The sequence below is a fragment of the Sminthopsis crassicaudata genome, chromosome 1 (assembly GCF_048593235.1).
Source record: "Sminthopsis crassicaudata isolate SCR6 chromosome 1, ASM4859323v1, whole genome shotgun sequence".
In the NCBI taxonomy this organism is placed as follows: Eukaryota; Metazoa; Chordata; class Mammalia; order Dasyuromorphia; family Dasyuridae; genus Sminthopsis; species Sminthopsis crassicaudata.
This window is the reverse complement of record NC_133617.1, coordinates 539,398,337-539,542,515: the sequence shown is the minus strand read 5'-3', so window position 1 is coordinate 539,542,515 and position 144,179 is coordinate 539,398,337. Positions and strand designations below refer to the sequence as shown.

The following is a 144,179-nucleotide window of genomic DNA, read 5'->3' as shown; positions in this document are numbered from 1 at the left end:
GTGAATGAGGAAAACTTACTCATAAAGAGGAAGCAGTTAGCAGACTGGATTAAAAGTCAGAATCCTACTATATGTTGTTTACAAGAAACATACCTGAAACAGGATGATGCATTCAAAATAAAAGTAAAAGGGTGGAGCAGAATCTACTATGCTTCAGATGAAGCCAAAAAAGCAGGGGTAGCAATCCTCATCTCAGATCAAGCAAAAACAAAAATTGATGTAATTATAAGAGATAAGGAAGGGGATTATATCCTGCTAAAGGGTAGCATAGATAATGAAGCAGTATCAATATTAAACATATATGCATCAAGTGGCACAGCATCGAAATTCTTAAAAGAGAAATTAAGAGAGCCACAAAAAGAAATAGACTGCAAAACTATAATAGTGGCAGATGTCAACCTTGCACTCTCAGAATTAGATAAATCAATCTACAAAATAAATAAAAAAGAAGTCAAAGAGGTAAAAAGAATACTAGAAAAAGTTTGACATGATAGATCTTTGGCGAAAGCTAAATGGAGACATAAAGGAGTATACTTTCTTCTCAGCAGTTCATGAAGCCATATAAAAATTGATCATATACTAGGACATAAAAATCTCAAAATCAAGTGCAGAAAGACAGAAATAGTAAATGCATCCTTTTCAGACCACAATGCAATGAAAATTACATTAAATAAAAAGCCAGGGGAAAATAGACCAAAAAATAATTGGAAACGAAATAAATCTTATACTAAAGAATGATTGGGTAAAACAGCAAATCAGAGACATAATTAATAACTTCACTCAAGAAAATGACAATAATGAGACATCATACCAAAATGTGTGGGATACAGCCAAAGCATTAATAAGGGGAAGTTTTATATTTCTAGAGGCCTACTTGCATAAAATACAGAAAGAGAAGGTCAACGAATTGGGCTTACAACTAAAATTGCTAGAAAAGGAACAAATTAAAAACCCCCAGATAAGCATGAAACTTGAAATTCTAAAAATAAAAGATGAGATTAATAAAATGGAAAATAAGAAAAAAAAAAAACTATTGAATTAATTAATAAAACAAAAGTTGGTTCTATGAAAAAACCAACAAAATGGACAAAAAGGAAAGAGGAAAAACAAATTGTTAGACTTTTTTTTAGATTTCTTTTTTTTAAATTAATTTTTACAATTATTACATTTTCTTTGACAGTACATATGCATCGGTAATTTTTTTATTACAACATTATTCCTTGTACTCCCTTCTCTTCTGAGTTTTTCCCCTCCTTCCCTTCACCCCCTCCCCTAAATGGCAGGCATTCCCATACATATTAAATATCTTATAGTATATCCTAGGTACAATATATATGTGCAGAACTGAATTTTGTTGTTCTTGTTGTTGCAAAGGAAGGATTGTACTCGCAAGGTAAAAATAATCTGGGAAGAGAAACAAAACAATACAAAAAAACAACAACAACAACAAAAATACTCACAGTTTATACTCATTTCCCAGTGTTCCTTTTCTGGATGTAGCTGATTCTGTCCATCACTGATCAATTGGAATTGGATTAGCTCTTCTCTGTGTTGAAGATATCCACTTCCATCAGAATACATCCTCATACAGTATCCTTGTTGAAGTGTATAATGATCCCCTAGTTCTGCTCGTTTCACTCAGTATCAGTTAATGTAAGTCTCTCCAAGCCTCTCTGTATTCCTCCAGTTGGTCATTTCTTACAGAACAATAATATTCCATAACATTCATACACCATAATTTACCCAACCATTCTCCAATTGATGGACATCCATTCATTTTCCGGTTTCTAGCCACTATAAAAAGGGCTGCCACTAACATTTTGGCACATACAGGTCCTTTTCCCTTCTTTAGTATTTCCTTGGGATATAAGCCCAGTAGTAGCACTGCTAGGTTAAAGGGTATGCACATTTTGATGACGTTTTGGGCATAATTCCAGATTGCTCTCCAGAATGGTTGGATTCTTTCACAACTCCACCAACAATGCACCAGTGTCCCAGTTTTCCCACAACCCTTCCAACGTTCATCGTTATTTGTTCCTGTCATCTTAGCCAATCTGACAGGTGTGTAATGATAACTTAGAGTTGTCTTAATTTGCATTTCTCTGATCAAGAGTGATTTGGAACACTCTTTGATATGAGTGGAAATAGTTTTAATTTCATCATCTGAAAATTGTCTGTTCATATCCTTTGACCATTTATCAATTGGAGAATGGCTTGATATCTTATAAATTAAAGTCAATTCTCTGTATATTTTGGAGATGAGGCCTTTATCAGAACCTTTAACTGTAAAAATGTTTTCCCAATTTGTTACGTCCCTTCTAATCTTGTTTGCATTAGTTTTGTTTGTGCAGAAACTTTTAAAGTTTATGTAATGAAAATTTTCTATTTTGTGATCAATACGTCTCTAGTTTTCCCTTGGACACAAACTCCTTCCTCTTCCACAAGTTCGAGAGGTAAACCATCCATTGTTCCTCCAATTTATTTATAATTTCATTATTTGTGCCTAAATCTTGGACACATTTTGATCTTATCTTAGTATGTGGTGTTAAATGTGGGTCCATGCCTAGTTTCTGCCATACTAATTTCCAGTTTTCCCAGTAGTTTTTGTCAAATAATGAATTCTTATCCCAAAATTTGGGATCTTTGGGTTTGTCAAACACTAGGTTGCTATTTCTATTCACTATCTTGCCCTGTGAACCTAACCTATGCCACTGATCAGCTAGTCTATTTCTTAGCCAATACCAAATGGTTTTGGTGACTGTTGAAGTTCTAGATCAGGTACAGCTAGACCACCTTCATTTATTTTTTTTTCATTACTTCTCTTGAAATTCTCGACCTTTTGTTGTTCCATATGAATTCTGTTGTTATTTTTTCTAGGTCATTAAAATAGTTTCTTGCAGTCTGATTGGTATAGCACTAAATAAATAGATTAGTTTAGGGAGTATTGTCATCTTTATTATGTTAGCTCGGTTTATCCAAGAGCACTGAATATCTTTCCAATTATTTAAATCTGACTTTATTTTTGTGGCAAGTGTTTTGTAATTTTGCTCATATAATTCCTGACTCTCCTTTGGTAGATATATTCCCAAATATTTTATACTATTCACCGTTATTTTGAATGGAATTTCTCTTTGTATCTCTTGCTGTTGGATTGTGTTGGTAATGTATAAAAATGCTGAGGATTTATGTGGATTTATTTTGTATCCTGCAACTTTGCTAAAATTCTGAATTATTTCTAATAGCTTTTTAGTAGAGTCTTTGGGGTTCTCTAAGTATACCATCATGTCATCTGCAAAGAGTGATAATGCAGGAATGCAGGGCTGGTTCAATATTAGGAAAACTATTAGCATAATCAACTATATCAATAACCAAATTAACAAAAAACATATGATCATCTCAATAGATGCAGAAAAAGCATTTGATAAAATCCAACATCCATTCCTACTAATAACGCTTGAGAGTATAGGAATAAATGGACTATTCTTTAAAATAGTCAGGAATATATATTTAACACCATCAGTAAACATCATATGTAATGGCAATAAACTGGAACCTTTCCCACTAAGATCAGGAGTGAAACAAGGTTGCCCACTATCACCATTACTATTCAATATTGTACTAGAAACACTAGCCTCCTCGGCAATAAGAGCCAAGAAAGAGATTCAAGGAATTAGAGTAGGAAATGAGGAAATCAAACTATCATGCTTTGAGATGACATGATGGTATACTTAGAGAACCCCAAAGACTCTGCTAACAAGCTATTAGAAATAATTCAGAATTTTAGCAAAGTGGCAGGATACAAAATAAATCCATATAAATCCTCAGCATTCTTATATGTCACCAACAAAATGCAACAGCAAGAGATAACAAAGAGAAATTCCATTCAAAATAATCGTTGATAGTATAAAATATTTGGGAATATATCTACTAAAGGAAAGTCAGGAATTATATGAGCAAAATTACAAAACACTTGCCACAAAAATAAAGTCAGATTTAAATAATTGGAAAGACATTAAGTACTCTTGGATAGGCAGAGGGAATAAAATAAAGATGACAATACTCCCTAAACTAATCTATTTATTTAGTGCTATACCAATCAGACTCCCAAGAAACTATTTTAATGACCTAGAAAAAATAACAACAAAATTCATATGGAAGAACAAAAGGTCAAGAATTTCAAGGGAAGTAATGAAAAAAAATCAAATGAATGTAGCCTAGCTGTACCTGATCTAGAACTATATTATAATGCAGCAGTCACCAAAACCATTTGGTATTGGCTTAGAAATAGACTAGCTGATCAGTGGAATAGGTTAGGTTCACAGGGCAAGGTAGTGAATAAAAATAGCAATCTAGTGTTTGACAAACTCAAAGATCCCAACTTTTGGTGTTATGTGCTATTGTCTCCAGAAGCTGCTGATTGCTCTTTGGGAGGAGATCTGCTGTGTCAATTCAAATCTCTTGCACAGATTCTTCTTCCTGTAGAGAACTGTTGTCTCCAGACAGTTGCTGTTAAGTCTGGTCCAGAGTAGTGACTTCTCTCTTTTATCCTCCCAGAGAATGGGCATGGGATAATGCAAGGGCTTCTGGGATAAATTACTTCAACCAATGGACTTGCTCCTCCTAAGCATGCAAGCTCTACCCCAGGAATTCAAAGGGGTTGAACTCCTAGTAAAGATCAGAACTAGAGAATTGTTAAGCAATGACTTAGCACTTAGTAAGAACCTAATATCTCATTATCTCATTAGCACTTAGTAAGAACCTAACATTCTGGGATCAGAATTCATTATTTGACAAAAACTGCTGGGAAAACAGGGGATTAGTATGGCAGAAACTAGGCATGGATCTACATTTAACACCACATACTAAGATAAGATCAAAATGGGTCCATGATTTAGGCATAAAGAATGAGATCATAAATAAATTAGAGGAACATAGGATAATTAACCTCTCAGACTTGTGGAGGAGAAGGAATTTGTGACCAAAGGAGAACTAGAGATCATTATTGATCACAAAATAGAAAATTTTGATTACATCAAATTAAAAAGTTTCTGCACAAACAAAACTAATGCAAACAAGATTAGAAGGGAAGTAACAAATTTGGTAAAACATTTTTACAGTTAAAGGTTCTGATGAAGCCTTCATCTCCAAAATATATAGAGAATTGACTTTAATTTATAAGAAATCAAGCCATTCTCCCATTGATAAATGGTCAAAGGATATGAACAGACAATTTTCAGATGATGAAATTAAAACTATTTTTACTCATATGAAAAAGTGTTCCAAATCACTATTAATCAGTGAAATGCAAATAAACTCAACTCTGAGATACCACTACACACCTGTCAGATTGGCTAAGATGACACAAACAAAATATGATGAATGTTGGAGGGGGTGTGGGAAAACTGAGATGCAATGTTGGTGGAGTTGTGAAAGAATTCAACCATTCTGGAGAGCAATCTGGAATTATGCCCAAAAAGTTATCAAAATTTGCATACCCTTTGATCCAGCAGTGCTACTACTGGGCTTATATCCCAAGGAAATACTAAAAAAGGGAAAGGGACCTGTATGTGCCAAAATGTTTGTGGCAGCCCTTTTTGTAGTGGCTAGAAACTGGAAAATGAATGAATGCTCATCAATTGGAGAATGGTTGGGTAAATTATGGTATAGGCATGTTATGAATATTATTGTTCTGTAAGAAATGACCAACAAGAGGAATACAGAGAGGCTTGGAGATACTTACATCAACGCATGCTGAGTGAAATGAACAGAACTAGGAGATCATTATACACTTCAACAATGATATGGTATGAGGATGTATTCTGATGGAAGTGGATATCTTCAACATAGAGACAAGCTAATCCAATTCCAATTGATCATTGATGGACAGAATCAGCTACACCCAGAAAAGGAACACAATGAGTTTAAACTGTGAGCCTTTTTTTGTTTTTCTCCCCAGATTATTTTTATCTTCCAAATCCAATTTTTCCTTTACAACAACAACAACAACAAAATTCGGTTCTGCACATATATATATATATATATATATATATATATATATATATATATATATATATATATTTTGTACCTAGGATATACTATAACAAATTTAATATGTATGGGAATGCCTGCCATTTAGGGCAGGGTGTGGAGGGAAGGAGGGGAAAAATTCAGAACAGATGGGAGTACAAGGGATAATGTTGCAAAAAAATTATTTATGTATATATACTGTAAAAATGTTATAATTATAAAATTAATTTTGAAAAATAAAAGAAAGAAAAAAAAAGAAATTTTAACAGTTTGTTTTTGTGTACTGGTCTTACCTGGCTCCAGCAAAACCTTGCTTCTAGTTCTAAATCTATAATTCCATAAATGATCTGCTATCTTTTGTTTAGGAGCAACTAGACTCTGTCTGTTTCATAGAGATCTATTTCTTTTAGTATATCACTACATGCTGTGACCCATCAGTCCTGCTAAGCAGCCAACAAAACCCATCAGAATGCTCCAGGCTGAAATTAAGTCCTTTATTTTGGCCTATATTTATATTCATCAACTCTCATCAAAGTGAGAAATTCCTTTTTTTGTTATTATAATACTCCTCTTTTATTCCCTTCCCACCTACTTTCACAATTAGCAAATATGTCAGTTTCATTTTAGTAAATTTCAAGAGAAACATTAGTGGGGAAGTTCACTTTAGATAAAAAATAACTGTTCACACTTCACTCCCTCCATGGCTCTCCAATTTTTAGAGAATATTAGAGACAGGGCTGAATCTAAAACTATAAACATGACTATTAAATTTCACTTTGCTTCCTTCAGCAACAAAATCATTACATTAAAATAAACCCTCTTCCTTTTATAATTGATTATTTTCTGACACTATAAAAAACAAACAAGCCAAAATCAAATTTGATCTCTCTAACACTGGAATTTACTGTAGGTAGCTTAGAAACAATATAAAGATTCTAGGCATATTCTATCACATTCAATTCCACCATAACAGGACATAAATGTTCTCCAAAAGTTCTATGCTTTGCAAAACTACACAATAAAAATTACAAAACTTATGGAGAAAATGGAGGATAAGTAAAGAAAGCTCAAACATTCTGTCACATTTTTTTAAAATGATGAGAACTCTAAAATATTAACAATTTTATTCTTTGTAAATGATTAAGAAATACATCTATACTGTAATACATTGTGTCAGATTCATCCTTAGTTATGGTCTGCAAGAGCAAATTTGATAGGTTTTAAATCGGGGAAATGAATTGGAAGGGTATGGACATAGAACAAATTTGCCCTACTTTTCATGTGAGAATACACAACATATATGACATTATAAATTTACAATGAACTTAAGTTTTCTCAATGAAATGATTGTCAGAAGAGTACAGCTGAAGTTGCAGCTCCAGAAGCACAGATGAGTTATGGTTAAGTGATGCAGTTTTCTGCATTCTCCTTGCTTGTCCGGGAAGAAATCATATATCAGTAAACTGGAAATTCTATTATGCTCTGTTCCCTAAGATATCAGTTGAGTTGAAATAAATTTGGTTTTTCAAAATAATCATTACAGCAGAACTGATTTTTACTACATTAAGCACCAGTAGCTAGTAGATCAACAATTCCTCTGTTTGCTTACAGAATAACTTCTCTATAATGCTACCTAGTCTCTAGACAATAGTTTGTTTGAAAACTTGTGGATTTATACAAATAGCATCAAAAGTACAAATTAGGTTATGAGGAGTTGATGGATCTCTAAGGAAAAACTCATTAATTTAATTCATACTGATTTATACCTCTGTAAAATAAAATTGTCTAAATCTAATCTTCTGAATTAATTTAATTAAAAAATAAATGAATTCTAAATATTTATATATAATATGGAATAAGCAAATTTATATCAACAGAATATAGCCATATGATTTTCAGATAAGAGTTTTAGCTAAATATTTTATATTGGATTAATGATATTTCACTGATTATTTGTAAATTAAAAATATATATTTTAGGACTGTTTTTTCCTTCCTAGAAAAATAAAATCCCCTTACACCCCCAATCCATTTTCTTTCTTCTTCCCTCAGCCTCCTTTGTCTAGTGTCCCTTTTCTCTGTTGAAAGGGCAGACACATTAAATATAGCACTTGAAAAATAATCTATTCTTTGATATTTTCTTTCTTTTTACAAAAATGCAGAAACCTCAACTTCTTTCCTAGCAGCTTTGAAACTCCTTTGGGCAAGCTAACAACACTGATTTACATTGCTCTTGCTTTCAATGACTTATAATATAGGATAATGATATTGTGTCCACTTTCTATTATTTCTCATTTTACAAAGGGACTATTGTCTTTTCACAATAGGAAACAATACTGGATTTTTTTTTTTCTTTTGAAAGCTATTGAGATATAAATTTTATCATCTTGCCATTAAAAGAATTGTCTTAAGGGAAAATCTTTTGCATTCTCTCTGTCAACAACAACAAAAATCAATGCAGTTGCAAGCATTAAGTATAATTTTCCTTTTTACTCCTGGCACTTGTCAGTGAGAATAAGGCAGCAGTCCTTAGCAGGCTTTGATTTGTATTCTGATCTTGAGTGCTTACAAAGGTATATCTTGTTTTTCCCTACTGATCTTTTGTGTTGCTAAACAAGCAAACTTGCTGCAGGCTTTTAGCCTGTGGTCAAAAAGCACAACATGGAAAAGCAGAGACATATGGAAGATTATTTTTATTTTTAAAGCAGGCAAAATAGCTTTATGGATAGTGAACTTGGGCTCAGGTTAGCACAACCTTGATTTAAGTACTCCCTCTAACACAAACAGTACAGCTCCAGGCTACCCTCTAGATTCCTAAGTTGCCAGATATCCTTTGCATCTGTAGAGGAAAAAAGAATTTCTGATACTAAGGACCAGCCAACCAAAAAAACAAAAACAAACAAACAAACAAACAAAAAAACAAAGCAAAAAACAACAACAACAAACAAAAACAACAAACAAAAATCTCAGTGAACCTCTTAATTAGAACACTTAGTGTAAGACATAAATATAATTTCTGTACCATTTTTTGTCATGTCATTCATCTAAGTAACTGAGTGAAGACACTCTCATGGAAAAAATAGTCTTAATTGTAACTTGGGACTTTATAATAACAAAGAGAGCTATAGCTAAAAGTTACCAGTATCTGTCCCCTCCTATTCACCATTACCTCTGCAATTAAGGCTACTCTATCTGCCCACCTGTTAGTGGCCACAACTAGGTCAACTTAGAGCCAGACCGACCAGGAGGTAGAGGTGAAGTGAAATAGAGTTTTATTCTTAGGTAGCACATATTTATACCCTCCTGAGGAGAAGGTCTTCTAGGAACCTAGACAGGCAGGTCATAAGTGGATTGGCCTGAGAAAAAGGAGGGAGGTGTGCTAGGCTTTGAGAGCCCTAAGGAAGGAAATATGGTGCCTGGAGTTAGACACCACCTCTTGAGGCTATACCCTACCTCTACCTAGCACTTGTCTGCACCTGTATGCCTCTCATCATTCAGGACCACATTCCTTTCTCCTAGAGGCCTTTTAACTTTTAACCCTTGCATAGCTTCCTTTTTGTTTAATGCAGCGTCTGGAGGTAGAGGGGCTCAGGGATGTTCTGTGATATTAAGGTATTCATTTTTAACTTAGTGTATAGACTGATGAAGTATGCAGAAAAAAACAGCTAATCTTGACTGGCAAGAAAAATGATAGAAGGAAAGCCAAAACTATAATAACCCCAATATGTATGAAAAAGGGGGCAAATGGTGAGGAGATATGGTTGATCCAACAACTAACTATACCAATCAATGATCAGAAAAACAGTCTACAACATTTCATGACTGTTTTTCTGATCATTGATTGGTATAGTTAGTTGTTAAATAGATAAGTTGTCTCAAAGATTTCAATTCCCTATTTAAATTTGTGCTTTGAATTTCAGCCAGTGTTTATGATGAATTGTACCAATACTGAGAAAAGGGAAGGGGAGATGCATTGCACATCTTATTAGAGGGTAAAGGGATTACACATATTTGACAGTATTTTCCATTACACGGTAAGGCACTTCTAAATTCTATCCAAAGGATTTTATTACCCATTTTTTAAGTAATTTCTGCTAAACATTGGATTTGTCCTTCCAGCATATTACCTAATTTTGCCTGGACTTGAAAGGCTTGGACCATTTTTTTGGCTAGATCCTGAATTTGGGAAGTTAGCAGGTTAGTTTGTGCATAAAGTTCTTGATTTTGAAATTCTTCAAAGATAGACATAGCTAAAGCTAGCCCTCCTACTTCCCCTCCCATGTCCCTTTTGTGTATCAAAGGTAGGGCCTGGCTAATTCTGTGCGATGCTGCATCTTCAGTGGTGGCAAACCAAGGGTCAGGGGAGCAAGCTTTCAGGAGAGTAAACTGTTGAATACCTATAAAAAATAAGGTAGAATTTGGAGGACATGATTGGAGTCCTATATTATTTATAAGATTTCAATTATGTACATCTACCAAGAAGGCAGGTTCATCTAATTTGAGTCTTTCAAGGTAACATTGCAATTGGAATTACTGCATATTAAGAATCCATATCATAGTGGGGCCTAAGTTTCAAATGAGTAAATTATGATATCACAACCTAGTTTAAGCTGATGTTTGGTGGAATAGTTAGCCCCATTATGACCAAAGAGGGATCTAATACCTAGAAAGTTAGGTCTTTGCATAGTTCCAACTTACATCTACAGAGAGTGATATTCATATATGTTCTTGGAACAAAGGGTGCAGTAGCTTTCTAGACTCCTGGGTGTATCACCTTTTGATATTGCATTACTGGTTTTGGAATCTCAAGTAGCCTTTGAATGAATTCAATATTGGGTAATTTGTTCAACAAGGAATGTAGCTGAATTCCCCGATTATCATTATATCTAGTGTCTTGGAGATAGCCCCATGCTATCCAAGCAGTATGTGGGATGGGCCCATGACAATCTGAGAAGGGGGACCATAACAGTGTTACAGGTCCAAAGCTACAGGGTCTAAAGGGGGTTTCAGAGTAATCAGCATAGGATGATTATGCTGCCCACAACCCATAGTCAAATTTGTATAAAGGGGGTTCCCAAACACAGTATCCACAGAGTTAGTATTCATGATGCGCCATAACCCAGGAGCTTGCACCACTTATAAACTAAGTCTTTTTGTTACTGGGGAAGACATTCAGGCTGTTTTATATATATATAGGAATACCCCCTGATAATAAATGTAAAGTATTTTAATGCCTTAATTCTTGATTCTCAGAGGGGTAGGAGCTTACTAGGATCTCCTTCGGTCAGGGAGGTAACATTATCACAGAAAAGTAAATCTGGAGAAGGTTCTTCATTCCACTAACAACCATTTCTCTGTACCTTGTTGTTCTGCTTGCTTTTGTTTTACCATAGGTACAGAGTTTGTCTGAGCTGGGGCTATTTAGCATGGAATAGAGAGGAGAAATGTTAATGTTCTGAGATCAGCAACCTTAGTCCTTTTCATCCTGCAAATCCTTCTTCCCCACTGTCTCTTCTTTAGGTGTCTCTGTCTCCTCACTTTGTCCTTCTTTTCTTTCATAAATGGTTCAGGTCCATCGGATAAGGAGCCATCTAAATTTTCCGTCTGCATCTGTAACATAAGAATTCTGGCCCCTACAAAAGAACTCGAGTGGGGCCATGCTGTTTCCCATCCTCATCTTTCCACATAAAGACTTTCCATAAATCTTATCAGGAACCTGAAGCACTGTTCTTATAGGACTGTCTTTTCTTTCATTAGGGGTACTTATCATATGTCTCATGACTGGAGATAATGCATCTTCCTGATTGACACTCATAAAGTTATATATAAATATAGTCTTGTCTATATCTGACTAGGTTGGGCACTTTTACTTCCCCTTTTTTGTTTAATAAGGAGTGCTTTCAGTGTGTGATGGGCATGTTCTACAAAGGCTTGGCCATTGATTGGGGTTTTATGGAATACCAGTAGTAACATGATAATCCCAAAGGTGGAGAGGAAGATTGCAAAATGTATAAATCTGCCCATTATCAGTCTTTATGGCTGATGGGACCCTTTGAGAGGAAACACAATGGTATTCACTGGCCCTCAAACTTTTTAAATAGGGGGCCAGTTCACTGTCCCTCAGACTGTTGGAAGGCCAGACTATAGTAAAAACAAAAACTCATACTCTGTCTCCACCCCTCCGCCCATTTGCCATAATCTGGTAGGTGGCATAAACGTCCTCAGTGGGCCACATCTGGCCCCGGTAGATGTTTAATCATAGCCATTGTTGTTTTTTTAGAGGAAACCATGGCCCACATACATTTGGAGAAGATGCCAATAGAAACATGTATAGAAAAAAATGCCCCTATATAGTTGATGTCCATGTGCCATAGCTTATAAGGGGCAATTCTCCAATGGTTATCTACAGCTGGAGGTGGGGGGGAGGGGAAAGGCATACAACACGCACAAAGTTTTACTATATTATGGGCTTGTTCCTTGGTAAGGCCATAAAGATGCTGTAAAACAGTTGCAGGAAGGTAAAAGAACTCATGGGCTATTTCAGGGGAAGTTGTAGAGCCTGTAAGGAAGGAGTATGATAATTTACAACTTAAATGTCATTTCCTGTAAAAATACCCCCTGATGTGGATTGATGAGAATATACATGGAGTATATATATGGGGTGTTTATGCATGTGGAGAACAAGTTATGAATAGAACAGTAGAGAGGCAATAGAGGACTGAGACAGGTAGAGAACTGCATCCTCAATTCCTTTGAGGAAAGCTTTCTAAAATTAGATTAATAGGGGTACAATAACATTTACATGCAAGGACAAGGTCAAAGAGTTCTTTCTTTTGAATAGAATTATATTGGGTGGTTAACACCAAAATCTCCTTAGAGTCCTCATTCTATATAAATGCTTTATGGTCAGCTGTGGCATTGGTAAAGATGTTGGAACCACATCTTTTAAGTCTGGTTACGTAAATAGTTTGATACAATGGCAAGGTAAGGCATGAGAAGGAGAGTTTAGTATCTGCCCATTGAATGACTTGAACCCACTGCCAATACTCTTGGGCAACGACCTCTCTCTCATCTAGAGCAAAAGGGAGATACAAGGAGGACCTATTATTAATCAAGTGTGTAGCCTTTTTAAAACATCTAAGATGAGGTCACCTAGAACCTCCATTGTTTGTGACAGACTTTTTCATGCTCTTCTCGGGTAGATATATTCTAAAATGTGGGTGTACTTTGATGTAATATTGTTATTGGACTATCAGAATTAACAACAACAACAACAACAACAACAAAAAACAAACCAAACCAAACCAAAACAAAATAAAACAAAACAAAACAAAACAAAAACAAAAAAAAAAAAAAAAAAAAAAAAAAAACTTGAATGAGCCATTCACAATCTAGCCCAGAGGTTTCTAATGTTGAAAATAAAGAGACTATCTTCATTATTGCTGCTTAAGCAGTGGGGGTCCACTTCCTTGGAGAGTTCAGATTCCCCTTTAAAATATCATGTAATGCTTGCATCAAGGGAGATGGAATGGGAGTTTGAACCTTGAGCCATTGTATCCAGCCAATAAGCTTCTGAAAGGAATTTAGTGTGTTAATACCTTCTAAGTAAGGGTCAGGTATTTGATTAGTAACAACACACCCATTTAGCTTAAGGCCAAGATATGTCATAGGATAGGAATGTTGTATTTTATCAGGAGCTACATATAATCCCTGATGGACAAGAGATTCTGCGGCAACCTTAAATAAGGAGGCTAGAGATATCTCAGAGGCTGCAGATAGTAAAATGTCATCCATATAGTGTAAAATAACTACTTTAAGTCATAATTGTCTAATAGGAGTCAATCCCGTAGCTACAAAAGTCTGACACAAGGTGGGGCTACAATACATCCCTTGAGGAAGTACCTTCCATTGAAATTGTAAGTCAGAACTGGCATTATTTATTGCAGGTAAAAGCAAACCTCCTCTGATCTTCTTTTGCCATGGTTATAGAGAAAAAAAAAAAACAATATTGAATGACTATTATTGTTACAGGTCATTCCTTAAGGACCATGTTTGGGGAAGGCATCTCAGGTTGTAAAGGTTCCATGAATTCTATAGTGTGATTGACAATCCTCAGATCTATTAGCATTCTAAATTTACCTGAGTTCTTCTTTATGACAAATACTAAACTATTCCAGGGGTTATGGGTGGGTTCAATATGCTCTGCTGTTAATTATTGTTGAACTATATATCTCATCTACACTATAGTTTGTACCATACTGAATGTTCCATCATTAGAGCAGAATTCTATCTCCCATATCATCCTGTAAGCCTGCTACATGGTGAGATCCTAGCCATGTTGGCCCTGTTCAGGCACCTCTGGGCCTTGACCAGGATCCCACAGAGACAGATGGATCAGGAGGTAGGGGCGAAGCAAAAAAAGACCTTTGTTCTTAGGTAACACATATTTATCCACCTGAGGATCCAGGGAAGACACAGGTCCTCTTGGGATCTGGATAGGCAGGTCATAACAGTATTAGCCCAAGAAGAAGGAGAGAGGTGTGCTAGACTTTGAGAGCACTAAGGAGGGAGACATGTGCCTGGAGTCAAACAATGCCTCTTGGGGCTATGTGCCACCTCCACCTAGCAATCATCTGTATCTCTATACCTCTCATTCCACAGGTCCCTTCTAGTTGCCCCTGTAACACATTCCTTGTTCCTCTTAATTAACATTTCAATACTTCTCTTAAAGGTGATGAGTGCTTTGAATTCTCTTATTGGAGGAGTTTATTATTATTGACTTGTATTCTTTTGTTTCTGGATTAGATTTCCCCCATTAAAATGTATGCCCAGATTCTTCCAAACAAACGGAATAAGGGTCAGGCTGGGATTGAGGGCTATTTAAACTTGTGTTTTACTTTCTATGCTTTGCATGGTTTGCATTTCTTTTCATATAAACATCTTGTCACATGGAAAATGTCCTTTTTCAGGAGATAGTAATAAACCCCTTTTTGCTTTTCCTTACTCTGATAGTCTCTGTTTTCCCAAGCATTACTGTCCTACACATTATCTAAAGAAGTTATCTTCAAAGGGGGAGTCAATGGGAAGATAAATTATGTCCTATATTCCCTAATGTAACTAATTACGGGGTTTGATTCCAAAACAAAAACACCTAAATTATCTTTCAACATTTCCTAGCTCTGCTCATTTGCTCTGTGGTAAAAACTCTCAGCCTTCTTCCTTTCCTGAGGTATTTTTTGGTCCTCAGGGAATTGTACTCTAAACTTTGATGGGCATCCAGAGTCTTAGCATATATACACTGTAAGCTCCATATCTTCTGAAGAAAGCATGACTTGAAAATCAAAAATTTCACTTTCTTGTCTTTCTCCTTTTCATTCTGGATGAGTTAGTAAGTGGCATAAAATGGGCAGGCTAATGGTTAATCACAGATATGACTACATTATTTTCCCTCAAACATACCTTTCTTTTTTAATTTTTTCCCTTGCTGTGGAGACTACTATTATATTCCTAGGTTGGGTTCACAACTTCAATGCCATTTTCAATTCTTCATTCTTCTCATATGTCCAATCTTGTCCTTATATCCACAGCAACCTTTCAATCCCTTTTGATACTTAGATAGTGTCCTCCCAATTTAGGTCTTCTTTTCCTCTTATCTAGATGTGAAAAGTGAATGGGGGTTTAGTTTCTACAGAATTATGAAACTTAAATTAGAGAAATGCACTGAAATGAAACAAATCAGAGAAATTAAACTTAAAGAGGGAAGCCTTAAGTTAGAATAAGAAACATACTATGAAATGTAATCAGGGTTGGGGTCACAGGGGAATTAAATGTTCTGGATAGGCTGTAGTACCTAGCCAATAGGGTTTCAGGGGAGGGACTGAACTATGTCAAAATAAGGTGAATGCCAAGATGGAGATGAAATTAGAGATAGAGACTCATACTTGAATATGGAAATTAGGTGCTCTGGATAAACTGTAGTACCCAGTCAATGGGGAATCAGGAGAGGAACTTTCATTTCAGGAGAGGGAACAAAAGATTGTGCTTTTGCTTTTCAAGGGTGTGCCTACTAGTTTAGATAGCCACTCTTGCAAGAACTTAAAATAAAATCCTTCCCTGGCTTAAGGGCAGGTCTGCATAATTCTTGGTAAAACATGGTCTCTTATACTGGACTATAGTAAAATGTTTCTAATTGATCTCTCTGACTCAGGTCTCCCAGAACCCAACCATCTTCCATGTAGATTTCAAGCTAAAGGAGTTCTGACTGTATTCATGCACTACGGCTCCTTAATGAATTTCGGTTCAAATATTCTAATCTCTGTCTTCTCCTTGTAAAATGCCTAATGTTCACACAAATATAAGTACAGTTATTAATATAATTAATGAAATTAATGATGAAATTAAAATAAGTAAATTTACATATATTTGAGATATCTGCACAAAAGTTATTAAAGATATGGGTTGTCAACCTGAATTTTAATGTCAATATAACAAAAACGGAAGTCTTTTATTGTGGCAAGTGAATTGTAGTTTAAGGTGGCCCACAGCAAGTGCTAAAGTTGAGGTAGGAACAAAATTTGTATAGGGCCTACCTTCTTAAATCATAGATCATGACCCCATATGGGGTCTCATAAGTGAATGTGGGGCCCCAAAATTATGATTTATTAATATTAAATGTTTGATTTATATAATTATTTTCTATATCTACATAATTTGGATAATAAAATTTCTAAGGTGAAAGAGAGTCTCAAGTAGTAAATGTTTAAGAAGCTTTTATTCAGGCTACGAAGGCAGAGAGAATGACTAAGCTGCAAGTAGGAGTGGCTGGGCATCTCAGTTTCACAAGTTAAATTGTGCTATATAATAAACAAAAGTTCATAAAGAAAGCTTCAGAATCTGGAAGTGGATATCTTCAACATAGAGAAGAGCTAATCCAATTCCAATTGATCAATGATGGACAGAATCAGCTACATCCAGAAAAGGAACACTGGGAAATGAGCATAAATTGTTATTTTTACTTTCTGAATCCAATTCTTCCTGTGCAACAAGAAATTCTGTTCTACACACATATATTGTATCTAGAATATATTGTAATATATTTAACATGTATACGACTGCCTGCCACCTGGGGGAAGGGGTTGGGGGAGAAAGGGAAAAAATCTGAACAGAAGTAAGTGCAAGGGATAATGTTGTAAAAAATTACCCATGCATATGTACTGTCAAAAAAAAGTCATAATTATAAAATAAAATAAAAATTAAATTAAAAAAATATAAATTAAAAAAAAAAAAGAAAGCTTCAGAATCTCTGAAGGGCAAAATTTTGGAGATTTACAAAATAATTAGAGACTGAAATTTACAAAGTCTGGACAGCCTCAGACAATTCATTGATCTGGGAAATAGAGACCTGGGGAGCTTCAGTCTATTCTTAGTCAACTAAGTTTGTCCAAATATAAGACTAAAAACAAGCAAATAAACAAGCAACTACCACTAGCAGCATCACCAAAACAGACTTATTGATCACTACTTTAAAGTTCATCTGGTACTTGTGCTCTCTTCGATGGCAAAATCAGATAAAAAATGGAACATAGTTGACATCAAAAAGCCTCTAAATTCAAAGTTTAGTGTATGTACATAAATTATAACTCCTTGTCTCACATTTCATTTTCCCTATTAGAGCAGGGATTATGACAGACCTGTGCTTTCATTAGTGGTTGGTTTGAGGTTCAGTATCAAATAATGAGATTGAAGTAGATACCAAATGTTGGGATTTAGTCATGTGAAGAATTTACAGTGACCTTTCTCTTTAGCAAAAAATACATTTATTTATGATAAGAGGTTATAGACAAAATGAAGAGGTAAAATAAACATGAGTGGTAAATATGCAACAGGTTTGAAATTGTTCCAAGAATTTATATACAAAGGTACTAGATGAGGAATTAAGGCAAAGAGGGTTAAATGAAATTTCACAATTTCTTTGCAACTTATTGGGACTGATAGGTGACCCAATGTATAGGGCACTGCACTTAGAATAAAACTCATCTTCCACAGTTCAAATCCAGCATCAGATACTAAATAGTTGTGTAATCTTGGCAAGTCCTTTAACCATGTTTGCCTTAGTTCCTCATCTGTAAAATCAGTTGGAGAGAGAAATGGCAAATCAGCCAAGCATATTTGCCAAGAATACCTAAAATGGGCTCAAGAAACTATAAATAATAAATTCAATTTGCAATTTTTAGAAACTTGCATAGGGCAGTAAGAGGTTACCTGATCTGTAAGGGTATGTTTGTAAAGAGGCAGGAGTGGAATGCAGAGCTTTCCAGATCCAATACCAGTCATACCTCTCCATTTTTATTTAATAACTTCACAAAAGTGTTGCAAGATTCAAAAGGAATAATCAATATTAAACATTTAGCAAGTATTAAAGTGATTTTAAAATGTCAATAATTTTTATTGCTATGGAGAACCAGCAAGGAGTGAGGCACAAATTTAGATTAGATTAGATTGTTGAAAAGAGGAAGAATGGTGTTTTGTAGCAGACCCATGCTCTACCTATATAGCTGCTGAAAGGATTGGGTAGGAATTTTCATATATAAGCTGATATTCCCACATGATTAAATAGCTGTCTTCTGTTTCTTTAAATATCCACAGCTCTGTGATAATGAATCTGTCCTTTAGATATAATTATAGTTCACTGAGAAGCTATGAGGGGTATAGACTGAATTTTTTACCTTTCTTGTCTGAAATATTATTCAACATATTACCATGCATGTGTAGTTTGTTATATAAGCTTAAAATGAGTTTTTTAATGGTCTTCAAGACTCCATGGGGGAAAAGTGAATGGTTAAATTTCTGCCATTTTGTCCCACAGACTTTCAAATATGAAAGAACATTAATATATAATCCAGGTGAAGCTGGATATTGTGAGTTTTGGGGGGGAGGTTAGGGGAAACAGTTGTTTAAAATGTAGCATGTGTTTTTTACAATGAATATAAGGCATAAACAATACAATGTAACATTTTCTGTTTCAAAATTTCATCATTATCAATTTCTCACATAGAATCCACTTAATTCATTCCTGATTATATGAAAGCAAAGGTCACATGGCTTTTATTATTATTAACATTTTCATCATGAATTTTTACAGGTGTCTTGAAATGAACATTAAGGACAACTAGGACCAATTGCTATGCCAGAGTCATATAAATATATTTAAATCAAGTCCATATTGAAGTTCTAATAATCTATGTGTATATTATTATTTACAGCTTATTAATCTTTTTTCTAATAACATATTCTGTGCTATTTTGCTTTTTTGTTAAAAACCATCTTTGTTTCACTTGTACTCATAAATAAGAATAGAAGACTGGGAAAATTATCCATCTGGAAAATTTAACATCCCCTGTGTTTTTATAGGAAGGACAGGAATGCATATTTTAGAGTTGGAACTTATATTTTAGTATATTTGAAAGGAACTTTTTTTTTAATCTTTCTTTAAAAGTGTCCACAGATTGCCCTGTATTTTCAGATTTCCTAATTTGCTTTATGAGATAGCCTTTAGCAATTTAGAATTGAACTGTCTATAGTGATTAGGATTGACTGGAAAAAGCTATGAAGGATATTGTACCAAAATGACTACTCTGTTCAATAACAAAGCAGCCAAATTGGTCATTTGATTGAATTGATTTTTAGTAAGTCAAAATGATACATTTGATAGCACTTTGTGGACACAGACTAACATCAAATATCCAGACTGATTGAAGGTCAGAATTGATTGACAGCCAATCCACTTCAAATGCAGTTCTTTATTATGTGAGAGGTCATTCAAGACTATATCTACATGGTGCTAAAATGATCTCACTTCAAAAAATTGTGTATATTGAGGGGGAAGAAAGAATTTTAAATTGTTTGGTATCATATAGACACAAATTATTTCAACAGTGAAAAACATCTGTTTTATATATATAATTATATTTTGCCTGACTTGCAACAAATCATGTCTTTTGTTAATGCATAATTAATTTTATTATAAACTTAAGAAATACAGAGACTGAAGAAAGGACAGAAAATAAAGAATAATTACTGGAAAACTTGTAGATTGACATTTTATTTCAGCTTCAATGTTTGAGATGGCAAATATCTCCTTGAAATCATCAATTCTTAAACTTTCTCTCATTGTAATTATATATTAAAACAAATCTCTAGAAATGCTTTAAGATGTTAATATCTGACACTCTCTCTCTCTCTTTCTCTCTCTCTCTCTCTCTCTCTCTCTCTCTCTCTCTCTCTCTCTCTCTCTCTCTCTCATACATACCTATATGTATGTATATTCTTTTGTGGAAAGAATGTTATTTTCCAATTACATATATTTTCCAAAATCCAAGGAACAAAAACATGGATCATTCGGAAGAAATATTTATAAAGAATATTTTCATTATTAAAAGGGTGAGAAGTTTTGTTTTGTTTTGTTTTGTTTTGTTTTTTTATTTGTTTTTTTAATATAGAATCTAAAGCACATTTTTTACCTTTGGGTCCTACCAATATCATAACTTGGAAAATTTCAATAAGGTGAATATGTAGGAAATTTCAGGAAAGAATGTTGTCAAGCTAGAAACCTGTAGAAGTTTAGGAAATGACAACCAGTCAATAAGTACCCATAAATTCCTACTTTTACACCATGTCTACCTATGAATAGAATTCAGTTCTCTAGGAATCTCATGACAACTAATTTAGGAGCATTTCCATTATTCCAGGTTACCTCTCATGTAACATTTAAGAATTAATAGTAGGTTATTATGTAAAATGACCTTTTGCCATTACTTTGTAGATGTATAATCATAATACGTATCATCCTCTTATTATTTATATGTCTGCTTCTCATCAGGTTGTCATCTACTAATGGCTTTTCACTGTCTTTTCTCCATTAGAACACACTCTAGATAGTTTATAGCTCAATAACCTTCAACCTTTTCAAACTCTCCTTGTGGAAATTGACTGTTAAAATTACCCCTTTCTTTTAAAATATAGTTCATATACTATTGTCTCAATGTATTCTTAACTAATACTCTCAACATATATGTGCACGTATGTGTATATGTGTGTGTGTGTATTTATGGGTGTCTGTATGTTGAGAGGAGCATGGAGTGCAAAGAATAGAGGGATTGTCCTTGAAATTAAGGGAATAGAGTTGTGAAATGATGCAATCATTCTGGAAAGCAATTTGGAATGAAGGTGAAAGGACTATCTAATTATGCAGATCCTTTGATCCAACAGTGTCTCTACTAAGGTTGTATCCCAGTGAGATCATAAAAGATGAAAAAAGACCCACATGTGCAAAAATATTTGTAAAAACCTTTTCTGTAGTAGCAAGAAACTGGAAATTGAGTAGATGTTCATAAATTAGAAAATGGTTGAATCAGTTATGGTATATGAATGTAATGGATTTTTATTGTTTTGTAAGCAATATTAAGCAGTCTGACTTCAGAAAAATTTGGACTTACATGAAATGATGCTAAATGAAGTGAACAAAGCCAAGAGAATATTATAAGAATAACAAGAAGATTATGGGATAGACATTTCTTTTCAACAATGTGGGAATTCAAAGCAATAGATTTGTGATGAAAAGTGGCATTCATAGCTAGAGAGAGACATACAGAGATGGAATGTGCATCAAAGCACAGTATTTTCACTTTTTGTTTTTTGTTGTTTGTTTGATTCTTGTTTTCTTGTTGTTGTTGTTTTTTGTTTTTGTTTTTGTTTTTGTTTTTTCTCTCTCATTTTGGAAATATGTTCAGAAGAATTGCACATGCTTAATATAAAAAACATACAAACTATGCTGTCATGGTAACAGTATACAACACTGAAAAATTTCTCAGGGAAATTGCATTTCTGCATTTCACATGATTTTCTACAAGCTCTCATGACAGAATATCAAAGGCCTTGGTTAGATTGAAGACATTGTGTACAAATTTCTGTTATGCTTCTGTCATTTCTTTAGGTGTAAGACAAGAAACACCATGTTGACTATTCTTTGGCCATTTAAGAAGCCACACTGGCTCTCAGGTAAGTGTTGATCTTCTAGATCAAAAAAAAAAAAAAAAATCAGTCTATTAAGGAGGATTCTGCAAGAATCTTTCCAATAATGACTAAGAGAGAGACTCCTCTGTAATTTTTTTCACAAAAAGTCTATTTCCTATAAAATTTTTTGAGATGGGCGATGGAGGCCTTATTAATCTTTGGGGGATAACCTTTTCTTGCCATATAATCCACAACCTTTCTGTCAGCTTTGTAATGAGAAGTGGATCTGCTGGAATGGAATAAATGCCACATCTTTGACCACATGAGAAGAGTGTAATGGCATTCAAAACTTATTTTTCAGTTGAAAGTTCAGAAAAATAGGAACTGAGTTCAACATTTGGTACACAGTCAATGCCTTTAGCAGTGGTTGGTGAAAGTTTGTTGAAAATGTTATTATAGAAGGCTATAAAACTGTGCATACTCTTTGACCCAACAGTACCATTACTGCGTTTGTATCCCAAGGAAATCAAACAAAATGTTATTTTCTTAGGAATGGACAAATGAATCTGCTACTAAACACAGTGGAATTCTATTTTGTTTGTTTGTTTAGCAGTTATTGAAATTTTCTATCATTTTGTCAAATCAATTTTGATGTTGGTAAGTGTTCTGACTCACATGAATAAAACATTGTTGTACACCAAATCCCTGGAAACACCCCATTCTTTTTCTGCTCCACTGTTGCAAATATGTTGACTCAGCTTTCCATCCAAATGATCATCTAACAGTTTATGATTGTAGAAGTGCTCTTATCTATTGACATTAGAACTTCTGTTAGTCCTCTTGCCTTGGGGCTGTCATTTGGTGAGGATAAGGCTGATTTTTCTAGTACTGTGTGACACACCCATCTCAAAATGTCATAAACTCTGCCATGAGGATTCAATCATTAAATTTATTGCATCTAGATAAATGAAAGAAACTATTGATGTTAGAAGAAGATCATGAAATGAGCAAGTCTTCAGTAGTAAGCAATTGGTGATTTTTTGTTTTTGTTTTTGTTTTTTGTTTTTTTTTCCTGATTCTTTTTCTCCAAAGGACATTCTGCCATATCTGATAATCTGGGCCTTCTTTCTTATAAGTGGTGATCATACTGTCATGAGCCTGTATTAACTTCTTTTGGGAGATAAATAAGTTGGATTGATAAACAAGTTAATTGACTAGATTAGTTTTGATTGAACAACCTATCCCAGTTTCACAGCACTACCCAATCAGTGTTGTTACTTCAGAAGTAGAGGTGTATCACTTCTGACTTTGGTAAGCTGGCCTTTCACTCAAAGGTGCTGTTTGGATGTAATACCTATTTAGTTATCTTGTAGCTAGAGCTTTTCATCTTTCCCCTCTATGAATTTTGTATTGTCTATAAACATGTGAACATCAGTATACCAAAAGTAAGTGTTATCAATTTTGCAAAAGTTTTTGTATGTGTGTGTGAGTGTGTGTGTGTGTGTGTGTGTGTGTGTGTGTGTGTGTGTGTCAGTGTCAGGTTAGGATCCCTGCCTGCTGCAGTAAGCAATCAAAGGTTTAGTTAGGTGATGCAGATGATTTTTAAGGCATCTTTTCTAATCCTTTCATCATGTCAGAAGGTGAGTTAGTATGGGTCTTAAAAAAGCCCGCTTATGGATGATTTTAGAGAGGCTTGGAAAGACTTACATGAACTGATGCTAAGTGAAATAAGTAGAACCAGGAGATCGTTGTACATGGAAACAACAAGATTATATGATGATCAATTCTGATGAACGGGACTCTTATCAAACCAGACCAGTTCTAATGATCTTGCAATGAAAAGAAGTAACTATATCCAGAGAGAGAACTTTGGGAACTGACTGTGGATCACAACATAACATTTTAACTCTTTTTGTTGTTTGCTTGCATTTTATTTTTTTCAATTTTTTTGATTTGATTTTTTTTTTAGAAAGATAATTATATAAATATGCACGCACATATTAGATTTAACATATATTTTGCCATGTTTAGCATATATTGGATTAGATGCCATCTAGGACAGGGGGTGGGAGGAAGGAGAGGAAAAATTGGAACACAAAGTTTTAAAAGGATCAGTGTTGAAAAATTATCCATGCATAATATGTTGAAGGACTTCTGGCCAAGATGGTGGAGAGGAGGCACACAGCTGCTTGAGCTCCACATATTCTCTCAGAATCTTCATGACAGGCCTTGGAATTAATGCTTGATCAGAAAAAAAAAAAAAAAAAAAAAAACCCACAAATAATTACCAACAGAAGACATCCTTAAAATTCACCAGAAAAGGTCTGTTTTTGCTTGGGGGAGGGGATGAACAGACTGGGCACACGCTGAGGGCAAGCAGCAAGAACTAGGCAGGCAACTCACACTGCTCAGACCTGAGGGGGGGAGGTGTGCAATCTCTGCTGTTTCTGTGTAATGACCTTTACCCCAATGTGGATATTCCATCTTGGCAGCAAGCCAGGATCAGCAGAGAAGGTGTAAACACCAGAGGTAAAGAATAAAAACCTGGAAAGCTAGTGTCTCTCAGGACATGGCCACTCCCACACCCACCAAAAGTGACTCAGCAAGTTGTTAGAGCCTCAGAGTCTCGGAGTGCAGACAGAGTGAACAGCCATCACTGTCCTGCTAGTGCCTTACTGCTGTCTCCTGCAGTCTGTAGAGGAAGCCAGGTCACACCATCCAGCCCCATCCTCCCCAGAAACAAACCAATTTTTTCTCTTGTCAGTTGTTTTCATTGATTCTGCTCTGACAAAATGAACAAAACATTTAAAAGGGCTCTAACCATTGACAACTTCTGTATGGAGAGAGAGCAGACTTCAAACCTTGAGGAGACTAAAAACTGACTGTCTCCAGAGGACTCCCCTAAGAGGGAGATGATCGGTTCCTCAATACACAAGACTGTCATAGAGGAAATCAAAAAGGCTCTCACAAGAGAGCTAGAAGAGAAATGGGAAAAGGCAAGGAAAGCTTGGTAAGAGAGTCTGGAGAAGTCATCCCAGGAATTTAAAGACAGAGTGGATAAAGAAATCAAATCATTGAGAAATAAAATTAGTGAGTTGGAAAAAGAAAACAGCTTTCTAAAAAATAAAATTGATGAAATGGGAAAAAAAATTCCATAGAAGAAAAAAACTAACTTAAAAACTCAATTGGAAAATTACAAAAACATATAAAAAAAGTGAGTGAAGAAAATACATCACTGAAAATCAGAATCGAACAAGTAGAATTGAATGACTCAAGGAGAAACCAAGAAGTAGTCAAGCAAAACCATAAAAATGAAACAATGGAAAAGAATGTCAAGTACCTTATTGGGAAGACAACAGACTTGGAAAACAGATCCAGGAGAGGCAATTTGAGAATAATCGGACTCCCCGAAAAATTTGAGGAAAAAAAGAGCCTGGACACTATTTTCCAAAAAATTATCAAACAGACCTGCCCAAATGTTTTAGAAACAGAGGGTAAAATAAACATTGAAAAACTTCATTGATCACCTATTGAAAGGGACCCTAAAGTCAAAATGCCAAGAAATATAGTGGTCCAGTTCAAGAACCATCAGAGGAAGGAAAAAATATTGGAAGCTGCTAGAAAAAATCAATTCAAATATGGAGGAGCCATAATAAGGATAACCCAGGATTTAGCAGCATCCACATTAAAGGAGTGAAGAGCCTGAAATATTATATTCTGAAAGGCTAAGGAAATTGGTATGCATCCAATAATAACTTACCTAGCAAAAATGAGCATTGCTTTTCAGGGACGAAAATGGACATTTTAAAAAATAAATAAATTTCTTCTATTCTTGATGAAAAAACAAGATCTACACAAAACATTTGATTTTCAAATACAGAACTCAAGAGATTTATAAAAAGGTAAAAAGAAATCTTGAGAACTATATTTCTGCCATAAAGATATATAAAGAACACATGTATACTTTGTCCTAGAAACTAGAGTTGAAAAGGAAATTATATCATAAAAAAGGGTAAAGTAGGGGTACTATATTTCATGAAGAGGCAAAGGTAACCTATTATATCTGAGAGAAAGAAAGGAGGGGGATGAACATAGTGTGTATCAATAGACATATTTGATTTATGATGAAACTTCTTCTACTTCATTGAAAAGTGGGAGGAAAAAATTAAAAGGGAAGGAGTAAGCTAAGGGGAAGGGAATACAGAAATTGTGAGAAAAAGGGGTAAAATAGGGGGAGGAACTTTAAGGTAGGGGAGAGATACTAAAAAGGGAGGGCTGTGAGAAGCAAGTGGTGCTCACAAGTTTAATGTGGGGAAAGGGGGAAGGGGGAAGGAAAGCAGAAAAGCATAAGCAGGGGTTAACAGGATGACAAGCAATATAGAATTAGTCATTTTAACCATAAATGTGAATGGGGTAAACTCCCCCATAAAGAGGAAGCAGTTAGCAGACTGGATTTAAAGCCAGAAGCCTACAATATGTTGCTTACAGGAAACACACCTGAAACAGGGTGATACAAATAGAATAAAGGTAAAAGGTTGGAGCAGAATCTATTATGCTTCAGGTGAAGCCAAAAAAGCAGGGGTAGTCATTCTTATCTCAAATCAAGCAAAAGCAAAAATTGATCTAATTAAAAGAGATAAGAAAGGGCATTATATCCTGCTAAAGGGTAGCATCAATAAAGGGACCAACAACATACATAAACCTCAGATGCATTTCAGTAATTTTATAATCTGCAAACTGGCATTTTAAGAGAAAGGAGGAAAGGAAAGTAAGTAACTAGAAATCATGACACAAAATAATTTATTCAAAGTGGAAAAGAAAACACATAGGGAAAATACTGTTGTTTTCGTTCCATAGAGAATCAGTCTTATATTTATTCTTTGTGTTTCTAGAAGGCAGAATTAGAATCATTCATTAGAAATTGCAACAAAGAAGAATTTAACTAAAAATAAAGGAGCATTTCCTAAATTTTAGAGCAGTACAGAAATTATATTGGCTCTTATGAGATAGTGATACCAGAGGTTTTAGAGGGGAGGCTGAATGACCATCATTCAAAGTTATACCAAAGGAGACATAGGATTCATGGCCAAGTTGGTCTCTTTTAGAATGATTCTGTGCTTTTCAAAAACATATCTTTCATCTGCTGCCCATAATATGATAGAATGGGTTCGTTATTAGGTCAGCTACATTAGCAGTTGAAATCTAATTTGATTGCTAATAAACTCATACTGATTTCATACATAAGCAACTCTAACAAAAACATGAAAAACTGTGTAACATAAATTGAACTTATCTATTCCTGTTTTCATAGAACACTCCATAATGTTGCTTTGCTTCAACACCACTTTGCTAGGCTGATAAGAGAATCATTAAGAAAAATGTCAGTATTGATCTATCACTTCTAAATGGAAAAAAAAAAAGGTAGCAAACTTCAGAAAACAATTTGACAAAAGGAAATTAAAAAATGTATACTTAAGATGCATAGCACATTTAGAATGCTGGCCCAGAGGTTAGTTTGGTTTTTTAATGATACAATTCTATATCTGTCATAACATTTTTAAGAGAAGGTAATTTGTGGCAGATATGGATTTTTGACTGTTTATTTTTTCTTAGAAAAATGAACTTTTCTAATTGGATTTAATTCTTCCTTCACTTTCCATCTTTTCAGTAAATGATAGTCATTTTGATAAGAATTTGTGGTCTCTATCATTTAGTACTCTCAAATCTTTCTGCTGGTAGTAGAGTTCATAAACAACAATTGCCAGTGCCAGATTCAAGGGTGTGATTATTCATTCCCAGAATATGACTCCATATTTCATGTGATAATATGTGTGGTTAGTATCTTGTCCTTTATATTCCTCTTTTTCCTACTAGTAATTTCTTTCCTAATTTACTTTTCCTCTTGGAACAATAAGTAAAAGTAGTACAGAGCATAATAGTCATTTACTTCACCAAAGGAAAAACTATGATTGGTGGTTGTAACATATATTTAATGTTATATATATTTATACTGTTATCTTACATAATAGTCCCAAGTGTTTTGAAGTGAACAAAGGAAATTGAAGATTTGGTGGACATTAAGAATATTTAAAAATTATCCCTAAAAATAAAGGCTTCAGTTACAAACACATTGAATTTATCTGTTTGATATTTTGCAAACTACTGTTTTCAAGGTGAGTGGATAGATCCTATTGACACATTTAGCAAAACTTGGCAAAACTTACTGAGGATACTCTTTGTGAAAGTTTTTTCTATTTTTTTCTACTTGGTAAACTTCCCAATGATTTGACAATTATTAAGTTTGATTTAGAGTCATAGTGTCAAACTCAAGTTGAAATGGAACTCAATTCCCCAAAAATGAAGATCCCTTGTAGGTTAAATATTGACTTAAGAAACCACATATTAATACTATGTATGTTTCATTGTATTTTAATTATTTTGCTAAATAGTTCTTAGTTTACATTTTAATCTGGTCTTGCTCTCAAGAATGCTATGGATTGTATTATAGCTGTGTATTTGATGTTTTAGATCGATAATATTGGGTACTGAATTTAGGTTAGGAATAAATTGGTCCAGATTCCCTATGATCCTATGCGAAGTCACTTAATTGGTCTGTGCTTTAGGGAGTTGGACTTATGGTTTCTAACAGTTTTCAGATCTAAAACTATTCCACTCACCTAGGTTCCCTATGTGCCCTTGTATGAGCAGAAACTGAGTGGGGTCCATAGTGATTCAACCCTTCTAAATTTGAGGTACAGGGGCAGCTGAGAAGTTGCTATCTAACTAAATATCACACCAATGAATCAAGGTAAAGAATACTCAAACAAGCAGAGCTTGTAGTATTTGACATGAAAAATAGTTTCTAAAATAGAAACAAAGTAAAAATCAGTAATAAAGTCTGCTAAATGAAGATTAAGGTTCAAATTTTAAAGTTTCAAGGATTCACAAGGAGCCCATGGCAGAGCAATCTCAAATTGTCTCACTTGACTGGTTCATGGGATGATTTAAGTTTTAAATTCTGTCATATGAGGGTAAGATATGTCATCCAATATCATCTGAATTTCCTTCATCTGAAGAGAAAATGGAAGCAAATATCTTATTAACTACACTAATATCAAATAGTTTATGTAGACACAGCTAGACTGATCTCTTCATACTTTTTTTTAGAGAGGAATGGGACTGGGAAATGATTGAATGAACCTCTTCATTGTACTGTAGACTATATCTAACAAAACTTTCTTTTATGTTTTGCTATATAGACATGCAATGAGATATTGAGTCAGAGACTTTGTGTAACAAATTTTGATGTCTATTCTGTTTTGCTTTAATCTAATTTTTCATTTTAGGAGATCAATAAAAAGAAACAATTCTAATCATGATGCATGAATTTAATTTTATTTTGTTTCAGACTTGTAATTTCAACTTCTATCAGGGAAGACTTATAACTGTTCTACAATTTATAATCTTAAAGAATTTCCTAGGATACTAAAAGATGAAGTAACATAATCCATATATGTAGAAGGATAGCTTTCAATGTAGATCTTTCTAACATAATGGTTGACTAGGGAATAGGAGAGAGTATAATTTAAGGGAATCTTAATTTTCTGTGTCTCATATACATCTAAATAAATCTCAAAAATATTTCAAACTTCAATTCAACATTTAAGTGCACCGTTTTCAATGGCAGTTTTTAGACAGAAGAAATTTCATCCCTGTTAAATAAATTGTCTCCACCTCTTTTTTTTCCCCAAACAATGTCAGGAAAATTATAATATTTTCTTGATTTTTGTACAATTCCCATTAGCATTAATGACACTGTAATTTCTCATGTGGATAGTCAGGCTGATAAAATATCTCTATATCAGTAAGTACTTTATTTGAAGGCCATTTTTTCTTAAAGTGCTTCCATCTTAAAAGAACAAAAAACCACATTTGGGTAAATTTTGACAGAAATTGTTCAAGAATTCCTGAGCTCAGATGTTTTTTAGGATATCTCCAGAGCCAGTATTAGTGTTTTTGATGACAGGCTTATGCCAAATAAAAGAGATTATAATTATTTACACATGGCCATCTGGGACAGATTTCTAGCTGGAGTTTCTTGTGAAAGGAACAAATGCCTATCAAGATTTCATCTCAAAGGAAAAAATAATTGCAATTTTATAAAAGTATTTTTCTTCCGATTTCTCTTTTAGCAGAGAAATAAAACTTCAGAAATCATTGCCATGTGAGCATGAGAAATAAGATCTTTAATTTAGGACCTGATATTAAAGGCTATTGACCTAAGAAGAAAACATGCTCTTTCTTTATTTTTTTAAATTATAGCTTTTTATTAACAGGACATATGCATGGGTAATTTTTCAACATTGACCCTTGCAATCACTTCTGTTCCAACTTTTCCCTTTCTTCGCTACCCCTTCCTCTAGATGGCAGGCAGTCTCAAACATGTTAAACATGTTAAAGTATATCCTAGATACAATATATGTGTACATATTTATACAGTTCTCTTGTTTCACAAGAAAAATCAGATTTAGAAGTAAAAAATAACCTGGAAAGAAAAACAAAAATGCAAGCAGTCCACACTTATTTCCCAGAGTTCTTTTGCTGGGTGTAGCTGATCAATTGGACCTGAATTGGATCCTCTTATTGCCAAAGATAGCCACTTCCATCAGAATTGATCCTCATATAGTATTGCTATTGAAGTGTATAAAGATCTCCTGGTTCTGTTCATTTCACTTAGGATCAGTTCATGTAAGTCTCTCCAATCCTCTCTGTATTCATCCTGCTGGTCATTTCTTACAGAATAATAATATTCCATAACATTCATATATCATAATTTACTCATCCATTCTTCAGTTGATGAGCATCCATTCAATTTCCAAATTCTAGACACTATGAAAAGGGCTGACACAAATATTTTTTGCATATACAAGTCCCTTTCTTTTTTTAAATATCTGTTTGGGATAAAAGCCCAGTAGAAAAACTGCTGGATCAAAGGGTATGCACAGTTTGATAGCTTTTTGATCATGGTTCCAAATTTTCTCCAGAACAGTTGGATCCATTCACAAATCCACCAAAAATGCATCAGTGTTCCAGTTTTCCCCACATCCCCTCCAGCAATTGTCATTGTCTTTTCCTGTCATCTTAGCCAATCTGACAGGTGGGTAGAGGTATCTCAGAGTTGTCTTAATTTGCATTTCTCTGATTAATAATTATTTGGAACACTTTTTCTTATGAGTAGAAATAGTTTCAATTTCATCATCTGAAAATTGTTCATATCCTTTGAACATTTATCAATTGGAGAGTGGCTTGATTTCTTACAAATTAGAGTCAATTTGCTATATTTTTTGGAAATGAGGCCCTTATCAGAACCTTTAACTGCAAAAATACTTTCCCAGTTTATTGTTTCCCTTTTAATCTTGTCTGCATTGGTTTTGTTTGTACAAAAGATTTTGAACTTGATATAATCAAAAATTTTTATTTTGTGATTAATGATAACATCTAGTTCTTCTTTGGTCACAAATTCCTTCCTCCTCCACAGGTCTGAGAGGTAAACTATGCTATATTCTTCTACTTTATTTATAATCTCATGTTTTATGCCTAAATTTTGAACCCACTTTGATCTTATCTTGGTGTATGGTGTAAGGTGTGGGTCTATGCTTAGTATCTGCCATACTAATTTCCAGTTTTTGTCAAATAGTGAATTCTTATCCCAAAACTAGATTGCTATAGTTATTGACTATTTTGTCCTCTGAACCTAACCTATTCCACTGCTCAGCTAGTCTATTTTTTGTCAATACTAAATGGTTAGTTTCATGGGGTGGAAATCCTGTTTAACCCAGCTCAGAGAGACTCTGGGAAATTTGTTGAGAAGGTCTTAATCATAGCAAAGCAGAATCTAAAACCCTCAGTTCTGGCTCAGTAGAGGAGTAAATAAATGGGGAAGTTTCCAGGTCTAGCTCAAAAGTCAAACTGGGAAACCAGGCTGTTTCATGAAAAGAGTAGGAAAGTTATCCCCTACAAGCACTAGGCATCCCTGTGCACAAAGCCAATGCTTAGAGCTAATAAACAGGAAACTTGAGACAACAATCTTTAACAATCCTTTAACCCAGCAGAAGTAATAATAAAAGTAAAAAAGAGAGAAAGAGAGAGAGAGAGAGAGAGAGAGAGAGAGAGAGATAATACCAAAAGAAAAGGAAAGAAAATGAGCAAAAAACAGAAAAGAACCTTGGCCATAGAAAGCTATTACAGTGACAAGGCAAGACAAAACACAAACTCACACTAGAACAGAATATTCATAGAGGAAATCTCAAACAGTAATATGAATTAAGTTGAAACCCAAAGAGTCTTTTTGGAAGTGATCAAAAAAGACTTTACAGACAAAAATTAGGTAGAAAAAGAAATGAGAAAGGAAATGAGAGGTGTACATGAGAGACTTAACAGCTTGGAAAAGTAAGGGGAAAAATTCTCTGACAAAAACAATGCCTCAAAAAGTAGAATTAACCAAATGGAAAAAGAGATACTAAAGCTAATGGAAGAAAATCACACATTAAAAACAAGAAGAACACAAATGGAAGATTATAATTCTACGAGACAGCAAGAATCAATCAAACAAACTAGAAAGAATGAAAAAATATAAGAAAATGTGAAATACCTCATTGGAAAAACATTTGACTTGGAAAATAGATCGAGAAGAGATAATTTTAAAAGTATTGATCTAACTGAATGACATGCCAAAGAAAAAAGTCAGGATAGCATTCTTCAAGAGATCATTAAGGAAAACTTCCCCAATATTCTACAAACACAGGGAGAAATACTCATTGAAAGAATTCATAGATCACAATCAGAAAGAGAGCCCACAAGAAAAACTCCAAGGAATATTGTTGCAAAACTCCAGCACTACAATTTCAGTGAAAAAATACTGCAAACTACAAGGCAAAAACAATACAAATATCAAGGAGAAAAAGTCAGTATTATCCAGTATCTAGCAGCTTCTAAAATAAAGAGTCAGAGGATCTGGAATACCACATTCCAGAAGGCAAAGGACCTGGGATTACAACCAAGAATTGACTATCCAGCAAGACTCAACACCATCTTTCAGGGAAGGAGATGGATTTTCATAGAAGTGAATTTAATTTCCATTGAAAAATCAAGAACTAAACAGAAAATTTATTCTACAAGCAGTACTAAAGAGAAGCATAGAAAAGTAAATAGGGTGCCCAAAAAGTTATCAAACTGTACATTCCCTTTGACCCAGCATTGCTGTTATTGGGATTATATCCCAAAGAAATACTAAAGAACTGAAAGGGACCTGTATGTGCCAAAATGTTCGTGGCAGCTCTTTTTGTTGTAGCTAGAAACTGGAAGTTGAATGGATGTCCATCAATTGGAGAATGGTTGGGTAAATTGTGGTATATGAAGGTTATGGAATATTATTGCTCTGTAAGAAATGACCAGCAGGAGGAATACAGAGAGGCTTGGAGAGACTTCAATCTACTGTTGCTGAGTGAAATGAGCAGAACCAGAAGATCACTATACACTTCAACAACAATACTGTATGAGGATGTATTCTGATGGAAGTGGAAATCTTCAACATAAAGCAGATCCAACTCACTTTCAGTTGATCAATGATGGACAGAAATAACTACACCCAGAGAAGGAACACTGGGAAGTGAATGTAAATTGTTAGCACAACTGTCTATCTACCCAGGTTACGTATACCTTCGGAATCTAATACTTAATGTGCAACAAGAAAATGGTATTTACACACATATATTGTATCTAGGTTATATTGTAACACATGTAAAATGTATAGGATTACCTGTCATCCGGGGGAGGGAGTGGAGGGAGGGAGGGGATAATTTGGAAAAATGAATAAAAAATTTAAAAAAAAAAAGAAAAGAAAAGTAAATAGGGGAAACATATATATATATATATATATATATATATATATATATATATATATATATATATATATATATATACATATATATACATATATAATGTAAAAGTTAAATATATGAGGAAATAATTGTAACTCTTGAGAACTGTATCTGTCATTGGGGCAGACAGAGGGGTTCATCACATGAAATGAGATTTGGATTGTAAATTGACTTTAATGTGACTAAAGAATCAAAGAAAAAGACATTAAGATGTACTGGAAAAAAGGAGGAAAGTAGAGATATAATGAGATAATTAGTCAAATGGAAAGGTGTAAAAGAGAAGGGAGGAATATAATTATTGTCTGAAGCTTGATCTTATCAGTTTTGCCTTTAAGAGAGAATATCTTAATTATTCAGTTTGGCAAAAAATGTTCCTAACCCTAAAAAGAAATAGAAGGAAAAAAGGGGGAAAGAAAAGAGAGAATATAAGGAAGAGCAGAAAAACTAGGAAAATGTTAATAGAAGTGGGGAAGGGATATAAAAATGAAGGTAATGGGTGAAGTGCAATAAAGGAAAAGACTACTAAGAGAAGAGGGAACAGCTGTAAAAAATAAGGTTGTCAGTGGAGTGGGTGAAAAAACAACAACATTAAATCCATTCATAGTTATATGAAAAAATTCCACACATCCTTATTTTTTTATTTATAATTTTTTCACAGTATATATGCATGAGTAATTTTTAAATAATATTATCCCTTGTATTCATTTTTCCAAATTATCCCCTCCCTCCCTCTACTCCCTCCCCTTAATGACAAGCAATCCCATACATTTTACATATGTTACAATATAACCTACATAAAATATATGTGAGTAAATACCATTTTCTTGTTGCACATTAAGTATTAGATTCCGAAGGTATAAGTAACCTGGGTAGATAGACACATGCTAACAATTTACATTCACTTCCCAGTGTTCCTTCTCTGGGTGTAGTTATTACTGTCGATCATTGATCAACTGGAAGTGAGTTGTATCTTCTTTATGTTGAAGATATCCACTTCCATCAGAATACATCTTCATACAACACTGAAGTGTACAGCGATCTTCTGGTTCTATTCATTTCACTCAGCATCAGTTGATGTAAGTCTCTCCAAACCTCTCTGTATTCGTCCGGCTGATCATTTCTAACAGAGCAATAATATTTCATAACCTTCATATACCATAATTTACCCAATCATTCTCCAATTGATGGACACCCATTCATCTTCCAGTTTCTAGCTACTACAAAAAGAGCTCCCACAAACATTTTGGCACATACAGGTCCCTTTCTGCTCTTTAGTATTTCTTTGGGATATAAGCGCAATAGCAGCAATGCTGGATCAAAGGGTATGCACAGTTTGACAGCTTTTTGGGCATAGATCCAAATTGCTCTCCAGAATAGTTGGATTCTTCAAAAACTCAATCAACAATGTATCAGTGTCCCAGTTTTCCCACATCCCCTCCAACATTCATCATTATTTGTTCCTGTCATCTTAGTCAATCTGACAGGTGTGTAGCGGCATCTCAGAGTTGTCTTAATTTGCATTTCTCTGATCAGTAGTGATTTGGAACACTCTTTCATATGAGTAGAAATAATTTCAATTTCATCATCTGAGAATTGTCTGTTCATATCCCTTGACCATTTATCAATTGGAGAATGGTTTGGCTTCCTATAAATCAGGGACAGTTCTCTATATATTTTGGAAATGAGACCTTTGTCAGAACCTTTACTTTTAAAAATATTTTCCCAATTTGTTACTTCCCTTCTAATCTTGTTTGCATTAGTATTGTTTGTACAGAAACTTTTTAGTTTGATGTAATCAAAATCTTCTATTTTTTGATCAATAATGATCTCTAGTTCTCCTCTGGTCATAAATTCCTTCCTCCTCCACAGGTCTGAGAGGTAGACTATTCTCTGTTCCTCTAATCTATTTATGATCTCATTCTTTATGCCTAAATCATGGACCCATTTTGATCTTATCTTGGTATATGGTGTTCAGTGTGGATCCATATCTAATTTCTGCCATACTAATTTCCAGTTTTCCCAACAGTTTTTAACGAATAATGAATTTTTATCCCTAATGTTGGTATCTTTCGGTTTGTCAAAGACTAGATTGCTACAGATGTACCCTTTTTTGTCCTTTGTATCTAATCTGTTCCACTGATCGACCGGTCTATTTCTGAGCCAATACCAAATGGTTTTGGTGACTGCTGCTATATAATATAGCTTTAGATCAGGTACACTTGGACCACCTTCCTCTGACTTTTTTTTCATAGTTCACTTGCAATTCTCAACCTTTTATTGTTCCATATGAATTTTGTTGTTATTTTTTCTAGGTCATTAAAATAGTTTCTTGGAAGTCTGATTGGTATAGCACTAAATAAATAGATTAGTTTGGGGAGTATTGTCATCTTTATTATATTCGCTTAGGCTACCCAAGAGCACTGAATATCTTTCCAATTATTTAAATCTGACTTTATTTTTGTGGCAAGTGTTTTGTAATTTTTCTCATATAATTCCTGACTATTCTTTGGTAGATGGATTCACAAATACTTTATACTCTCAACATTTGTTTGGAATGGAATTTCTCTTTGTATCTCTTGCTGTTGCATTTTGTTGGTGACATATAAGAATGCTGAGGATTTATATGGATTTATTTTGTATCCTGCCACTTTGCTAAAATTCTGAATTATTTCTAATAGCTTGTTAGCAGAGTCTTTGGGGTTCTCTAAGTATACCATCATGTCATCTGCAAAGCTTGATAGTTTAATTTCCTCATTTCCTACACAAATTCCTTGAATCTCTTTCTTGGCTCTTATTGCCAAGGCGAACGTTTCTAGTACTATATAGGAATAGTAATGGTGATAGTGGGCAACCTTGTTTCACTCCTGATCTTACTGGGAAAGGTTGCAGTTTATTTCTATTGCATATTATGCTTACTAAAGGTCTTAAATATATGCTCCTGATTATTCTAAGGAATAGTTCATTTATTCCTATACTCTCAAGCGTTTTTAGTAGGAATGGATGTTGGATTTTGTCAAATGCTTTTTCTGCGTCTATTGAGATGATCATATGGTTTTTATTAATTTGATTATTAATATGGTCAATTATACTAATAGTTTTCCTAATATTAAACCAGTCCTGCATTCCTGGTATAAATCCTACTTGATCATAGTATATTATCTTGGGGATGATTTTCTAAAGTGTTTTTGCTAATATCTTATTTAAGATTTTAGCATCAATATTCATTAAGGAAATTGGTGTATAATTTTCTTTCTCAGTTTTGGATCGACCTGATTTAGGTATCAGTACCATGTATATGTCATAATAGGAGTTTGATAGGACTCCTCATCCCCTATTTTTTTTTTCTTTTCTTTTTTTTTTATTCATTTTTCCAAATTATCCCCTCCCTCCCTCTACTCCCTCCCCCCGATGACAGGTAATCGCATATATTTTACATGTGTTACAATATAATCTAGATACAATATATGTGTGTAAATACCATTTTCTTGTTGCACATTAAGTATTAGATTCCGAAGGTATAAGTAACCTGGGTAGATAGTAGTGCTAACAATTTACATTCACTTCCCAGTGTTCCTTCTCTGGGTGTAGTTATTTCTGTTCATCATTGATCAACTGAAAGTGAGTTGGATCTGCTTTATGTTGAAGATTTCCACTTCCATCAGAATACATCCTCATACAGTATTGTTGTTGAAGTGTACAGTGATCTTCTGGTTCTGCTCATTTCACTCAGCAACAGTAGATTGAAGTCTCTCCAAGCCTCTCTGTATTCCTCCTGCTGGTCATTTCTTACAGAGCAATAATATTCCATAACCTTCATATACCACAATTTACCCAACCATTCTCCAATTGATGGACATCCATCCAACTTCCAGTTTCGAGCTACAACAAAAAGAGCTGCCACAAACATTTTGGCACATTCAGGTCCCTTTCAGCTCTTTAGTTTGAAAACTTTTTGGGCATAGTTCCAAATTGTTCTCCAGAATGGCTGGATTCTTTCACAACTCCACCATCAATGTATCAGTGTCCCAGTTTTCCCACATCCCCTCCAACATTCATCATTATTTGTTCCTGTCATCTTAGTCAATCTGACAGGTGTGTAGCGGCATCTCAGAGTTGTCTTAATTTGCATTTCTCTGATCAGTAGTGATTTGGAACACTCTTTCATATGAGTAGAAATAATTTCAATTTCATCATCTGAGAATTGTCTGTTCATATCCCTTGACCATTTATCAATTGGAGAATGGTTTGGCTTCCTATAAATCAGGGACAGTTCTCTATATATTTTGGAAATGAGACCTTTGTCAGAACCTTTACTTTTAAAAATATTTTCCCAATTTGTTACTTCCCTTCTAATCTTGTTTGCATTAGTATTGTTTGTACAGAGACTTTTTAGTTTGATGTAATCAAAATCTTCTATTTTGTGATCAATAATGATCTCTAGTTCTCCTCTGGTCATAAATTCCTTCCTCCTCCACAGGTCTGAGAGGTAGACTATTCTCTGTTCCTCTAATCTATTTATGATCTCATTCTTTATGCCTAAATCATGGACCCATTTTGATCTTATCTTGGTATATGGTGTTCAGTGTGGATCCATATCTAATTTCTGCCATACTAATTTCCAGTTTTCCCAACAGTTTTTAACGAATAATGAATTTTTATCCCTAATGTTGGTATCTTTCGGTTTGTCAAAGACTAGATTGCTACAGATGTACCCTTTTTTGTCCTTTGTATCTAATCTGTTCCACTGATCGACCGGTCTATTTCTGAGCCAATACCAAATGGTTTTGGTGACTGCTGCTATATAATGTAGCTTTAGATCAGGTACACTTGGACCACCTTCCTCTGACTTTTTTTTTCATTAGTTCACTTGCAATTCTCAACCTTTTATTGTTCCATATGAATTTTGTTGTTATTTTTTCTAGGTCATTAAAATAGTTTCTTGGAAGTCTGATTGGTATAGCACTAAATAAATAGATTAGTTTGGGGAGTATTGTCATCTTTATTATATTCGCTTAGGCTACCCAAGAGCACTGAATATCTTTCCAATTATTTAAATCTGACTTTATTTTTGTGGCAAGTGTTTTGTAATTTTTCTCATATAATTCCTGACTATTCTTTGGTAGATGGATTCACAAATACTTTATACTCTCAACATTTGTTTGGAATGGAATTTCTCTTTGTATCTCTTGCTGTTGCATTTTGTTGGTGACATATAAGAATGCTGAGGATTTATATGGATTTATTTTGTATCCTGCCACTTTGCTAAAATTCTGAATTATTTCTAATAGCTTGTTAGCAGAGTCTTTGGGGTTCTCTAAGTATACCATCATGTCATCTGCAAAGCTTGATAGTTTAATTTCCTCATTTCCTACACAAATTCCTTGAATCCCTTTCTTGGCTCTTATTGCCGAGGCGAGCATTTCTAGTACTATATTGAATAGTAATGGTGATAATGGGCAACCTTGTTTCACTCCTGATCTTACTGGGAAAGGTTGCAGTTTATTTCTATTGCATATTATGCTTACTGAAGGTCTTAAATATATGCTACTGATTATTCTAAGGAATAATCCATTTATTCCTATACTCTCAAGAGATTTTAGTAGGAATGGATGTTAGATTTTGTCAGATGCTTTTTCTGCATGTATTGAGATGATCATATGGTTTTTATTAATTTGATTATTAATATGGTCAATTATATTAATAGTTTTCCTAATATTAAACCAGCCCTGCATTACTGGTATGAATCCTACTTGATCATAGTGTATTATCCTGGGGATGATTTTCTGAAATCTTTTTGCTAATATCTTATTTAAGATTTTAGCATCAATATTCATTAAGGAAATTGGTGTATAATTTTCTTTCTCAGTTTTCGATCGACCTGGTTTAGGTATCAGTACCATGTCTGTGTCATAAAAGGAGTTTGGTAGGACTCCTTCATCCCCTATTTTTTCAAATAGTTTATATAGCATTGCATCCCCTATTTTTTCAAATAATTTATCTAGCAGTGGGGCTAATTGTTCTTTAAATGTTTGGTAGAATTCACATGTGAATCCATCTGGTCCTGGGGATTTTTTCCTAGGGAGTTGATTAATAGCTTATTCTATTTCTTTTTCTGAAATGGGACTATTTAAGCAATTTGTCTCCTCCTCTGTTAGTCTAGGAAGCCTATATTTTTGGAGAAAGTCATCCATTTCACCTAAGTTATCAAATTTATTGGCTTAAAGTTGGGCAAAGTAATTCTTTATTATTTCTCTAATTTCCTCTTCATTGGTGGAAAATCCCCCTTTTCATTTGTAAGACTAACAATTTGATTTTCCTCTTTCTTTTTTCTGATCAGATTTACCAAAGATTTATCTATTTTATTGGCTTTTTCTTAAAACCAACTCTTGGTTTTATTTATTAATTCAATAGTTTTTTTACTTTCAATATTATTGATTTCTCCTTTTAATTTTTGTATTTCAAGTTTAATTTTTGGTTGGGGGTTTTTAATTTGGTCTTTTTCTAGCTTTTTAAGTTGTAGGCCCAATTCGTTAATCTCTCTTTCTCTGTTTTGTTCTAATAAGCCTCTAAAGATATAAAATTTCCCCTTATTCCCGCTTTAGCTGCATCCCACAGATTTTGGTGTGATGTCTCATCATTGTCATTATCTTGGGTGAAATTATTAATTGTTTCTATAATTTGCTGTTTCACCCAGTCATTCTTTAAGATGAGATTATTCAGTTTCCAATTACTTTTTGGTCTATTTACCCCTAACTTCTTACTGAATATAGCTTTTATTGCATTGTGATCTGAGAAGAAGGCATTTATTATTTGTGCCTTCCTACATTTAATTTTGAGATCCTTATGTCCTAATATATGGTCAATTTTTGTATAGGATCCATGAACTGCTAACAAGAAAGCATATTCCTTTCTATTGCCATTCAGTTTTCTCCAAAGGTCTATAATACCTAGTTTTTCTAATGTTCTATTTACTTTTTTAATTTCTTTCTTATTTGTTTTGTGGTTTGATTTATTTAAATCTGAGAGTACAAGGTTGAGATCTTCCACTATTATAGTTTTACTGTCTATTTCTTCTTGCAGTTTTCTTAACTTTTCCTTTAGAAAGTTAGATGCTATACCACTTGGTGCATATATGTTTAGTATTTATATGGCTTCATTTTTTATGCTACCTTTTAGCAGGATATAGTTTCCTTCCTTTTTTTCTTTTAATTAGATCAGTTTCTGCTTTTGCTTGATCTGAGATAAGGATGCTTTTTTGGCTTCACCTGAAGCATAATAGATTCTGCTCCAACCTTTTACCTTTACTCTGTATGCATTTCCCTGATTTAAGTGTGATTACTTTAAACAACATATTGTAGGGTTCTGCTTTTTGATCCAGTCTGCTATCCATCTCTGTTTGATGGGAACGTTCATCCCATTCACATTTATAGTTAAAATTACTAATTCTGTATTTCCTGCCATCAAATTATCCCCAGATTATGCTTTTTCCCTTGACCCCCCTGAACACCTTCCCCTGTGTGAGCCTCTTGTAACGCGCAGCCCTCCCTTTTTTTAGTATCCCTCCTTCCAAGTCCCTTCCGTTATTCCCCTTTTCCTTTTCCCTTTTCCTCTCCTTTTCTTCATTGACAGGTTTTAGTTCTTTTTGTATATGCCCAATTTAGTTTTTAAATGAATTATTTTGCTCTATTGAAATTTTTTCTATTTTCCTAATTTTTTTAAGAGAATTATTGTCTTTTTCCAATTCAGAAATCCTACTTTCTTGAGAATTGTTAACCTTTTCTAATTCACAAATTTTGTTTCCCTGCATCTCCTGTGAATTCTTTATTTTTTCCAACTCAAATTTCAGAGCACTGTTATTCTCTATCATAGCTCCTCTTTCCTTTCCCCATTTTTCTTCAAACTCTCTTAATTTTTTAATAGTCTCTTCTAGGAGAGAGTTATGTGATGGGGGGCAGGTATAGTTCCCCTTTAGGCTGTTATCTGCTGACTCTCTGCTATTAACTTCCTTGGGGTTGGATACACGCTCTTTCTCTGTGTAGAAGGAATCAATGGTCCTTCTTTTTTGCTTTTTACTCATATTTAAAAAATCTGTTGAGTCTGTCCTTGGGGTAGGAAATTATTTATTTATTTCTTTACCACTTCCTCCCAGCCTGGATGGATGCAGTGGCTTCTGTGCTTGAGCTAAGAGAGAGAGCTCTGGGAGAGAGTTCCCCTCCACCTTCCTGGAAGTGTCTAGGAGGTGATTAGTACGGCTGTGCTTTGAGGGTGCTGTGTGTCCTAGAGACTTCCCTGAGGTTTAAGACCAAACAGTAAAGGCGACACAAAGCCCAGCCAATGTGTCCCATGGGGCGTGGATGTCAGTAGCTGATGTGAAAAGCCCTGCACTCAAACTGGAAGTGTCTGCCCAGAAACCATGGTCCCTATTTCAGAGGTTCTGCTTCTCTGGGACTTCCTTGGCTGAGTTCCACAGCCTACAGCAGAGCCAGGCACTATGTGTTGCCTTGGGCTATGTCCCTGCTTTTCAAGCTCTTAAGGTGAAGCCCCAGACAGCAGACGGTGGCTTCACTGCTGTGCTGAGATCTGTTAGGTCACTTTGGGATTGGGGTGATTCTAGGATCTGGCTTTATATTTTAAAGTGGCTTGATTTCTCTTCTCAACTGCTGTTTTATAAGCAGAGAAGAGCTAACAGCCTGTGCCAGATTCTTCTGTCTCAGTGGCTTCTCTGATCCCAGAGTTCTCCCCAGCGTCAGCACAATGGGCCAGCACCCATCCGTCTGTGCTGGCCTCTTTTTTTTTCCTCCCCTGGGAACCGACCTTTTCTGTTGAAACTCCAGATTCTCTTCAGCTGGTAAGTCATGCTTCCAGTCCCTGTGGTTTCTATCAGTCCAGCGCTATTTTTGAGGCTGATTTAATTAATTGGTATTGAGGGAAGAAGGGAGCTCACAAAATCGAGTATATCTTCTCTGCCATCTTGGCCCCGCCTCAACACACATCATTATTAATGAAAGAAATGCAAATTAAAATAATTCTGAAGTACCACCTCACACCTCTCAGATTGGCTAACTTGACTGGAAAATGTAATGATAAATGTTTGATGGGATTTTGGGAAACTTGGACACCAATGCATTGTTGGTGGAGCTGTGAAATGATTGAACCATTCTGGAGAGGAATTTGAAACTATGCCCATAGGGTTATATAAAATTATATAAAACTGTGCATATCCTTTAGCCCAACATTCCATTCCTAGATCTATATTAAAGGGAATTATAAAGGAGGGAAAAAGACCCATCTGAGCAAAACTATTTGTAGCAGTTCTTTTTGTGGTAGCAACTAATTGGAAAATGAGTAGATGTTCATCAATTGAGGAATGGCTGAACAAGTTGTAGTATATGAACATAATGTGATAGCATTGTTATATAACAAATGATGAACAAAGTGATTTTAGAAAGGTGTGGAAAGTTTTACATGAACCAATGCTGAGTGAAACAAGCAGAACCAGTAATACATTCTACAAAATAATAGCAAGAATGTGCAATGGTCTACTATGAAAGACTTGGTTCTTCTCAATGTTTCAGTAATCCAAAGCAATCCCAATAGACTTTGGTCAGAAAATGTCATCTGCATCCATAAAAAAACTAAGAAGACTGAATGCAAATTAACTCATGCTCTGTTCACTTCTTGTTTTCTTTTTCTGCTTTCTAATTTCTTCCATGGTTTTTATCTTTTGCTCTAATTTTTCTCTCCCAACATGAATCATAAAGCAATATGTATTAACAATAAATTTACTAAAAATTTGAAAAATTCAAAAACCAAGGGAAATGTACTAAGTGATGGCATACATAAAGTAAGAACAAAGAAAACTATACAAACATATAAATATAGTTTAGATAAAGAAGCTACATCACTATGGTGGAACATTTAGATCAATGCATTGCTAAAATTAAAAGATAAGTTTCTTGTTTCTATCATTAGCTAATAACCTTGGTGATACCTCTACCACTTCTAAGCTTACATTCAAAAAAAAAATAAAAGTGCAAAAAGAATGTACAAAAATATTTATGACCCCTTTTTTTGTATTGTAAAAATACTGCAAAACAAAGGGATAGCTATCTAATAAAAAAGAACCTGAATAACAGGCAATCTTCCTAGATGTGCTGATTTTGTGCAGTTCAATTAGTTTATTTTAATCTCAATTTCTGTATCTATTAAATGGGGGTAATAATGCCTAGATCTCATTCATGAGTCTTTCAAGACCCAATAAAGTCAATGAATAAAATACAAATAATAGAGTTTAAAGATACTTAAAAGTAAAATATAATTTGGAGGTCACAGAGCACAGAAAGAAGAATAATGAAAGATCTTGTATTCATGTCATATCAGGATCTGATGAAGGAATTCGGCATATTTAATTTAGAGTAAAGTAGATTAAGGATGGACATGATAACTATTCAATTATTAAAGGGTTATATACTGTGAAGAGCATATAGATGTGCTATTGGCCCCATTGCTCAATATTAAGACCAGTAGGTAGAAAATGCAGGTACAAATTTTAGCTTGAAGCGAGAAAAAACAATTAATCATAGTGAAAATTACTAACTTGGGAATTAGTGGGTTCTGCCTATTTGGAAGCATTCGATAGAAATTGCATAATCATGTGTCAGGAAGATGTGTTTGTGGGGGGTTGGAAGGTGAGAGACAGACTTGGTAACCAGAGAGGTTTCATTTAAGTCTGAAATTATGGGATTTCTGTGATTTTCATAAAAGAGTATCAAACTGGGAATCAGGACATTTTGGGTAGAATCCCAGATCTGCTACTTACTTCTCATGTGGGAAAATAGTACAGTATAATGACTAGAATACTGTACTTGTAGTTGCCCAGAGTTCAAACTCTGTCCCTGATATATACTAGGTAAATGACCATGGTCAAGTTATTTAATTTCATTCAGTTTCAGTATGATCATCTATAAAATCAGGATAATAGATAATAGACACAGTGTTCAAAAAAGCATGAGATTACTGGGGGCACATATTGAGTTAATAAAACTCTAGAAATTATCTCTTCTTTTTGATCCAGAGTTGTTATTTTTCATCTCTGATGGGAAGAATTCGTAGGAAATGACCTCTAAGAACTATTTTTCCACTCATCATTCAATTATTCTTATAACTAAAAAGGAAAAAAAAATCTTTGACTAATAATAGATGAGTATTTGAAATTCTACCATATCGTTTTGCTAGGCTGCTTCTAGCACATGAGAACTCCATTTGTCATTTTTACAGTATGGAATGTTTTTTAGGAAAAAAAGCAGTCTACCTTTATATTCTCCCTGAAACTGACAATCTGGCTGTCTTTCCAGTATAATTTTACCTATTTCTATTGTGCTATGTTAAGAAGAAAAATAGGAACTTTGAATAGACACACATTTCATATCAGGGTTCAACAAAACACATGCTTTCTGGATGTTTGTTTGCCCTTTTAACTTTACATACCATTACAACTACTTGATCAAGTTATCATGAAATCTACTTTGTCCTTATTTGATTTTAAGATTATTACCTGTTTAGACGAAGTGAAGAAATAAATCATCTCCATTTTTACACAATGTGTTGACACATTGATTTTGTATTCCCTTTAAAACTTTCAAGAAAATAGTTTCAAAATATGACAGAAAATGGATAGAAATTGAAGATTCACACAAGTTGGAATAAGACATTGCTTTGTGAATCATTGGAAGAATTTTGTGAACAAAAGTTTTCATAAACTGCCTAAAATTTAATTTCTTTAGTTTCTTTTTTTGTATGTTATGATTTAGAAACATTATAATTATATCTCTCTATCATCTATCAATCAACTATGTAGATATATATCCACATCCTTTTGTAACTTGATATTGGTTTTTTTTTTATGTTTTAGTAGTTTATAAACCACTATTTGGAATTAGAATAATTTTCTTTCAGTCTCTGTGAAGTCTGAGTTAGCACTCTGGATACCTTAGAATCAGCCAGAGTCAGGATAAGCAAAAGTCCTTGGTCTTTATTCTTGGTCTTTAGGGGTAGAAGTGAATTGAATGGACCCAAGATGTCCACAATTTTCCTTCTCTTTGTCTACCCCCATAAGTGACTCTGACTAGTCTTACTCACTCCCTTGTCCCTCCTACAATTTTCTGTATACACCAAACAATTGAGCCAGCACAGAATTGTGGGAAGGGCCATTTTCCAAACATATTCTAATAGAGTACTGTCCAATAAGTAATTAGCCTTAAGTGCTCAGTTGTCCAACTGTACCTACTCAGAGTTTTAGTTCTTTACAAGTCTCCATTCATTCAGTATGCTTTCTGAATTCACCAAACCCCAAGCCCTTCAAAAAGAATTGCCTGAGAAAAGGTTGTACTTTAAATAATTTAAGAAGGAAAAAATAGATAAACTATTATGGGTATAATAAATGATTAACATTCAGATACTTCTACATTAATATTTAAAAGAAAATGTGTCATAATGGTACATAGAATGTAAACTTTATTGAATATTTAAAACATGAAGCACAAATCATTCAGATTACCTTTCCATATAAATATCCAACAGAGTTACAGGAACAGAGAAATGATAGGTCTGTACAAATAATGTAATTATCTTTTTTGTTGTTGCTCTTTTTGCCCTTTACTCCTTTCATGAGCTTCACTTTGCTGTTCTAGAAGATTTCTTTTGGCAACACTTAGCTGTTATATTTTGCATACATTTGTGACAATTTTTCTTTGTATCTAGTATAAAATTGCAATTAGATTTAACAATACAACAAACAATATTTAACAATAATGTTTATATTTTGTGCATATGTGTGTTAAGATCCTCAGGAAATGATAGATTGAAGGAAAAAAGACAAAGAGGACAAAAGAAGGAAGGAAGGAAGAATTTATTTTTAAAAAATGACTATTAAACACAGTGCTAAGGACTTTACAAATATTTCATTTAATCCTTGGAAGTCATTAGACTAGATAGATCATATCTAGCATTTTACAGCTCTGGAAATTGAGACTTAATGACTTCCCCAGGAACACACAGCTAATAAATTTCTGTACATGATTTGAACTTAGAACTTTCTGAGTAAAGGCTTAGAGCTCTATTTACTGTATCACTTAATTTCCTTTCATAGATGAAAAAAAGAAAGGAAGGAAGAATGAAGAAAAGAAAAGTAAGTGTTTCATATGTCTACAAATTGATGCACCTGTGCATATATGTTTAAACAAATATATATATATATATATATATATATATATATATATATATATATATATATATATATATATATATATATATATATATATTATACATGTTATATAAGTAGCAGTTAGGAAAGGCAAGATGAAAGACTTGTGGAACCTAAATCTATTTGGTGTTTATAACAGTGATCTTTCCACATTTCTAGTAAAGCCTTTAAAAGTAAATTCTATACTTTCTTCATCTTTGTATGAGTGTTTATCAATTTGTATCAAACCATGATTCTAAATAAATATACAATAAATATTTGTTGAATTTTTAACTGAATTATTGAGTTTTAATAATTCATGAAAATTATTTTTATCTTTAGTAACAAACAGTGCTCATATTTTAGGAAGTATAATATTTACAATTGATCCTATTTTAAAAGATTATTTCTAGTATACTTATAGCCATCATATTTTAGGTAGTTTAACTCCCATAGCCAAGCTATGTGTTTTGTTGCTAAGGATGTTTTTATGAGATAGTTATATGTCAGGCAAAAAAGGTATGAAACACTTCAAACCAAGATGGCAGTGTGGAGGCAGACAGCTGCTTGAGCTCTGTGTTTTCTCTCAGGACTTACTTCATGACAAGCTTTGGAGTTAATGCTTGACTGGAAAAGAAACCCACAAATAATCACCAATAGAAGACATCCTTGAAATTCACCAGAGAAGGTCTGTGTTTGCTTTGGGGAGGGGATGAACAGATTGGGTGCAGACTGAGGACAGAAAGCCAGAGCAAAACAGGCAGCTCACACTGCAGACCAGAGAGGGGAGGGGTACAATCTCTTCTAGTTCTGTGAAAAGACTTTTACCCCAGTGTGGATCTTCCATCTTGGCAGCAAGCCAGGAGCAACAGAGAAGGTGTAATCACCAGAGGTGAAGAATAAAACCCCAGAAAGCTAGAGTCTCTCAGAACCAGCCACGCCCACCCTCACCCAGAGTGACTCAGCACGATTGTAGAGCCTCAGAGTCTCAGAGCACAGCACAGCCATCAATGTCCTATTAGTGCTTGGCTGCTGTTTCCCTCAGTCTGTAGAGGAGGCTCTGTAACACCATCCAGCCCCATCCCCCACCCCCAAACAGACCAATTGTTTTTCTTGTCAATTTGTTTTCTTTGATTCTGCTCTGACAAAATGAACAAAAAAATTCAAAAGGGTTCTAACCATTGACAGCTTCTATATGGAGAGAATGCAGACTTCAAATACTGAGGACACTAAAAGCAGATTGTCCCCAGAGGAATAACCTAAGGGGGATATGAGCTGCTCCTCAATACAAAAGAATCTCATAGAGGAAATCAAAAAGGATCTCAAAAGAGAGCTAGAAGAGAAATGGGAAAAGGAAAGGGAAGCTTAGCAAGAGAGTCTGGAGAACTCATCCAGAGTGGATAAAGAGATCAAATCATTGAGAAATAAAATGAGTGAATTAAAAAAGGTAAACAACTCCAAGGAAAACAGGATTAGTGAGATGGAAAAAAGAAAACAGCTCTCTAAAAAATAAAATGGATGAAATGGAAAAAAATTCCCTAGAAGAAAAAAAAAACTCACTTAAAAACTCAATTGGACAATTACAAAAAGATATAAAAAATTGAGTGAAGACAATACATCATTGAAAATTAGACTTGAACAAGTAGAAATGAATGATTCAAGGAGAAACAAAGAAGTAGTCAAGCAAAATCAGAAAAATGAAACAATTGAAAAGAATGTCAAGTACCTTGTTTGAAAGAAAACAAACCTGGAAAACAAATCCAGGAGAGGCAATTTGAGGATAATTGGACACCCTGAAAAATGTGAGGAAAAAAAAGAGCCTGGACACTATTTTCCAGGAAATTATCAAAAAGAACTGCCCAGATGTTTTGGAAACAGAGGGTAAAATAGACATTGAAAAAATTCATCAATCACCTACTGAAAGGGACCCTAAAATCAAAAAATCAAGAAATATAGTGGCCAAGTTCAAGGACCATCAGATAAAGGAAAAAATATTGGAAGCTGCTAGAAAAAAGCAATTCAGATATAGAGGAGCCACAATAAGGATAACCTAGGATCTAGCAGCGTCCACATTAAAGGAATGAAGGACCTGAAACATGATATTCTGACAGGCTAAGGAACTTGGTATGCAGCCAAGAAAAGCTTACCCAGCAAAAATAAACATCTATTTTCAGGGAAGAAGATGGACATTTAATGAAATAAATGAAATCTATCTATTCATGATGAAAAAACCAAACCTACACAAAATGTTTGATCTTCAAATACAGAACTCAAGAGATTTCTAAAAAGGTAAAAACAAATCTTGAGAACTATATTTCTGCCATAAAGATTTGTAAAGAACAGAGGTATAATTTGTCCTAGAAACTAGAGGTAGAAAGGAAATTATATCATAAAAAAGTATAAAGTGGTGGTACTACATCTCATGAAGAGGCAAAGGTCACCTATTATATCTGAGAGAAAGAAAGGAGGGAGATGAACATAGTGTGTATCAATAGACATATTCGATTTATGGTGAAACTTCTTCGACTTCATTGAAAAGTGAGAGGGAAGCAATAAGCTAAGGGGAAGGGAATACCGAAATTGTGAGGAAAAGGGGTAAAATAAGGGGAGGAATTTTAAGGTGTGGGAGGGATACTAAAAAGGGAGGGCTGTGAAAATCAAGTGGTGTTCACAAGCTTAATACTTGGTAGATGGGTAAGAGGGAAGGAAAGGAGAAAAAACATAAGCAGGAATTAACAGGATGGCAAGCAATATAGAATTAGTCATTCTAACCATAAATGTGAATGGGGTAAACTCCCTCATAAATAGGAAGCAGTTAGCAGACTGGATTAAAAGTCAGAATCCTACTATATGTGGTTTACAGGAAACACACATGAAACAGGGTGATACATTCAAACTAAAAGTAAAAGGGTGGAACATAATCTACTATGCATCAGGTAAAGCCCAAAAAAGCAGGGGTAGCCATCCTCATCTCAGATCAGGCAAAAACAAAAATTGATCTAATTAAAAGAGATAAGGAAGGGCATTATATCCTGCTAAAGCGTAGCATAGATAATGAAGCAGTATCAATATTAAACATATGCACACCAAGTGGTACAACATCAAAATTCTTAAAAGAGAAATTAAGAGAGCTGCAAAAAGAAATAGACAGCAAAACTATAATAGTGGCAGATCTCAACTGTGCACTCTCAGAATTAGATAAATCAAACCACGGAATAAATAAGAAAGAAGTCAAAGAGGCAAATAGAATACTAGAAAAGTTTAATATGATAGATCTTTGGTGAAAGCTAATCGGAGACAGGAAGGAGTATACTTTCTTCTCAGTAGTTCATGGAACCTATGCAAAAATTGATCATATACTAGGGCATAAAAACATCAAAATCAAATGCAGTAAGGCAGAAATAGTAAATGCATCCTTTTCAGACCACAATGCAATCAAAATTACATTTAATAAAAAGCCAGGGGAAAATAGACCAAAATATAATTGGAAACTAAATTATCTTGTAATAAAGAATGATTGGGTAAAACAGCAAATCATAGACCTAACTTCACCCAAGAAAATGACAATAATGAGACATCATACCAAAATGAGTGGGATACAGCCAAAGCAGGAATAAGGGGAAGTTATATATCCCTAGAGGCCTACTTGCCTAAAATATAGAAAGAGAGGGTCGATGAATTGGGCTTACAACTAAAATTGCTAGAAAAGGAACAAATTAAAAACCCCCAGACAAACATGAAACTTGAAATTCTAAAAATAAAAGGTGAGATTAATAAAATTGAAAGTAAAAAAATATATATATTGAATTAATTAATAAAATTAAGAGTCAGTTCTATGAAAAAAACAACAAAATAGACAAACCCTTAGTAAAACTAATTAAAAAAAAGGAAAGAGAAAAAGCAAATTGTTAGTCTTGAAAATGAAAAGGGAGAACTCACCACTAATGAAGAGGAAATTAGAACAATAGTTAGGAGCTACTTTGCTCAACTTTATGCCAATAAATTCAGTAACTTAAATGAAATGGAAGACTACCTTCAAAAATATAGCTTGCCCAGATTAACACAGGAAGAAGTAAGAAGTCTAAATAGTCCCATTTCAGAAAAAGAAATAGAACAATCCATTAACCAACTCCCTAAGAAAAAATCCCCAGGACCAGATGGATTTACATGTGAATTCTACCAAACATTGAAAGAACAACTAAGTCTAATGCTATATGAAGTATTTGAAAAAATAGGGATTGAAGGAGTCCTACCAAACTCCTTTTATGACACAGACATGGTAATGATACCTAACCCAGATAGATTGAAAACTGAGAAAAAAAAAAACTATAGACCAAACTCCTTAATGAATATTGATGCTAAAATCATAAATAAAATATTATCAAAAAATAACTTCAGAAAATCATCCCCAGGATTATATACTATGATCAAGTAGGATTTATACCAGTAATGCAGGGCTGATTTAATATTAGGAAAACTATTAGTATAATTGACCATATTAATGATCAAATTAATAAAAACCATATGATCATCTCAATAGATGCAGAAAAGGCATTTGATTAAATCCAACATCCATTCCTACTAAAAACACTTGAGAGTATAGGAATAAATTGACTATTCCTTAAAATAATAAGAAGCACATATTTAAGACCATCAGTAAACATCATATGTAATGGTGATAAACTGGACCCTTCCCTGTAAGATCAGGAGTGAAACAATGTTGCCCATTATCACCATTATTATTCAATGTAGTGCTAGAAATCCTAGCCTCGGCAATAAGAGCCGAGAAAGAGATTCAAGGAATTAGAGTAGGTAATGAGGAAATCAAATGATCACTCTTTGCAGATGACATGATGGTATACTTAGAGAACCCCAAAGACTCTGCTAAAAAGCTATTAGAAATAATTCAGAACTTTAGCAAATTTGCAGGATACAAAATACATCCTCAGCATTTTTCTACATTACCAACACATTCCAAGAGCAAGAGATATAAAGATAAATTCCATTCAAAATAACTGTTGATAGTATAAAATATTTGGGAATATATCTACCAAAGGAAAGTCAGGAATTATGTGAGCAAAATTATGAAACACTTGCCACAAAAATAAAGTCAGATTTAAATAATTGGAAAGACATTGTGTGCTCTTGGATAGGCCAAGTGAATACAATTTGGATGACAATAATCCCTAAACTAATCTATTTATTTAGTGCTATACCAATCAGACTCCCAAAAATTATTTTAATGACCTAGAAAAAATAAAAACAGAATTCATATGGAACAACAAAAGGTCGAGAATTTGAAGGGAAGTAATGAAAAAAAAAAGTAAATGAAGGTAGTCTAGCTGTACCTGATCTAGAACTATATTATAAAGCAACAGTCACCAAAACCATTTGGTATTGGCTAAGAAATAGACTAGTTGATCAGTGTAATAGATTAGGTTCACAGGGCAAGATGGTGAATAAAAATAGCAGTCTAGTGTTTGACAAACCCAAAGATCCCAACTTTTGGGATAAGAATTGACAAAAACTGCTGGAAAAACTGGAAATTAGTATGGCAGAAAGTAGGCATGGACCCACATTTAACACCACATACTAAGATAAGATCAAAATGGGTCTAAGGTTTAAGCAAAAAGAACAAGATCATAAATAAATTAGAGAATCATAGGATAGTTTACCTCTCAGACTTGTGGAGGAGAAAGAAATTTTTGACCAAAGGAGAACTAGAGACCATTATTGATCATAAAATAGAAAATTTTGATTATATCAAATTAAAATTTTTTGCACAAACCAAACTAATGCAAACAGTATTAGAAGGGAAGTAACAAATTGGGAAAACATTTTTACAGTTAAAGTAAAGGCTCTGATAAAGGCCTCATCTCCAAAATATACAGAGAATTGAAATCAAGCCATTCTCCAATTGATAAATGGTCAAAGAATATGAATAGACAATTTTCAGATTATGAAATTAAAACTATTTCTACTCATATGAAAGTGTTTCAAATCACTATTGATCAGAGAAATGCAAATTAAGACAACTCTGAGATACCACTACATCAGATTGGCTAAGATGACAGGAGCAAATAATGATGAATGTTGGAGGGGCTGTGGGAAAATTGGGACACTGATGCATTGTTGGTGGATTTGTGAAAGAATCCAACCATTCTGGAGAGCAATGTGGAATTATGCCCAAGAAGTTTTCAGGCTGTGCATATCCTTTGACCCAGCAGTGCTACTTATTGGGCTTACATCCCAAGGAAATACTAAAGAAGAGAAAGGGACCTGTATGTGCTAAAAAGTTTGTGGCAGCCCTTTTTGTAGTGGCTAGAAACTGGAAAATGAATGGATGTTCATCAATTGGAGAATGGTTGGGTAAATTATGGTATATGAATGTTATGGAATATTATTGTTCTGTAAGAAATAACCAAGAGGAGGAATACAGAGAGGCTTGGAGAGACTTACATCAACTGATACTGAGTGAAACGAGCAGAACTAGGGGATCATTATACACTTCAACAAGGATACTGTATGAGGATGTATTCTGATGGAAGTGGATATCTTCATCATAGAGAAGAGCTAATCCAAATCCAATTGATCAATGATGGACAGAATCAACTACACCCAGAAAAGGAACACTGGGGAATGAGTATAAACTGTGAGCATTTTGTTTTGTTTTGTTTTTCTTCCCAGATTATTTTTACCTTCTGAATACAATTCTTCCTTTGTAACAACAACAACAAAATTTGGTTTTGCACATATATATTGTAACTAGAATATACTATAAGGCATTTATTATGTATGGGAATGCCTGCCATCTAGGGGAGGGGATGGAGGGAAGGAGGGAAAAACTGGGAACAAAAGGGAGTACAAGGGATAATGTTGTAAAAAAAAAAATAATTACCTATGCATATGTACTGTCAAAAAAAGTTATAATTATAAAATTAATTTTAAAAAAAGAACTAGAGTAATTCAACCATAAGGGAATAAAACTGTTCTAATTAAGGAAGAGTGTCAAGTAAAAAAAAAAAAGGTATGAAATATTTGAAAAATCAAACAATATAGGAGCTGACTCTATATAGCTTCTCATTTTCTCATTTAGATACTTATGTCACTAAGTTAATTACAGCACTGCTAAGCCTTTTCTTTCATAGTTTTCCAAGTAGCTATCAGCAAAAAAGTGTAAGATTGTTTTATATCTCATTTTGAAAGAAAATGAACGTTGTCACACAGATGTATGAAAATTTTTTATTCAAAATTCCATTTCAACATAATAAAGTAAACTACATTTACAAAAAATCAAACATAATGACACAACAAAATGTTCCAAATCAACTCTTTGTAGGTTAATTATTGCATAATTTATCAGTCTGCTAACATGTTTAATTTGATCTGGCTATCCTAAATTGGTCCAGCTATAATCATTGCTGAATCAGATAAGTTGACAAATCTATTGTAAAGAAATGTAATTGTAAACAATGAATTCTCTCTACAAAATTCAGTTACTAACCTTTGATGTTAAAAAGACTACCATTTGTCTACTTCACTTATTCTTGAAATGTCCATTTGTAATCTTTGTATAAACATAAGCCTGAAGGTATTTTTAAAATACAAATTTACATACAACCTCTGCTCATTCTGATGCTTTATCATAGTATGGCATCTAATCAGATTTTTTACAATGCTTACCAGTGGAGCATGAGATCTGGCAAACCGAGGCATCTCAAGAAACTTTGTCAATAAGCCTAGTGATGGACTATGTCCTAGTTATGTTCAATGAATTCCCATAGCTAAATTTAGAGTTGATATACAATTTAATTTTAAGGTAATGATTTTTTTTTTAGCTACAACAAATCTTGAAGACCATGTTCTAAGTTATACAGAGTTAGTGATCTGTGTTAGTAGAAGAATGAATATAACACATTATATTACAGATTTTTGAAGTACCAATGTAATCAAGCTCTCACATACATATCATTCACATAACAAAAAAAAAAAAAAAAAGTTTTGTCTTTTGACAAGCCATGCTAGTTTTGAAGAGGAGCTTTAATGAAAGAGCATAAATCATTCCCCAACAAGAACAAACTTGAATGAACTTGAAAAATTTTAATGTGATAAACTAAATAGATTATATAACATGTTTGTGATATTAAAGATATATAATTATTGTCAGAATTTTAAAAGTGTCCCATGAAAATTAGAGTTGAAAACTACTTTTTTATACAACAAACACAAAAATTAGCTTGGTTAAAACTAAAAAAAGTTTTCTTACTCTCATCTCTCCTCCTCTCCCCTTCATTACCTTCCATTACCTGATTTTTCTTTCCTCCTCTCCTGTTTTCCTTTCCCTTCTCTCCTTTTCTTCCATCTTCTATTATACTCTTACTTTTTCTCTTCTCTGATTCTTTGCTTATCTTTCCCTCAATTTGTGATGTCCTATTTCTAGTTAACTATTACTATTTTTTTTCTTCTTTGGGACAGCTAGATAGTGTAGTCAGGAAGACTCATTTTTATGAGTTTAAATCTGGTCTCATTTACTAGCTTTGTAACTATGGATAAATCATTTAAGCCTGTTTGCCTCAGAATCTTCATTTGTAAAATGAGCTGGAGAAAGAAACTGGTATCTTTACTAAGAAAGCCCCAAGTGGGGTCATAATTAGGAAATAATTGTAAAATGACTGAACTACATTTTTTCTCTTTGATTTGATTCAATCCATTCCAACATTTTTGAGCATTCGTTATGTAAATACCAAGGACCATCAAAAACTGAAATAGACTTGTGATTTCACTAAGGCATTTTCTCACACAATTTATATTGCAATCCATCTTTATCTTTTCATTCAGGATGACTTGTCATTTATTCCAGAAGTTTTCCACAAGGACTTAAAACAAAGTGTTTGAGAGAAGGACTACTTTGTTTACTTTCTACTATCATAAGGAAAAACATAGTTTTCACTTGTCTTTGCCTATTTTATCTTTTTATGACATCTATTTTGATATTTTATATTTATATTTTATGACCTTAATCACTCCTTTATTTTTAAATATATATAACCCAACTTTGCACTTCTTCTCTGCTGTCTCCCTTTGAAGACTGCAATAATCTATAATATGTATTCATATGATATCACTGATAGAATACTGGCATTAATAGATGTCTTCATTACTTTTAAAAATGATTTAATATTTTATTCCCCAATTGCATGTAAAAAGAATCTTTAACATTCTTTTTGTTATATTTTGAATTTAAAATTCTCTTTTCAACTCACTGAGAAGACAAATAATTGGATATAAATAAGCTATACACGCATACGACTGAAAAACATAATTTTTTTATTTTTTTTTATTTTTTTTATTTTTTATTTATTTTTAATTTTTTTTATTATATATATATATATATATTTTATAATATTATCCCTTGTATTCATTTTTCCAAATTACCCCCCCTCCCTTATTCCCTCCCCCCGACGACAGGCAATACCATACATTTTACATGTGTTACAATATAGTCTAAGTACAATACATGTGTGTGAATATCATTTTCTTGTTGCACAATAAACATTAGAATCCAAAGGTACATGCAACCTGGGCAGACAGATATTAGTGCTAACAATTTACATTCCCCTCCCAGTGTTTCTTCTCTGGGTGTATCTACCTCTGTCCATCATTGATCAACTGGAAGTGAGTTGGATCTTCTTTATGTTGAAGATTTCCACTTCCATCAGAATACATCCTCATACAGCATTGTTGTTGAAGTATACAGTGATCTTCTGGTTCTGCTCATTTCACTCAGCATCAGTTGATTTAAGTCTCTCCAACCCTCTCTGTATTCCTCCTGCTGGTCATTTCTTACTGAGCAATAATATTCCATAACCTTCATATACCATAATTTACCCAACCATTCTCCAACTGATGGACATCCATTCATCTTCCAGTTTCTAGCTACAACAAAAAGAGCTGCCACAAACATTTTGGCTGAAAAACATAATTTCATGACAGTCACATTATAAAATAAAATTTAACAAAAAAGCAAGAAAATAAAAATACAAAGAAAGAGAGCAAAGAAAAAAAAAGTATGCTTTGATCTGCATTCAGATGCCGTAAGTTCTTTCTCTGGGATAGATTTATTTCATCATAAATCCTTTGGAATTGTCTTGGATCCTTGTATCAGAATAGCTAAATAATTACAGTTGATCATCATTCAATATTGCTGTTACTGTGCACAGGGTACCCCTAGTTCTATTCATTTAATTTTGTAATATTTAATATCAGTCTCTGAAGATTTTTTCTGAAAGCATCCTGCTCTTCATTGCTTATAGCACAATAAAATTTCATCACAACCCTCCATAACAGCTTATTTAGCCAATCTCCAATTGATGGACATCTCAATTTCCAATTATTTTCCACCAAAAAATGAGCTGCTATAGATATGTTTGTAATAAAGATCCTTTTTCCTTTTTAATCTCTATGGAATACAGATTTATTAATAGTATTGCTTTGACGAAGGGTATTCATGGTTTTATAATCCTTTGGGCATAATTCCTAATTGCTTTATAGTATACAAGTTTCAGTATACAACTTTGTTTACAAAGCATGTCTCATTTTTTCATTCATCTCCAACATTAATCATTTTCCTTTTCTGTCTTATTATTCAATTTGAAAAGTGTAGGGAAATAGTTCAAAAGTATTTTAACTTGAAATTCTTTAATTAATAGTGATTTAGAGGTTTTTAAAAATATTATAGAGACTTTGAAAACTGATTTGCCATTTCCTTTTAACATTAACAATTGAATAGTTCTTATTTTTTAATTATCTGTTTTCCATATATTTAAGAAATGAGGTCTTTATCAGAGAAATTTGCTATAAAATCTTTTTACAGTTACGCTCTTTGTTTCTTTAAATTTATTCTGTTTCTCTCTGTTTGTCCTAGACTCTCTTTCCTTTGATTCTGTTTATTTTCAGCAGTGTTTTGTTTCTCCTCCCCTCTTTTTTTATCAACTCCTCTATTTTTCTTAAAATTTTTCTTCATATTTTCCTGCAGGGGTAAGATATATTCCAGTATCCAAATGAATGTGTATTCCCTTTGAATCAATCATAGTTAGAGCAAGGTGTTTTTTTTTGTTTTTTGTTTTTTCTTCCCCATACTTTCCTCATCTTGTCTTCTGCAATAAAAGCTCTTACTGGGCCTCTTTTATGTGACATAATTTACTTGTTTCTACTTCTCCCTTTTCCCATCTCCCAATGCATTCTTCTTTCTCCCCTCCTCCTTATTCTTTTTAAGATAATGCATCATATCATATTCTGTTCACACCCATATCCTCTGTCTATCTTTACTTCTACTTTTTCTAGTAATGACAAACAACTTAGAGCATACAAATATTATTTTAACAACCAAGAATGTAAAGGGTTTAACTTTTTTGAAACCTTTATGAATTCTTTCCTCTAATTTTTTATGCTCCTCCTGAGTTTTGCATCTGTACTTAAAAATTCTTATTCAGTTCTTTTCTTTAGGAATGCTTAAAAATATTCTATTTCATTGAATATCCATTTCCCCTTCACCTCCCTCCCCCCAATATTACATTCAGTTTTGTTAGGTAGGCAGTTCTTGATTATAACCCTAACTTCTTTGTGTTCCAGAATATTATATTCAAGTCATATGATCCTTTAAAGCTAAAACTGCTAAATCTTGTGTTTTTTTTTAATATTTGATTTGCATGATATTTGAATTGCAATATTTTCTCCTTGACCTGTGAGCTTTGTAATTTGGCTATAATATTCCTTGAAGTTTTCATTTTTGATTCTCCTTGAGAAAAGGATCAGGAGACTCTAGTTGTTCTTCTTTTAACCCTGTGATTCTAGGATATTAAGACAGTTTTCTTAGATAATTTCTTGAAAAATAGTTTTAGGATCTTTTTATCCTGACTTTCAGGTAATCTAACAATTTTTAAATTATCTCTCCTACATCTATTTTCTTTTTTTTTTTTTAATTTTTATTTTATTTTATAATTATAACATTTTTTTGACAGTACATATGCATGGGTAATTTTTTACAACATTATCCCTTGCACTTACTTCTATTCAGATTTTTTCCCTTCCTCCCCCAACCCCCTCCCCCAGATGGCAAGCAGTCTTATATATGTTAAATATATTACAGTATATTCTAGATACAATATATGTGTGTAGAACCGAATTTTTTGTTGCACAGGAAGAATTGGATTCAGATGCATCTATTTTCTAAGTCAGTTTTTTTTTTTCCAATGAGGTAATTTTACATTTTCTTCTGTTTTTTTCCCATTCCTTTGATATTCTTTGTTGTTTCTTGATGTCTCATAAAAATCATTAGCTTCCATTTCCCCAATTCTAATTTTCTAATTTCTAAAGAATTATTTTCTTCAGGGGGTGGAGCCAAGATGGTGTAGAGGACATATGTTTCTTTTTGACCTTCTCTCACAACCCTCAGGCTAATTCACAAATCCAGCCTCTGAATTAGTTCTGGAAAGCAGAATCCATGAATGTTGGGAGTGCAACAAATTATCAGCAGAATATAATTTTGAAGATCACCAGAAATGGTCTGTTTCAATCTGGCACAGAGGGAGGTAGGCTGAGTACAAATAGGTCAGGCACAGATGCTGAACGCAGCACAGAGTCCCAAGGTGGTGAGAGTTCTGCACAGCTGAGAACCTACTGGAAGGAATCTACAGCAATATTGGCTGCTCTGCCTTGGATGCATTCCAGTAGATTAGCAGAGAAATTATAAAGCATCCAACATAAACACAAAACGTAAATAGTGAACCCCCAAACACCAGAATCTCACAGGACCTGGTCACGCCTAACCAGAACCAGGAGCAAGTCAACATGGAGTCAGCAGGGACTCAGCACAGTCCTAGACACTTGTAGAGGAAGCTGTTGCTCATACAGAAAGCTTGGAAAACCTCCCCTGCCCTAAGAGCAGACTTTACCATTTTTTAAATGAGTCAAAAAGCAAAGAGAACTTAGACCATAGAAACATTTATAGTGAAAAAGAAGAACAAATTTCAAACCCTGAGGAGCCCAAAAGCAGATCATCTCCATATGAAGTCCCAAAGAGTGATATAAATTGATCCCACATATTATGTCTGGGCTAGCTCTCTGGAGGGCCTTAGAATCAGTCAGAGTCAGGATCAGTCGATGTCCTTGATCTTTAGGAAGATAAGTGAAGGAGGCAAGCAAGCTGCCACTCCACTTATTAAAGATGAATCGTGGATTAGGTAGTCCGAACCCTGAAGTCTCTCCCCTGATCATGCTTCAGCAGAGCGACTCTGACTCTCTCCCTCCACCTTCCTATCCTTGCCTTCAATTACCTCATCATAATATAGTCAGCAAGTGCTAATAGTGAAGAGAAGCATAACATCGCTATATCATCTAAATATATATATATATATATATATATATATATATATATATATATATATATATATATATATATATATATATATATCCTTAAGTATTTTGTTGTCTTTAGATTCAAATATACCTTTTCAGAGTTCCAGCCCTCTACATCCACACAAGGCTCTCCTAGAAGAAATTAAAAAGGATCTTAAAAGAGAGCTGGAAAAATGGAGAAAGGAAATGAAAACTTTGCAAGAAGGGTCTGGAAAAAGCATAAAACTCTTAAAGATGCATTTGATAAAATGGAAAAAGAAAATAACTCCCAGAAAAACAGAATTTCTGAAATAGGAAAAAAAATCCATAGAACAAAACAACTCATTTAAAAAATTCAATTAGACAAATACAAAAAGAAGCAAAAAAAGTAAATTAAGAAAATAATTCACTAAAAGTCAGAACTGAACAAATGGAAATAATTGACTCAATGATATATAAAGAATCCATCAAGCAAAACTAAAAAATTGAAAAAAAAATAGAAAAAATGTAAAATAAGTAATTGGGAAAATGACTGACCTGTAAAATATATCTAGGAGAGACAATTTAAGGATTATTGGACTTCCAGAAAACCATGATGAAAACAAGAAACTACACACTATTTTTCAGGAAATCATCAAAGAATACTACCAAGATGTCATAAAATCATAAAGTAAAATAGAAAATGAAATATATTGAATATCTCCTGAAAGAGACCACAAAATAAAACTCCAAGTAATATTGTGGCTAAATTTCAGAACTATTGGACCAAGGAAAAATATTACAAGCAACCAGAAAAATAAATTCAAATACCAAGGAGCAACAATAAGGATTACCCAGGACCTAGAAACTTCCACCTTAAAAGATCAAAGGGTAGGGAATATGATATTTGGAAAGCAAATGAAGTTGGAATTTAGCCAAGAATAAATTACCCTACCAAATTGAGCATTTTCATTCCAGGAAGAAGATGGACATTTAATGAAACAGGTAATTCCAATTGTTTATTAAAAAGAAAAAAAGAAAAACAGAGCTAAACAAAAATTTTGATCTCCAACTATAGGACTCAAAGGAAGCAGAAAGACATAAAAAGAACTCTTGAGAACTGTATTTCTGTTGTTATAGACATACATAAAGAGTACATATAAAATTTGATTTTGCTATTATAATATAAAAAAGAAATTAGAGATGCAAAAGGGATTGTACTGGGAAAAGAAGGAAATGGAGCTAAAATGAGGAAAATTACATCTTAGGAAGAGCAAAGATAACCTATTATAGTTGAGAGAAAGAAGGGAGGGAGATGAACATTGTGTGAATATTACTCTAATTAGATTTAGCTCAAAAAGAAAATATTAAACATATGTGGTTTCATTGAGAAACTTCTCTTACCTTATAGAAAAGTGGGAAGTGAAAGGGGGAAAGGGAAGGGGTAGGCTAAATGGAATGGAAAACAGAAATAGTAGGAAAAAGGCATAAGAAAGGGTGAGGGACTCTAAAGGGGTGGGCTGCTTGAGGCAAGTAGTGCTCATAAGTAAAACACTGGGGAGGAGAGAAAGGGGAAAAGGAAATAGAAAATATAATTTGGTGTTAATAAGATGACAGAAAATATAGAATTAGTAGTTTTAACCATCAATGTAAATTTTAAAGGGCTGAAACTTTGAGTAGATTCACTTGAATCAGACAACTGAGCACTTATAGCTAATTCACTATTTGAAATAAGACAATGACTCTATTAGCCTATGTTTGGATAAATGGCTCTTCTCATCATTGAGGCTGGCTCAATGTTTGGTGAAAAGATAATCTTAGGCAAGGAGTAGAGGGTGGGGAGACAGAGGAAAGACTTCACTTGGCACAGAACTAGGAGATTCTGGACTCTAGAACTTAGGAGAGATGCTTGGCAAATCTCCTGGCAATTTGTTTGTCTCCTTCACATTTCCCCCTAAAGACCAAGGACTTTTACTTATCCTGACCCTGGCTGATCCTGAGGCCTCCAGGGCCTGGTGGCTAATATTAGGAAAAGATTCTTCCCCCAACCCCATTCTCCAATTGACAAATGGTCAAATGATGTGAACAATTTTCAGATGATGAAATTGAAACTATTTCCACTCATATGAAAGAGTGTTCCAAATCACTATTAATCAGCGAAATGTAAAGAAACACAACTCTGAGATACCACTACACATCTGTCAGATTGGCTAAGATGACAGAAACAAAATATGATGAATGTTGGAGGTGCTATGGGAAAACTGAGATGCATTGTTGGTGGAGTTGTGAAAGAATCCAATCATTCTGGAGAGCAATTTGGAATTATGCCCAAAAAGTTATCAAACTGTGCATACCCTTTGATCCAGCAGTGCTACTACTGGGCTTATATCCCAAGAAAATACTAAAGAAGGGAAAGGGACCTGTATGTGCTAAAAAGTTTGTGGCAGCCCTTTTTGAAGTGGCTAGAAACTGGAAAATAAATGGATGCCCATCAATTGGAGAATGTTTGGGTAAATTATGGTATATGAATGTTATGGAATATTATTGTTCTGTAAGAAATGAACAGCCGGACGAATACAGAAAGGCTTGGAGAGACCTACATGAACTGATGCTGAGTGAAATGAGCAGAACCAGGAGATCATTATACACCTCAACAATGATACTGTATGAAGATGTATTCTGATGGAAGTGGATATCTTCAACAAAGAGAAGATCTAATTCAGTTCTATTTGATCAATGATAGATAGAATTAGCTACACCCAGAGAAAGAACACTGGGAAATGAGTTGTACTTTTGTTTTTCTTCTCAGGTTATTTTTCCCTTCTGAAATCAATTCTTCCTGTGCAATAAAAAATTTGGTTCTGCACACATCTATGACACATTTAACATGTGTGGGACTGCCTGTCATCTAGGGGAGGGGGTGCAGGGGAAGGAGGGGAAAATTCAGAACACAAGTGAGTACAAGGGATAATATCATAAAAAATTACCCATGCATATGTATTGCCAAAAATTATAATTATAAAATTAATTTAAAAATATTAAGATAAGGAGAAAAATTCAAAAATTAGAATCTAAGGTCCCTGGAATATTAATTTGTTTTCTAGGCTAAAGAACCATAGTCTGGAGTACATTGTGGGGATAGTTGGAAAGAATGTGGGACTGAATCTATAAATAAAGGGTAAGCTTACTACTTAGCAGCTAAAGTCCTAGGGTGTATAGTCTTATTTACAGGAAGCTAAAGAAAATCAGGTGGTAGGGCTAGCAGGTAATTGGAAACAACAGAGTAAAACACTATTGTTATGGTTCAAGCAAATAATTTTTTCAAAGTTATAGATATCCACATCTACAAACCACAAAGATCATTTACCTTCCTCTCAACTTCAACTTTCACTCAAAGCAAAGACCTTCTCTAAATATATAAAATGAAACACGAAAGTGTCAAGGCAAGAAGCATGTCACTTTAAATAATCATATATGTTAGATCAGAGGATCATAATTCAAATCTTGTTTTTGACATTTATTAGCTTTTAGTATTATTTAAAATGAAGTTAAATTAGAGGGCCTCTAAGGTCACTTCCATCGACATGCCTATGATACATGGGCATATTCTGAGCAAAAATTTTCTTTCATAGTAACATATTCCAGGAAGGGTGTAGTAATAGCAAGTGAAAAATGCCAAGCACTTTCCTTCCTTATACCCTTATTTGGTAAGGCTACAAACTAACAGCTACTTTGCTCTGAAGGTCTTTGCTTGTTTTCTAATGACTTTTGAAAAAAATACCCTGTGCAAGGTGGGTAAATTAACAAGGTGAAATGGGTAGCCATGTTTATTATTATTATTATTATTATTATTATCATTGTTATTAATTTAAAAAACAAAATGTTTTCCTTAAGTAAGCAACTTAACTTATTTTTTTAATAAAAGGCATGACCTAAAAAGACAGTAAGTTGTTGGGCTTCTCTATATGAGCTATGAAATTGTTATTGAGTTATCTCAGATCAAAGCTGATTGTCATCTTGGCCTGTCCTACTCACCAACATTACCTGTAGTATAGAATATATTAAGAGCTCAACTTAGAAAAAAGTTATAGCTTTCATAGTGGGACAGGTATTTTATGCATTTGTGGTCTGTTTTCCTTGAAACTAATTGAAATAGAGAAAATTCTCTTTTCTATACAGAGTTGGATACTCTGTGGACTCCAAAATACAAAGAAGAAATAATATATGATAGAATATGATGTCATAGAATTTTGATGTAAAATTATTGCATATCGTGAGTGTTAATCACTTCTTTTTAGACAAATTTTCTAATCTGTAAAATCAGGGGTTTAGTGTCAATCATGCCTGAGTTATTCAATTCATTCTACTTCATTTATAAAGTTCTTATTATGTACAGATCACTGTACTTTATTCTGGAAAGATACACATTTGGACAAGCCACTTTCTTATCTTATGGATGTGTCAGACTCATCAAAAACATCACAAACACAGTTAGTTCCATGTGTGAGAGAATTAGAGATGTATAAAGTAATGCACCATAAGAAATCAAAGAGGGAAAATTATTACTAATGTGGGTGGGAGTGAAATATTTTGCTTTCATTTCCTTTCTCTCATTATCATTCATTTAAAAACATTCTGCCTTTTAATAATCTTATTTTGAATTCATGTTTTAATAATGTATCTGAATAATCTTTATCAGAGAAGAAGAATATAAACAAATGAAGATGTGATGATATTGCAGCCTCTTTATCTATCCTGAAATTTTTTAGGCTTCACATTATAAGAAAATAATTTAAGATGTAATAAATGCAAGGACATGTTTCCTGGTACTAAAGTTTCAGAGGAATTTAGTTATTATTATAGTTACTTAATTTAAATAAAAACTTCCTAGTCTATGGTCAAAGAATATGAAAGACTGAGTTTGAATTGTTGAATCTTTACTTAGATCTTAGGATAATTGAAAATTTCTCCTACCTAATTTATCTTTGTTATTTTTTTTTAATATCCTTTATCAAATCAGAATAACTAAAAGTCTGATAATCTAAAAAGTCAAGATAAGCAGTCTGAAAAAATAAGGTTAATTATCACTTCCAGGGCATCAAAAATATTTATTCTTCTTGGTTTTTTGCTTTCATCTCCTTAGAAGCCTAGTCACAGAAATCATGGTTTAGTGAATGGTCTGCCATTTCATTAGAATTGATATGAGTTATTACATTTTTCATCTATCAATGCATAGACTAGAGATATTCTTCTTTTGTGAATCACTAAGTTTTGCAGAGAATGAAAGAATTCATCCTACCTTTTGGGAGGGTTTCGTGGATTTTAATGTTTCCAAGAAAGAGGATTTTAAAAGTAAGAGGATTCTTTTAAAAAATCTATAACTGACACTTTTCACAGTGCCATTGTACTTCCTCATACTTAGTAGGAGCTCAATGAACATTTGCATTTTAATTTATAGTATAAACTAAAGATAGAAAAAACATTTAGTTAATGCATTATATTCCTAATGTACTTTATACAACTCCCTCAATTTAAATTCATGCACATCTGAGCTAAATTGTCTTTCAAAAAAAACAAAAGCTGTTATTGGGTCTCCATAATTTTAATTTGTGACAATGGCAATAACTGGGACAAATATGAAGGGTTGTAAACCTTGCAGGAAGTGGTAAACTTGTTTTTCTGGTAACAGAATCAGATTGAGGGTTGATTTGCCTGAAGACTCCCTCATTCTTGACCAAAGCTAGTTACTGGAAGTTAAATCAATATTTCTCTTCTCTTAGATCTGGATAAAGTGTGATTGTCCCCAGTAGAATGAAGGAATAAAGTACTGCAGATTGCTACTTCTGTATTTCTGAACATAACAAACTTTTTTTTTATTATATATATATATTTTTTATAATATTATCCCTTGTATTCATTTTTCCAAATTATCCCCCCCTCTCTTTATTCCCTCCCCCCAATGACAGGCAATCCCATACATTTTACATGTGTTACAATATAGTCTAGGTACAATACATGTGTGTGAATATCATTTTCTTGTTGCACAATAAACATTAGAATCCGAAGGTACATGCAACCTGGGCAGACAGATATTAGTGCTAACAATTTACATTCACTTCCCAGTGTTTCTTCTCTGGGTGTAGCTACCTCTGTCCATCATTGATCAACTGGAAGTGAGTTGGATCTTCTTTATGAACATAACAAACTTAAAAGTATTTCCCCCTTTCTATCTCAACATATAATTCTGCAAAGAAATATCATCCTGAGCCTGTTTTTCAAGCTAGGAATTGAAAAGGTCGAGCAAATAATATTTTCACTTAAGATTGCATGACTTTTATCAATTAAGTTCATATAAGGCAATTAAATATCCCAAGTTTTTTTCAAGTGATACAAAGTTGATATAATTTTCCCTTAATGTATAGAAGTTTAGTCAATACCTGTCTCTTTCTTCTTATCTGAAAGTATGGAGGCCTTGTTTCTTTATGTGGGGATGTAGAGCATTTATGCCATATTTTGCCATATATATATATATATATATATATATATATATATATATATATATATATATATATATATATATATATATATATATATGTGTGTATATATACATATATATATATATATATATATATATATATATATATATATATATACATGAATTGAATTGAGAAGAATAATATCTGGAAAGCATTATTTAATTCTGCTTAAGAAAATAATATTGAGTCTTTACTTACTTCTTACATATTTAAGATGAAACCTAAAATTAAAATCCCCAAAGGTAAGAAATGTGAAATAGACAGTTTTGTTAAATGTAACTATGTGTGTTTCTCCTTTAATTAAAAAAAATATGGTTGTGACAAGGAATGGATACTGATAGTTATAGCACTTCTGAGGAACTTAGGAAAAAGTCTAAGCAGAAAATAGAAAGTAAGGAGGTATAACATTAAAAATTCAGTAATTTCATTTCTCTTTCCCCTTCCTACCCAACTGACAGATAGAAACTTCCAATAACAATAAGATCTTGAAAGACTAGCCACATTTTTGCCCCTCCCTGAATCCTCTTCTTTTTTATTCCTTAAGTAATGGAAAGACTATTAAAAGGTGAGACTGAGAAAATACAGATAAATCAAAGAAATTGACCAAATGTTTTCAATCGTGAGTATGATATATTTATTTATTCCTTCTTTTATTTATTCATTAATTTGGTAAGTTCTACCAAGATACAGACATATCATATATACTAAAAAAGTTGCTATATGTAATTCCCCCTTCTATTGCCATGGAGCTCATAGTTTTGAAGACAAACAAATAAATCATAAACAAGTAATTAGGAAGGAGAAGAATCAGGGAGGCTATTTTGCAAGCTTACTGAAAGCACCCAGATTACATTCTGTTGCCTACAATCTCATACAATCATAGCTTCAGTCTTAGTTTCCTATCCTCTTATTGTTGCAGGTATTGGTAATAATTAATCTCATATTTTGATTTTTTTTAATCTTCACTTTATAGGGAACCTCTAATTTCCTTCATTAGAGTACCATGAACTGAATTTGTTTTCCCAAAGAAGTAATTAAGTGCTTGCATATTATTTGACCTGATGATATATTAATTTCTTGAATTTTACACTACCTTCAGCAGGATGGTGCTTTGCTTATTAAAATTAATGAGAAAAGTGCATGAAAGTATCAAAAGAGATTACATAAAGGATTCTAATTTCAAATGCATTCTTTTTCTTTTCTAAATTTGTTTGTTCCAATTCAATATTGTAGCAAAAAATTTAGGTGAATCATTCTATACACTGAGTTTTTGGTGTCCTTTTGAGAAACTTAAAGTAGAGGGGTGGTAGAGATATACTGAACTAGGCAAAGACCTGTTAGTTTAATTAATATCTGCCTTACAAATAACTAGCATACTAGTTTCTTCTCAATAATGAACCTAATATCTGCAGTTTTGAAAGAACTCAGAGGGCTGAGTTGTGATTAAGGATCAAAGAGAATTCCAATAAACTTACTTAAAATTGTAAAAAAAAAAAAAAAAGGAAGTGACCCAGAATATTAAAGATCTCTAAATTTAGAATATTTTTGAGAAAACGCCACAAAAGATTTTGCAACACCTTGAATGGAATAAGACCCTGCAAGGGACAAGAGTTGTTTTATTTATGTAACAGGGTAGAGTATACTGATTCCCAGGCCACATGGGTTAAGTACAGAAGGATTTGCACTTTGATTATTACACATGTACTATTCCTCTTTTTCTTCCATGACTAATCTCTGTGTCAAAGAGGATAGGAAACTATGCTAAGATGAAGGGTCATTCAGTAGACCTTAAAAAAAGTGGCTGTGATTTTGACAATCTGTATTTCAGCTAGTTATATTTTTAAAGAATCTCTATAGACTTTCCTGGATGTGGGAAGTGGGATGTAAGTGGGAACAGTTAGAAGAAAACCATTGATAGGAGAAATCATACAAGGCAGGATTGGCTATCTATTAGGATCTTGAAGAGATTATGTGTACTATTCAAAACTTACACAAAGGGTGAAGTGGTTGTTCAGCAGGGTTATAAAATGTTTCATGCTTTTACATCTTAAATATTGCTTTCTAGGTGAATGTAGGAGACATTTCTTTTGTAGACATAATGGTTTCTTTTTTATTTTAAAACCTGTGATGTGCTCTTATAAGTCTTTTGTGTTTTATTTCTCTTATTCTGAAGAAATAAATAACCTTTCCATGACAATTCAACATTGTACTCTGAATACTGTTTTCTTCCTTTTAATGGATATGCTAAACTTGAGCCAACCTAAGATTTCATTGATTTATTTCTCCAAGTGCTGTAAGATGTTAAGAACCAGAAACAATGAAAAGATTAGCTTCTCTCTCTCTCTCTCTCTCTCTCTCTCTCTCTCTCTCTCTCTCTCTCTCTCTCTCTCTCTCTCTCTCTCTTTCACACACACACACACACATACACACACACACACACACACACACACACACAACATACTTTTCCATCCAGAAATTCCTTAATAGGAGAAGTGCAACAGTCTTTCTGATCTTCCATTGATTTGTTGTTATAGTTTCTTTTAACTTTTCAAAAATCTTAATAATAGCTTTTAATTCTCAAAATACATGCAAAGATAGTTTTCAAATTTAGTCTTTGCAAAAAGAAGAGAGGGGTTTCTATCTTCTTTCCTCTAATCCCCTTCCACTAGGCAACAAGCAATGCAATATATGTTAACCATGTACAATTCTTCTATACATATTTCTACATTTATCATGCTGCACCAAAAAAAAAAAAAGAAAAGAAAAGAAAACAGGTCAAAAAGGGAAAAAAAAAGTTCTGTACAAACAAAACTAACAGAAACAAGATTAAAAGGGAAGTACAAAGCTGTGAAAAAAATTTTACAGACAGTATTTCTGATAAATATCTAATTTTTAAACTATGTAAAGAACAATGTCATATTTATAAGAATACAATATTCTCCAATTGATGAATAGTCAAATGATATCAATAATTTCCTGATGAAGAAATTAAAGCCAATTGATAATTACATGAAAATATGCTCTACTATCAAAATATGAATACTCTCTGATCCAGGAGTGGTTTTACTGGACTTATATCCCAAAGAAATCATAAGAAACTGGAAATGGAGTGGATGTTCATCACTTGAAGAATGGCTGAATAAATTATGTATATGAATGTTAAGGGATATTATTGTTCTACAAAAATGATCAGCAGGATGATTTAATAGAGGTGTGGAGAGACTTACATGAACTGATATGAAGTAAAATAAGTAGAACCAGGAGATCATTGTACATTGTAACAGCAAGAATATATGAAGATGCATTCTGATGACTGTGACTCTTTCCAACAGTGAGATGATTGAAGCCACTTCCAGTAATCTTGTGGTAAAGAGAGGCATCTACACCTAGAGAGAGGACTGTAGGAACTGAGTATGGATCACAACATAGCATTTTCACTTTTTTTGTTGTTTGCTTGTATTTTTTTTCTTTTACAATTTTTCCTCTTCAATCTGATTTTTCTTGTGCAACATGGTAATTGTATAAATATATATATATATTTAATATTTATATATAATTGTAATTATATATGTATTTATATTTTAACATGTTTAATATGTATTGGGTTATTTGCCACCTAGGAGAGTGAGGAAAAGGGAGGAAAAATTTGGAACACAAGGTTTTTCAAAGATCAATGTTGAAAAATTATCCATGCATATGTTTTGAAAATTAAAAGTTATAATAAAAATAAAGAAAAAAAGAAAAATGCTCTAAATAACTATTGATTATAGAAATGCAAGTTTAAACAACTCCGAAGTACCACTTCACACCTTTTAGATTGGCTAAGATGACAGGAAAAGATAATGATAAATGTTGAAGAGGATGTTGGAAAGCTGATACAATAATGCATTATTGCTGAAGTTGTGAAACAATCCAACCATTCTGGAGAGCAATCTGGAATTATGCCCAAAGAGCTTTAAGACAGTGCATACCATTTGACCATCAGTGTCCCTATAGGATCTGTATCCCAAGAAAATCTTAAAGAGGGGAAAGGATCCACATGTGAAAAAATGCTTGTAGCAGCTCTTTTGTGTGGTAGCAAAGAATTGAAAAAGGAATAGAAGCCCATCAATTGGGGATTGACTGAACAGGCTATGGTACATGAAAGTAATGAAGTATTATTTTTCTATAAAAATGATGAAAAATCTAATTATAGAAAGGTTTGGTAATTCTCAGTGGTTCATTGATGCAAAGCAAACTCAATAAACTTTGGAGAGTAAATGTAGATGCCATCTGCATTCAAAGATGTAAAGAGACTGAATGTAAATCAACATATTCTATATTCACTTCTTTTTTTTTCTGTTTTTTAATCTCTCCCAAGATTCTTTTCCTTTTGCTTTGATTTTTCTTTCCCAATATGATTCATAAAGCAATGTGTTTAAAAATAGACATACTAAAAAAACTAAATAAATTCAAAAGAGAAAAAAATGAGAAAAAAGAAGAAAAAGCAAGCAAACAACAATAAAAATGATGTAAATACTATAATATGATCCTCATGCAGTCTCTCCTGTCTTCTTTCTGGATAGAGATTTTGCTTCTAATCAAAACTTAATAAATGCTATTTGACTGACTTTTAGATTTTGCTAAATTTTATTAACAAAACATATTATTGATATAGTACATTTTATTTTTAAATGGATTTTGGTTCCATCATGTACAATTTATTCATCAATAAATAAAAACACACAATTATTGGTACATGCACAATTAACTTGAATATTACTATGTAATGAATACTAAAGTCGCATTTTCCCTCTTAATATATTTTACTTCTCATTTCTGAAAAATAAATACAATGGATTTTTCTCTGTCTAGCTTCCCCAATAAATTTATGATAAGAATATTTAAAAACTAGGGTGAACTGTGTTTAATTACAAATTTTCAGGAAATTATGAAGAGTACTTCTGCTGAGGCTCTTCCACTATTCTCTTAAAGGGATTTAAGAAAGTCTTGCTGCTGCTACTGCTGCTGCCACTGCTTCTGTTGTTTAGAGACATAATTATCTATATAGCGCATTTTTGCTAGTAAGATAAATTTGTAAGTTGTTAATATTCATTGTATATTAATTGAATGATTATTAATTAGTCTGTCAACTGGTATTCCCAACAAGATATATTGAAATATTTTCAAGAGTTCTTGTTTCCTTCCTCTGACACTGTCCAGCACTAACCTTCTGATATCCACTTTAACATTTTTAATTGTCTACTGGAAATCTTGTACTGTATGTGTTGTAGACATCTTAAACTCAACATATCAAAAATTGAATTCACTGTCTTTCCCCACTCCAAGTCTTCCTCTTTCCCTAATTCCCCTAATATTGTGAAAGGTGCCACTATCCTTCCAAACACTCTGGCTTACAATGTTATTCTCAGCTCTTTACTATCTCTCAATCCTACCACCATGTCCAAGTTCTATTACTTCTACCATTGTATCAACTCTCTACCCACAGACCATTATCTCCCCATGACTGGACTAATAAAATAACTTTCTGAATAGCCTTCCAATCCCTATCCAATTCCAATCCCTATTCTAATCTTTCTTACTCTGTGATCCATTGATTCTGGTTTTCTTGCTTTTACTCAAGCAAAAGCCTTCATCTTCTGAGTCCTGGCATTTTCATTGATTGACACCATGCCTAAAACTTTCTCTCTCTTCATCTCGATTTCTAACTTCCTTGACTTTCTTTCAATTCTCAATTAATTTTTCACCTTGTTCAAAAAGCCTTTTATTAGTCTCATGAATGCTAGTTCCTTCTCTATTGATTTTCTCCATGTCTACCTGATCCATAAAATTCTCACCTGTGGCTCCAAGAAGCTGTACCATGCATAGCATTCACACTCTAGTAAATCATCATTGGGACATACTGGATAAATCAGACTGAAGGTAACACAAATATTTCAAACCCTTCCTTGAGTTAGGCCAGTGTCTACCTTAAGCATGTGAAGACTATTTCTGGCAGAAAGAGACAATGAAAACAATTTCTTCCAACTTAATGGAGGCAGTTAACCAGGGACTATGGAGCACTTAGAACTTGTTTAGACATGGAAGATACCAAAGTCATCCAATAAATCTGAAATCATCACCAGTCACCTTGATCCTATACTGTCACTCAACTGAAGACTTTATGCAGCTCTTCTTCCAATGTATATACACATCAAACGTGAACATTCATACTATTTTAACATCTTTGCCTATTTCAAAGTCCTGTGGTTATAGGCAAGTGATGAAACATCAGGTGTAGACACACTGGAAGCTGTTAGGCTTCTTACAAGGTATCATTATAGCCTTGCACACAAGCAGTCCAGGCCATATGGTCATCTTCTCACTGGAAGAAGCAGTGAAATTTGGCAGTCCCCTAGGTTTCTGAACAGCTTTTTAAGATTGTTAACCTCCTGATAGGTGGAAGTTGCTATAAATATATCCTGGAGCAGCTAGGTGGCACAGTGGATAGAGCACCAGCCCTGAATTCAGGAGGACCCGAGTTACACTTAACACTTCCTAGCTGTGTGACCCTGGGCAAGTCACTTAACCCCAGCCTCAGAAAAAGAAAAAAAATATATCCTAAAATTATTTGCTTTAAACAGTCTTGGCCTGTTTATTGCAATAGGTGGGGATCTCATCCTGCACTAACAACATGAAACATATGGATTATTTGTGCCTAATCTGTGGCAGAGCATTCTTAGCCCATATTGATGTGATCAGCCACAGTTGGACACACTACAATTTCACTCAAACATAATGATGTGATTTTGCATCCTCTTTGAAAACAAAGTATAACAACCAACCAACAAATCTCCGAATTATACTATATATTTTTAGATAGTTGCTTGTATGTGGCTTATTTTATTAGATTGTAATCTTCTTGAGAACCAGAATTGTCTTTTGCTATCTTCATATCCTCAGATCTTAGGGCAGTGCATGGCACATAGTAGAAACAAGTTAATTAATTTCTCTTACAGAAAAAGAAGTAAGCTCTACCAATTAATGTCAGTTTGATGCTAGAGGGCAACATGATATAGAATGTATTTGTTGTACCTGATAAAACCTCTCTGAGTTTCACATGCCAAATGTAGAGATTGATTGATATCCCCTCATTTTTCTGTCTCTGGTCCTGTAATTTTTTGAAAAGGAAAATAGAAAATAGACCATCTTATACATTCAAAAGATGTATTAATTTCCATAGAGCTCAAGGATTACACTTCAAATCTGCCTATTCTTTAGTTTTCTATTTTTAACAGTTTTTTTCAGTTTTTAATATTTTTTGACTTTTTTACAGGTATATTAAAATAAAGTTTCCCTCATCAATATCTAGTTTCATAAAGGGTATTTATATTTATTAGCCTATGAACAATGCTGATTTAAAAAGTTTTGTGCTAAAACTACTTTTTGTTAGTGAGGAAGCAAAAGAGCTGCATGTATTTATTGAACACAGATTATGTCTGTCACTTTCATTAATTGATCATATGCTAAAACAAAAGCCATCATATTTTAAACCTGGGGAAAGGATGATTAGCATCCTGGAAAATAAGATGAACATTCAGAATGATTATGATAGATGAGAACCATTTAGATAAGATGGATGGGTACAATTTAGAGATATATTAATAATGACTAACACAAATAAGTTACTTGTGTAAGAAAAATAAGCTACATTAATTCCATGGGACAAAGTGTTGAATGTATTCACATATCAGAGAAAGTGTTTAAAATTTGAGCATTTCTTAGCTACACAGTTATGTAACAAAAACTTATACTCAGCTATGAATTATAGGATTCATATTATAGTGTGATCAGTAGTTTCTTGAAAAATTAAGAGGAGATTTACTTTGAATACACAATTAAAGAGATAAGGGAAGGGACCACTAAAAAAAAGTCAAGCACAATGATTTAGATCTCAGAATTTTACAAGTATGTAAAGAAATCCAGAGCAAAAATCAAACAGTATTTTGGATATTTTGAGTATATTTTAGCTCAAGGAAGCTTAGCACATCTCATTGTAAAGATGTCTTACCTAATTTAAAGACTTTGAATGGAAGCTATTGCTTCAAATAAGAAAGAGCAAAAAAAATGATGAAAGTGTGCAAACAATATTCCTACAGTTAATATTAAGAACAAAATAATGTCTTCTTTACATTCATATCTCTTTGGAGAAGGAGAAGGAAGAAGTTGCATTAATTATTCTAGCTCTGAGGATGGTTTCAGTAACTATTAAATAAAAAGTAACGTGGTTTAAATGGGGTAGCTTGTATGACACATCATTTGCTATCACAAATATATAGGTCTTCTAGAGGACCTTCCAACATTGTACCAGTATCACCAGAAGAAGTAATTTAGTTTAAAAAGAAACAAAAACAGAAAAATAATTTTAAAATACGATAAGTAATATATTCTTCTCCATCCTAATCAGAGATGTATGGGAATAGCATTTTTACTTTCTGAAGGAAGAAAATAAGCACCAGAAATTCCAGACTTCATTTTTTTACTTTTAAAAAAGTCTTTCTCTTAATAATCTTATCTCTGTGGTAGGATACACCAAATCTTTTCTGTTAACATTGGGTTACCCTATGTAAAATAATCAGATCATCACTGAACAGAAGCAGTACTAAAGATATCAGAGCCAGTACATATTTGAAATAATCTCTAATCTTTGTGGGTCAAATTTATTTTTAATAAGATAGCTAAAACATTATTGGTGTTTTATATACAGCCTACCTCACTAGAAAAGGCTGATGATAAAATAACTTTGTCTTTTTACCCACTATTCCCTAGCTCACCCTTCTAGGGTTTCCCTATCCCTGTCAGGCATTGGATAGATGATAGACAAAGGACACAAATATAAGAAGTCACCTTTAACAGACAAATAATTCTCTTTTTTAGAAGTTGATAAGATAGCTTTATTTCCCTTGATTCTAGTCATCTCTCAATATTTTATTTTGTTCTTCTTATGGAGCTGTTTTTAATCACTGATTACTGTTGAATTTTGTTCCTCCTTAAGAAGGAGTTGTTGTTTAACCACTCATTGCTGTATTTATAGCATAGTCTATGCAATTTCTTTTTAGGACTTAACTAAGGATTAATCTGAGCCTGCTTTTATTACTATCCATGTAAGTATCTACTCCCAGTGTGCTATTTACACTGATGCCATTGAGGCCTGCACATTCACCATAGCTCATAGGGCCCAAAAAGTAGATCTCAGGATTGCTATTTGCAATCCTCTGTTCTGAAAAAAGAAAGTCAGAGCAACTATAGCTCTAGTGATCATGTTTAAGCAGTGTTCTTTTTGCCAACAGCTTTGCAAGTGATCTATTTCAACAGGGTCTATCACTAATATTTCATGAGAAATAGTTCCATACATACACATACATTTCAGATAATAATCTTAATTTTGAGATATTTGTCCATCTCCCTAATTTTGGAAAAAGACTTTAAGATCTCAAGGAAACTCAACCACTGAGGGAGGATTCTGAGAAGATGGCAGGGTAGGTCAGAAAATTCCATGCTCTCCAGATTTTCCTCCCAGAGAAACACACACAAAGTCAAAATAGTTCCTCATGAAAAACATAGGGATGTAGAAACAAGCAAGAATTGGAGTGAAACAGTAGTCTTCCTAAAACAATGGGGAAGATCTGAAGAAAGGTACTGGAACTGAATTTTGGCCTTTATGAGATGTTACTCCAACCTTCTTCCACAGACATAGCAAATGAAATTCGTAAGTGTGCTTGAGTTAGATGATAGCCTAGGCCACAGATGTGGAATGTTTGTCTCTTGGGGCATGTGTGGATAACTGAGTTTGAAGTGAGGAAGGTTCAGAGCTTCTGCTGAAAAGTGATACCAGACCATCTGTGCTCTCCAAAAGTGACTCTGAGTAAGAAAAATCCAACACCATAAAGATTCAGTGAGGCAAAAACTCTGCTGAGGGCAGAATTCTTGATTTCAGCTTCCAGGTCAGAAGGGTGAAATGAAATAAAGAAGGACCAGAGGGCAGAGACATCACCCTCCATACTCAAGGACTAGAGGTACTTATAGCAACAATTCATTATGAATGATAATTTTAAAAACTGAGCAGGAGAAGGAGGAAGAACCCAGCCATAGAAAGTTACTATGGGAATAGGGAGGACTAGGGCTCATATTTAGAGGAGGATACTAAAGCACAAAAGTCTCTTCTATCCCAAACAGTAATGTTATATGATCACCTGTCCAAAAGAATTTATAGAAGAACTCTAATAAGACTGTAAAAATCAAATGAGAGAGATGAAGGAAAAATAAAAACAAATAAGAACCAAGAAAAATAGGTTTATGAAAAGAAAGTTAAGCAACTAGAAAAAGAGATCAAGATACACAATAAATTGACATAAGTCTTTAGGATTTCTATATGTTATCAACGAAGTCCAGCAGCAAGACATATACAAAAAATTCCATTGAAAATATTTGTAGATAATATAAAACATCTGGGATTCTACCTGCCAAGGCAAAATCTAGAACTATATGAACCTAAAGACAAAACACTTTCCACACAAATAAAGTCATATATAAACACCTGGAAGAATATCAAGTGATTATGGGTAGGTTAAACTGATATAATAAAAATGATAATTCTACCTAAATTAATCTACTTAATTAATTAATCTACTTCAGTGACATACCAATCAAACTCCCAAGAAATTATTTTACAGCGCTAGTAAAAATTCATTTGGAAGAACAAAAGGTCAAGAATTTCAAGGGAATTAATTAAAAAAAAATGAACTAGTTGTGCCATATGTAAAACTATATTATAAAGCAGCAGCTATCAAAATAATTTTGTGTTAACTAAGAAATGGAGTATCTTATCAGTGGAATAAGTTATGTTCACAAAGATACAGTAGTCAATAATTACTCTCTCTCTCTCTTTTTCTCTATGTGTGTGTGTGTGTGTGTGTGTGTGTGTATGTGTATGTATGTATGTATATATATATATATATACATATATATATATATATATGTGTGTGTGTGTGTGTGTGTATTTATGTATGTATAAGCAAATTAGAAGAACAAAAAATAGTTTATCTCCCATATCTGTGGAGAAGTAAGTAATTTATGACCATAGAAGAACTAGAGTACATTTTGAAATTCAAAATGGATAGTTTAGGTTAACTTAAAAAGTTTTTGTGCAAAAAAAAAAAATGCAGACCAGATTAGAAGGAAAGCAACAAATGAGGAATTTTTTTTTTTACATCTAAGGACTCTGATAAAGCCTTTATTTCTAAAATATGTACAGAATTGACTCAAATTTATAATAATTCAAGCCATTCTCCAATTGATAATATGGTCAAAGGATATGAACAAGTAATCTATAAATGAAAAAATTAAATCAATTTCTACTCAATTGAAAAAATGCTCTAAATCACAGAAAAATACAAATTAAGACAACTCTGAGGTACCACTACACACCTCTCAAATTGGCTACGATGATATGAAAAGGTAATGATAAATGTTGCAGGGAATGTAGGAAAACTGGGACACTAATACAATATTCATTGAGTTTTGAACTGATCCAACGATTCTGGAGAAAAATTTGAAACTGACCAAGTGGCTATCAAACTGTCCATACCCTTTGACCCAGCAATGTCTCTATTGAACCCAAATCCTAAAAAAATTATTAAAAAGGGAAAAGGACACTTTTTAAAAGCCCTTTTATAATGGCAAAGATCTGGAAACTGAGTGGATGTCCATGATTTCAGGATGGACTAGATAAATTATTGTATATGTATGTTACATAATATTATTATTCTATAAGAAACAACAAGTGGAATAATTTCAGAGAAGCCTGGAGAGATATGCATGAAGTGTTGCTAAATGAAGAGAATGAAACCGAGAGAACACTGCACATATCAACAAGAAGATTATGTGATGATCAATTCTGATGGATGTGGCTCTTTTCAACAATGAGGCTCTTTTTCAACAGCTCCAATAGAATTGTGATGGAGAAAGAGCCATCTCCACCAGAAAGAGAACTGTGGGATCTGAATATAGATTACAACATATTATTTCATCTTTTTTGTTGTTATTCACTTGCATTTTGTTTTCTTATTCATTTACTTTCTTTTTAATCTGTTTTTATTGTACAATAAAAGAACTGTGTTAGGATTACTAGGTGAGAACTCAGGTTGTCTGGACAATGACAAGGTGAGAATTCAGGTTGTCTGGACAATTACGAGGTGAGAACTCAAGTTGACTTGATAGTTTGCTGGCTCAGATACCTAAGAGGAGCAAGCTCATTGGTTGGAGTACTTCTTCCCAGAAGCCCTTGCATTATCCCACGCCCATTCTCTGGGAGGATAAAAGAGGACAGCACTCCAGAAAGAGGAGAAGACTCTGCACTACATCAGGCTTGACGGGGCTCTCTGCAGGAAGGGAAGTCACTTCTCTGGACAAGACTTAACAGCAACTGCCTGGAGACAATGGTTCACTACAGGAAGAAGAATCTGTCTGAGAGATTTGAGAGATTGATCTCTTCCCAGAGAGTGATCCAGCAGCTTCTGGAGACAACAGCTCGCTACAATTGGCGCCCAACGTGGGGCCAGGACTTTTCCTCATTCTGACAAGGACTTATTCTGAGCCCTTCAGAGGAGCTAGACTGGACCATAGCAATTTGGCACCCGAACAGGGACGGACACAATCCTGATTCCAGTGGAAAAGCCTCTGATCCAGATCTCAGTCTCTCTGACCCAGAACCGTGAGTAACAAGGAAACTTTGTTAAAGATTAAGTGAGCGTGCTAATAGATAAATAAGGACCTTAACTTGATAAGGGCTAAACCAGCAATCTCTTATAGCTGAAATGGGGCACATGTTAGCTAAATACAATCCCTTAACCTCAACCGACTCAACCCCAGCCCCAGAAGCAACCTCAGCTCCACCCCCATTCAGGAGTGGTACTATAGAGAATATAATCAAGACAATTGAGGAGCAGAGTTTACTTGTAACCTGGGTACAGATTGCTAAACTCTTGGCTGCATTAAGATGCACATCCCCTTGTTTCTTAGAGGAAGAAAAGATAGATGTAGATAAATGGAAGCTAGTGGGATTTGAAATGAAAGAATTTCATGCAAAGAATGGGCCTCATTCAATTTCTGCAGAGGTATTTTATATCTACAACATAGTTCAATTAGCTTTAAAGTATCAAGCAAGTTTTAGGAGAAGGAAAAGTTTTAAAAATGAACAGAGGAGGAAGTATGAGGAAAAAAGGAAAGATCAAGATCTTGCCCTAGAGCAAGAGGATTTAAATGAGGAATTAGGGTATGATTCTCTTGAAGAAGCTTCAACCCTGCCTAGAGAACAGATTATTGACAGGCCCACATCAACTCCACCTTCAGAGATGGAGGAAGAAGGAGGAAGGGAAGAGGCAGAAACACAAACAGAATTGCCTGTGAAGCAGTCTAAGCCTATGACAAGATTAGAAAAAGCATTGGTTAAAGCTAAGAGAGAAGGACAGGATATAAGTGATTTTATACATGCATATCCTGTGATTGAAGATATTGACTCTGTAGGTCAAAAAAGGAGAAGATATGCACCTTTAGATTTGAATAAAATTAAGGATTTGAAAAAAGGTTGTACCCTTTATGGGGCTACATCAGCTTATATTAAAATGTTACTAGATGGTTTGTCTTATGAAGTCCTAACCCCAAATGATTGGAAATCCATAGCAAGGACATGCCTGGAACCTGGAGAAAATTTATTATGGCTTGTGGAATTTCATGAATTATGTAAAATTCAAGTCAGATGCAATTTGGAAATAGGAGTTAACACACAATTCACTTTTGAGCACTTAGCTGGTGAAGGTCGGTATGGAGAAAATTCAGAACAGATTAATTATACCATGACAATATATGAACAAATTGCTAAGGCTGCAATAAAAGCTTGGGGTGTCCTCCTGGACAGAAAGATCGTGGAGAGGCTTTCACTAAAATACAGCAAGGTCCCAATGAACCTTTTGCAGATTTTGTGGGATGTTTGCAAACTGCTGTCAAAAGAACTATTGGAGAAAATGCAGCTACAGAAATAATGACCAGACATCTGGCTAAGGAAAATGCCAATGAGATTTGCAAAAGAATTATATGGGGATTAGACAAAGATGCTCCTTTAGAGGAGATCATAAGACTCTGTGCTACAGTGGGAACAAATGCTTTTTACACCCAGATGATGAACATGGAAAGACAGGGTCCCTCCTGGCAAGGGCCTTCTAGAGAAACTCGGTGATGTTTTCAATGTGGAAAAATTGGGCATCTAAGAGCTCAGTGTAGATATGGAGATAGAATGAGAAGACAGGGTGAAAGAAGACCTAAAACCCCATGTCCAAAATGCAACAGAGGACTCCATTGGGCATCAAAGTGTAGAATAATTCAGGGAAGCAGGATGAGGGGCCCAGGTCCAGGGCCCCAGGCAAAAAAGACTTGGGGCATGATGGCAGCTGATGTTACACCCAAAGAGCCTTTAGAAGGTCAGGACTCTGATTTGATCAACCAGCAGAAAAGCAATCACATGGCAGAAAGGGATTACCTGATACATCAGCCAAAAGGCAATCAGATTGCAAAAATGGATTACACTTGGGGAGAATACAGGCCTTTTAAACCAACAGGGCTGTGTCCAGTGCAAACAACTCCAATGTAATTGTCAGATGATGAGAAGAGATTTAAAAAGTGGTAAATAGAAGGAAATTAGATAGGTTAACTGCCTGGGAGATAGGGTTTGCTTGTATTTTAACAGACAGAAGAAAACAGATGAAGAAGGAAAGAGAAGGGTGGCAACAACCATCAGAGAGAGACAGAAAAAGAGAAAGACCTCAAAAATAAAGGAGAAAATCTAAAAAACATCTGGCACTGAAAGGGCATGGCTAATAAGAAGACTGTTAAAGAACTTTAAAAACCAGCAGGAATCATTGGATTTCCTAACACAAGATGAGACTAATGGACAATGGACTTATGGACATTTATAAATTCTCAATTTATGATTATTTGATCAGGTTATTTGTTATATACTTCTAGCATGTATTATGTTACTATGTGCTTATGTAATTTATGTAATTATGTGTAATACCTCCCATATTGATGGATTTATGTTTCAAGGTCATGACTATCCTATGTTCTAAATCAAAAGAAAAGGGGAGATGTTAGTATTACAAAGTGAGAACTCAGGTTGTCTGGACAATGACAAGGTGAGAATTCAGGTTGTCTGGACAATTACGAGGTGAGAACTCAAGTTGACTTGATAGTTTGCTGGCTCAGATTCTTAAGAGGAGCAAGCTCATTGGTTGGAGTACTTCTTCCCAGAAGCCCTTGCATTATCCCACGCCCATTCTCTGGGAGGATAAAAGAGGACAGCACTCCAGAAAGAGGAGAAGACTATGCACTACATCAGGCTTGATGGGGCTCTCTGCAGGAAGGGAAGTCACTTCTCTGGACAAGAGTTAACAGCAACTGCCTGGAGACAATGGTTCACTACAGGAAGAAGAAACTGTCTGAGAGATTTGAGAGATTGATCTCTTCCCAGAGAGCGATCCGGCAGCTTCTGGAGACGACAGCTCGCTACAGAATTGTATAAATGTTTATATGTATTGGATTTAGCATATATTTTAACATGCTTAATATATATTGGATTGCTTGCCATCTAGGGGAAGGGGTGGGAAGAAAAGGCAGAAAGTTAGAACACATTGATTTGTAAGGATCAATGTTGCCAAATTATACAGGCATGTGTTTTGGAACACTTTTTCATATGAGTAGAAATGGTTTAAATGTCATCATCTGAAAATTGTCTGTTTATAACCTTTGACCATTTATCAGTTAGAGAGTGGCTTGATTTATTATAAATTATAGTCAATTTGCTATATATTTTGGATATTAGATCTTTATCAGAACCTTTAACTGTAAAAATGCTTTCCCAATTTATTGCTTCCTCCTAATCTTGTCTATGTTAATTTGTTTGTACAAAAGCTTTTTAACTTGATATAATCAAAATTTTCAATTTTGTGATCCATGATGATCTCTAGTTCTTTTTTGGTTAGAAATTCCTTCCTCCTCCACAAGACTGAAAGGTAAACTATGCTATGTTCTTCTAATTTATTTATAATCTCATGTTTTAAAGCTAAATCATGAACCCATTTTGATCTTATCTTGGTGTTAAGTGTGGGTCTATCCTTAGTTTCTGTCATACTAATTTCCAGTTTATGTCAAATAGTGAATTCTTATCCCAAAAGTTGGGTCTTTGGCTTTGTCAAACACCAGATTGCTATTGTTATTGACTACTTTGTCCTGTGAACCTAATCTAATCCACTGATCAACTAGTCTATTCCTTAGGGAATACCAAAAAATTTGGGTGACAGCTGCTTTATAACAAAATTTTAGATCAGGTACAGCTAAGCCACCTTCATTTATTTATTTATTTATTTTAATTAGTTCCCTTGAAATTCTTGATCTTTTGTTCTACTATCTGAATTTTGCTGGTATTTTTTCAAGGTCATTAAAATAGTTTCTTGGGAGTATGATTGGGATAGCACTAAATAAATAGGTTAGTTTAGGTAGTATTTTATTATATTTGCTTGGTCTAACCAAAAGCAATTTATAATTTTCCAATTGGTTAGATCTGACTTTATTTTTGTGGAAAGTGTTTTGTAGTTTTGCTCATATAGTTCCTGACTTTCTCTTGACAGATGGATTCCCAAACATTTTATACCACTGACAGTTATTTTAAATAGAATTTCTCTTTATATCTCTTGCTGTTGAATTTTGGTTGTGATGTATAAAAATGCTGATGATTTATGTGGATTTACTTTGTATCTTGCCACTCTGAGAAGCTGTGGATTATTTCTAATAGGTTTTTAGTAGAATCTCTGGGGTTCTCTAAGTATATCATCATCTCATCTTCAAAGAGTGATAATTTCATTTCCTCATTACCTACTCTAATTCCTTTAATTTCTTTTTCATCTCTTATTGCCAAATCTAGCATTTCTAATATAATAATGAATAATAATGGTGCTAGTGAGCAACCTTGTTTCACTCCTGATTTTATAGGGATTGGTTCCACTTTGTCAGCATTACATTTGATGCTTACTGATAGCTTTAAATAGTTGCTGCTAACTATGTTAAGGGAAATTTCATTTATTTCTATACACTCTAGTATTTTTAATAGGATGTTGGGTTTTATCAAATGATTTTTCTGCATCTATGAGATGGTCATATGTTTTTGGGTTTTTTTTTTGTTAATTTGGTTATTGACATAGTCAATTATGCTAATAATTTTCCTAATATTGAACAAGCCCTGCATTCCTGGTATAAATCCTACTTGGTTATGATGTATTATCCTGAACATAATTTTCTGTCATCTTTTTGCTAATATTTTATTTAACATTTGTGCATTAATATTCATTAAGGAGATTGGTCTATAATTTTCTTTGTTTTTGTTCTACCTGGTTTAGGTATCAGTGCCATGTCTGTGTCATAAAAGGAATTTGGTAGGACTCCTTCAATCCCTAGTTTTTAAAATAGTTTATATAGCATTGGAGTTAATTATTCTTTATATTTTTGGTAGAACTCACATGTACATTCATCAGGTCCTGAGGATTTTTTTTAAGAGAGTTGATTAATAGCTTGTTCTATTTCTTTTTCTAAAATGTGACTATTTAACCAATTTACTTCTTCCTCTGTTGGTCTGGTCAACCATATATTTGAAGGTATTTATCCATTTCATTTAAGTTATCAAATTTATTGGCATAAAGTTGGGAGTTTCCTCTTCATTTGTGGTAAGTTCTCCCTTTTCATTTTTAAGACTAATGATTTGATTTTCTCCTTTCCTTTTTCTAATCAAATTTTACCAAAGGTTTATCAATTTTTGTTGGCTTTTTCATAGATCCAACTCTTAGTTTATTTATTAATTCAATAATTTTTTTTAACTTTCAATTTTATTAATCTCTCATTTTATTATTAGAATTTCAAGTTTAGTGTTTGACTATTTTTCTAGCTTTTTTAGTTGTAAGCCTAATTCATTGATTTTCTCTTTCTCTATTTTAAGGCAAGTAGGCCTCTAGAAATATAATATTTACCCTTATAACCACTTTGGCTGCATCTCACACATTTAGGTATGACATCTCATTATTGTCATTCTTTTCGTTGAATTAATAATTTTTTCTATGACTTGCTGTTTCACCCAATCATTCTTTAGGATGAGATGATTTAATTTCCAATTACTTTTTAATCTATTTTCCCCTGGATTTTATTGAATTTGCAATTTTTATTGCATCATGATCTGAAAAGGATGCATTTACTATTTATGTACTTCTTCATTTGAATTTGATGTCTTTAAGTCCTAATATATGGTCATTTGTTGTATAAGTTCCATGAACAGCCCAAAAGAACTCCTATCTCCATTTAGTTTTCTCCAAAGATCAATCATATCTAACTTTTCTAGCATTATATTTACCTCCTTAATTTCTTTCTTAATTATTTTGTGGTTTGATTTATCTAGTTCTAAGAGTGCAAGTTTCAGATCTCCCACTATTATATTTTTGTTATCTATTTCTTTTTGAAGTTCTTTTAACTTTTCCTCTATGAATTTAGATGCTACACCACTTAATGCATATATGTTTAATATTTATATTGCTTCATTATTTATGATACCCTTTAGTGAGACATAGTGCCCTTCCTAATCTCTTTTAATTAGAATAATTTTTGCTTTTGCTTGATCTGAGATCAGGATGGCTATCACTGCTTTTTTGGCTTCACCTGAAGCATAGTAGATTCTACTCCAGCCTATTACTTTTACTCTGTATGTATCACCTTCTTTCAATTGTGTTTCCTGTAAACAAAATGTTGTAGGATTCTGACTTTTAATCCAGTCTGGTATCTGTCTCCACTTTGTAGGGGAGTTTATCTCATTCACAAGTGTAGTTAAAATTAATAATTCTGTATTTCCTGCCACCTTGTTAAACCCAGACTATGGTTTTCTCTACCCTTTCATCTTTACCCCCTTCCCCAGGATTAATTTTTTTTATTACCTATTTTTATTTATTTTATTTTTTTATTTAGAATTTTTTTCATAGTATATATGCATGAGTAATTTTTATAATATTATCCCTTGTATTCATTTTTCCAAATTATCCCCCTTCCCTTTAATCCCTCCCCTTGATGACAGGCAATTCCATACATTTTACATATGTTACAATATAACCTAGATACAATATATGTGTGTAAATACCATTTTCTTATTGCACATTAAGTATTAGATGCTGAAGGTATAAGTAACCTGGGTAGATAGACAGTAGTACTACCAATTTACATTCACTTCCCAGTGGTCCTTCTCTGTGTGTAGTTATTTCTGTCCATCATTGATCAACTGGAAGTGAGTTGGATCTGCTTTATGTTGAAGATATCCACTTCCATCAGAATACATCTTCATACAAAACTGAAGTGTACAGCGATCTTCTGGTTCTATTCATTTCACTCAGCACCAGTTGATGTAAGTCACTCCAAGCGTCTCTCTATACCTCCTGCTGGTCATTTCTTACAGAGCAATAATATTCCATAACCTTCATATACCATAATTTACCCAACCATTCTCCAATTGATGGACATCCATTCATCTTCCAGTTTCTAGCTACTACAAAAATAGCTGCCACAAACATTTTGGAACATATAGGTCCCTTTCTGCTCTTTAGTATATCTTTGGGATATAAGCCCAATAGCAGCAATGCTGGATCAAAGGGTATGCACAGTTTGATAACTTTTTGGGCATAGTTCCAAATTGCTCTCCAGAATGGCTGGATTCTTTCACAACAGCACCAACAATGTATTAGTGTCCCCGTTTTCTCACATCCCCTCCAACATTCATCATTATTTGTTCCTGTCATCTTAGCCAATCTGACAGGTGTGTAGTGGAATCTCAGTGTTGTCTTAATTTACATTTCTCTTATCAGTAGTGATTTGGAACACTCTTTCATAGGAGGACATATAATTTCAATTTCATCATCTGAGAATTGTCTGTTCAAATCCTTTGACCATTTATCAATTGGAGAATGGTTTGATTTCTTATAAATTAAGGTCAGTTCTCTATATATTTTGGAAATAAGACCTTTGTCAGAACCTTTAACTTTAAAAATATTTTCCCAATTTGTTACTTCCCTTCTAATCTTGTTTGCATTAGTATTGTTTGTACAGAAACTTTTTAGTTTGATGTAATCAAAATCTTCTATTTTGTGATCAATAATGATCTCTAGTTCTCCTCTGGTCATAAATTCCTTCCTCTTCCACAGATCTGAGAGGTAGACTATTTTCTGTTTCTCTAATCTATTTATTATCTCATTCTTTATGCCTAAGTCATGGACCCATTTTGATCTTATCTTGGTATATGGTGTTAAGTGTGGATCCATATCTAATTTCAGCCATACTAATTTCCAGTTTTCCCAACAGTTTTTTTCCAAACAATGAATTTTTATCCCTAATGTTGGTATCTTTGGGTTTGTCAAAGACTAGATTGCTATAGATGTACCCTTTTTTGTCCTTTGTATCTAATCTGTTCCACTGATCTACCAGTCTCTTTCTTAGCCAATACCAAATGGTTTTGATAACTGCTGCTATATAATATAGCTTTAGATCAGGTACACTTAGACCACCTTCCTCTGAGTTTTTATTCATTAGTTCCCTTGCAATTCTCGACCTTTTATTCTTCCATATGAATTTTGTTGTTATTTTTTCTAGGTCATTAAAATAGTTTCTTGGGAGTCTGATCGGTATAGCACTAAATAAATAGATTAGTTTGGGGAGTATTGTCATCTTTATTATATTCGCTTGGCCTATCCAAGAGCACTGAATGTCTTTCCAATTATTTAAATCTGACTTTATTTTTGTGGCAAGTGTTTTGTACTTTTCCTCATATAATTCCTGACTATTCTTTGGTAGATGGATTCCCAAATACCTTATACTCTCAACATTTGTTTGGAATGGGATTTCTCTTTGTATCTCTTGCTGTTGCATTTTGTTGGTGATATATAAAAATGCTGAGGATTTATGTGGATTTATTTTGTATCCTGCCACTTTGCTAAAATTCTGAATTATTTCTAATAGCTTTTTAGCAGAGTCTTTGGGATTCTCTAAGTATACCATCATGTCATCTGCAAAAAGTGATAGTTTAATATCCTCATTTCCTACACAAATTCCTAGAATCTCTTTCTCGGCTCTTATTGCCGAGGCAAGCGTTTCTAGTACTATATTGAATAGTAATGGTGATAGTGGGCAACCTTGTTTCACTCCTGATCTTACTGGGAAAGGTTGCAGTTTATTTCTATTGCATATTATTCTTACTGACATTTGTAAATATATGCTCCTGATTATTCTAAGGAATAGTCCATTTCTTCCTATACTCTCAAGCGTTTTTAGTAGGAATGGATGTTGGATTTTGTCAAATGCTTTTTCTGTGTCTATTGTGATGATCATATGTTTTTATTAATTTGATTATTAAGATGGTCAATTATACTAATAGTTTTCCTAATATTAAACCAGCCCTGCTTTCCTGGTATGAATCCTACTTGATCATAGTGTATTATCCTGAGAAAGATTTTCTGAAGTCTTTTTGCTAATATCTTTTTTAAGATTTTAGCATCAATATTCATTAAGGAGATTGGTCTATAATTTTCTTTCTCAGTTTTCTATAGACCTGGTTTAGGTATCAGTACCATGTCTGTGTCATTAAAGGAGTTTGGTAGGACTCCTTCAATCCCTATTTTTTCAAATAGTTTATATAACACTGGGGCTAATTGTTCTTTAAATGTTTGGTAGAATTCACATGTATATCCATCTGGTCCTGGGGATTTTTTTCTTGGGGAGTTGATTAATAGCTTGTTCTATTTCTTTTTCTGAAATGGGACTATTTAAGCAATTTGTCTCCTCCTCTGTTAGTCTAGGAAGCCTATATTTTTGGAGAAAGTCACCCATTTGACTTAAGTTATCAAATTTATTGGCATAAAGTTGGGCAAAGTAATTCCTTATTATTTCTCTAATTTCCTCTTCATTGGTGGAAAGATCCCCCTTTTCATTTGTAAGACTAACAATTTGATATGACTCTTTCCTTTTTCTGATCGGATTTACCAAAGGTTTATCTATTTTATTGGCTTTTTCATAAAACCAACTCTTGGTTTTATTTATTAATTCAATAGTTTTTTTTCCCCATATTATTGATTTCTCCTTTTAATTTTTGTATTTCAAGTTTAATTTTTGGTTGGGGGTTTTTAATTTGGTCTTTTTCTAGCTTTTTAAGTTGCAGGCCCAATTTGTTAATCTCTCTTTCTCTGTTTTGTTCTAATAAGCCTCTAAAGATATAAAATTTCCCCTTATTCCCGCTTTAGCTGCATCCCACAGATTTTGGTGTGATGTCTCATCATTGTCATTATCTTGGGTGAAATTATTAATTGTTTCTATAATTTGCTGTTTCACCCAGTCATTCTTTAAGATGAGATTATTCAGTTTCCAATTACTTTTTGGTCTATTTACCCCTAACTTCTTACTGAATGTAGCTTTTATTGCATTGTGATCTGAGAAGAAGGCATTTATTATTTGTGCCTTCCTACATTTAATTTTGAGATCCTTATGTCCTAATATATGGTCAATTTTTGTATAGGATCCATGAACTGCTGACAAGAAAGCATATTCCTTTCTATTGCCATTCAGTTTTCTCCAAAGGTCTATAATACCTAGTTTTTCTAATGTTCTATTTACTTTTTTTAATTTCTTTCTTATTTGTTTTGTGGTTTGATTTATTTAAATCTGAGAGTACAAGGTTGAGATCTTCCACTATTATAGTTTTACTGTCTATTTCTTCTTGCAGTTCTCTTAACTTTTCCTTTAGAAAGTTAGATGCTATACCACTTAGTGCATATATGTTTAGTATTGATATAGCTTCATTATTTATGCTTCCTTTTAGCAGGATATAGTTTCCTTCCTTATCTCTTTTAATTCGATCAACTTCTGTTTTTGCTTGATCTGAGATAAGGATAGCTACCCCTGCTTTTTTGGCTTTACCTGAAGTATAATAGATTCTGCTCCAACCTTTTACCTTTACTCTGTATGTATCTCCCTGCTTTAAGTGTGTTTCCTCTAAACAACATATTGTAGGGTTCTGATATTTTATCCAGTCTGCTGTCCATTTCCTTTTGATGGAAGCATTCATCCCATTTACATTTACAGTTAAAATTACTGATTCTCTATTTCTTGCCATCATATTATCCCCAGCTGATTTTTTCCCTTGACCCCCCTGAACCCCTTCCCCGATATTTAATTTAGAGACCCCACTTGTGACACACAGCCCTCCCTTTTTTTGTATCCCTCCCTTCTCCTTCCAAGTCCCATCGCTTATTCCCCTTTTCCTTTTCCCTTTTCCTCTCCCACCCTTTTAATGATGTGACAGAGAATCCTCTGAAAAACAAATATGTCAATGAGCCTCTTCTGATGAGAGTAAGATTCACACAATGTTTCTCCCTCTCTCTAAATTCCCTCAGATATGGTATATTTTCTGTGCCTTTTCCTGGGATGTAGTTTCCCTCTTTTTATCACTCCTTCCCCTTTTTCTGATACTACCCCCTTCCCTTTACTACACCTCCCTTTTTTATATCAATAAAATCAAATTATCCATGTGGACTTTCTATATATACACAACAGAGATAGAGTTCTCAAGGGTTCTGTGTATCTTTTTCTGTTTCTCTTCAGTCTTATGGATGTAGATCAAAATTTTTGTTAAATCTGGTTTTTTTCTTAGAAACATATGGAATTCCTCTATTTCATTGAATGACCATCTTCTGCCATGGAAAAAAAATGCTAAACTTAGCTGGGTAGTCTATTCTTGGTTGCAATCCTTGATCTTTTGCCTTTTGGAATATCAGATTCCAGGTCCTTCGATCTTTTAGTGTGGAGGCAGCCAGATCTTGAGTAACCCTTATTCTGGCACCTTGGTATTTAAATTGTTTTTTTTTTCCTAGCTACTTGCAAGTTTTTCTCCTTTGTGTGGTAATTCCGCAGCTTAGCCACAATATTCAGTTGTGTTCTTTTTTTTAGGGTCTAGTTCAGAACGTTGTTATTCTTTATCATAGCTTCTTTTTCCTTTCCTCATTTTTCTTCAACTCTCTTAATTTTTTAATAGTCTCTTCTAGGAGAGAGTTATGTGATGGGGGGCAGGTATCGTTCCCCTTTAGGCTGTTATCTGCTGACTCTCTGCTATTAACTTTCTTGGGGTTGGATACCCATTCTTTCTCTGTGTAGAAAGAATCAATAGTTCTTCTTGGCTTTTTACTCATATTTTAAAAATCTTTTGGCGTCTGTACCTGGGGTAAGAAGTTTATTTATTTATTTCTTTACCAGCTTCCTCCCAGCCTGGATGGATGCAGTGGCTCCTGCACCTGAGCTAAGAGAGAGCTCTGGGAGAGAGTTCCCCTTCCCCTCCCTGGAAGTGTCTAGGAGGTGATAAGCAGGGCTGTGCTTTGAGGGCGCTGTGTGTCCTAGAGACTTCCCTGAGGTTTAAGACTGAACAGTAAAGGCGACACAAAGCCCAGCCAATGCATCCTGGTGGGGCATGGATGTCAGTAGCTGATGTAAAAAGCCCCTGCTCTCAAACTGGAAGTGTCTGCCCTGAAACCGCGGTCCCTATTTCAGAAGTTCTGCTTCTCTGGGACTTCCTTGGTTGACTTCCATAGCCTCCAGCCAAGCCAGGCACTATGTGTTGCCTTTGGCTGTGTCCACCCGCTTTTCAATCTCTTAACTACCCCCAGGTGATGCCCAGACAGCAGAAGTCGGCCACACCCACAGTGCTGAGATCTGCTAGATCACTTCCACATTAGGTTGGTTTTAGTATCTGGCTTTATATTTTAAAGTGGCTTGAATTCTCTTCTGAACTGCTGTTTTATAAGCAGAGAAGAGCTAACAGCCTGTGCCAGATTCTTCTATCTCATTGGCTTCTCTGATCCCAGAGCCCTCCCCAGCATGATCTCTGCAGTGTGCTAGCACCTCACCCTGTCTGCCCTGGCCTTTTTTTTTTTCCTCCCCTGGGAACCGACCTTTTCTGTTGAAACTCCAGTTTCTCTTCAGCTGGTAAGTCATGCTTCCAGTCCTTGTGGTTTCTATCAGTCCAGCGTTATTTTTGAGGCTGATTTAACTAATTGGTATTGAGGGAAGAAGGGAGCTCACAAAATCGCTTGTATCTTCTCTGCCATCTTGGCTCCTCCCATCCCCAGGATTAACTTTATGAGCATAAAGGGAGAAATAGTAAATGCTTTATTTTCAGATCACAATGCAATAAAAACTACATTCAGTAAAAAGGGATGAATAGACAAAAAAGTAATTTGAAACCCACATTTAACACCACATACTAAGATTAGATCAAAATGGGTCCAAGATTTAGGCATAAAGAACGAAATCATAAATAAATTGGAGGAACATGGGATGGTTTACCTCTCAGACTTGTGGAGGAGGAAGGAGTTTGTGTACAACGGAGAACTAGAGACCATTATTGATCACAAAATAGAAAATTTTGATTACACCAAATTAAAAAGTTTCTGCACAAACAAAACTAATGCAAACAAGATTAGAAGTGAAGTAACAGATTGGGAAAACATTTTTACAGTTAAAGGTTCTGATAAAGGCCTCATCTCCAAAATATACAGAGAATTGACTTTAATTTATAAGAAATCAAACCATTCTCCCATTGATAAATGGTCAAAGGATATGAACAGACAATTTTCAGATGATGAAATTAAAACTATTTCCGCTCATATGAGTGTTCCAAATCACTATTGATCAGAGAAATGCAAATTAAGACAACTCTGAGATATCATTACACACCTGTCAGATTGGCTAAGATGACAGGAACAAATAACGATGAATGTTGGAGGGGCTGTGGGAAAACTGGGACACTGATGCATTGTTGGTGGAGTTGTGAAAGAATCCAACCATTCTGGAGAGCAATCTGGAAGTATGCCCAAAAAGTTATCAAAATGTGCATACTCTTTGACCTAGCAGTGCTACTATTGGGCTTATATCCCAAGGAAATACTAAAGAAGGGAAAGGGACCTGTATGTGCCAAAATGTTTGTGGCAGCCCTTTTCATAGTGGCTAGAAGCTGGAAGATGAATGGATGTCCGTCAATTGGAGAATGGTTGGGTAAATTATGGTATATGAATTTTATGGAATATTATTGTTCTGTAAGAAATGACCAACAGGAGAAATACAGAGAGGCTTGGAGAGACTTACATCAACTGATGCTAAGTGAAACAAGCAGAACCAGAAGATCATTATACACTTCAACAATGATACTATACGAGGATATATTCTGATGGAAGTGGATATCTTCAACATAGAGAAGAGCTAATCCAATTCTAATTGATTAATGATGGACAGAATCAGCTACATCCAGAAAAGGAACACTGGGAAATGAGTGTAAACTGTTATTTTTACCTTCTGAATCCAATTCTTCCTATGCAACAAGAAATTCGGTTCTACACACATATATTGTATCTAGAATATACTGTAATATATTTAACATGTATAAGACTGCCTGCCATCTGGGGGAGGGTGTTGGGGGAGGAAGAGAAAAAATCTGAATAGAAGTAAGTGCAAGGGATAATGTTGTAAAAAATTACCCATGCATATGTACTGTCAAAAAAAAAAAAGTTATAATTATAAAATAAAATAAAAATAAAAAAAAAAAGAATTATTGGGTGAAACAGCAAATTATAGACACAATTTCATCCAAGATAATGACAAGGATGAGATATCATACCAACACTTGTGGGATGCAGCCAAAGTGGTAATAAATGAAAATTTTATATCTTTAGAGGCTTACTTGAATAAAATAGAGAAAAAGAAGATCATAGAATTGGACTTGCAACTTAACAACTAGAAAAAGACCAAATTAACACCCCCCAATCAAATGCTAAACTTCAGATTCTAAAATTAAAATGAGAAAATAATTTGAAAGTAAAATATATATATATATATATAAAATTAATAAATAAAAGTAAGCGTTGGTTTTATGAAAAAACTGATAAAATAGATAAACCTTGGTAAATCTGATTAGAAAAAGGAAAGAGGGAAATCAAATTGTTAGTCTTAAAAATGAAAAGGGAGAACTTTCTACCAATGAAGAGGAAATTAGAGCAATAATAAGGAGTTACTTTGCCCAACTTTAAGCCAATAAATTTGATAACCTAAGTGAAATGGATGACTGCCTCCAAAAAATATAGACTTCTGAGATTAACAGAGGAGGAAGCAAATTGCTTAAATAGTCTAATTTCAGGAAAAAAAAAGAAATAGAACAAGCTATCAATCAACTCCCTAAGAAAAAATTCCCAGAACCAGATGGATTTATATGTGAATTCTACCAAACATGTAAAGAACAATTACCTTCAATGTTATATAAATTATTTGGGAAAAAAAAAAAAAAACAGAAAATGAAAGACTCCTACCAAAGTATTTTTATGACACAGACATGATAGTGACCTAAACCAGATAAGTTGAAAATAGAGGAAAAAAAATTACAGACCAATCTCCCTAATGAATATTGATGCTAAAATCTTAAATAAGATATTAGCAACAAGACTACAGAAAATTATCCCCAGGAATTCAGGGCTGGTTCAATATTAGGAAAACTATTAGTATAATTGACCATATTAATAACCGAATTAGTAAAAACCAAATAATCATCTCAATAAATGCAAAAAAAGCAGCTAACAAAACCCAACATTCATTCCTATTAAAAAACACTTGAGAGCATAGGAATAAATGGACTTTCCTTAAAATAATCAGCAGCATCTATTGAAAACCATCATTAAGCATCATATGTAATGAGATAAACTGGAATCATTCCCAATAAGATCAGGAGTGAAACAAGTTTGCCCACCAACACTATTATTCAGTATTGTATTAAAAATGCTAGCTTTGACAATAAGAGCTGAGGAGTAGATTAAAGGAATTAGAGTAGGTAATGAGGAAACCAAATTATTACTCTTTGTTGATGATATGATGGTATACTTAGAGAACCCCAGAGATTCTACTAAAAAGCTATTAGAAATATTCCATACCTTTAGCAAAGTTGCAGGATAAACAAAACAAAACAAAACAAAACAAAACAAAACAAAACAAAACAATCAAAAAAAAAAACATAAATCATCAGCATTCTTATTTATATATCACTAAAAAAAAAATCCAGCAGAGTTGCAAAGAGAAAGTCCATTTAATTTAACTACTGATAATAAATATATTTAGGAATCTATCTGACAAGGGAAAATCAGAAAGTATATGAGCAAACTACAGAACTCTTTCCACACAAATAAAATCAGATCTAACCAATTGCAAAAATATTAAATGCTCTTGGATAGGCTGAGAAAATGTAATAAAGATGACAATACTATCAAACTAATTTATTTATTTAGAACTATACCAATCAGACTCTCAAGGAAAAACTTGAAAAAATAACAACAAAGTTCATATGGAAAAACAAAAGGTCAAGAATTTCCAGGGAACTAAAAAAAAAAAAAAAAAAAAATGAAGGTGGCCTAGCTGTACCAGATGTAAAATAATATTATAAAACATGGCTACAAAAACCATTTGGTATTAGCTAAGAAATAGACTTTTTCAGTTGATCTCTGAAATAGGTTAGGTTCAAAGGACAAAACAGTCAATAATTTTACTACTCTAGTGTTTGATGAAGCCAAAGACCCCAGCTTTTGGCATAAGAACTCACTAGTTGACAAAAACTGCTGGGAAAATTTGAAATTAGTATGGCAAAAACTAGGCATTGACACACACTTAACACCATACACCAAGATTAGGTCAAAATGGGTTCATGCCCTAGGCATAAAGAAAGAGAGTATAATAGATTAGAAGAACATAGGATAGTTTACCTCTCAGACCTGTGGAAGAACTAGAGATCATTACTGATCACAAAATAGAAAACTTTGATTATATCAAATTGAAAAGTTTTTGTACAAACAAAATTAATGCATACAAAATTAGAAGGGGGACAATAAACTGAGAAAACATTTTTACAGTCAAAGGTTCTGATAAAGACCTCATTTCCAAAATATATAGACAATTGATTCTAATTTGTAAGAAATCAAACCATTCTCCAATTGATAAATGGTCAAAGGATATGGACAATTCTCAAATGAAGAAACTGAAACTAATTCTAGCCATATGAAAAGATGCTCCAAGTCATTATTAATCAGAGAAATGCAAATTAAGACAACTCTGAGATACCACTACAGACCTATCAGATTGGCTAGTAGTGGAATTGTGAATACAACCAACTATTTTGGAGAGCAATTTGGAACTACGCTTAAACAGTTATCAAACTGTGCATACCCTTTGATCCAGCAGTGTTACTACTGGGCTTATATCCCAAAGAGATTTTAAAGAAAGGAAAGGGAACTGTATGTGCATAAATGTTTATGGCAGCCCTCTTTATAATGGCCAGAAACTGGAAACAAAGTGGATGCCCATCAATTGGAAAATGGCTGAATAAATTGTGGTATATGAATATTATGGAATATTATTGTTCTGTAAGAAATGACCAACAGAATGATTTCAGAAAGGCCTGAAGAGACTTACATAAACTGATGCTGAGTAAAATGGGTATGACCATGGAATCATTATATACTTCAACAACAATACTATATGATGATCAATTCTGATGGATGTGACCATCTTCAACAATGAGTTGAACCAAATCAGTTACAATAGAGCAGTAATAAATTGAACCATCTACACGCAATGAAAGAACTCTGGTAGATTACTATGAACCACTACATAGAATTCCCAATCCCTCTATTTTTGTCTGTCTGCATTTTTTATTTCCTTTGCATGTTAATTGTACACTATTTCAAAGTCCGATTCGTTTTGTAAATAAAATAACTGTATGGACACACACACACACACACACACACACACACACACACACACACACATATATATATATATATATATATATATATATATATATATATATATATATATATATATATATATATATATATATATATATATATATAGTATTGAGCTTATAATTTAACATATTTAACATATATTGTTCAACCTGCCATCTGGGTGAGGGAGTGGGGGAGGGGAGGAAGGGAAAAAAATGGAACAAAAGGTTTTACAGTTGTCAGTGCTGAAAAATTACCCATGCATATATCTTGTAAATAAAAAGCTATATTAAAAAAAAATAGGTGGAATTCAACTATTTCATTAAATGTCCATCTTTTTCCTTGGAAGAAAATTCTTATTTTGGCTGGGTAAGTTGTTCTTGGCTGCATACCAATTTCCTTGGCCTTTCAGAATTTCATATTTCAGGTCCTTCAATTCTTTAATGTGGATGCTGCTACATCCTTATTGTGGCTCCTGTGTATTACAATTGCTTTTTTTTCTAACTGCTTGTAGTATTTTTTCTTTGGTCTCATAGTTCTGGAATTCAGCCACAATATTTCTTGGAGTATTGATTTTGGGGTCTCTTTCAGTAAATGATTGATGAATTCTTTCAATATCTATTTTACCTTCTATTTCTATAACATCTGTGCAGTTCTCTTTGACAATATGGTGTCTAGGATCTTTTTTTTATTTTTGTTTTATATTTTTGGTTTTGCTTGATTGATTCCTCAAGTCATTCATTTCCATTTGTTCAATTCTGATTTTTAATGAATTTTTTTCTTCATTTACCTTTTAATTTCTTTTTGTAATTGTCCAATTGAGTTTTTAAATGAGCTGTTTTGTTCTATGGAATTTTTTTCCCACTTTATCAGTTTTATTTTTTAGCAAATCATTTTTAGGGAATTATTTTCTTTTTCCAATTCATAATTCTGTTTCAGGGAGTTGATATCTTTATCCACTCTATCTTTTATTAAGTAACATGACTTATCTATAACCTCTTGCAAAGCTTCCCTTTCTTTTCCCCATTTTTCTTCTAGCTCTTTTTAAGAGCCTTTTTAAAAATTTCTTCTATGAGAGCCTTGTCTAATGGGGACCAGTTTATATCATCACTTGGGGCTTCATCTGGAAACAATCTGCTTATAGTCTCCTCAGGGTTTGAAATCTGTTCTCTTTCAGTATAGAAGCTATCTATAATTATAGTCCACTTTGCCTTTATACTTATTTTGACCAAAACAAAACAAAACAAAAACAAAAACAAAAACACTACATTTGCTTTTGGGGCAGTGATACCAAGCTTCCTCAACAGACAAGAGGTAGTAGCAATGAAGCAGCAATAGGACAGCAATGGCTGTTCTGGGATCAACATCTGCATCTGTGCTAAGCTCAGCAGTTGCTTGCTGAGATCATGCTGAGTCCCTCCCAATGCTGGGTGGGTGTGTCCAGGTCCTGAGAGACTCCAGAGCATTGGGCTTATAGTCTTTACCCACTGTGTTTATAGCTTTTCTATTGATATACTGGCTTGCTGCCAGAGCAGAGCAGCTGACAGAATGGTAAAGTTCTCCCCACAATTTTTCACCTTCAGAAGATCACACCCTGCCCTCACTACTGTTTGATCAGCACGAGCTGTTTTCTGTGCTTTCACTACCTACTTGCCTGACACTATGCCGGGTCTATCCATCCCCATCTGTGAGCAAAAACAAACCTTTTCTGGCAATCTTCATGATTATGTTGGTAATGTGCTATACTCCCAATATTTGTGGGTTTTGACAGTCAATCACTAATTCTGAAGCTATTTAATTAAAAAAAGTAGTCTGAGGGTAAGAGACAGCTTAATTAGATATGTGTGTCCTCTCCACCATTTAGGCCCTGACCCTCCATGCATATGTTTTGAAAATGAAAAGCTTTATTAAAAAAGTGGGGGAAAACAACTTAGGGTTACCTCCACAACACTGGAGTAGAAAATATGGAAAGGTCAACTACCACTGTAAAAAAAAATCAACACATTTTAAAGAAAATCTTCCTATTGTATAGCCTATATCCAAGTACCATTATTCACTAATTTTATACACACACACACACACACACACACACACACACACACACATACAGACACACCGACATTATATATATATATATGTTTTTACTGGAAAATTTCAAAACTTTTGGTATCAAAGGTCAAAGTATATAATATATCACACTAGCCTAAAATACAAAGATTCCTTGAAGCTGAAATGATTTGGTGATCACTTCCTCTACTCTGTGCCCTCAATCCATGATGAAGTATATGCCATCATCCTGACAAATTAATCTTTCTCTTGCTGCTTCTAGATTCAAGCTGCTTAATCAATTCTTTTGTATGATAAAGAATTTCTTCAGACATCCTGTCTACATGTGTCTCTTTTCCATTAACTATATATTAATGGAGGAAACTTTTTTTTTTGGAAGTGATTTCTTTTTTTTAATTATCTTTTTTTTTATTTAGAATTTTTTTCCATAGTATATATGCATGAGTAATTTCTTTTATAATATTATCCCTTGTATTCATTTTCCCAAATTATTCCCCCTCCCTCCACCCCCTCCCCCCGATGACAGGCAATCAATGGAGGAAACTTTTAAAAGTTATTGGAACACATTCTTAGAATTATTGTCAGAATCAATCTAATTAGATAATAATCAATGAAGTGCAATTGATGATGGCTCTTTAATAAAGTTATAATGTCCAAAAAAGATTCCTATTTTAAGCCTGGAGATAAAGTAAAATCTTGTAAACTTGATGGTGTGCTGAAGTTTCACTGTATCATTTTGCAGCCCTTTAGTAGTTCTGAAAGAATTGAAAAGGCAAAAATATTAATAAAATCATATGTATATGAAGTAAGTCAAATGATGATAAAGCATTTTATTATTTTATTACTTGGCCATATATGGCCACATGGAATTCAAACTTCAACTCCAAAATCTATCTATGTATCTATGTAATTATATATGTACATATGTATGTATCCATCCATCTCTGTTTCTGTCTATGTGTATGTGTGTGTATGTATGTATGAATATATATCTTCCTGGAAGTACCTAGAATACTTAATGTGATATATTACTGCATGTTGTTCTACAGGCTTCTCTGTAAATGTACAAAACTGGGCAAAGTGAAATGAATTAATAAATAAACTTCTGATTTCATTGTAAGAACAAAGAGTAAGCATCCAATAAAATTTTAGTGTTTTAATTTATGATTAAATTTAATTGATTTTGATTTTCAGTTCAGTTCAGAAATAATATCTTTAAAAAAATTCCTAGGACTCTGAGTGTGTGTGTGTGTTTGTGTGTGTGTATTGTGTGTAAACAATTTAGATTCTTACATCTTATTGGGATCTAAATACATTTGCTCACTGTCTTCACTATCTTGAGACTAAATATAATCTATCTACTCCTTTTATAAATGATAAAACACAAGAGATGTCTTAAAATCATTTTGTCATGGGAATTCTGTGGTTTCAACTTTTTTATTACATAAAGCATCACCTTTAATGGATTATTTTTATTCTCTGTCATTATTGTTCTTTTTCTCTTCCTATGTCCACAATGTTATTTCTACAGAAAGAAAAAAAGAAAAAAAATATAGAGGATAACACTGATATAAACTGATATATAAAATATGACAGGGGGCAGCTAGGTGGCGCAGTGGATAGAGCACAGCCCTGAATTTAGGAGGACCCGAGTTCCAATCTGGTCTCAGACACTTAACACTTCCTAGCTCTGTGACCCTGGGCAAGTCACTTAACCCCAGCCTCAGGGAAAAAGAAAAGAAAAGAAAAGAAAATATGACAGACATAAATTTCAAAAGAAAAATTCCTTACAACTGCAGGTTTAAAGAATGTTAGATATAAAGCAGAGGGATAATGTCTCTTCAAAATAGAATTTTACATCTAAATCAAATAAAATGTTGAAAAGTCTGTTGACTGAAAAGAGTAAATATCATAAAGACATTTTGATAAGTCACTTTATGTTTCATTCACTGATTATTGATAATGTTTGCTTTTGATAGAGTTGTAAGTGATAAAAGCCCCAAAATTCAAGATCTCATGTTTTGATACAAATATATGCTGTTTAAGTATTTGTGTCTTTTTTTTTTTTCAAAGCTGCTTTTATTTCATATGATACAAATACAAAAACAATGACAATATATGTTGTCCTTTTCGTTTTCTTCCAAAAATCATTATAAAAGTCCTTCCGCCTCTGTTAGGGATTGCAAACATGCTACTTTCTAAAAGATATGTATCTGAACTATGCATCAGCAAAGAATTCCATGTCGGTAAAGACAGTATGACAGTAAACAATTATTACAGACCTTTGCTAGCAAATATTAAAATTATTATTATTTTATTTTATTTATTTATTTATTTTTGCTGAGGCAATTGGGGTTAAGTGACTTGCCCAGGGTCACACAGCTAGGAAGTTTGTATCTAAGACCAGATTTGACCTCAGATCCTCCTGACTTCAGGGCTGGTGCTCTATCCATTGTGCCACTTAGCTGCCTCTAAAATTAAATATTAATAGGGATTAAATGATTATGATTAGCCTTTAAATGCCAGGTATTTGGATATTCTGTTTAGAGGATATTTCTGATCAATGTGGTGAGTTCATTTGGGTAGGCTTAAATTATGGGTCACGTTTTTGTGCTGACTGTTCCTGATCCTTCAGGTACTAGAAAAAAAAAAAGGTAAGAAATAAAGTATATGACAATGAAAAGAACATGGTCCCTAATGCCATATAGCTTGTATTCAAGTGAACTAGATTTCTTCCAAGATGTTTTCTGGGACAGAAAATTTCAACAAAAATTTAATTATTTTGCTTTTTTTTGTTTCAAATACATAAAAATTTGATAAATTGTGTCTTTTTTTGTTAACTTGTGTATCCATTCAACATTTTTCTTAAAAGCTTTGACTTGGTTGAAAATATATGCATATATATATGTACATATATATGCATATGTAGATATGATAGATATGTATTTATGCAGTTGGAAGTTGTTTTCTTCAACTCAATTAATATTTATTGAACATTGATTATGGGTCAGATACTATGTTAGTCACTGAAGATAGAAGAACAGAAGTAAAAGAACAATTTCCTCTTTTCAACATGTTTATATTCTATTGGTGAATTAAAGGATGTATAAAAAAATTCAAATAGTAAATATGTAGTGGAATGGAACAGCAACTATATGGCACAGTGGATGGAGCTCTGGCCCTGAAGTCAGGAGGACCTGACTTCAAATCCTGTTTTAGATATTTTGTGACCCTGGACCAGTAACTTAATCCTGTTTACCTCAATTGCTCCTCTGTAAATTGGCTTGGAGAAAGGAAATGGCAGACCATTCCATTATATTAGTCAAGAAAATATCAAATGTCATAACAGAGTCAGTCAAAACTGAAACAATGACAAAACAACAAAGCAGAAGCAGAAGAGTATTACCAGTTATAGTTATCAAGAAAGGCATGTATCTGTTCAACCTTTTTCAAGTAGGCCAGTTTGACTGGAATACAGAATGTGTAAAGAGAAATGATTGATGATAAGTATGGAAAGATAGCCAAACTGTGACCAAATTGTGAGGGACTTTAGAAGTCAAGGGAATTTTTCCTATATCTTAGTGAACAATCTTAAAAGTTTTGTTCAAATACCTTACATTGTGAGCAGTTTGTTATCTACTGAGACAGTTCTTTACATTGTTAGTGAGCTCAAATTAGAAAATTCTATTGATCTTACATTTGCCTTCCTGAAACTTCTAACCATACATTTGTAATCCTATAGCAACCTATATATATATATATATATATATATATATATATATATATATATAGTCTATCTGACAGGCTTTCAACTATTAGAAGATAGTAATAATTTACCACCATTAAGTTTCTTTTCTGGATGTAAGCATTCCTGTTGCTTCAGTTTTACCACTTCTTTTCCTATAAGTGTTGAAGATACAGTATTTTTCTTTCAATGAGAAAGTTTATAAATCTTTAAATTTAATCTCATCAGGTAATTCTACTTCCATTATTATCTGGCTCAATAATGTGGTAACAGTCATCTACTATTGTTTATGTGTGTATGTGTTCAATGATTCATATGAATTGGCTATAAAATAATGAGCTAGTTGTATGATTAAAAAAAAAAAAAAACAACTTGGGGTTGAAGCCTTCTATTAAATTCTAGTTATAGAGTTTAAATATCTCACTTCTATTTCCTGAAAAGTAATTTCTTAGTGGTCCAAGTTTTTTCCCCTATACATCAGTCCACTTTGTGAGAGTTGTGTCTTATGTATTTTTGAGAACAGGGACATTTAGAATTTTTATTTGGCCTTGTAGCTTGCATTCCTTGGAAAGACAGTTGCCAGTGGCAATATTTTTTAGTTGTCACTGTTATTTACTCATTCATTCACATCAGACCTTTTGTGATCCCCATGGACTATAGTATACTAGGTTCTTCTATTCTCTCTTAACTATCTGGAGAAGTTTGTATTAGTTTATGTTTATTGTTTCCATGTCACTATCTATTCATCTCATCCTTGCTGTTCTCTTTTCCTTTTACCTTCAATATCTCCCAACATCAGAATCTTTTCCAATAAACCTTTTTCCTCATTATGTGGCCAAAGAATTTAAGCTTCACATTCAGTATTTGATCTTCTGATTACAGACTGAAGTAATTTTTTTTTTTAAGTAGAGACTGATTTGACCTCCTTGCTCTCAAGGAACTTTTTTCAAACGTCCTCTCTAGCATCACAATTTGAAAGAGGGGATTCTACAGTGCTCAGCTTTTCCACTAATTCAATTGTCAGAGCCATACATTGTTACAGAAAACAAAAACAAAAACAAAAACAAAAACAAAAACAAAAACACAAACACATATGACTTTGCCTATACTGACCTTCATTGGCAAGGTGATATCTTTGTTTTATGCTGTCCAGACTCCTTCTTTCCAAGCAGCAAGCATCTTTTAATTTCATGACTTCAGTCTCAATCTGCAATGATCTTTGTGTCTAAGAATATAAAATCTAATGCTGCCTCCATTTTTTCTTCCTTTTTTTTGCCAGGAAGTGATGAGTATTATCAGTTGCCATCACATCTTTTTTAAGAGATATTTTATTTCCTCTTCATTTTCTATCCTCAGAGTGGTATAGTTTACATAACTGAGAGTGCTAATATTTCTCTCAGAAACCTTAATTCCACTTTTTTTTTCCATCAGTGTTTCTATCAGAAACCAAAACCAGACTGGATTTGAAAAGAAAAGATAAATTGAAGACTCAATTAAATTTTTCATGTTAAATAATGATAACAAAAACAAAATGTAACATGCGTAAATGAAATTCCCTAAGCACTTCATGAAAGGGAGTACCTGTACTTTAGCTTATTTAAATCCACTTCATGCAATAGAGTAATACATACCCTCTATTAGTTTTAATTCTCTTTTTCCTCTAAAAATACTTGTGTGAGAGTATGACAGTGATTTGAGGAGGCATTTTATAAAACCTATAATTGTCATATAAAAATATACCTTGTTTCTAATAGATGAGTAGACGAGTCAATGATATTAACCTATGATCATAAGAAGAAGCATGAAAGTAAGAACTTCTGAGTTTCTACATGTACATGTACACCCAGGACAACCCTTAGAATTTTTCTTCCTCTAGGAATTAAATTTATCAGTATCTATAAAATTTGGTATCAGCACCCTTAAATCCTGTGTGATGTACCTGTCATCACTTTATTAAAAATGTTAATAAATGAATCACAGAACAGTTCAAATTTATTGTGATGAATTTTACTTTTTAATGACCAATTTGTGGGAAAGAATTAAGGCTGAAATATGTATTTCCCACTTCTTTGGTATCACATGGTTTGAAGAAAATATCTGACAATCTAAATCATAGATTCTAAAAATCCAAAAAAAAGGAAATATATAGTCCATTAAACATGTTCTATTTTAGGAAATCCTTGTCTTTCTTAATGTTAAAATAAAAAAAAATCATTGAAGGAATTAGAGTAAGTAATGAGAAATAAAACTATCACTTTTTAAAGATGATATGGTGGTATATTTAGAAAGCTCTAGAGAATCATCAGCTGTAGGAAAGTTGTGTTTTATGCAATAAACTCACATAAATCATTGATTTTTCTATATGTTACCAACAAAGTACAGCAGTAAGAAATAGAGAAATTCAATTTAAAATAACTGTTGATAATATAAAATATTTGGGAGTCTACTTGTCAAGATAAATCCAGGAACTATATGAACAAAATTACAAAACAAGTTTTACTCAAATAAAATTAGAATTAACCAATTGGAAGTATATCAAGTGCTCATGGTTGGCTGAGCTAATATAATAAAAATGACAATTCTAACTGAATTAATCTGATTATTCAGTGCCATACCAATCAAATTGCCAAGAAATTACTTTATAGTCCTAGAAAAAATAAATACATTTGGAAGAACAAAAAGTCAAAAATTTCATAATAATTAATGAAAACAAAATCCAAAGGAAGGTGGACTCATGGTCTCATATATTACAAAATAGCAATCATCAAAACCATTTTGTACTGGTTAAGAAATAGAATATTGGATCAGTGGAACAGGTTAGCTTTATAAGATAAAATAGTCATTTATTAGAAATTTAATATTTGATAAACCCAAAGACTCCAACTTTTGGAATAATAACTCATTATTTGACAAAAAAACTTGTTGGAAATATGGAAAATAGTATGACAAAAACAAAGTTTTGATTAACATCTAATGTCCTATGCCACGATAAGTTTGAAATGGATTCATGATTTGGACATAAAGGGTGATACTATAAGTAAATTAAGAGAACAATGATGGATATTGGAAAACTGGGACACTAATACATTGTTAGTGGAATTGGGAAATAATCCAATGATTCTGGAGAGCAGTTTAGAACTAAGTCCAAGTGGCTATCAAACTCTGCACCTGATTTGATCCAGCAGTGTCTTTACTGGATTTGTATTCCAGAAAGATCATTAAAAACTAGGAAAACAGTAGTCTTTTTTGGGATGGCAAAAAACTGGAAATTGAGTGATTGTCCATCAGTTTGGTAATTATTTTTCTGAAAGAAATGATAAGCAGATTGATTTCAGAAAAACCTGGAAAAACTTACATGAACTGACATTAAGTGAAGTGAGGAGCAACAACAAAATTATGTGATGATCAATTGTAAAGATCTTGGTTCTTTTTGACAATGAAGTAATTCAAGGCAATTCCAATAGACTTATAATAACAAGAGCCATTTGCATACAGAAAGATTAATAGATACTAAATGTGGATCAAAGCATAGTATTTTTACCTTTTGTTTTTGTTAGCTTACTTGTTTTCTTTTTCTTTCTTGTGTTTTTCCCCTTTTTATTTTTCTTGCACAGCATGATGGATATGGAAATATGTTTTTAAGAATTGCACATGTTTGTGACTTATATCAAATTTCTTGTTGTTTAGGGGAGAAGGGAGAAGGAAAAGGAGAGAAGAAAATAACTGGAACATGAGGTTTTGCAAGGGTGAATGCTGAAAACTATCTCTGTATGAATTTCTAAAAGACATGAAATAAAAAAAAAATTAAAAGAAAAAAACTTCAGTTCTACATTGTTATTCACTTTCCAACTAGGGCATTAGAAGTTGTAGAGTAGGACTGAAAAGATCAGAGACAATGATGCAGATATGAGCCAACACACAAGCTATAAAGTTGTAGCAAAGTAAGGTAAATTAGCAAAGGGCAGCTAGAAAGAACTGGTATAGAGCAATAGTTTTCAGAGAATGGAAAGTCAATCAGAGAGAGTAAGACTAGTTAAAAAAATAAAGGAAGAAATAATCCTAACAATAACTGTGGGTTCATCAGAAGCAGCAATTATTGAATGTGGAACTGAAAGACATCTTTAAAATAATCTAATCCAACTCTTTCTTTTTGAATATAGATCATCCTAGGCACATAGTATTATCCAAAAGATCAGGTAATAGTAAGTGACCAATGATTCCAAGTGAAGTAGGCTTAGAAGTAAGGAGAAAATACCAGAAACTTGGTACTGCATCTTTCATATGTAGATATAAATTTTAATTCAATAGAACTAAAGATATGCATTTTTGGGATGATGTGAGGACTTTCAAATAAAAAAGTCTTATATTCTGGTCAAGAACCTTTGGGCATCTTCTTTGAGTTACTTTTCCAGAAATTAATGATGAGTATATATTCTGTGAAAAGTACAATAACTAGCTAGAGTTGAGGTTTATAATTTGTGACCATGAAATAGAATAAAGCAATCCTGGCTATGTAAATAAGATGTTCTTCTGATTAGATCTATCAGATAAATTTCTTTTGTCATTTAGTTAAGTAGACAGTTTCATTAATTTTTCAGGGTACTAAGTATACCTTACAATAATTGTCCAGTTTTTTTAGGAAGACTGGAGTAGTACTTTATGTATCCTTTTATTTATTCATCCTTCCATTCATTTACACATTTGTTTGCTTATTTATTTTCTTTTTTCTTATGAAAGCTTTTATTTATAAAACATATGCATGGGTAATTTTACAGCATTGAACCATGCAAAACTTTCTATTCCAATTTTTCCTCTCTTATCCCCGAGCTCATCCTCCAGATGGCAGTTAGTTCAATGTATGTTAAATATGTTACAATATATGTTTAATGGTTTGTATATATATACATATTTATGCAGTTATCTTGCTGCATAGGAAAAATAGGATCAAGAAGGAACAAAAAAATACTGAGAAAGAAAAAAAAATGCAAGAGGAAGCAACAACAGAAAAAGTCAAGATGCTATGTGGTGGTCTACACTCAGTTCCCACAGTGCTCTTTCTGAGTGTAGATGTCTCTCTTCATCACTAAACAATTAGAAGAGGTTTGTTTGAATCATCTCACTGTTGAAGAGAGCCACATCCATGAGAAATGATCATCTTATAGTCTTGTGGTTACTATGTATAATGATCTCCTGGTTCTACTCATTTCACTTAGCATCAGTTCATGTAAGTCTCTCCAGGTCTCTCTGAAATCATCCTGCTGGTCATTTCTTACAGAAATTTCCATAACATTTTTATACCATAATTTATTTAGCCATTCTCCAATTGATGGGCATCCATTCAGTTTCCAATTTCTTGCCACTACAAAAAGGGCTGCCACAAACATTTCTGCATATGTGGGTCCTTTTCCCTCCTTTAAGATCTCTTTGGTCCAGTAGTAACACTGCTGGATCAAAGAGTATATATATACATAGTTTGATAACTTTTTGAGCATAGTTCCAAATAGCTCTCCAGAATGGTTGGATTTGTCCACCAACAATGTATCAGTGTTCCAGTTTTCCCACATCTCCTCCAACATTCTGCATTATCTTTTCTTGTCATCTTAGCCAATCTGAGAAGTATGTAGTGGTATCTCAGTTGTCTTAATTTGCATTTCTCTGATCAATAATGATTTGGAACAATTTTTCATATGACTAAAATATTTTCAATTTCTTCATCTGAAAATTGTCTGTTCATATCCTTTGACCATTTATCAATTTGTGAATGACTTGAACTTTTATAACTTTGAGTCAGTTCTATATATATTTTTAGAAATGAGGCCTTTAATAGAACGTTGAATATAAAAATGTTTTCCCAGTTTATTGTTTTACTTCTAATCTTGACTGCAATAGTTTTACAAAGAAAACTTTTAATTTTATATTTTAATTTAATATAATAAAATTATCTCTTTTGTAAGGAATAATGATCTCTAGTTTTTCTTTGGTCACAAATTCCTTCTTCCTCCACAGATCTGAGAGGCAAACTAACCTATGTTCTACTAACTTGTTTATAATATCATTTTTATGTCTAGGTCATGGAATCATTTCGACCTTATCTTGGTATATGGTGTTAGGTGTGGATCCATGCCTAGTTTCTGCCATACTGGTTTCCAAATTTTCCAGTAGTTTTTGTCAAATAGTGAATTCTTACTCCTAAAACTGGGGTCTTTGGATGCGATAAACACTGCATTGCTATAGTTGTTGACTATTTTGTTCTGTAAATCTAACCTATTCTACTTATCAATTGCTCTATTTCTTAGCCAGTACCAATTTTTTTTTTTTTTTTTTGTGACCAGGGCTTTATAATATAGTATTAGATCTGGTAGAACTAGGCCACCTTCATTTGCTTTGCTTTTCATTAATTCCCTTGAAATTATTGACCTTTTGTTCTTCCAGATAAATTTTGTTGTTATTGTTTCTAGGTCATTAAAATAGTTTCTTGGGAAATTAATTAGCATAGCACAAAATAAATAGATTAGTTTAGGTAGTATTGCCATCTTTATTATATTCTATATATTATATTATATTATATTTTACTTATCCAAGAGCATTTGATATTTTTTCAATTATTTGGATCTTACTTTATTTGTGTTGAAAGTGTTTTGTAGTTTTGCTCATATAGTTCCTGACTTTCCCTTGGCAGATAGATTCCCAAATATTTTTTCCTATTGACATTTGTTTTAAATGGAATTTCTAAATGTATCTCTTGCTATTGGATTTTGTTAGTGATGAATAAAAATGCTGGTGATTTATATGGATTTATTTTGTATCCAGCAATTTTGCTAAAAGTTGTTGATTACTTGTAATAGTTTTTTAGTTCATTCTCTAGGTTTCTCTAAGTTTCTCTTCATCTGTAAATGTAATGTAAATACATATAATCTGTAAAGAGAGATAATTTGGTTTCCTCATTACCTACTCTAATTATTTAACCTCTTTTTCTTCTCTTATTGACAAAGCTAGCATTTCTAAAACAATATTGACTAGTAATGGCAATAGTGGGCAACCTTGTTTAATTCCTGATCTTATTGTGAACGGTTCCAGTTTATGCCCATTATATATGATGCTTGCTGATTGTTTTAAATAAATGCTACTGATTATTTTAAGGAATTATTCCTATATTCTCAGGTGGTTTTTAATAGGGATGGATGTTGGATTTTATCAAATGTTTGTTTTTGTTTTTGTTTTTGTTTTTGTTTTTTAATGCATCTATTAAGATAATCATATGTTTTTGTTAATTTGTTTGTTGATATAGTCAATAATACTAATAGTTTTCCTAATACTGAACCATCCTTGCATTTCTGATATAAATCTTACTTTGTCATTGTGTATTATCCAGGGGATTATTTTTATGTAATCTCTTTCCTAATATTTTGTTTAAGAATTGTGCATCAATATTCATTATGGAGATTAGTATATAATTTCCTTTCTTTGTTTTTGTCCTAACTGGTTTAGACAATTGTAATGTGTCTTTGTCATAAAAGGAATTTGGTAAGAGTGCTTTCCCTGGTTTTTTTCAAATAGTTTATATAATATTGGAGTTAATTGTTCTTTAAATGTTAGGTAGAATTCTCATGTAAATCTATCTAGCTCTGGAGATTTTTTCTCAGGGAGTTGCTTAATAGCTTGTTCTTTTTCTAAAATGGAACTATTTAAGTAATTTATTTCCTCTTCTATTAATCTGGACAATCTATATTTTTATAGGTATTCCCCCATTTCACTTAGGTTATCAAACTTATTGGAATTAAGTTGGGTAAAGTAACTTATAATTATTGCTCTAATTTCCTTGGTCTGATAGTTCTGATATTTAGCAATTGTATTCCTTGGATTTTTAATTTTCAGATTTTTTTTTTCAGTAGGTGTTCGGGGAATTCTTTCAATGGGTATTCTACTTTCTGATTCTATGACATCTGGGCAGTTCTTTTTGATGATTTCCTAAAAATAGTGTCTAAGCTATTCTTTTTATTATGGTTTTCAGGCTGTCCAATAAAATTAAGATTGTCTCTCCTAGATCTATTTTCTCAGTCAGATGTTTTCCTAAGTAGGTATTTTAAATTTTCTTCTATTTTTTTTTTCATTTTTTTGGTTTTGCTTGACTGATTTCTGATGTCTCATTTGGTCATTCATCTCCATTTCTTCCATTCTGATTTTTAGTGAGTTGTTTTCTTCATTTACTTTTTTTTAAATACTTCCTTTTGTATTGGTCTGTAGCGAGCTGTTGTCTCCAGAAGCTGCTGGATCGCTCTCTGGGAAGAGATCTGCTGTGTCTACTCAAATCTCTCAGACAGATTCTTCTTCCTGTAGTGAACCGTTGTCTCCAGGCAGTTGCTGTTAACTCTTGTCCAGAGAAGTGACTTCCCTTCCTGCAGAGAGCCGACTTCCCTGTAGTGCAGAGTCTTCTTCTTGACTCTCCTCCAGCTCTTATCCTTCTCCAGGCCAATCTGCTCTCTGGGCCCAATGTTGTCTCTTTTATCCTCCCAGAGAATGGGCGTGGGATAATGCAAGGGCTTCTGGAAGAACCACTTCAGCCAATGAGCTTGCTCCTTCTATCAAGTCATCCTGAGTTCTCACCTTGTAATTGTCCAGACAACCTGAATTCTCACCTTGTCACTGTCCAGACAACCTGAGTTCTCACCTAGTAATCCTAACATTGGTCCAATTGAATTTTTAAAATGAGTTGTGTTGTTATATGGATTTTTTTTCCATTTCAAAAATTCTGTTTTTTAAGGTGTTATTTTCTTTTTCCATTTAACAAATTCTATTTTTAAGGAATTGTTTTTCAAGCATTTGTTTTCTTTTTCCATTTTTGCAAATCTATTTTTAAGGAGTTATATGCTATTTCCATTTCACTAATTTGTAATGAATTTTCTTTAGGCAATTTCTGTGTTGCCTTTTCCAAACCCACTTGTAAAGTTCTCATCTCCTTTCCCCATTTTTCTTCCATTTCTCTTTTAATATATTTTATAATTTCTTCTAGGAGAGCTTTGTGTGATGAATTGTTTTCTTTAAGAATACAGAACAGCCCTAATAAGGTACAAGTTTTAAAAATTTAAACTTAGGTTTGAGGTTAAGGAAAATAATAGCAACAACAACAACAAAAACAGTTCTTCACACATTGGTCCAAAAGTGAAATGGAATACTTTAATTAGTAGTAAGTTCATACTAATTGAAAGATTTATGTTGCCTTCCTGCTGTTAAATTGTCAATTAATCATGCATATAAAGTATATAACACAGTCATATAATATATAACTAAATATTATAGGTAAATATATAATATATAATGTCTCCTCCATTGGGCTATGAACCCCAGGGACTATCAACTTTCTCTGCATTTCCACCACTAAGCAAAGTACCAGGCACAACTGTATGATTAATAGTGTAGTGAGCATTATTTTTCTAGTATTGATTGGAGAACATCACTCCTGAAATTTCTACTAATTCAAAATTTTGTTAATTCTATGACACTTATATTTGGAAATAATACTGCAAAAATAAAATTTACTATTAAAATATAAATTTTATACTTTGGTAATATATTACTATCATAATGACAGGTTTAAGAAAATAACAATTCATTCTATATTGCATGATTTTTTTACTGTAATAAAATTTCATTAATGACAATAGCATCAAGAATTGTATCATTTCTCAAATCCACTTCTTTTTGAGTTCTACTGATTTCATAGGATCATAATTATCACTTTTCTGAATTTTTTTAAATAGACAACTTTTTAGACTTCTCATTCTTAACTCTGTACACACTAGATTGGAGTAAACCTTATTATGCATATATTTTTATAATTTGATACTTCTGCTAAAAAACCTGTCACTGATTTCTTACCCAATAAAGTTCAAACTCCTCAAATTCTCTACAATATATTTATAATCCATTGTTGTGACCACTTTAGTACCCTGGAAATCATAGAATCAGCCGGAGTCAGGATAAGCAAAAGTCTTTATTGCTCATCTTTTTGGGTCACTGTCAAGGGATTAGATATAGGAGTCTCCACACCTTTCTCTCTCTCTACCACCAAAGAATGATCCTGCTTGTCCTACTCCACCCTCTGATTTCTCTTCCCCTTCTTTGTCCACAACCAGAGATCAAGCCAGCACAGAGTTGAGAAGGGTCATCCTCCAAGCATATGTTGATAGAGAACTGTCCAATTGGTAATTAGTTTTAAGTGCTAGGTTATCTTACTTTAAGTGCACTTGATCAGTTCTAGCCCTTTACATCTCTTGCTTTCTTTTGTTTTACAGCAGAGGTGGTCATGCCATCCCTGACTTTTCAGGAATGGAGGTGAAAACACCAAAAAGGAGGTGATCACGCCCCCCCAACTTCTCAGGAAGTGAGATAAAAGCACTAAAAAGGAGATAATCACACCCTCCCTGAAATCTCAGGAAGAAAGATGAAAAACACCGAAGGGAAGTGGGGATTGCTAGCGGGTTTCTGGGCTGAAGGGTCTTATTAGAGACAGGTCTGCACAAACCCATCAGCATGGGAGGTATTACATATGCACAGAGCAATAACTCACAGGCTATAAATGATGACTCTCCTTACAGTCAGTGCAGGCTCAATGAGGTATAACAAACATGAATTGTATATGCAAATAGTGATACAAAAAACAATATAAATCAATATGGTCTTGTAAAAGAGTTCCAGAAGTCCTAGAAGGAGAGTATGTAAACATCAGTCACACATACGCCTTCTTCAGCAGCCAAGAGATAGTCCAAAACCAATCTATTGTCCATTGCTTCAAGTCTCAGGGAATCCAATAATTCCCACAAGGTTTTGAAGTCCTGCAACAGTCTTATGTCTCAGAGAATCCAATAATTCCTGAGGGCTTCCAAGTCTTACAACAGTCTTATCATGTCTCAGAAAATCCAATGATTCCTGAGGGCTTTCAAATCCTACAATAACCTTATGATGTCTCAGAGAATCCAATGATGCCTAAGGGTTTTTAAGTCCAACAATTTTTGATGTCTATGAGTCAAACACCATAACTGCCAGGCTCTTTCAGTGGTGGGCACAGTCAGCAATACTACCACCCGATGTTTCTTGAGTCTTCTCCTTCGTTTCAAGGATCTACTCTGTCTTTTTCTGATGGACAAGGAGAATACGGCTCATTGGCATCCTCTGATTCCTTCTCTATTTGTAGAGATACAAAAAAAAAAAAAAAAACCCTCTCCCCCAAGAAGTTAACCTATCTGGTCCCTTTCATTCAGCACTTTCTGGGTCTCTCTACATGACCTGGCGATTATCTAAAGACAGTGGAGCTGCTTGCACTGGACACTGCCCTTGTGGTGGGGTATAAATCCTGTCTGCCAGAGCCATTGCATCTTTGTCAAAGACTAAGAAGTTAATAGTATAAAGGGCTAGATTTAGAAGTTCTCTAGGGTTACTTGTGGCTCCCCCTTTTTTTCATTTTTGGAGGAGTGTCTTAATGCCTCTGTTTCTTATTTCTACTATTGCCTGACCTTGAGGATTAAAAGGTAATGGATTACATCCACTTGCCAAATTTCATTAGGTCTCAACCATGAGGGTTCTTCCCTGGAGGGAGTGTTGGAGCATGGAAAGTAAGGCAAGCTGTACAGGTTTTAACAATCCTCTTAGATTCTTCTCTTGTTATTCCAAATTGTAAACGTAAAGCTTGGGCAGCCTGATGATGTTTAGAATGAGATTTTTGTGCTTCTTGAAATAAATAAGCATTGGCCAACATGGTTACAAGGCAATCTGCCTTTGAATTACCATCAAAAATAGGACCTGGAAGTTGTTTCCCCTTAAAATGTCATATAATGGTTGCAATTGACAGGTAGTGAAGCCTAGCACAGGACACATTCATTGGATATCTCCTATCAATTTCTGGAAGTTGTAATGTGCTCTTGTCTCCAGAAACTGCCAATCGTTCTCTGGGAGGAGATCTGCTGTCTCAACTGCTGCCAACTCTGACCTCATGTAGAGACTCTTTTTCCTCCAGAGAGCTGCCCCAGGTCTGGCCCAGACAAGAGACTCTCAATCTCTTAAGTTCTTGCCTTCTTTTATCCTCCCAGAGAATGGGCGTGGGATATCACAAGGGCTTATGGGAAGATTTCTTCTACCAATGAACTTGCTCCTCCTAAACATGTAAGCTCCTCCCCAGGAGTTCACAGGGGTAAAATTCCCCTAAAGGCTGGAACTAGAGAATTGTTAAGTACTGACTTAGCACTTAGTAAGAACCTAATATCTCATTATCTTCTTAGCACTTAGTAAAAACCTAACAGGAAGTCATTTAAGGTGTTTAGCTTCTCTGTTCTTAAAGAGAGTTTTTGTACTGTAAGAACCTTAGGATATATTTGATATCCTAACTATTGAAAAGGAACATGTCTGAATTTTTTTTTTTTTTTCTGGAGCTATGTGCAATTTATAATTCCTTAGTGTTTCTATGTTTTTTTTGTGGACATGCTTCTAACATTTGTTCCTCAGGTGCACATTCCAATATATCATCCAGGTAATGTAATAGCATTACTTTTGGAAATGCTTTTCTTACTAGAGTAAGAGCAGCAGCAACATACACTTGACACATAGTAGGACTGTTTTTCATTCCATGTGGCAAAACTGTCCATTCATATCTTTTATAAGGCTCAGCTAAGTTAACGCTGGGCACTGAAAAGGCAAATCTTTTCATATCCTCCTTATCTAGAAGTATAGAATAGAAACAATCTTTAATGTCTATAACCCAAAGAGGCTACTCTCTAGGCAATGCAGTAGGAGATGGAAGTCCATGTTGAAGAGTTCATTTACTTTTCTTAAATCATTCAACATCCTCCATTTTCCAGATGTCTTTTTTACAACAAATACTGGGGAATTCTAAGGACTTAGAGAAGTTTGTAAGTGAACTTGGTCAAGTGGCTCTTGTACTATATCTAATAGGACCTGAATTTTATTGCTACCTAAGGCCTCTGTTCTATCCACACTTGTGTATCAGTTTTCCATTGGATAGGAACAGGTGAAAGTGGTGGCAGGCCTAAAACAGGAGCCCTGCCTAAAAAAATGAAGTATTCATTTTTAACCGTAATTGTTGTAAAATGTCTCTTGCCCACAGATTGATGGGGATTTTTTTCAACTATAAAAGGAATAAAAACTCCTGTTTTACCCTCAAATATCCATCTCTAAGGGGTAGCACTAACTTCACCTGGTATTGATCCTTCTACACCAGACATGTATGTGCCTGCCTTAATCTTTGGCCAGTGACTGGGCCAGTTGGCACCTCTGATGACTGTGCAATCTGCACCAGTATATACCAATCCTTCTAATGGTATGCCATTTATATAGATGGTGAACATAAGTTGCTAAGCTGTCACAGCTGCTGTATAGTATATTCCTGAGTTTTGCTGCTTGGAGTCAGAATGTGGGTGACTATCACCAGGTTGATTATTAGGGGTCTGTATCAATAAACCCGATGCTACTACTTCCCCTGGTTAATAAGTCACACATTGTCTACCTGTGTTAGTGACTGGGACATTATCTACACATTCCCCAATTTCCCACATCAGTGTATGAATGAACACTGTTTTGTAAGTACTCTCAGGAGGTGAAATGGTCATGCCTACTGTGCCTGGAGGCAAGGGATCCATAGGCTGGAGAGGAAAAGATTTCCCCTCTCCAGGGGGTATCTCAGTTGCCCCAGCTGCATACAACTCTATCCTCCCTAATTGTTATCCCTTTCTCCCATCATGTTACTTCCTGGCTGATTGATTGTGTAATTCCTTTCTCCCATCAGATGGCTTCCTGGCTGATTGATCATGTCTGGGTATTGGACTTCTAGGTCCTCTTTGGGTGTGCCATCGTCTGCCATTATGTGCCATGTCTTTGTTTTTTTTCTTTTTTTCTTTTTTTTTTTTTTTTTTTTTTTTTTTTTGTCTGGAGCCCTGGAGCTTGGCCCTTAATTCCATTTCCCTGAATCAGGCTACACTCTAATGCCCAATGGAACCTTCTGTTGCATTTTGGACATGGGTTATTGGGTCTTGTTCTTCCATCCTGTTTTCTCACTCTGTCTCTATGCCAACATTGAGCTTTCAGAAGCCTTACTTTACCACATTGAAAGCATTGATGGGTCTCTCTGGAAGTCCCTTGCCAAAAGGGACCCTGTCTTCCCATGTTGGGATCTTGGGAAGTCTGCATCATAGCCTGGCTATAAAAGGCATTTGTGCCCACTGTGTCACAGCACCTTATGATCTCCTCTAAAGGTGCATCCTTGAGTAGCCCGTGTATAATTCTTCTGCAAACCTCATTAGCATTTTCTTTAGCAAGTTGCATTATCAAAATGTCTGTTACTATATTTTCACCATTAGTCCATATGATATGTCTGCACATGTCCCACAAAATCAGCAAAGAATTCATTTGATCCTTATACAATTTTCGTGAAGGTCTCACCCTTGTTGTTTTTATTGAGGAGAGAAGCCCATACTTTGATAGCAACAGCAACAATTTTCTCATATGCTGCTATGGAGTAATTAATATGTACTGAAATTTCTGCATAAGAATCTACACCTGTTTGTTGGTCACAGGCAATTGAAATATTAACTCCACTTTGACTATTTTGTTGGACTTGTATCCTACAGAGCTCATTATATTCAGAGCTTCAACAAGTTTTGTCCAGGTTGTAAGCTTATCCTTGCTATAGATTTCCAGTCACTAGGGATTAAGACTTCATAAGGCAAATTCTGAAATAACATTTTAACATAAGCTGATGTAGCCCCATAAAGAGTGCAAGCCTTTTTCAGGTCTTTGAGGACATCTATATCAAAAGGAGTATATCTTCTACTCTCTTGGCCTGAAGAGTTAAACTGTTGTATCAGGGGATATATTTGGAGCTTCTGATAACCTATTTCCTTCTGTAGCATTAAATATTGCCTTTTGCTAAGTAGTCATAGGAAGGGGTGGTTGTGGATGGGGGTGAAGGGGGTGGTGCTGGTGATATCACTGCCACTACTCCTCCTCCCTCTACCCTGGAAGGTGGAGTTAATGAGGGCATGTCAATAATCTGCTCCCTAGGTGGGGTTGAAGCTCTCTCCAGAGAGCCAGAATCACCATGCCCTAGAACCTCATTTAAATTTCCATGCCCTCTGGCAATATGGTCTTGAAACTGTTTCTTGTCTTCCTTTTTTTCCTCACACTTCCTCATCTGGCTGTTTCTAAAACTTTTCCTTTTTCTATAACTTGCAATATTGTTTAAGGTCAATTGAATTGTGTTGTATATATGACATGCTTCTGTGGAAATTAAACGAGGACCTCTATCATTGTAGTATTTGCAAACTTGTTGTTCCACAAGTTTCCAATTACCTACACTTATTTCTTCTTCCTCTAAGAACATGGGGTAAGTGCATGCTAATGTACCCAAGAATCTAGCAATCTGTTCCCAGGTTATAATTAAACCTTGCCCCTCAATTAGCTTAAGCATGCTTTCTATACCATGCTTTCTATACCACTCCTTTGGGGTGGGGGTAGATCTGGGGATTGAGGAGAATCTTTTTCCTAAAATCTCCCCCATTTCACCTATAAAACGTTACTAGTTTAGCCCTTAAGAAAGTAATATCCCTGTTTTTCTATTAAAATACTCACCTAATTTCCTGGTCACCAGAGGACTTCTTCAATTAAAGTAGGGTGCTTGGCCCACACGTTAGACGCCCAATGTTGCCACAGCATTAGTACCCTGAATATCTTTGAATCAGCTGGAGTCAGGACTTTAAGCAAAGTCTATATTCCTCATCTTTTGGGGTCTCAGTCAGGGGATTAGATATAGGGATCTTCACACCTCCTTTCTCTTTCTCTACCACCAAAGAATGATCCTGCTTGTCTTACTCCATCCTACAATCTCTCTTCCCCTTCTTTGTCCATACCCACAGACTGAGCCAGCACAGAGTTGAGTAGAGTCATCCTCCAAACATATGTTAATAGAGAATTGTCCAATTGGTAATTAGCCTTAAGTGATAGGTTATCTTACTTTAAGTGCATTTGCTCAGTTCTAGCCCTTTACACTTCATATTTCCAGTCTACCCCCCAGTGAATCTCTTCATTTGGGCAGAATGAATTTTAGAATAAATTTTTGAGTTTATGACCAATATCACATTAATTTACCATGATTTATAGGTATTATTTATCCTAAGCTCTAAAAAATTGAACAATTCTTTGATACAAACATACAGTGTTTCTCAGAAGTAGAAGAAAAATGGCAAAATAGCCTAGAGGACTGATAATTATTTTCTAAATTTCTTATCTTTATTGGGTTTTGTTGCTATATCTCTTTGAAAATATTTACACCTGGAGTTATAAATATCTCATCATTCTCATTCTGAAATTCTTTTAAATTGAAATATATGTCACTTTATTGATTTTTAACAAAAGCTGTTGAAGCATTTCATTGGCATCATTTTGTGCTTCCCTGGGGTCTATTTCCCCTGTATTTCTCTATACCTAAACCAACCAACTGATTTCTTAAGAGTTCTAATTTTAAATAATTAGCCTGTTAAATATAACTTTTAGGAAAATGACTTCCCTCATGCACAAATGACATATCTATACTCAAATGTTTTGCATGATGTTTTCTTCTTTGCAATTTTATTTTTACTTCATCTTTCAAATATAACATGACTTGATTTTTAGGCTAATAGCTCACATTTATATAAAACTTTACAATTTATAAAGCATTTCCCTCAAAACAATGTTATGAAGTAGAAAAAAAAGTAACATTCATATCAATCTTTAAAATTTTACAAAACATTTTACTGACGTTTTCTAATGTTTGTCTTTTTTGAAGTTGGTGAGAAATAGGTAGTTGAACTATACTTCAGATCATTATTGATTTTCTTCCTTTTATCTGATATTTTTAAGGAACTATGTTCCTCAGTGAGATTTTGTTCCTCATTTCCAAATTAGATAATTTTGATTTTTAAGGAATTCTTCTCATTAGATTTTACCTTTTCCTTGTGTACCATTCTCAATTCTTTTCTTAATTTTCCCTCTATCTCTCTTATTTCATTTTCAAAATCCCTTTTGAGCTCTTTTCAATTCTTAATTTTCTTGAAGACTTTGGATGAAGAGCTTTGACTTTATTGTCTTCCATGTGTTTTGATCTTCTTTGTTACCACAGTAACTTTCTATGGTCAGAAACTTTTTTTTTTTTTTTTGTCTGCTCATTTTCCTAGTCTATTACTCAGCTTTTAACTCTTTGCTAAAGGAGGGCTCTGTTTCCAATGTGCACTGTCCCAAACTTCAGAGACGTTGTACAGCTCTTTTTAGAAATCCTTTTTCTGTCCTGAATTTGTTAAGAGTGCCCCTGCCCCACTGTAGCTATAAGATCTAGTGTACCAAAGCAACAGTTATGTTTTGCTGACACTGGGGTCTGGAGGGTGCTGTAATGGATTGTGCTTGGATTTTAGGTCTGTGACTTCACTCTGGACTACCACCCTGTTGCCATAGACCTTTTCTGGTGACCTTCCATGTCCTCTGTGATGATGTCTGTGGGCAGAGAGGTCTGGAAATCACCAATACTGCCTCTGACTCAGAGGCATCTAGACACGTTTTTACTTTACTAGCATGGGGCTGGGACCAAGGCTGCCCTGGTAAGGAATGCACCAGGAATACATGCTGGATTCCCACTCTGGTGTCACAGACCTTTTCTGTTGACTTTCTAAGTTGCTTTAAACTTGAAAATGTTCTTCTCCAAACTCTGTTGTCTTCTGAAATTCTAAAATGTGTTTTGAATCATTATTTAAAGGAATTTGGAGTGATGTGGGGGTAGGCTGGGATAGTTCTTGCTTTTTTCCTCCATCTTAGTTCCCCTTTTATCTGATAGCAGACACAGAGAGCCTCTGCCTTTTCCCCTCTACCATTTTTTGGGCAATCTTAATCTCAAATTTGCTTAATTTTCCAATCTGTTCTGTGGGAAGATGGAAGATCAAAATCCTGAATGATAATCCTTAGGAAATCATGTCATAATGCTGATATGATCTGGGAGGTACAAAGATCTGATGAGCTAATCCAAAGAAGAGAAAAAGCTATACTTAAAATAATGAAAATATTTCTATTAATACCTAAAGATTCCTTTTATATGGAGTTTGGAATATTGGTGTAAAGCTTTTAAACAATTGCAAAAACAAACAGAACCAAATGAAAACAGAAAGACAAAGTTTCAAAAGTCTAGAATCATTGTGACACAGAAACATGACATAATTTGAACATGGTAAGTACCAAAATTAGGGTGATTTCTTCCAGGACCAGATACTTGAGGATTCATTTATCTTAGAATATAGGTAATAAATGGTATCTGTTTGAAGAAGAATTTAACAACCCAGAAACTAAGCTGAATGATGCCAGAAAAAGAACAGCAGGATCTTTGGAAAAAAACAAAAAACAAAAACAAAAAAAAAAAAACAAACAAACAAACTATGGCACATCATAGAGGATTGCAAAAGGAGCAATAGGGAAATGAGAAAAATCTATTGGCAAACATATAGTGTAAAGAATGGCATCTCAGAACAGTCACTGATTAATTAGTATGTAATAGGCCTTCTCATTTGTTGAAACCCTATCAGAGTAACACTGTAACTATTTAAATATCAAAAGACAGCCAAGAAAGTGGAGAAGGCTCAAGCAAGATTCTGAGCTCCTCCTATACCCTCATTACCAATTTTTAAAATCAGCCTCAAAAATAGTGTTAGACTGGTAATGTTCACGAATATCAGAAGTACAACAACTCACCAGCAGAAGATAATCTAGAATATCACCAGAAAAGGTTTGTCCTGAGTAGCAGGAACAGACCAGCAAAAGTCAGGATAGAATCAGGAGTGGGGGCGGCCTCTGTGGTTGGAAGGTTTACGTAAAGCTCTCTGCCATAGCCTGACTGCTTTGCTTTGGTCTCAGAGTGGTGGACCAGCAGAGAAATTTGAGCCTAGGGTAGAGGGAACTCTGAGGGACACCAGAGCCTAGGAGAATCTGGCTGCACCCCCCCAGGACAGGAAGTGACTCAGCACAGACCATAACAGCTCTTCACAACATTCTGCAGCTAGGGGCTTTTGTTGGGGGAGCAGTCATGAACTGCAAAACAACTCATTTAAAAACTCAATTGGACATATACAAAAAAAAGTGAAAAAAAAAAGCTAATGAAGAAAATAACTCATTAAAAATCAGAACTGAACAAATAGAAATGAATGATTCATTGAGACACCAAGAATCAGTCAAGCAAAACCAAAAAAATGAAAAATTAGAGAAATTTTTCAAATGTCTAATTGGCAAAACAACAGACCTGGAAAATAGATCTAGGAAAGATAATCTGAGGATTATTGAACTTCCCAAAAATTATGATGAAAAAAAGAACCTAGATATTATTTTATAGGAAATCATCAAAGAGAACTGCCCAGAGGTAATAGAACCAGAAGATAAAATAGGCATTGAAAGAATTCATTGAACAACATCTGAAAAATACCCTAAAAAAAAAAAAAAAGAAAAAGAAAAGAAAAAAAAGAAAAAAAGAAAAGAAAAGAAACTCCACGGAATATTATGGCCAAATTTCAGAACTATCAGACTAAGGAAAAAATATTACAAGCAGCCAGGAAAACAATTCAAATACCAAGATGCCACAATAAGGGTCACTCAAGATTTGGCTGCCTCTACATTAAAGGATCATAGGGCTTGGAGTCTGATATTCCAAAAGGCAAAATCACTTGAAATGAAGTCAAGAATAAACCACACAGCTAAGTTTAGCATTTTCTTCCATGAAAGAAGATGGACATTTAATGAAACAGATGAATTCCATTTATTTCTAAGGAAAAAACCAGATCTAAACAAAAAAATTGATCTCCAACCATAGGACTCAGGAGAAGCAGAAAAAGGTAAAAGGAACTCTTGAGAACTGTATTTCTGTTGTGGATATACATAAAGACTAAATGTATAATTTCATTTTACTGATATAACAAAAAAAAAAAAGAAGTAGAAATGGAAAGGAGATAGAGTCAGAAAAAGGGAAAATAGGGGATTAAAAAGAGGGAAACTACATCCCATGAAGAGGCAAAGAAAACTTATCATATCTGAGGGAAGTTAGAGAGGGGGAGGAACATTGTGTGAATTTTACTTTCATCAGAATTGGCTCAAAGAAAAAATAATTGACATAATTTTTTTTTACAGAGAATTCTTTCTCACCTCATTAAAAAGGGGGAGAGGAAAAGGCACAAGGAAAAGGGTAATAAGGGAAAGGGTACAAGAAAGGGAAAGTGATTTAAAAGGAGGAGGAAGGGATACTAAAGAGGGAGGGCTATGTGATGCAAGTGAGGCCCATAAATTTAATACTGGGGAAGGGGTTCAAGGGGCAAGGGAAAAAGGCATAGTCTGGGGATAATATGATGGCAGGAAATATAGAATTAGTAATTTTAACTGTAAATGTGAATGGAATGAACTCTCCCATTAAGCAAAAAGTCAGAACCCTACAATATGTTGTTTACAGGAAACACATTTAAAGCAGGGAAATACATATAGAGTAAAGGTAAAAGGCTGGAGCAGAGTCTATTTTGCTTCAAGTGAAGTCAAAAAAGGAGGGGTAGCCATCCTTATCACAGATCAAGCAAAAGCAAAAATTGATCTAATTAAAAGAGATAAGGAAGGAAACTATATCTTGCTAAAGGGTAGGATAGACCATGAAGCAATTTTAATACTAAATATATATCCACCAAGTGATATAGCATCTAACTTCCTAAAGGAGAAGTTAAGAGAGTTGCAAGAAGAAACAGACAACAAAACGATAATAGTGGGAGATCTCAACCTTGCACTCTCAGAATTAGATAAATCAAACCACAAAACAAATAAGAAAGAAATTAAAGAGGTAAATAAAATATTAGGAAAAGTAGGTGGGATAGATCTTTGGAGAAAACTGAATGGTGACAGAAGGGAGCATACTTTCTTCTCAGCAGTTCATGGAACCTATACAAAAATTGACCATATATTGGGACATAAAGATCTCAAAATTAAATGCAGGAAGGCAGAAATATTAAAGGCTTTCTTTTCAGATCACAATGCAACAAAAACTACATTCAACATAAAGTTGGAGGTAAATAGACCAAAAAGTAATTGGAAACTAAATAATCTCATCTTAAAGAATGACTGGGTGAAACAGCAAATTATTGATACAATTAATAATTTCACACAAGATAACGACAACAATGAGACAACATACCAAATTTGTGGGATGCAGCTAAAGCGGTAATAAGTGGAAATTTTATATCTTTATAGGATTACTTGAATAAAATAGAGAAAGAGAAGATTAATGAATTGAGCTTGCAACTTAAAAAGCTAGAAAAGGACCAAAGTAAAAACTTCCAATCAAATACTAAACTTGAAATTCTAAAATTAAAAAGAGAAATTAATAATATTGACAGTAAAAATTTATTGAACTATTAAATAAAATTAAGATTTGGTTTCATGAAAAAAAAACAATAAAATAGATAAACCTTTGGTAAATCTGATCAGAAAAAGGAAAGAGGAAAATCAAATTGTTAGTCGTAAAAATGAAAAGGGGGAATTTTCCACTAAGGAAGAGGAAATTAGAGAAATAATAAGGAGTTATTTTGCCCAACTTTGTGCCAATAAATTTGATAAGTTAAGTGAAATTGATAACTACCTCCAAAAATATAGGCTTCCTAGATTAACAGAGGAGGAGGTAAACTGTTTAAATAGTCCCATTTCAGAAAAAGAAATAGAACAAGCTATTAATCAACTCCCTAGGAAAAAATCCACAGGATCAGATGGATGTACATGTGAATTCTACCAAGCATTTAAAGAACAATTAGCCCCAATGTTATATACTATTTGAAAAAATAGGGGATGAAGTAATCCTACCAAACTCCTTTTATGACACAGACATGGTACTGATACCTAAACCAGGCAAATGGTACACTATTTTAAAGACCAATTCTTTTTGTACAACAAAACAACTGTTTGGACATGTATACATATATTGTATTTAATTTATACTTTAACATATTTAACATGTATTGGTCAACCTGCCATCTTGGGGAGGAGAAGGAAGGGAAAAATTAGAACAAAAGTTTTGGCAATTGTCAATGTTGTAAAATTAACCATGTGTATCTCTGGTAAATAAAAACTATTAATAACAATTCTTAAAAAATACATTGTCTTGGGGAAAAGTAATTTCACTTACCTAGGGAGTGTAGATCTCTTGAATTTCTTTGGGTTTAACTGTGGCCTTTGAAGTTCTTTAATTTTTAAATGAAACTTTTTTTTTTTTTTTTTTTTTTTTTTTTTTTTTTGTTATTTGTGAAAGTAAGCATGTTTAGGGATCTGTTGGCTACACTTAGCAAGAGTGTAAATACAGAAAATTTTAGGCTCCATCTGAAAGGACAACAAAATGAAGAAATTCCCAAATTGAACCAGAGTCCCTCATGTCAGGAATTTTTTTTTACAGAAAGGGAATACAGATGTACTTAACTGTACTTTTCAAATGATGGAAATCAGGCACAAAAATTTAAATGACATATAACTTCATCCAGCATTATAAAATTGGTTAATTGAAAAGCTGGGACTAGGAAATCAGTTGTATGAATTCTTCTAGTGAAATTTCTTCCAGTGGATTATCCTTAGTATTTCCATCATTTAATTTAATTACAAATTTTTAAAAATAAATATGAGAAAATTGAACTATAAACATCATTAAAAGTCCTTCTTCTTTAGAAGTCATCAATGAAAATCTCCACTTCTAAGTCCAATCATTAAGTCTCTTGCATTTCTTTTTTGTTGTTGTTATATCATTAATCTTCATGTCAATTTATTATATTGAAAGTAATAATCACCATTGTCAGTCAATGAATTGATATCTTAATGTACTGATGAGTTTCATCTTAACATTAGACACTAAAGTAGGGGCAGCTAGGTGGCACAGTGGATAGAGCATGAGCCGAATTCAGGAGAACCTGAGTTCAAATCTGGCCTCAGACACTTAACACTTTCTAGCTGTGTGATCCTGGGCAAGTCACTTAACCCCAGCCTCAGAGGAAAAAACAAAACAAAACAAAACAAAACAAAAAATACAGTAGACACTGAAGTAATTATGATCAATTGGAAGATAAATGCTTTTATCCAACTTTTATCCAACTTGTATGATAGTAAGCACATACAATATTTAACATAGCTGAGGATTCATACAAAAGAAATTTGATCTAGGGAAGACTCCCAATAATATGAAGTGAGTCGTGTCCACTATTTATTCAATTTCCCCCCCAAATTTTTTGATCAGTATAATTAAAAAAACAAAAAACAAAACAAAACAAAACAAACACAAAAAAAAACAAAAACAAAACAAAACAAAACAAAACAAAACAAACAAACAAACAAAAAAAAAAACAGAGCTGCTCCTTTGCTTCTATTCTTCTCACTCATATACACTTTTCAGCACAGTAACTACTGTGAGTTTCAATTGTACTACAATTCCCAAAGCTTACAGGGCAAACAAGAATTTTATTATGCATGCTTGTTTCATTTGTTCCCTTTGATGGTAAATGTGGTCTTGTTTATTTTTCAACTAGACTGTGTGCTGCTTTGGAATAGAGTTGTGTTACTCTGATAAGACTTTCTGAATTAAAAAGTCTTTATCAGCTAAGGGATATACTATTTGGGAAACAGGAAGAAGAATTTCTTTTGAACAAATTTGGAGGTCAAAGGGAATTGTATTATTGTGAATGATGATAGTATGAGGGGGTATTTGGACAAGCTCATCAATTTTCCTAACATCTAGAAAAGAGTTAGATCTTGTAATTTTTCTGAAAGCTTTATTTACTTTTGTTTAATGACCTTTCCCCCTCCCAATCACTGTTACAAATTCTTATTAAACTGGAAAAAAAAAATTAAAATATTTATGTTTTTTCTCTTCTTCTCCCTTTCTCCCTTCCCCGATTTTTTTTTTTTTTTGTATTTTGGAATTTAAGATTTCATGTCTAAACCTGATTATTTTGAAAAATTTGCATCATATCTTAAATATTTTATGTTCTATTTAAATAAATTTCCACTCTTTTAAAATTTTCATATGCAATCATTTTATTATCATTTTACTATGTTATGGAAATATGCAAGACCTATGTGAACTCAGGCAAATTCAAATGAAAATAACAAAAAGATTATTGTGTGCAGTAACAGTAATGTTGCAATGATGAACAATTATGAAAGACTTGACTATTCTGATCAATACAATGATCCAAGATAACTCCAAAGAACTTCAAAAAACTGCTATCCACCTCTAGAGAGAGAACTACAAGTGTAAATTGAAGCATAATTTTCTCTCATTGTTTTTCTTTCCTTTTCTTTTTTTCTTCTTCTTCTTCTTTTTTTTTTTTTTTTTTTTTTGAAATATGGCTAATAAAGAAATGTAGTTTTCCATAATATGGGTGAAGGATGGGATGGGAGAGAATAAGAGAATTTGGAACTGAAAATTTAAAAAGGAAAGAATATTAAAATATATAAAGCCTTTTAAAATGGCATTCAAAATATTTAATTATTTGGTATTTTCCATAGATACATTCAAAATAATTCTATATATTTATTTTTATGATTTTTGAGTTCTAGCTTCTCTCCCTTATCCCCACCCACAATTAAGAAACAACATGTTAAGCTATGCAAAACATTTCCATAACTGTCAAGTTGTGAAAGAAAACTCACCGCATTGAAAATAATAATTCTCAAAAAAAATTAAGCTAAAAATAAAAAAGAAAGATAGAAAAATAGAGAATGATTTAATTTATATCCAGGCTTGATCAATTCCCTCTCTGGGTATGGACAGGATGCTTCATTATAAGTTCTTCAGAGTAGTTGTGGATGATTGTATTATTGAGAATAGCAAAATAATTCACAACAGGTCATCTCAAAACATTGCTGTTAATTTGTATATAGTATAAAAATACTATATACACTTTATTCATGGATGACTATCCAGGTTTTTTTTTTCCATTGAGAGCATCCTGCTCATCATGTCCCCAAGAACAATAACATTCCATCAGAGAAACTTGCTTTGAAAAAAAATTTACTATTGCTAATTATATTTCCCTCAATTTATTCTCTCTGTTCTTTCACCCTGTCCCTCCTCAAAAATGATTTGTTACCAACCACTCCCTTCCCAAAAATGATCTCTCTTTTTATCACATTCCTCCCTTCCAATATTCCTGTAGGGTTATATATATATATATATATATATATATATATATATATATATATATATATATATATATATATATATATATATATATATATATATTCTATATTTCTATATTCCTAATGCATATGTATGTTATTTCATATTTGAGCTAATTCTGATAATAGCAAGATTCATTCACTTATCCTTTATTCCTTCTCTTTCCCTCCATTATAAAGCCTTTTCCTTACCTTTTTTTATGGAAGATAATTCAACCATTCAACTTCTCCCTTTCCCTTCTAGTATATTCCTCTCTCACTTCTTAATTTCATCATATTTTAAAATATATTATTATCCTTTCATATTCAACCCATGCCTGTGTTCTCTGTCTATATATACTTCTTCTTACTCCCATAATAATGAGAATATTCTAATGAGTTACAAATATTATCCTCCCATGTAGGAATGTAAACAGATAAATCCTGATTACCTCCTTATGCTGCTCCAGAGTACTATATTTGAAAATCATTTTTTTTCCATTAAGCTCTGGCCTTTTCATCTTGAATGCTTGAAAATCCTCTCTTTTATTGAATGACAATCTTTTCTTCTGAAGGACTATACTCAGTTTTGCTGGGTAGGTGATTCTTGGTTGCAATGCTAGCTCCATTGCTCTCTGGAATATCATATTCCAAGTCCTTCAGGCCTTTAATGTAGAAGCTGTTAAATGTTGTGTTGTCCTGGTTGTGGCTCCACTACACTTGAATTGTTACTTTTTTGGATGTTTGTAATATTTTCTCCTTGATTTGGGAGTTCCAGAACTTGAGTATAATATTTCTGGGAGCTTTTATTTTGGGATACCTTTTAGGAGGTGATTGGTGGATTATTTAAATTTCTTTCTTTTTTTGGAAATATGGCTAATAAAGAAATATAGTTTTCCATAAAACTTGTTGGTTCTTCAATTTTTTTCTTGATAATTTCTTGAAAAATGATATCCAGGCTCTTTTTTTGATCAAAACTTTCAGGGTGATTGATGATTTTTAAATTGTCTCTCCTGAATCTATTTTCCAGGTCAATTGTTTTTCTAATGAGATATTTCCTATTTTTTCATTTTTTGGTTTTGCTTTATTGTATCTTGATTTGTCATAAAGTCATTAGCTTCCATTTGCTCTTTTTTAATGAATTGTTGTTCTCAATGAGCTTTTGTACCTCCTTTCCCAATTGGCCAATTTTGCTTTTTAAAATTATTTTTTCTCCTCATTAGCTTTTTGTATCTCCTTTTGCACTTCTCTAAGGTCTTTCCCTAAGTTTTCCTCTCTCTCTCTCTTATTTGATTTTCAAGGTCCCTTTTGAGTTCTTCCATGGCCTGAGCCCAGTTCTTATTTTTTCTTGGAGGCTTTGGATGCAGGAGCTTTGATTTTCTTATCATCTTCTGAGTGTGTGTTTTGATCCTCCTTTTCATCATAATAATTTTCAATGGTCTGAAACTTTTTTTGTTTTCTTCTTATTTTTCTAGCCTATTATTTCACTTTTAAGTCTTTCTTAAAATATAACTCTTTCTAGGGTGGAGAGTGTACTGTCTCAAACTTCAGTGGTTTTGCTATTTTCAGAAATCACCACAACTCTGTTTCTGCCTTGGAACTGTTAGGTGTGTCCTCACCCCACTGTAGCTATAAAATTTAGTGTTGTGGCCTGGACTGGGGCTTCACTGACCATGCTGCACTGAGACTGAACACCAGACTCACACCCTGTTGCCACAGATCTTCTCCTTTGACATTTCAAGTTCTTCCTGGTGTCCCTGAAAATTGAGAGTTCAAGAAACGTCCAGTCATGTTGTTGATTCAGAGGTCCTACTTCACTGAAGATGAACTCCAGCCAGAGTTGGAGCTGGATGGGGCCTTCATTGGGATTCCCATTTTGGTTCCACAGATATTTTCTGCTGACTTTCAAGATCTTCTTGGGGGTGAGGCCTGGAAGCTACTAGTACTGTTGCTGATTTAGAAGTCCAGCACAAGTGAAAAAGGCTTTGGATTGGGTCCAGGGCTGCATGCCCAGACTCCCCCAGGTGTCCCAGACCTTTTCTGCTTAGCTTTTAGATTGCTTTCATCTGGAAAATGTTCTACATTTTTCTTTTTGGGTGTTTTGATGCTCTAATTTTTGAGTCATTATTTAAAGGAATTTGGAGCAGTTTGGAGGAGAGGTGGGGCAAGTTCCTACCTTTACTTCATCATCTTGGCTCTGCACACCCACTGATTTCTTACGTAACTTTTAAAAGTTTCTTTTAAGTTAATATGTTTTGGTAAAGTGTATTGGTTTTCCATAAAATGTTTGAAATCCTCTTTCCCAGCATTAAAGTCCCAAAGTACATTATCAAATTATAAGTATTATCCTTTATGTTTTCTTCAGAATTTGTTTAAAAACAGCTTGCCATTTAGAGATTTTGGTAGATTCAAAAATTATTTTCCCTCAACACTTTATTATGGATAGAATAATAAATCAAATCCTCTAATGTAGAAAAATTTTCCATATTTTATTCCATACAGAATTTTATGGTTCCCATCTCCTTGAAGTACCTAACTCATACTTTCAGAATATTTATTTCCTTTTATGTTAAAATATCTTTTATCTGCTTTAAAAATATTGTTCTCTTTCAATTGTAATCACATTAATTTCTTTGTTATTTCACAAATATGGTAAAATATTTGTGTGTGTGTATGTATAAAACACATGTAGACTAGAATTTCTTCTCATCTCTAAGGTTTTCTCTGCAAATTTTCATATCTAAAATATTCTTCTCCTTTACCAACTCATATCTGTGTATACCCTGCTTAGTGAAAAATGTTTTTTTTTCTTTGTGGAACTTTTTTTGCTTTACCTATCCCTTGATGAGTAATCCACCTTCTATTTTTCTTTAGTACCTAATTATACTACTCATTTAGTTCAGCTACTCTTTAAAAGTATGTATGTCATTTTCCCATCTAGATTATTACCCATTAAAGTCAGACTACTTTTATTTTCAGTACTTAGTATAAAGCACCATAAAGAATAAGTCATATTTAATAAATAATTGTTATATTTGTGTTCTATGTTGATTCCAGATACAGACTTAAATCTTGATATGTGATCATATTTCTTCAGGTAGAGATTATCTGTTTATTTGTGTAACTCATATTTTAACATTTAGGGGGTCTATCTTTCTCTCCAACATTTTATGTCATGGTTCTAAATGCTGATTACAAAACACTTGGTTTAATTCCAGGCAATCATTTTCAGGTAATTAGTTTTGGTATCAATCACTTGAGCTAAATATTTGCAAGTAATTTGTGGCTTGGGTACTAAAAAAAGTCTGGGTAATTGCCATGTGAATGTTTTTCGGTAGCAAGAATTTACCTGTGCTTCAGTCTTGATTTATATATACTCTAAAATTACATAATTTTTGAAAGTAACAAAGGACAGAAAATTTTGGAATCATTATGAACTAAATGAAATATGTAAGTGACTTAAATTAGGAGTGGGAAAATGAGCTCTCTCAGATCTCATAAGTTCAAAATTCTTAATTGGGGCTTCAAATTTCTCTTTGTGGTTCTGCATATATAACTTTGGTTCTACATATAGCATAAATTGTCCTGGAGAGTTACTAGAGAAGAGTTTATTTAATAGACTGACTTAATAAATGTTTCAGTGCACTTCTATTCATCTTCTCACTTCCCAATCAGTTGTTGATAATTATCATGAAATTATTGAAAATTGTTTTCACTTTCACCTATTCCCCAACCACAACATGACATTTCCCCTAATATTTCCCTACCTTCACATTATGAATATAGAACAAAATGTATGTGAATTGAAAAAAAAAACTTTTATATATCCATAATCTACTTTTAGCAGAGAGTTATATACATAACTTTATTTGGTGTGTGTATGTGTGTGTGTGTGTGTGTGTGTGTGTGTGTGTGTGTGTGTGTGTGTGTGTCTTGAAAGCAGCAAGAACAACAGCAGCAATAGCAGTAATAGTAATATGGAGCCCTTAGTCCAAGTTAATCAGGAATGCAATTTATATTCTGATGCTTACATCTTTGAACATCAAGATGAATTGGGGTATAATGAAGCATTTGCATCTTTTACATCACTATCCTCCATAGGCTGTCTAAACTATTGATATAAATAAATATTTTCATGATTTGTTTTTAATCATTTCTTAGATATTTTAGGTTGTTTACTTAAGGCACAATGCTATGATATTAAATATTATTTTATTATCTTTCAGTTTTGTATCCTAAACATCTTGAAATATTTATCTGATTTTAAAAATAAAAATAGCACTAATAGCTAACTTTTGTGTAGTTCTTTAAATTTACATAGTACTTTTCATTTAACTCATTTCATGCTCAGAAGAGCCCTGTGAAGTAGTAGCTATCACTACTTTATATATAATAAAACCAAAGCACAGAGAAATTATATGTCATTTGCCCAAAATCACATAGCTTTTGAAGACAAGATTCAAACTCAAGTTTTGATGACTCCAACTCATACATTCTATCTACTGTACCATGTATTCCTTGTTAATTTATAAGATAATGATGATGATGTCTTGATTTCATTAGTATATGGAATTGCTAAAAGGAAATTCTTTTAGGCAAATCATAAAGACAACTGTTCTGCTGTAGTGTTACAGTGTTGTCTGGACACTGAAGAGTTAAGTAATTTGCCCAGAATCATGTTGTCATTATGTCATGAACTTGAGTCAGCACACATGAGACTGTCCTTGAATCTGAGTCTTTCTGTCAAAGCTGACTTAATTGTATTCACTATTCAACTCTGTTTCTATTGCTGTTTCTTGTCCCTCCAATATTTATTTATTAATGGTTTGTTATAAAATTGTTATATTAAAAACATTTCAAAAGCAGCAGTATTTTGAGCAGATCCCTAGGATACTCCTTATATAGTTGAAATACTATAAAAACAAAACAGCAACAAAAAGTAAAAGGAAACACAAAAACATTTCAAAGAAAAGTTGGTTTTAAAATCCCTGCTTGCTACTACAGAAATTAATAGACAATTTCAATACAAAGTCAGCATTATATTTGGGGATTCTAATATTGTAATCCAGGTCCTAATGTTATTGCACATTGAGGCAGCTTTTCTGTTTCCCACAGCTCTGTAATAATTGTAATCTGCTCTGCCCCCCTGTGCAAAAGATATAATTATGTTAACAGCTTTTCTACTCAGATGCCATACACTGCCATTATGAAACCAGCTTCATTTAATTAGCATCATGTAGTAAATTAATAGTTCTTAGGACTACTGAGTGCAAGAGAATCTCCATTTTTTTCACCATTTATTTAATCCTCAGTCAATGTTAAGATCATGGCTCACAAAATTAACAAAGCAAAATCACCTGATCTTTCTCAGATGTGATCAGCATTTGTATAAATTTGGAATAAATGGTTATGTTCAGATTACCAGGAGTGAGGATTTTTGAAGTCCCATCATTTTCTTGGTTAAATTCAGAGATGCAGAGAGACAATTCCTGTGTGAATTAATTTTCTTTTCCTGCAAAAAATGACAATTAAAAAAAAAAAGAAAGATGAAAAAGTAGCATTAGCTATGGAGCAAGTTGTAGAACACAGAAATTCTTTGTAAACCTCTACCTACAGTGTAATAGCATTTTAGTGAAAAGATACATTTATGCCCATGTACTGCTTGGTATGAAGTATACAAGGGAATTGTATTATTATTATATTATTGTGTTCATATTGTTAGTTGAAGTTGACAAGTACATTTGTATTAACTCTACAAAATGAATTCCCCAGTGATAGTGGGAGAGCTAAATAAAATGAAGCATGTGAAGATACTGGAATATTACTATACTATGATAAATAATAATTATAAAATACCAGAGAATCATGGGAGGGTCTGTATGAAGCTATGCAGAGTAAAGTAGAACAAATATAGCAGCAAGCAGGCATAATCACTAAAATAATGAAAATGAAAATAAAAAAAACACTTTTGAACTGAAATTGATGAAATTACAATTGCTAAATTTATATCCACAAAAATGATATGAGAAATAGGTTTTCTCTTTTCCTTTGCAGTTTCAGAACTATGAATATATTTAAATAATAACAATTTTAACAATAATGGCTAGAACTTATATATTTATTTAATGTTTGCAAAATACTTTGCAAACAAGGGGCAGCTAGGTAACATAGTTGATAGAGCACCAGCCCTGAAATCAGGAGAAACTGAGTTCAAATCTGGCCTCACATACTCAACACTTCCTAGCTGTGTGATCCTGGGCAAATCACTTAGCCCCAAATTGCCTCAGCAAAACAAATGCTTTACAAACATTGGCAATTAGATGATTTTGTTATCCTTATTTTATAATAAATAACAGGTTGAGATTGTTACTTGTCTTGAATCTCTCAAGAAGTATATAAAGCGGGGGCGGAGCCAAGATGGCGGAGAAGAAACACACGACTCTGTAAAGGTCCTCACTCCCTCACAACCAATTAGATAAATCAGCCTCAGAATAAGCCCAGGACTGATAGATACCACAAGGACTGGAAGCATGACTTACCAGCTGAAGAGAATCTGGAGTTTCAACAGGAAAGGTCAGTTTCCAGGGGAGGAAGAGAGGCCAGCACAGATGGCTGGGTGCTCGCATACTGCGCCCATTATGCTGGGAAGGGCTCTGGGATCAGAGAAGCCACTGAGGTAAAAAAGAATCTGGCACAGGCTGTTAGCTCTTCTCTGCTAATTATTTAGCAGTTCAGAAGAGAAAGCCAAAATATTTTAAAACTCAGATCAGATTTTCCCCGGACCCTGGAGGTGACTCAGCAGATCTAGGCACCAGGGGGTGTGGCCTCAGCTACCACCTGAGAATAGTTAAGAGATTGACAAGTGGGTGGATACGGCCCAAGGCAACACACCCTGCCTAGCTTAGCTGGAGGGAGTGGAACTCAGCTCCAGGAAGTCCCAGAGAAGCGGAACCTTTGAACTAGGGACCGCGGTTTCTGGCAGACACTTCCAGTTTGAGCACAGGGGCTTTTCATGTCACCTGCTGCAGACATCCACTCCCCACCCGGACACATAGGCTGGGCTTTGTGCTGTCTTTACTATTCTACGCCCTCGGGCACAGCAGTGCTAATCACCTCTGAGGCACCTCCAGGGAGGGGGTGGGGAACTCTCTCCCAGAGCTCTATCTTAGCTCAGGTGCAGGAGCCTCTGCATCCATCTGGTCTGGGAGGAAGCTGGTAAAGAAGTAAATAAATAATTTCCTACCCCAGGGACAGACCCCAAAAGATTTTTTTAAATATGAGCAAAAAAGCTAGAAAAACTATAGATTCCTTCTATACAGAGAAAGAGCGGGTATCCAACCCCGAGGAAGTTAACAGCAGAGAGTCAGCAGATAACAACCCAAAGGGGAACGATCCCTGCCCCCCATCACATAACTCTCTCCTAGAAGAAACTCTTAAAAAATTGAGGGAGATTGAAGAAAAATGGGGAAAGGAAAGGGAAGCTATGACAGAGAATAACAACGTCCTGAAATTGGAGTTGGAAAAAATAAAGAATTCACAGGAGATGCAGGGAAACAAAATTAGTGAATTAGAAAAGGTTAAAAAAACACAGGAAAGTAGGATTTCTGAATTGGAAAACATAAAAAAGTCTCAAGAAAATAGAATTTCTGAATTGGAAAAAGAAAATAATTCTCAAAAAAAATTAGGGAAATGGAAAAAAATTCAACAGAGCAAAATAATTCATTTAAAAACAAAATTGGGCATTTACAAAAAGAACTAAAAACTGTGAAAGAAGAAAATAACTCCTTAAAAGTCAGGATGGAACAAATAGAAATGAATGATTCACAGAGAACCCAAGAATCAGTCAAACAAAACAAAAAAAATGAGAAGCTGGAGAACAACGTCAAATACTTACTGGGAAAATCTATAGACCTGGAAAAATAGATCTAGGAGAGATAATCTGCGGATCATTGGACTTCCTGAAAACTATGACCAAAAAAAGAGCCTAGATTCTATTTTACAGGAAATTATCAAAGAGAACTGTCCAGAGATAATAGAAACAGAAGTGAAAGTAGATGTGGAAAGAATTCATCGAACTCCTTCTGAAATAGACCCTAAAAAAAGAACACCACGGAATATAGTGGCTAAGCTGCAGAATTACCACACAAAGGAGAAAATCCTGCAAGCAGCTAGAAAAAAACAATTTAAATACCAAGGTGCCACAATAAGGGTCACCCAAGATTTGGCTGCCTCCACATTAAAAGATAGAAGGGCCTGGAACCTGATATTCCGAAAGGCAAAAGATCAAGGACTGCAACCAAGAATGAACTACCCAGCTAAGTTTAGCATCTTTTTCCATGGAAGAAGATGGTCATTCAATGAAACAGAGGAATTCTATATGTTTCTAAGAAAAAAACCAGACTTAAACAAAAAATTTGATCTACATCCACAAGACTGAAGAGAAACAGAAAAAGGTACACAGAACCCTTGAGAACTGTAACTCTGTTGTGGTTATATAAAAAGTACTCAAGGATAATTTGATTTTACTGATATAAAAGAAAAAAAGGGGGGTGTAGTAAAGGGAAGGAGGTCTGTTCAGAAAAAGGGAAGGAATGATAAAAAGAGGGAAACTACATCCCAGGAAGAGGCATAGAAAATACACCATATCTGAGGGAACTTAGTGAGGGGGAGAATCATTGTGTGAATCTTACTCTCATCAGGAGAGGCTCAAAGAGTAAATAATTAACATATTTGTTTTTCAGAGAATTTTCTCTCACCTCATTAAAAGGGGGGAGAGGAAAAGGGAAAAGGAAAAGGAGAATAAGTGAAGGGACTTGGAGGGAGGGGGGGAGGGATCCTAAAAAAAAAAAAAAAAAGAGGGAGGGTTGCGCGTCACAAGGGGGGTCTGTAAATTAAATATCGGGGAGGGGGATCAGGGGGGTCAAGGGAAACAAGCATAATCTGGGGATAATACGATGGCAGGAAATACAGAATTAGTAATTTTAACTGTAAATGTAAATGGGATGAACGCTCCCATCAAACGGAGACGGATAGCAGATTGGATCAAAAAGCAGAACCCTACAATATATTGTCTACAGGAAACACACTTAAAGCAGGGAGATACATACAGAGTGAAGGTAAAAGGTTGGAACAGAGCCTATTATGCTTCAGGTAAAGCCAAAAAAGCAGGGGTAGCTATCCTTATCTCAGATCAAGCAAAAGCAGAAGTAGATCTCGTTAAAAAAGATAAGGAAGGAAACTATATCCTGCTAAAAGGTAGCATAAATAATGAAGCCATATCAATACTAAACATATATGCACCAAGTGGTATAGCATCTAACTTTCTAAAGGAAAAGTTAGGAGAACTGCAAGAAGAAATAGACAGTAAAACTATAATAGTGGGAGATCTCAACCTTGCATTCTCAGATTTAGACAAATCAAACCACAAAACAAACAAGAAAGAAATTAAAAAAGTAAATAGAACATTAGAAAAACTAGGTATGATAGACCTTTGGAGAAAACTGAATGGCAATAGAAAGGAATATACTTTCTTCTCAGCAGTTCATGGATCCTATACAAAAATAGACCATATATTAGGACATAAAGATCTCAAAATTAAATGTAGGAAGGCAGAAATAATAAATGCTTTCTTCTCAGATCACAATGCAATAAAAGCTACATTCAGTAAAAAGTTAGGGGTAAATGGAACAAAAAGTAATTGGAAACTGAATAATCTCATCTTAAAGAATGACTGGGTGAAAGAGCAAATTATAGAAACAATTAACAATTTCACCCAAGATAATGACAATGATGAGACATCATATCAAAATCTTTGGGATGCAGCTAAAGCAGTAATAAGGGGAAATTTTATATCTTTAGAGGCTTATTTGAAGAAAATTGAGAAAGAGAAGATTAACGAATTGGGCTTACAACTTAAAAGGCTAGAAAAAGACCAAATTATAAACCCCCAACCAAAAATTAAACTTGAAATACAAAAATTAAAAGGAGAAATCAATAATATTGAAAGTAAAAAAACTATTGAATTAATAAATAAAACCAAGAGTTGGTTTTATGAAAAAGCCAATAAAATAGATAAACCTTTGGTAAATTTGATCAAAAAAAAAGAAAGAGGAAAATCAAATTGATAGTCTTACAAATGAAAAGGGGGATCTTTCCACCAATGAAGAGGAAATTAGAGAAATAATAAGGAGTTACTTTGCCCAACTTTATGCCAATAAATTTGATAACTTAAGTGAAATGGATGACTTCCTCCAAAAATATAGGCTCCCTAGATTAACAGAGGAGGAGATAAATTGCTTAAATAGTCCCATTTCAGAAAAAGAAATAGAACAAGCTATTAATCAACTCCCCAGGAAAAAATCCCCAGGGCCAGATGGATTTACATGTGAATTCTACCAAACATTTAAAGAACAATTAGCCCCAATGTTATATAAAGCATTTGAAAAAATAGGGGATGAAGGAGTCCTACCAAACTCCTTTTATGACACAGACATGGTACTGATACCTAAACCAGGTAGATCGAAAACTGAGAAAGAAAATTATAGACTAATCTCCTTAATGAATATTGATGCTAATATCTTAAATAAGATATTAGCAAAAAGACTTCAGAAAATCATCTCCAGGATAATACACTATGATCAAGTAGGATTTGTTCCTGGTTCAATATTAGGAAAACTATTAATATAATTGACCATATTAATAATCAAATTAATAAGAACCATATGATCATCTCAATAGATGTAGAAAAAGCATTTGACAAAATCCAACATCCATTCCTACTAAAAATTCTTGAGAGTATAGGAATAAATGGAATATTCCTTAGAATAATCAGGAGCATATATTTACGACGATCAGTAAGCATAATATGCAATAGAAATACACTGCAACCTTTCCCAGTAAGATCAGGAGTGAAACAAGGTTGCCCACTATCACCATTACTATTCAATATAGTACTAGAAACGCTAGCCTCGGCAATAAGAGCCGAGAAAGAGATCCAAGGAATTAGAGTAGGAAATGAGGAAATTAAACTATCACTTTTTGCAGATGACATGATGGTATACTTAGAGAACCCCAAAGACTCTGCTAAAAAGCTACTAGAAATAATTCAAAATTTCAGCAAAGTGGCAGGATACAAAATAAATCCACATAAATCCTCGGCATTTTTATATATCACTAACAAAATGCAACAGCAAGAGATACAAAGAGAAATTCCATTCCAAACAAATGTTGAGAGTATAAAGTATTTGGGAATCCATCTACCAAAGAAAAGTCAGGAATTATATGAGAAAAATTACAAAACACTTGCCACAAAAATAAAATCAGATTTAAATAATTGGAAAGACATTCAGTGCTCTTGGATAGGCTGAGTGAATATAATAAAGTTGACAATACTCCCCAAACTAATCTATTTATTTGGTGCTATACCAATCAGACTCTCAAGAAACTATTTCAATGACCTAGAAAAAATAACAACAAAATTCATATGGAAGAATAAAAGGTCAAGAATTGCAAGGGAACTAATGAAAAAAAAAGTCAGAGGAAGGTGGTCTAAGTGTACCTGATCTAAAGCTATATTATATAGCAGCAGTCACCAAAACCATTTGGTATTGGCTAAGAAATAGACCGGTAGATCAGTGGAACAGATTAGATACAAAGGACAAAAAAGGATACATATATAGCAACCTAATCTTTGACAAACCCAAAGATACCAAAATTAGGGATAAAAATTCATTATTCGGAAAAAACTGTTGGGAAAACTGGAAATTAGTATGGCAGAAATTAGATATGGATCCACACTTAACACCATATACCAAGATAAGATCAAAATGGGTCCATGATTTAGGCATAAAGAGGGAGATAATAAATAGATTAGAGGAACAGAGGATAATCTACCTCTCAGACTTGTGGAGGAGGAAGGAATTTATGACCAGAGGAGAACTAGAGATCATTATTGATCACAAAATAGAAGATTTTGATTACATCAAACTAAAAAGTTTCTGTACAAATAATACTAATGCAAACAAGATTAGAAGGGAAGTAACAAATTGGGAAAATATTTTTAAAAACAAAGGTTCTGACAAAGATCTCATTTCCAAAATATATAGAGAATTGACCCTAATTTATAAGAAACCGAACCATTCTCCAATTGATAAATGGTCAAAGGATATGAACAGACAATTCTCAGAGGAAGAAATTGAAACTATATCCACTCACATGAAAGAGTGTTCCAAATCACTACTGATCAGAGAAATGCAAATTAAGACCACTCTGAGATACCACTACACACCTGTCAGATTGGATAAGATGACAGGAACAAATAATGATGAATGTTGGAGGGGATGTGGGGAAACTGGGACACTAATACATTGCTGGTGGAGTTGTGAAAGAATCCAGCCATTCTGGAGAGCAATTTGGAACTATGCCCAAAAAGTTATCAAACTGTGCATACCCTTTGACCCAGCAGCGCTGCTACTGGGATTATATCCCAAAGAAATACTAAAGAGCGGAAAGAAACATATATGTGCCAAAATGTTTGTGGCAGCTCTTTTTGTTGTAGCTAGAAACTGGAAGATGAATGGATATCCATCAGTTGGAGAATGGTTGGGTAAATTGTGGTATATGAAGGTTATGGAATATTATTGCTCTGTAAGAAATGACCAGCAGGAGGAATACAGAGAGGCCTGGAGAGACTTAAACCAACTGATGCTGAGTGAAATGAGCAGAACCAGAAGATCACTGTACACTTCAACAACAATACTGTATGAGGATGTATTCTGATGGAAGTGGAAATCTTCAACATAAAGAAGATCCAACTCACTTCCAGTTGATCAATGATGGACAGAGGTAGCTACACCCAGAGAAGAAACACTGGGAAGTGAATGTAAATTGTTAACACTAATGTTTGTCTGCCCAGGTTGCATGTACCTTCGGATTCTAATGTTTAGTGTGCAACAAGAAAATGATATTTGCACACATGTATTGTACCTAGACTATATTGTAACACATGCAAAATGTATGGGATTGCCTGTCATCGGGGGGAGGGAATAGAGGGAGGGGGGGATAATTTTGAAAAATGAATACAAGGTATAATATTATAAAATATATATATATATATATATAATAATAATAAATTAAAAAAAAAAAGAAGTATATAAAGCTTGATTAGAACTTGAGTTATTTTAATGATATATGCAGCATTTTGTCTATTATGTCACTTAGCAGCCACAGACAAAAAACATATTAGATTTGATTGATACAGATTTACATTTGGAACCTCAATTCAAAAAAGAATAGTTTATTAAATTTATTTGCATAAACCCATATTTATGTATTTTTATAATTTTGTATCTACTTTCTGTCACACTCAACCCTTTATACACCTCTGTTTATAGCTCTGATTGAATAATAATATGTGTTCAACCCTTCCCTATTTTTTTTCCTTTATCCTCACCTCTTGTCCTATCCTTCAAGTCACTGGGCATAATTAAAATACTGATATAAACACTATGTAATCTCTCTAAGACTTGGGATTAACTAAGCCATATGTAACAGTTAGAAATTCAAGGCCCTTATATACAGTCACCAGTTACCATTTTATAACATACAGAACCAAAAGAGGATACAGATACTTTATTTTAGCTAGTCCTTTCTTTTAAATAGATGAGGAAATTCAGGCCTAAACAAATTCAGTAATTTACCAAAACTCACATAGATTATAAGTGACAAATTAGGAGTTTTAGCCTGGATCCTATGATATTTTGCCTCTAAAATATGCGGCTTCTTCAATCTATGGTTCCTTGAAGACAAGAATGAACCATTACTGAGGAGGGCTTGGGTATCAGGCTCTTTGTTACAAGGCTTTGACATAGCATAAGCAACTAACTGAGGATAGATATGTAAGATGAATGTCTAGAAGTATAAGGATGAAGATAGAAGATTAAAAAAAAAGATTTTGGAAATGGTTCTAAAGAAGTCAGAAAGAAAATTTTTGCCCTTGGAAAGAAGAGTTTTATCTTGGAGCAAGAATGAAAATAAAGACTGTGAAAGATGAATTGAATACTGTATATAAGGATATTTTCCTGAGAGAATAGCTTGACTTGTCACTATTTAGGAGAGTTTGGGGGATCCTTAGCTCTGATTTAATTTTGGGTTAATTAGGGAGAATCAAATATTGTCCAGTAAGTCTGTCCCCAAAGGTCACTTAGAGAGAGGATCCAATTGAGAGATAAGAAGCAGATCAGAAGTGGTTTCCTCCCTCATTATTGGTCATTCCTTTGAAAGGAAGAAGGGGCCTTATTGCCTTTATTCTTTGGGCCTTCAGCCTAAGGATGAATGCCAACCAACTGGGTCTTAAGATGTTAAATTTGAATATGCACACCTTAAGAAAGAGCACACTTTAAAAATCAGGCCTGTATTGATTGTTTTGTTGGATGTCTAGATTTAAAAAAGGAATGAACTAAATAAATGCAAACTAAACTTAATCTTGTGTATTCTTTTGCAACATGAGAAATTATTTTTTAATATTTAAAACAAGGAAAACAAAACAAAAACAAACATCTTTCTAGGAACATTTCTGTCTCTCAGATTTTGAGAATTTTGCCTTTTCTCCAAAATTTTGTTATTCTGGTCTTCAAACTTTACTAAAACTCAGAATGTAGGGATTGGACAGAAAGCCAAGGGCATCAGATTCCTCTAGGAATTTTATAATTCTGTTACTTATTATATTAATTTATAATTCTAGGAATTATTATTATTCTATTTTATTATTCAGGACTAGGAGATGCTTCAAAAGGACTAAGAATTTCTATATTCTCACAAACTGCTCATGGATAGGTGCTGATTGGGTGAGGATATTTGAAGCATGAAAGGCAATTGGACCCTTTGGATATGCTTAGAGAATCCTATTTTCATGGAAATATTTCCACTTTCTCTATCAATTAGATCTTGAAGATATTTTCTCCAAAAATGCTTAAACTTCTGGGATAACCAGAGACTATGATGATCAATTAACATACAAGTTGTGACTAGCACAAAAATCTCATGTTTATTCTCAACATGCCTCATAAAGGTCACCCTCAATTAACTCATCCAGCTTTTGCCTGGTCTAGTTTGGTAGTTTACATTAGCTTACTTTCATCTCTTAAACATTATCTCTGCCTCCTAATTCTTTTGATTTCCCTCAGTTTTAATCTCAAGTATCACTCTAACCAGAACTATTATTGGCCCTCCTGATCCTTTAATTTCTTTTTTCTTTAATTTCTAGTGCCTTGTACTTTCTGATTTCTTGAATTATTGCATTTCTGAGAAGAGCTAAGTCTGTCAGTTTATTTCACATCATCTTATTGATACTATGTACAAGAAAGATTCTCCTGCTTTTGCTCGATTAACTCAAATCTTTCCAGACTTTCCTGAAATTAGCTTGTTCACCATTTTTATAGAACAATAGTAATTCATGATATTCATATATCATAACTTAATCAGCCATTCACCAATTGATGAACATTCACTCAATGTACATATTCTTTTTTATTATAACTTTTCATTTACAAGATATATGCATGGATAATTTTTCAGCATTGATAATTGCAAAACCTTTTGTTCCAGTTTTTCCCCTCCTTCTCCTCACCCTCTCCCCCAAATGGCAGGTTGACCAATACATGTAAAATATGTTAAAGTATAAGTTAAATACAATGTACATATTCTTGACACCCTAAAGAGAACTACTACAAACATTCATGCATATGTGGGTCCTTTTCCCATTTTTATGATTTTTTGGGGGGCTATCTAGCAGTGACACTGCTGGATCAAAAGGTGTACTATAACTCTTTGAGCATAGTTCCAAATTATTCTCCAGAATGGTTGAATCATTTCACAACTCCACCAACAAAACATTAGTGTCCTGATTTTTCCACATCCCCTCCAACATTTATTATTAGCTTTGCTTGTCATTTTAGCTAATATGATAACTGTGAAGTGGTATCTCAGAGTTGTCTTAATTCCCAATGCTCTAACCAGTAGTGATTTAGAGCACTTTTTACTTTGAGTATAA

The 144,179-nt window shown here is 33.7% G+C and overlaps 1 long non-coding RNA gene across 1 annotated transcript; it reads right to left on the bottom strand.

The window, feature by feature from the left end:
- Positions 1-24,063: 24,063 nt before the first annotated feature.
- Positions 24,064-134,920, bottom strand: LOC141555265 (uncharacterized). The gene is made up of 3 exons (XR_012486134.1): positions 134,671-134,920; positions 133,489-133,643; positions 24,064-24,278 (listed from the first exon to the last, which is right to left on the bottom strand). It is a non-coding gene; the product is annotated as an uncharacterized LOC141555265 (long non-coding RNA).
- Positions 134,921-144,179: the final 9,259 nt, after the last annotated feature.